This window comes from Mobula hypostoma, chromosome 2, assembly GCF_963921235.1.
Source record: "Mobula hypostoma chromosome 2, sMobHyp1.1, whole genome shotgun sequence".
In the NCBI taxonomy this organism is placed as follows: Eukaryota; Metazoa; Chordata; class Chondrichthyes; order Myliobatiformes; family Myliobatidae; genus Mobula; species Mobula hypostoma.
In genome coordinates, this window is record NC_086098.1 from 59,246,355 (window position 1) to 59,390,533 (window position 144,179).

Here is a 144,179-nt window from a genome sequence, read left to right on the forward strand (position 1 = left end):
AAACAAATTAAACATAAATAATAGACACGTTTTACAAGAACAAATAGGATTAGAACAAAAAAAAAGTTAATTTCAGTAGGAAGTCCTGAAGAAGGGTCTCGGTCCAAAACATCAACTCTTTTCCATCAATGTTGCCTGACCTGCCGAGTTCCTCCAGCATTCTGTCTGTGTTGTTTTGGATTTCCAGCATCTGCAGACTTCATCATGAAAGTAGTCTTAGTGTAGCTACACTGTGGTGATTAAGGTTGTGGCAGTTTGTTTAGGAACCAAATGGTTGAAGGGAAATAGCTGCCCTTGAAACTGGTGGTGTTGAACTTAACACTTTTGTGCCACCTGTCCAATGGTGGATGCAAACAGAAGGCATAACCTGCACGGTGGGGATGTTTAATGAAGGATGTTGCTTTCAGGCAGTTCTTCATGGGCTGTAGATACTTCCGATGATGGGGAGGAATGTATAGACAGTGTATTGGGCTGAGTCCACTACTCACTGAAGCTTATTAAATTCCTGCACACTTGAGTTGCCAGAATTGCCAATCAGGGGATGTTTAACAGCATACACAGCAACTTCAACATTTTACAATTTACATTAGGCAACCAAGATTACACCTTAATGGACTGCCATAACTGCAGCTTAATAAATTGTCATACTAGATGTTTTCTTCATTGTTTTCTATTGTAAAGCAATACAGGGTGAACATGGGGAATTTTGCCAAATGCTGATCATTAGAAATTCATAAAATTTGTTTTCCCATGGTGTCATTTTGCTGCATCACAATATTGTTTTATTAGTTCAGCACAAAATATTAGAAATAGCAGAAGTTTGCTTACAGTTGCATTTTCACAGATTGCATAACTCAGCTGTTGAAGTAGCTACTTTGATAGAACTCATTTACTCCAGTCAACAGAAGCAAAGAAGAACTTCATTCTTCCTGACTGCTACATAACATCCTTAAAAGCAAGACATTTAAAAAATGAACAGAATCAAGGGAAGTCAGCATGTTGTTATGACAGACATCAGAGATGGCATACTCAGCAGCCGTGGCAGGGCGTGCAAAATACAAATTCCTAGAAGCTGAGATTGAGTAGCATAGGTGACAGCTACCTTGGGCGAGCTTAATCTGTTTATATACACTTTGATAGGGAGAACACACCCACACAAGGCCCCACATTCCTGGATGACCCTATGATTTCGGTCTCTGAGACCAATTAACATTTTAAGGCATCCTTCAAGATGATGAATCCGTGAAAGATGTCTGCTCCAGCTGGTGCACCTGGCCAAGTACTAAAGATCTGAGAAAAACAACTGGCTGGAGTACTAATGGACATGTTCAACCTCAATGACTACCATCCAGTAGCACTTACATTGACTGTAATGAAGTGCTTTGAGATCTAGGCCCACCATAATTTGCCTATCCCCACAATGGCAGATGCAATCTTATTGGCTGTTCACCTGGCCTTTGATCACCTGGACAATACAAACATCTATGTCAGGATGCTGTTCATTGACTATAGGTCAGCATTTAACACCATAATTCCCACTGTACTGGTCGATAAGTTACAGAACCTCGGTCTCTGTATCTCCCTCTGCAATTGGATGCTCCACTTCCAAACCCGAAGACAACAATCTGTTGGAATTGGTGATAATATCTCCTCCTCGCTGATGATCAACACTGGCGCATCTCAGGGGTGTGTGCTTAGCCTACTGATCTACTTTCTCTATACCCAAGACTGTGTGGCTAAGTATAGAACAAAGCCATTTATAAATTTGCTGATGATACAACCATTGTTGATAGAATCTCAGATGGAGATGAGAGAGTATAACGGAGCAAGATAAACCAACTAGTTGAGTGATGTCACTGCAACAACCTTGCACTCAATGTTAGTAAGACAAAAGAGCTGATTGTGGACTTCAGGAAGGATAAGACAAGGGAACACAAACCAATCCTCAGAGGGTTCACAAGTGGAGAGAGTGAGCAATATCAAGCTTCTAGGTGTCCAGATCTCTGAGGGTCTAACCTCGTCCGAACATATTGATGCAGCTATAAAGAAGGTAAGACAGCAGCTATATTTCATTAGGAGTTTGAAGCGAATTGGTCTGTCAACTAAAACACTCAAAAACTTTTATAGATGGACCATGGAGAGCAGTCTGACAGGCTGCACCACTGTCGATATGGTGGGGATGGGGGGGGATGAGTATGTGCTACTGCACAGATTGAAATAAGCTGTAGAAAGTTGTAAAGTTAGTCTGCTCCATCTTGGGTAGTAGCCTCCATAATATCCAAGACATCTTCAAAGTGAGGTGCCTCAGAAAGGCAGCATCCATTATTAAGGACCCCAGATCACCCAGGAATACTCTCTTGTCATTATTACTGTTAGGAAGGAAGTACAGAAGCCTAAAGGCACACACTCAGCAATTCAGGAACAGCTTCTTCCCCCCTGCTATCTGATTCCAAAATGGACACTGAATCCACGAACACTACCTCACGTTTTTACATATTATTTCTGTTTTGCATTATTTTTAACCTAACTATTTAATATGTGTATATATACTTACTGTAATTGATTTACTTATTTATTTTTTTTCTTTCTATATTACCATGTATTGCATATTACCATGTATTGCCTTTGCTAAGTAAGCAAATTTCACAACACATGCCGGTGATAATAAGCATGATTCTGGTTATGATGCAAACCAGCTTCTGCCACAGAGATGACCCGATCTCCAATTTGCTGACTGTCACAGCAGATCAACAGCAGATGCAATTTGTCTGTTTTTTTTTAGCCTGCTCTGGCCCATCTAGACCACAGGAACTCAGAAGTCAGGCTACTGTTTATCGACCACAGCTCAGAGTTCAACACAATCATCCCCTCCAAACACATCATCAAGCATCGTGCCCTGGTCCTCACACCCCCCTCTGCAACTGGATACTCACTGGCAGACCTCAGTCAGCGCGGATTGGTGAGGACATCTCCTCCTCATTAACCAGAAACACAGGTGCACCTCAAGGCTGTGTGCTTAGCCGTCGCTCTACTCTCTTCGTGCACATCACCATGTGGTTAAGCACAGCTCCAAACCTAACATCAAATTTGCTGACCGCACTACTGTTGCTGGGTGAATCACAATTGGCAATGAGTCAGCTTACCCATGCACCATCGGGCCAAGTAGTGCCACAATAACCTGTCCTGGGCCCAGCACAGAGATGCAGTCGGACGTGCCGCAGATGTTCTGTTGGAAGTATCCTGATTGGTTACATTATGGTCTGGTACAACAATTCAAATACAAGGGAACGTAAGAAGCTGCAGGTAGTCGTGGACTCAGCAGAATACATGCCAAACAAATCCCTGCTGACGATCAATGATATATACATGAGGTGCTGCCGCAAGAGAGCAACATCCATCAAAAGTAACCACCATCCAGGCCATGTTATCTTCTCGCAGCTTCCACTGAGCAGGAGGTATAGATACCTGAAGTTCCATACCATCATGTGCAAAAACAGCGACTTCCTTTCAACCATACCGTTCCTAAAGCAATCAGCAGAACCATAATCTAAATGGAAAGAAAATACAAAAAAAAACTGAGGTGGAAAGAGACTTGAGAATCCTTGTGCAGGATTCCCTAAAGGTAAATTTGCAGGTTGAGCCTGTGGTGAGGAAAGCAAATGCAATGTTGACCTTTATTTCAAGAGGCCTAGAATATAAAAGCAAGGATGTAATGTTGAGACTTTATAAAGCCTTGTTGAGACCTCACTTGGAGTATTGTGAGTAGTTTGGGTCTCCTTATTTAAGAAAGGATGTGCTGACGTTGGAGAGGGTACAGAGAAGATTCACTAGAATGATTCTGGGAATGAGAGGTTTAACATATGAGGAACGTTTGTCCGCTCTTGGACTGTATTCCTTGGAGTTTAGAAGAATGAGGGGAGACCTCATAGAAACATTTCGAATGTTAAAAGGCATGGACAAAGTGGATGTGGCAAAGTTGTTTCCCATGATGGGGGAGTCTAGTACAAGAGGGCATGACTTCAGGATTGAAGGGCGCCCTTTCAGAACAGAAATGCGAAGAAATTTTTTTAGTCAGAGGGTGGTGAATCTATGGAATTTGTTGCCACGGGCAGCAGTGGAGGCCAAGTCATTGGGTGTATTTAAGGCAAAGATTGATAGGTATCTGAGTAGCCAGGGCATCAAAGGTTATGGTGAGAAGGCGGGGCAGTGGGACTAAATAGGATAAAATGGATCAGCTCATGATAAAATGGCAGAGCAGACTCAATGGGCCGAATGGCCTACTTCTGCTCCTTTGTCTTATGGTCTTATGGTCTTATCTTCAAAAGGATGTGCTGGAACTGGAGCGGGTTCAAATCAGGTTCATGAAAATGATTCCAGGATTGAATGGCTTGTCATATGAAGAGCATTTGGTACTAGGCCTGTATTCGCTAGAATTCAGAAAAATGAGGGGTGACCTCATTGAAAGCTATTAAATGGTGAAAGGACTTGATAGAGTGAATATGGAGACGATGTTCCCTATGGGGGGAGAGTCTAAGATCAGAGGATACAGCCTCAGAATAGAGGGGCATCCTTTTAGAATGGAGATGAGGAGAAATTTTCTTAGCCGGAGAGTGGTGAATCTGTAGAATTCTTTGCCACAGGCAGCTGTGGAAGGCAAGTTTTAAGGCAGAGGTTGATAGATTCTTGCTTGGTCAGGGCATGAAGGGCTATGGAGAGAAGGCGGGACACTGGGGCTGAAAGGAAACTTGTATCAGCCATGTTGAAATGGTGGAGCAGATGTGATAGAAACATAGAAAATAGGTGCAGGAGTAGGCCATTCGGCCCTTTGAGCCTGCACCGCCATTCAGTATGATCATGGCTGATCATCCAACTCAGAACCCTGTACCTGCCTTCTCTCCATACCCTTCTGATCCCTTTAGCCACAAGGGCCATATCTAACTCCCTCTTAAATATAGCCAATGAACTGACCTCAACTGTTTCCTGTGGCAAAGAATTCCACAGATTCACCACTCTCTGTGTGAAGAAGTTTTTCCTCATCTCGGTCCTAAAAGGCTTCCCCTTTATCCTCAAACTGTGACCCCTCATTCTGGACTTCCCCAACATCGGAAACAATCTTCCTACATCTAGCCTGTCTAATCCCTTTAGAATTTTATACGTTTCAATAAGATCCCCCCTCAATCTTCTAAATTCCAGAGAGTATAAGCCTAGCCGATCTGGTCTTTCATCATATGAAAGTCCTGACATCCCAGGAATCAATCTGGTGAACCTTCTTTGTACTCCCTCTATGGCAAGAATGTCTTTCCTCAGATTAGGGGACCAAAACTGCACACAATACTCCAGGTGTGGTCTCACCAAGGCCTTGTACAACTAGCTCCCTGCTCCTGTACTCGAATCCTCTTGCTATGAATGCCAGAATACCATTCGCCTTTTTCACCGCCTGCTGTACCTGCATGCCCACTTGCAATGACTGGTGTACAATGACACCCAGGTCTCGTTGCACCCCCCCCCTTCCCTAATCGGCCATCATTCAGATGAGCCAAATGGCTTCATTCTGCTCCTATATCTTATGGTCTTATGGTTGTAACCAACACAGTTTCACAACGCTTAGGTCACTTTACACCAAAATGGACTTTTTTGTTTTAATTGTGTTCATTTTTGTAAAGTTGTGTATAACTTCTGTTTAATTTATGTTTTTCTTGTGATGGTAAGCTGGATCTTAAAACATTGGCTGTTAAATTAAGTTTGGAATCAACTGCTGTAAATAAAGTTACTGTTAAATGTTTTAATCCGATACAAAAAATGTCATTTGGAAGACAAATTTGCACAAAATTCCTTTTGTTGGTGCCTCAGTAGAGGAGGTTGAAAGTCTGATCAGGGTGGCCAGCCCACCAAGAGTCGATTGAGGGTATCATTTCAGCACTAAACATCTGAGAGGTAATGTATCTACGCCAAATTTTTAAGAGTGTATTGACTGAGTACTTCCACATTCTGTGTGCAAAGTTCACAGTTCATTTGTACCTGGACTTTGGAGCTGAAGGTCACTGTGCCCTTGATTATTCCAGCAGCAGTATTTGAGTTTGGCCAGGGGTTGCAGGTTGCCCCCACCACTCTGTGACATCAGGGGCTCTCTCTCTGCAAGAAGGGAACTCACCTCATCTTCCTCAGGCCTGAAGAACACAATAGTTTAAGCACATGTAATAGTGTAAGCATCCAGTTAGAGGGATCACTAATCATTCAGGGAAGCGGGTGATAGATTGTCCATATCAGGGGCTTGGGCAAATCCAAGCTGTCCATCAACAGAACAGATTATCAATCCCTGTACGTGTAAAATTTTCAGCACCATTGCTGAAAGATCTCAGTGGTCAACCAGATCGTTAAAGTGATGTATTCATTTGCTGTCAATATTCCTTGCTCATCATATTTGATCTCCCGCAGCGGATGGACAAACGGTGGCTCTTCCTAGATGCACAGTCCTCTCTCCTGTGCCAGTAATAATTTGAGGACCATCTTACTAGATGCCACTGTGCCAAACAGATGACCGGCATTAGCCATCTCCACCAAGAGGAAGCCTAACCACTTCCTATTTCTTTTTTGCAAAAACACCTTGGAGGCAAAATACTCTCCTACCATGACTCAAAGCTGTTACATTGGCACCAGAATCTGAAAAGTCCTCCATCTGTTCCAAAGCATTTAAAGAATGGACAGTAGTTGTCCCAATAAATGTTGCACCAAAGACAAAAAACTTAAAATCAGTTAGCAAGATATTCAAAATCATATCTCAGCATGATTGTGGATTTTAAACTCAAAATATAAACATCTCCCCGGATGAGGATGATGGATCCACTGTACAGAGCAGCAACATGGGGGGCTGTTTTTATCAGATGAAACATTGGAATGGTTAAGGCATTAGTGGGCAGGCAACGGGGACTAGGCCATCTGTCTCTGGAATCAGGAAATGCCTCAAAGTAGCCATTTCCTCACTTCCTCCTTCCATTGCAACAACCATTAGAAAGATCTGCAATATCATCATTATGTGCTGTGTCATTTGATGTAGACGATCATGGTCTATGACCATGATTATTCGTGGCAATTTTTTCTGCAGAAGTAGTTTGCCATTGTTGCCCTCTGGCCGGTGTCTTTAAAAGAGGGCTGACCTCAGCCATTATCAATACTCTTCAGAGATTGTCTGCCGGGCGTCAGTGGTCACATAACCAGGGCTTGTGATGAGTACCAGCTGCTCATATGACCATCCCACACCTGCTCCCATGCTTCCTGAGACCATGATTGGGGATTAAAGCAGGTGCTACACCTGGACCAAGAGGGATCTGCAGGCTACCGGGGGGAAAGAGCACCTTACATCTCTTTTGGTAGGGGCGTATCTCCACCCCACCACCCATTTAGGAAGATAACGAGGTCAGGAAGGAGGAAGCAAACTAGACCATAAGAATGAGAGCAGAATTAGGCCACTTGGCCAATCGAGTCTGCTGCATTATTTTCATCATGGATGATTTATTATCCTTCTCGACCCCATTCTCCGGACTTCTTCCCCTAACTTAGGGCACCCTTAACAATGAAAAACTTATCAACTTCCATTTTAAGTGTACCCAATGAATCAGCTTTGACAGCTGTCTGTGCAAGGAATTCCACAGATTTACCACCCTCTTTAAATAAATTCCTCCTCATCTCTGTTCTAAAGAGATGTCCTTTTGTTCTGAGTGTAGAAGTGACCAGTGAGTGTGTGAGTAGAAAGACCCGCTGCACAATGGGAAAGCAGAGAATATCCCAAAAGACAAAAGACTTGTCTGAGGTCAATGTGGTCAGCCCAGTGGTGGAAATGGATAGTCCCATGGCAGGAATGTGGAAAATTATCAAAGAGGGAGCCAAGAGAATTACCTAAAAGGAGCCGGGATGAGGGAGAAATATGCTTATTAGTATATAGTGGAATTTGGGGAAAAAGATGTGCTGAATACAGATGTGCAACCCTTCTCTTATCCTCACTTGCGCATCACCTCACTCTGATTCCCTTCTTCATTTCCCTTTTTTCCATGGTCCACTAAACCCTCCTATAAGATTCTTCCTTTTTCCACCCTTTACCTTTTCCACCTATCCCTTCCCAGCTTCTTTCTTCATCCCCTGCATAAACCACCAACCTACCTTCTCCCCTCACATGGTCTCACCTATCAACTCGTAAACCTTCCCCTCCCCACATCTTCTTATTCTGGCTTCTGCCCTCTTCTCTTCCAAAGATTTCAGCAAAAACCTGGGCTGTATATTCCACTTCATATATGCTGCCTGACTTGATGAGTTCTTCTAGGGTGAGGTGTGGTTTGGTCAAGTTAGCTTCTAATGGAATGGCAGCACAGTGATCAATTCCCACCACTGTCTGTAAGGAGTTTGTATGTTCTCCCTGCGACAACATGGGTTTCCTCCAGGTATTCTGATTTTCCCCCCATATCCTAAAGACGTACGGGTTAATTGGTCATATGTGTGTCATTGTGTGGCATGGGTTCATTGAGATGGAAGGGCCTATTAACTTGTTGTATCTCTAAATAAATAAATTCCATCTTTTATCACCATCAACGCCAGAGCTCATTTATTGAGATTTCTCACTATTACCACCTCTTCAAACAAAAGGATTTCGGTGAGGGTTGTCAGGCCATGAATCAGAAAGTAAATTTAATTTTAAAAAAAAGTAAATTTTATAAATACTCAGTAAGTCAGACAGCAACTGTGGGGAGAAAATCAAAGTGGCAACCAAATGGATGTTCAGGCCACACACAAAACTCAATGAGGATGGTCTGCAAACTGCTTCCCTAGTGTAGATGGGAGTACTTTGTAGCACTGTATGCAATAAACTAAATTGTAGTTGTGCAGATGAATCTCTGATTGCCAATTCATATCAGGGTAGGGACTTGGGGTCTGTAGGCACCTGGCCACTGGGGAAAGGATAGGAAGTGATTTGAAATTTAAATCGCTGAAACAGGTACTTATGGAGTTTAAGCACCTGATTTAAAAAGTGAGTGAGGCCTGTTGTAAGTTTCTGCGGAGATTAAGATTATTTGGGTTAATAGGCACTTGGCAAGGCTAATAAATTAAGTTAGGTTTAAACGGAGCAGCCATTATTGGTGCAGGAGAGTTAGAGTGGGGAACAGAGACTTTTGCTGCAGAGGCCTCAGCAAAGAGAGGCAGAGGTGAGGATGATGTTTCTGTCTGGTTTCTCTTTCTTCAATAGGTTTCAATAGGTACATTTAATGTCAGAGAAATGTATACAATATACATCTTGAAATTCTTTTCCTTTGCAAACATCCACAAAAACAGAGGAGTGTCCCAAAGAATGAATGACAGTTAAATATTAGAACACCAAAGCCCCCCCCACTCTCCCCTCCCATGCATAGGCAGCAGCAAACCAACAACTCCCCTCCCCCACTGAGCACTCAAGCGTGCAGCAAAGCATCAATAAAGACACAGACTTGCAGAATCCCAAAGACCACTTGTTTACCCAGTATTTGACATACCATAGGCTTTCTCTCTCCCTAATAAGGGAAAAAGTGGCATCCCAGTTTCACAGCGCGAGGGGAGACATAACAAAGCAACTTGCTGATTTATGGTGTTAAAGGTCTGTTGTGTCGCTTTTTCCGAGCTCTGTGCCCAAAGAACTCGGGTCTCTGGGCACACAGCCAGCAGCCAGCTCACTGCTTTTGATCATCCGTCCCCCACAACGCACCAGGCGGCGGCACCGACCTCAAGTCTGCCTGCCTCCAGAGCTACAAAAAACTGGCACCCTGAAGACGCACTAGTCTTCTCGGCCTCATCCTTGGCATATCAAAATGCGGCCAGTCATGAGACACCAAGAGCGGGTCCCGTTCCCATAAAAACCAAAGTCAGCATTTAACTCCAGGTCAGGGTCTTCAAAAGAACCCTGAAAAGGGAAAAGAGAAATATTGAAGATAGAAATAGAGCTGTTTCTGAAGATGAAAGCAAAGGAGTTGCCATTAGGCACCATCGTCATCCTAAGCTCCGCCCTTTGTCTATTAGTACTTAAGGTAGCTGGGTGACTGTCAGAAGAGGGAAAGGGAATAGGCACATAGTACAGTGTACCCCCGTGGCTGGCCCACTCGATTACAGGTAGACTGTTTTGGACACACTCTGGGGAGGGGTTGACCTAGTGGGGAAAGCTGCAGCAAACAGGTCTCTGGTAATAAATCTGGCTGTATTGCTCAGATGGGAAGGGAAGAGCAGAGGAGAGAAGTGGTGATAGGGGTTTCAGTTGATAGAGGAACAGACAGGAGAATTTGTGGAGGTGACGGAGATACCCGGAAGGTATGTCACCTCCCAGGTGCCAGGGACAGGGCTTTCTTGGATTGGGTCCACAGCATTCTAAAGGGAGAAGGTGAACAGCTGGAAGTCATGGTACCAACAGCATACATAGGTAGGAAAAGGATGTGTTCCTGAGGAGAGAATATAGAGAGCTAGGTAGGAAACTGCAAAGCAGGACTTCAAGAGTGGTATCCTCTAGATTACTGCCTGTGCCATATGCCAGTGAGGGCAAGAATAGAATAATTTGCAGATAACGTGTGGCTGGGCAATTGGTGTAGGGAGCAGTGATTCAGATCTGTGGATCATTGGGATCTACTGTGCGGAAAGTATGACCTGTACAAAAGGAAGAGTTACACAAGACCTCAAGGGGGACAATATCTCAGCAGGCAGGTTTGTTCAAGCTGCGGGGAGGGTTCAAACTAGTTTGGCAGGGGATGGGAACTGGAGTGATAGGTCAGAGGATGGGGCAATTGTGGTGAAGGTAGTTGCAGTGTGTAGAGAGACTGAGGATGGATAGCCAATGGAAAAAATAAAGCTGCAGTCAGTGAAATGGGTTGAAATGTGCCTATTTTAATGCAAAATTTTGATTGTTTGTCATATCTGATAATGACAGGAAACCTGTGTGGGAGAGTTCTTAAAGTGGAAATTCCTTTGCACTGGGGCAGTTCTACTCACTTGACCTCAGAATTCCGGATCCAGTGGTATGAGTAGTCATCACAACTGGGTCTTCCTTGGTTGCAGTGGGTGAACATGATTTCTCCTTTGCCTCGTCATGCCCTTCGCACTCCATGGAGCATTGCGGAAACCCCCTTCCTGGCTGTTGGATCTCACTGTAGATCTCATCTGCCCAGTCCACTGGAGTTGACTTGGCATGCTAGGACAGGCATGCTACTATCTCACTGAGGTATGAGACCCACTGGCTACCTTCACCTGGTTTAGCCTGCCTGCTGAAGTGGTGCACCAGGGTGTGGCCGTTGTCACTTGCAAACAGCTACTTGTAGCTACAGGTGAGAGCTGAGTGACCCGTGGGGACTAAGGGTGAGTGTGCTGCTCCAGATTCAACACGATAAGCCCCTTCACCAGAGGTGCCATCCCTCTCTGGACACCCCATACACCACAATGCGAAAAGCATCAGGAATAATGGCGAACAACAGGAATTCTGCAGATGCTGGAAATTCAAGCAACACACATAAAAGTTGCTGGTGAACGCAGCAGGCCAGGCAGCATCTCTAGGAAGAGGTGCAGTCGACCTTTGAAGGGTCTCGGCCTGAAACAGGAATAATGGCGATGGATTTAGAGCATGGGTCAGTATATGGCGTTGTGGCCATTACGGAAACTTGGTTGTCATGAGGACCGGAATGGCTGGTGAATGCTCAAGGGTTTAGATGTTTCGAAAGGAACAGGGAGGGAGGTAATTGAGGTGACAGAGTCAGTGATAGTATCACTGCTGCAGAATGGGATGATGTTGTGGAGGGATTGTTCACTGAGTCAGTGTGGGTAGAAGTCAGAAACGGGAAAGGAACAATCACTATATTGAGAGTATTCTATAGGTACATTTATAGCAATAATTCTGCCCCCCCAAAAAAATACCATGCAGATTGGGAGGCAGATTTTAGAAAGGTGTTGTCATGGGTGAATTCAACTTCGGTAATGTGATTGGCACTTCCTTATTGCAAAAGGTTTAGATAGGACAGAATAGGACAACATTGTGGGCCGAAGGGCCTGTACTGTGCTGTACTATTCTATGAATTCTATGAACTCTATAATTTGTTAGGTGTCCAGGAAGGACTCCTGACATATTATATAGACAAATCAAGTAGAGAGGCCATAGTGTATCCAGGAGAAGGCATTGAGCATGGTCAGGTGACAGATTTCTCAGTGGGTAAGCGTTTTGGAGACAGTGACGCCACAACTCCCTGAACTTTACCATAGCCTTGGATGGGCATAGGAACAGAAGGTATGGGAACAAAACACACACACACACACACACACGCACACACACACACACAATGTTGGAGGAACTCAGCAGGCCATGCAGCATCTATGGAAAAAAGTGCAGTTGATGTTTCAGGCTGAGGCCTTTCATCAGGACACCTGATGAAGAGTATGAAATTCTCTTTTCCATTGATGCTGCCTGGCCTACAGAGTTCCTCCAGCATTTTGTTTGTGTTGCTTGGATTTCCAGCATCTGCAGATTTTCTCTTGTTTGTGAGAGGGTATGGGAAAGTATTTTAATGAAGGAAGGGTGAATTATGTACTATTAGGCAGGAAATTGAGAAGATAAATTGGGAACAGATGTACTCAGGGAAATGCACAACAGAAATGTGGAGGTTGTTTAGGGAACATTTGCATGAGGTTCTTGATTGGCTAGTCCCTTTGAGGCAGGGAAAAGATGGTACAGTGAAGGAACCAAGGTTGACAAGAGATGTGGAACATCTAGTCAAGAAGAAAGAAGCATAGTTAAGGTTTAGGAAGCAAGGATCAAACAGAGCTATAGAGAGTTACAGAATAACCAGGAAGGACCTTAAGTATAGATTTAGGAGAGATGGAAGGGGACATGTGAAGGCCTTGACAAGTAGGATTAAGAAAAACTCTGTGGCATTCTATTCATACATAGAATGTTTAGGAGGATAACTAGAATTAGGGTGGGACCAATCAGGGACAGAAGAGGAAATGTGCCTGGACTTGGAGGAGGTAGGGGAGGTCCTGAATGAATATTTTGCTTCAGTATTCTTCAGTGAGACATATCTTGATGAATATGAGGGCAGCATATACATACTGGTATCCTGGAACATGTCAATGTTAAGGAAAAAGATATGCTGGAACTTTTGAAAAACATTAGTTCCTGGGACCAGATGAAATATAACCCAGGTTACTACAGGAAGAAAGAAAAGAGATTACTGCAGCTTCGGCGATGATCTTTGCATCCTCACTAACCATAGTGTAGTATCGGAAGATTGGGGGAAGGGTGTGGTAAATGTAACTCCCTTGTTCAAGAAAGGGATAATCCTGAAAATTATAGACCAGTGAGTCTTGCATCAGTAGTAGACAAACTATTGGAGAGGACCAGTGAGCCTTATATCAGTGGTTGACAAGCTATTGGAGAGGATTCTTAGAGACAGGACTTGCGCATATTTGGAGAAGCATTGTCCGAATAGGGATAGTCAACATGGCTTTATGAAAGGCAGGTTGTGCCTCGCAAGGCTGATTGAATTCTCTGAGGAAGTGATTGATGAAGGCAGAGTAGCGAAAGTGGGGTATAAGGATTTTAGTAAGGCATTTGACAAGGTTCTTCAGAGTAAGTTTGTTCAGAAAGTCAGAGGGCATGGGATCCAGATAAACTTGGCTGCATGGATTCAGAACTGGCTGGCCCACAGATGGCAGAAGGTAGTAGTAGAGTGACCATATTCTGCCTGGAGATTTGTGACCAGTAGTGTTCCATGGGGATCTATTCTGGGACCCCTACTCTTGGTGATTTTTATAAATGACTTGTACAAGGAAGTGGAAGTTTGCAGGTGACATGGAGGTTGGTGGAGTTATGGATAGTTAGAATGTTATTTTGGTTTACATTGATAGAATGTAGAGATGGGCTGAGAAGTGGGAGATGGATTTCAATCCTGATAAGTGTGAAGAGATTCACTTGGAAGGTTAAATACAGGTTTAATGATAGGATTCTCAACAGTGTGGAGGAACAGATGGATCACGGGGTCCAAGTTTGTATATGTCTCAAAATTGCAGCACAAGTCGAGAAGGTGGTCAAGAAGGCAAATGGTATGTTGGCCTTCATTACTTTGGGGATGGTGTTCAAGAACCGTAAGGAAATGTTGCAGCTCTAGAAAACTCCGGTTAGACCACACTAGGAGTATTGTGTTCAGTTCTGGTCACCTCATTATAGGAAGGATGTGGAAGACTTAGAGAGGGTGCTGAAGATATTTACCAGGATGCCGCCTGGATTAGAGAGCATTCCGTATGAGGAAAAGTTGCTTGAGCTAGGGCTTTCCTATTTGGAGTGAAGGAGGGTGAGAGGTGACTTGATAAAATTCTACAACATGGTAAGAGGCACAGGTTGAGTGGACAGCTAGAGACTTTTTCTAGGGTGAAAACGGCGAATACAAGGGGGCATATCGTCAAAGTGTTTAGAGGAAAGTATAGGGGAGATGTCAGAGGTAGGTGCGTGGGTGGTGGCGGATGCAGATGCATTAATGACATTTAAGAGACACTAAAAAGAGCCACATGGATGTAAGAAAAATAAAGGGCTATGTGGGAGGGAAGGGTTAGATTGATCTTAGAGTAGTTTAAAGGGTCAGCACAACATCATGGACCAACGGACCTGTACTGTGCTGTACTGTTTTATCTTCTATGTTCTAAGTGACAGAAAATCTCTTCATTTTAGACACCTGCAGAACAATTGGTCTAGTGCGGACACAGTACATGAATTTTTTTTAAATCCATATTTAACTGGCTGCACCTTACAATTTCCCAAGATATTCTCATTTTCATTTTAACATCATTTTAGTTATGGTGCCCATAAAGTCAAGTGATATCTGTTAAGTGTGTAACTGTGTTGAAGGTTATCATTCGATTCTGATCTGCGATTGTATTATGGCAGATATCCCTTAGATACTGTATTTAATGCTGGCTTTTGTTTGATCACTGATTCCTTCAGAATAAAGTTTTGAATGAAAAGGCAGTTTCAAATTTCATTTTTGATATGACTTTCGTGAGTTTGGCTCAGTGGTAAAAGGAGGATTTAATTTTCTGACAATAGTCAGTTCATCACAAAAACTGCTGCTAAAGTTCAAAATAATCTGAAAAGCCAGGATGGAAAGACATCTTGTAAATTCTTAACTATCTTAACTCTATGCCGTTTGATCAGTGTTACTCAGGAATCCCACAAAATTTACAAGGTACCTGTAGGCCAATGCTGAGAGAAACCAAATATTGATTGAGCTTTCAGGGTTGTCATGCACCCAGATTAGGAACATCATCAGTACCACATTTTATAAACCTTGCAGTGCATTTAATGTGTCAGTCTGATCTGATGGCATTGGGTGAGACAGCATGGCAAACATGTTTGATTTCAAGGCAGCGAGGTCAGGCTGGAAATAATGAATCATCTGTTCCACCATTCGAAGCAGAGTCAATGTAAAACTAAATTAATTTTGCAGTGACTCATCGTGGTGCTCCCTGCCCAAACAGTTTGACACAGAGGAAATCCTCTTTCAAGGCATACCTTTAAATGAGATTAACTGGATAAGATTTCCTGTGGCACATGTGACAAGTGCAATTGTATTTTTTTGTAGCCTGAAAGCTATTTGTAGAATGGAGTGGGAGGTTTCTTAATGTGTATCAAACACATTTTGGCAGTTGATCGCAGCTAACCATTGCTGCGGATCATTTGTCAATTAGAATCTAACTGAAGGCAAGGCAGCAGGTGTTGGGGGCATCCTGTGAAAGTGTGGGTGTGGAGACTTGAGCTGTATGTAAGAATTTAAAGTTTTTAAAAATGAAAGGGTATGAATAATGTCTGCATGTACTACATATAAGCAAACACAATGCACATCAATAAATTAAGAGAAGACCAGAATTCATAGCTGATGCCATGTGTTAACATTTGTTGTACTGAAGGATCTTCACTGGTGTTTGTAATGAGCTTTTTCTCACATTTTTAAGACGATCGTGAGAAAAATGTAAAACACAATTGCAAGAATTTTATTGAATATGCTGTAGCCAATTAGCAACAATATATAACTACTGAAGCATTTTACAAAAAATGTGGAGACACAGTTAATCTGCTAAGATTAACAAATCAGAGAAATGATGTAATACAGAAGAAATTACTGAAGATACTCATCAGGGCAGGCAACATCTGCAGGGAGAGAGAAATCTAAACTTTTGTTTTTCATTCCACAGATGATGCCCAACCTAACCTAAAAGTATGCATGCAGAACCCAACACTGAACTGAATCTGCAACCTCTGGACTCACTTTCAAGGACTCAAAATTATTTATTTATTTGTTTGTTTTTAGTTTTTCTTTTCCTTTTGTGTTTGCACAATTTGTTGTCTTTTGTACATTGGTTGTTTGTCCATCTTTGCTTCAGTGCATTTTTTTTCATTGATTCTATTGAGTTTCTTTGCATTTACTGCAAGTGCCTGCAATAAGATGAATCTCACTGTAGTTAGTAATGACATTTATGTACTTTGACAATAAATTTACATTGAACTTAGAATGTACTAATAAAGTCTTACTATTTCAAACACTGCTACACAAGATATCTGCACATCTGCTCTTTGTTGATTCTGACTCCATCTACCTTTCTCATTCTCCATAAGTAATTGTTGCTGTGGTGTAAGTCTAGTAAAAACCCTGAATTAGACTGAACCACAGCCAAAAATTACTTAAGCAGCTTGTCAATGACTTTGAGTTTGTCCCTAATAGGTTGTAGACCTGTGCAAAGAGAGGGTGAACCCAAACGCTGGACACTGGCACAGAGATAGAGTTGGAATGCAGACGAGGGCATGTGCGTGGCTGGAGCTGAACGGCAAACAGGAGGATGAACGGAAAGGCAGGTGGCAAGCAATACTCATCTTGACACAGAGCGTTGCTGGAGTTGAACGGCAAACAGGAGGATGAACGGAAAGGCAGGTGGCAGGCAATACTCATCTTGACACAGAGCGTTGCTGGAGTTGAACGGCAAACAGGAGGATGAACGGAAAGGCAGGTGGCAGGCGATGCTTCTCTTGACATGGAGAGACAGAGTTACACAGGCAAACCTCAGTGCTGAAACAAAACTTAGAATACACAATCCTAAGCAACTAGGAACATGAATTACCACACTGGCTGAAACAACAATCTGGCGATGAGTGGATGCAAAGCCGAGGTATTTATGCTGCAGGTTTAGATGAGAATCAGGTGTGTCCAATCAAGGAGCCTGGGAGAAGACAGGAATTAGGAGAATGTGAGGAATCAACGGTCAGGACCGTGACAAAACCATTACTATCCACATGTAAATTTCCAGTTGGACAGATCATTTAATTTGTTTGTGATTCACATTCTGATAATAAAGTTTTTTGAAACCTCTTCAAAAATGTGAAGGCATTTTTCCACAGTTGTCATGACAATGGTAAGGTCATCCTTGTTAAAGGCAGTAGTCTGTCTTGTGGGTTGTCAACCACTGAGACCGGAAAACTTCAAATGATCATTTTAGTCCTTCCAACAATTTATATCAGAGCACAGACCTTTTAGTGTGTGTACTGATATAACCTTTTCCTTCTATATTTAAACAAGTACACATGTTGCAATTTCTGCATATAGATTTGGTAAAGGGTATTGTATGTCTTTGATCATTAGGTGTGTAGTCAATTTATAGTCACCACATCATCTAATCACTTTGTCACTCTTGACTATGATAATGAATGAGGTTGCTTTCTTCTCCCTACTAAGATATTGGTCCCCTCGCCTTCAAGTGCAACCAGCACCTCCTGTTAAGGTTAACCCTAACACAGGAGAGATCCCTATAATACAAGAATCTGAATCCCTGCTCCCTCCACCAGCTCTTCAGCCATCCATTCCTCTGGACTCACTAGCATGTTGCATCAAGAGTAATCCAGAGATCACGACCCTCAATGTTCTGCATCTGAATGTCTTACCCAGCTCCCTATATTCATTCTGCAGGACTTCAGCCCTATGTTGTTCACACCAGCATGCTAAATAACCACATCAAGAATTTTCTGCAGACCCTCAGAAATATCCTTCACTCTGGCACCTAAGAGGCAAAACACCAGCCTGCATTTCTTCTGAATCTCCTGTCTGTCTCCCTCACTGTCAAGTCTATCACTATTGCCCTGTCTGACTGCATCCTTTCCCTATGAGCCTCTGACATGATTTCCACTGCTAGCCCCTGAAAGAACATCCCCCTCAACAATATGCAAAGAGGTATACCTGTTTTTGGGAGAATGGCCAAATGGAAACCCTGCATTGATTGCCACTTCCCTTACCTCTCCTGGTGGTCACTCATATACCTAAAGCCTGTACCTTGTGAGTGACAACCTCACTAAAATACTTGTCTATGAAGACTTTCAGATGATCCTGAGTACATCCAACTCCAGTTCCATTTCCTTCATATGGTCTTTCAGGAGTTGCATTTGGGGGCACTTCCCACAGAGTTAGTCATCGAGAAGGCAGTTCCTGATGTCTTGCATGAGAAGCAATCCACTGCCCTAACTACCATCCAGCCTACTCTGATGCAAGGACTAAGGATCAACAACAAAACAATAAAACCATTTTTTGAGGACTTGCTGTTGCTTCCTCCATACCTGAGCCACTTACTCAATCTTTACATGTCAAAGACTCATCTTCCCCATTCTTCTTCTTCTTGTAAAGTTTAACGCAGTTGGCAGACAACGGCAGGTGCATTATTGCCACCTACTGATTTGGATTGTGGAGCAAAGAGACAGGAAGTATACCCACTAAATCCCCCCACAAAAAACTCAAGAAAAGTCAAGTCGTCTAATGCTTTTCAGAAAGTCAAATACACACTTATATACATTACAGTGATGGCAGTGATACCTTAATAAACCTTCCATATTAAACCATGTCTGTACAAAAGATCTCAATTTAGCAATTAAATATTTCCTTTGCACCTCATAGGAACTGCATTTGAACAATATATGCTGCACCATTTCTTGAGACATGCACTCTCTACAAATGTCTGTATCGTGCATATTTATTCTGAACAAGGAATTATTCAACCTCATATGCCCTATACATAAATGTGTAAGTATACCTTCTTCCCTCCTTTTATATCTACCTCCAAGTTGAGTTCCCACAATACCCTGGATTTTACATAAATGCCTTTCTTCCCTTTCATTATCCCAACTTTGTTGTCACGGCGATCAAATAGAATTTGTAATTATGGCTTTTATCTTCCCTTTATGTGAGGGCATCACTACATTTATATCCTTAATTTTAAGTGATTGCTTGGCTAGAATGTCTGGCACCTCACTTCCTTCAAGCCCAATATGTATAGAGACCTATAAGCAATGTATACGCATGCCCAGACCCTACAGCCTCAACAGATGCTGTCCAATCTCAAAAAGAACATTTAGTCTACAATCTGAAATACCTGTTTTAATAAATGTCAAAGGAGATATCCAAGAACAAATCAGAGCACAGAAGCACATAATCAGGACATACTTCTTTGACCTATTCCAAGGCTAAAATGATAGCAAACATCTCAGATGTGAACACTGATACTTTGATAATCTTTTCTTAATAGTCACCTGAAATTTTGGAACATAAACAGAAACACCTGATTGACCTGACACAGGACCATTTGAACCATCTGTGTAGAAGCCATAATATCTGTCTTGCATATATTGCCAAATTTCCTGTGCTACTGATATACAAGTAATCTTCATCTTCACTCTTACACTGGCCCACTCTCGAAAAAAAATCACCCGCCACATGACCTTAACCTTTTTTATTGGCTGCTATCAATTAAGTAATTAATTAATTATGTAAGTAAGTAAGTAATTAGCTATTAATTAACAATTTGCAAAAAGGTCTCTTTTTGGCCATTCTTGTGAAATTCCACAGAACATCCTGAGATCAACCTCTTTTAAACCACCTCCAAATCCTGTTCCTTCTAAAACAATAGTGAGTTCTACTGGGACATGAACATGGAGTTTTTAATGTGTTGATCTGCCACAAAAAATAACTTTGATGAAATATGTCAGAGATATTAAACCTGATTCTGATAAATCAGTTCTGTATTTTGAGGCCTAATGTTGCACTTGTCTCATTGAATATTTTTTCTTGGAGATGATGAAAGAAATAGAATGATGATAGTTAGGTTCTTACAGTTTCATAGAATATTCAATGTGTAAATGCAATGGCTAGCTGAAATAGAAAATAATAATAATAGAATAACAGAATGGTTATCACTAGAAAAATAAAGGTATGTTAATGACCCGCTGTTACTGATTTTTAAAAAAGCCATCACAGGTTATTACAATGCCATCATGTCCATCTGTAATTGCTCTTTAACTGGGTAATTTGCTGGACCATTTCAGAGGTCTAGATTTAACATTTGAAGGGAAACTTCCTCTGTGAAGGACATTTAGTGTGCTTTTTGGATTTCTGATAACAGATTTATTCTAAATTTATATACAAATAAGAGGATATTATCAGAGAGATGATTAGGGAGATGCAAGTCTCTACTGGTTCCTGCCCTACTATTTGCCTTCATATGAAACTCATATAGTATTTCCCTCCCTTTAATTTTAAGTTGTTGGCTTTGAACATTAATGCCAGAATGCTTACAGTGGAAGTTATGTTTGGTAATTAAGAGTGTAGGAACTTTGTAACCTCACAAGCCCAGAAAAAGAATAATGTAACCACTGATTCTAGCAAGCAGTAAATTATTGACCAAAAGAAGAATTAAGGGCAGAAGGCCATGCAGCCCATCAAGCTTGTTTGAACATTCAACAATATCATGGTTAATGTTACATTGACTCTAGATTCCCACCTTATACATTCACCCCTTGATTCTCTTGATAAATAAAAATATATCTATCTCATTCTTAAATTAGTTAATTGGTTGGGAATATATTGCTCTCTGAGGATAGATAATGCTAAAAGTTACACCTCTCTGATTGAAGTCACTTTTCCTTATCTGAGTTCCCAGGAAAACAGCTTCTCAGCAACATGCACTTACGCCCCTCTAACATTCTAGCAGATTTCAGTATTACCAATCAAAGATTTAATCTACTTATTTTCTCCTCACTGAACAGCTTTTCTTTCCCACTCCACAAAGTAATCCTGTGTTGGTAGCTATAATTAGGGATAATAACTTCAACAGTTAAAGTATAGTCTCACCAAAACCAGGACTATTTTGCTATTTCATTTCAACCACCTTGTAAAAGTAAATTTCTGTCTCCAAGTCCATTTTTTTGAGAATTGTGCTTAAGAATGCACAAAATGTTCAAATATCACTTAGCTTTTTTAAAACGTGTTTTCAGATTCATTTCAGCAAAATAAATACATTTAGTATCCCTCCTCACCTCACCCTGTTATGCACATCTTCTTACCCAGTCCTCAACCAACCTGACCAAACTCTTTATGTTCCTTCATCTATATCATCAATAAAGACTGTATACAGCAGAAAGCAAAGCAATAATGCATCTGGCATTCTTGTGTTTACTACCTGCCAACTTAAAAATGACCAATTTACTCTTAGTTTGTTTTTTGTCCATTATGCAATCTTGACACCTACCACCACTATCCCGATAGTTCCTCTACTACTGATCTTGGGAAAGTCTTATATATCCAAAGTATCTGAAAATCTAAATACCCACTGTCCACTATTCTTCTTTGTCCACTCTTTCAGTAAAATCCTCAAACTCTCATGAATCTTTCATTCTTGGTTTTCATTTCCAAAACTCAATTGAGTTTGCCCAGGCATTTTCTGAGTTTCCAAGCATCATTTTACCCTTGATTGATTGATAGATAGATAGTTAGATAGATAAATAGGCACTTCATTGATCCCAATGGAAATTACAATGTCACAGTTGCATTACAAGTGCAAAGATATACAAATATTAGAAGAGAAGTAAGAAAGAATTTAAAAAAAAGTTACCTCAAACAATCTAGCAGGAAGGAGTTATCATTTTCCTGGCCACAGGTTGACTCATTATAGAGCCTAATGGTAAGAATGACCTCGTATAGTGCTCTTTGGAGCAGGACAGTTGTCTTAGTCTATTACTAAAAGTGCTCCTCAGTTCAGCCAAGGTGGCATGCAGAGGGTGGGAATCATTGTCCAGAATTGCCAGGATTTTCCATCGAGTCCTTCGTTCTACCACGGCCTCCAGTGTGTCCAGTTTGACTCCTATAACAGAGCCAGCCTTTCTAACCAGTTCATTGAGTCTGTTGGCATCACCCGTGTTGATGCCATTGCCCCAGCACACCACCACATAGAAGGTTATTCCAGTGGCAACCAACTGGTAGAATACATGAAGGAGAGGCCTGCATACTCCAAAGGACCTCAGACTCCTCAGGAAGCAGAGGTGACTCTAGCCCTTCTAGTACACAGTCTTTGTGTTGGTGCTCCACTCAAGTCTGACATCCAACTGCACCCCCAGGTACTTGTAGGTCTTCGCCATCAATAGTAACAGGGAGCAGTGTAGGCTAAGACTTCCTAAAGTCCATCACTACCTGAAATTGATTAAGTTTCAATAATTGATTGACAACAGGTCTGTCCTACTAGCCTAGGTTTTTTTCTTTACACTTCCTGTCTTGAACAGTGAGCTTCTTTTGTTACTTTCTAGTGAACAGAAAATATTCTGGACTGCACCCATGAAAAGGCTAAAGCATTTAAAACCAAGTTCAAGTAGAAGTGCCAAGAGGGTGTTTCGTCCTGGCTTCCTCCTGAGATCTCAAAAGAAGCTACTTTTCAGGCAATTGGATTTACTCCATGTGATGTAAAGAAATAGTGGGAAGCAATAGTTACAGAAAAGACTATGGGACCAGATAATATCCCAGCTGCACTATGGAAGATCTTTGCCTTTAGCTAAGCTGTTCCAGAACAGCTGTAATCTCTGCATCTATTCAACCTAATAGAAAGTTGCCCAGTTATGTTCCATTCACAAAAGTAGGACAATTCCAAATTGGCAACAACACATTCTTACCTCTCAATTAGTCTATGTGACTCAAAAATTGACATGGCTATTAATCAAGACTTGGTCACTGATAATCTTCTTGCTGATGCCCAGAATGGACCTCAATTGGGACACCTGGCTCCAGACTTCATCTGAGCTTTAGTCCAAATATGAACCAACGAGCTAAACTCTAGAGGTGAGGTGAGAGTAGGTGCCTGTGAAGTTGAGACAGCATTTGACCTAGTGTGGAATCAAGTAGTTCTGATAAAACTGGTGACAATGGGCATCAAATGACAAGATTCTAATCGTTGTAGTCATACCTTTCATAAAGGACAGCAATTATGATAATGAAAGGTTGACCATTCCAGCCCAACACATCTTTGCAGCAGTTCTTCAGGGCAGTACCCTAAGTCTAACCACCTACAACTGCTTCATCAGTGATCTTTCTTCATAAGTGGACGTGTCCTTCATAAGAGTTTCCTCATTACTGAGCATGCAGAGGTGAAGGTGATTCAATGGATGGCCTGTATGGGAGCATTGCAAAGCTGGAAAGCGAAGTGTTCAAGATGCGGTCACAGACAAGGAGTTCATATCGCTGTCACTGTTGGAGTGAATGGTCTGGAGAGGAGTCAAAGCAGAAGAGTTTCGATGCCCATCCACCTAAACCAAGTGTGAGCTTGGATCGCTCCAGGCACCAGGCCAATCTGGTGGGATCATGAACAGCTTTGGGTGTTGTGGTCCGGGTGTGTTGCTGCACCAGAACCCAGACCCTAGAGTGAAGCACTAATGGGTGCTTGGACAATTTAAACAGCGGCCTGAGTGCAGAAGTGAGGGCTAGGCTGATTCCACTTGCTCTCCTGCAAGTTCATTCCTCTCTCCAGCGGCTGCCATCTCTGTTAGTTTGTGACATTTTTGCCCCACTAATGAGATTAACTTGAGCTGAGGTTTGGGCTTAATGCTCCGATTGCTTCGGGGAGCGAATCTAAGGACTCAATCTGGTCCGGAATGCTGTCATTTGCATCTATTGTTTGCATGGTGTGTGTATGTTTTCTTTCCTTTCTCTGTGCAGTGGTTATGCTCTTTTTTTTATTGGGTCCTTTGGGTTTCTTGCCTTGTAGTGTCTGTAAGCAAGCAGATCTCAAGGTGTCTAATTTATGCAGTAACAGATAATAAATATACTTTGATTGTTGATTGATGATGCTACTGTGTTCAATTCCACTTGATACAACTCAAAACATTTATCAGTCCATGTTTGTATATAACAAGGCACAGATGACATGCGTGCATTGGTAATTGCAAGTTACATTCACATCATTACAGAGCCTGGACATGACATTTTCAAAAGAAGCAGTCTACTCAATAACCCTTTTTTTTTCAGAGATATTACCTTCAGTGAGTATCCTAGTATCAATATCATAGATGTTCACCAGTGACCACAAATTTAAATGGACCAGATACATAGGACCATAAAATATAGGAGCAGAATTAAGCCATTTGCTCTATCACATCTGCTCCACCATTTCAACATGGCTGATTCAATTTTCCTTACAGCCCCAGTTTCCTGCCGTCTCCCCATATCCCTTCATGACCTGACCAATCAAGAATCTATCAACCTGTGCCTTAAATATACATAAAGTCTTGGCCTCCACAGCTGCTTGTGACAAAGAATTCCATAGATTCACCACTCTCTGGATAAAGAATTTCCTCCTCATCTTTATTCTAAAAGGATGTCCCTCTATTCTGAGTCTATGTTGTCTCGATTTGGACTCTCCCACCATAGGAAACATCCTCTCAACATTGACTCTATCAAGGCCTTTCACCATTCGAAAGATTTCAATGAGGTCACCCCTCATTCTTCTGAATTTGAGTGAATACAGACCTAGAGCCATCAAAAGTTCTTCATATGACAAGCAATCCAATGCTGAAATAATTTTTGTGAACCTCCTTTGAACCCTCTCCAGTTTCAGCACATCCTTTCTAAGACCTGCTCACAATACTCCAAGTGAGGCCTCACCAGTGCTTTAAAAAGTCTCACATTACATCCTTGCTTTTATATTCTAGTCCTCTTAAAATGAATGCTAACATTGCATTTGCCTTCCTCACTACAGACTCAACATGCAAATTAACCTTTAGGGAATCCTGCACAAGGACTTCGAAATCCATTTTGCACCTCGGTTTATAGTAATTTCTCTCCATTTTGAAAATGATCACTCCTTTAATTTCTCCACCAAAGTGCATGACCATACATTTCCCAATACTGTATTGCATCCCCCACTTATCTGCTCATTCTTCTAATCTCTCTTTCAGTAGCCTCTCTACTTCCACAAAACTACCTGCCCTCAATTTATCTTCATCTCATCTGTAAGCTTTGCAACAAAGCCATCAATTCCATCATCCAAATCATTGACATATAATGTAAAAAAAAAATCAGTTCCAGCACAGATCCCTGTGGAAGATGGCTAGTCACCGTCAACCAGCCAGAAAAGGCTCCCTTTATTCCCAGTCTTTGCCTTCTACCAATCAGCCACTGCTTTATCCATCCATGGAATATTTCCTGTAATACCACAGGCTCATAGCTTGTTAAACAGCCTCGTGTGACATCTAGTCAAAAGCCTTCTGAAAATCCAAGTACACAAGATCAAACAATTTTCCCTTTGTCTACCCTGCTTGTTATTTCCTCGAAGATTTCCAACAGATTTGTCAGGCAAGCTTTTCACTGGAGGAAAACATGCGGCCCATGGTCTATTGTATCATCTGCCTCTAAGTACCCTAAGACTTCATCCTTAATAATTGACTCCAACACCTTCCCAAACACTGAGGTCAGACTAACTGGCCTATACAGTAGTTTTCTTTCTTCTGCGTCTCTTCCTTCTCGAAGAGTGGAGTGACATTTGCAATTTTCCAGTCTTCCAGAACCATTCCGGAATCTAGTGATCCTTGAAAGATCATTACTAATGCCGCCACAATCTCTTCAGCCACTTCTTTAAAAACTCTGGGGTGTATACCATCTGGTCCAGGTGATTTATCTACCTTCAGACCTTTCAGTTTCCCAAGAACCTTCTCTCTAGTTATGGTAACTTTACACACTTCATGACCCCTAACACCTGGAACTTCCATTGTACTGCTAGTGTCTTCCACAATGAAGACTGATGCAAAATACTTATTAATCTCATCTGTTATTTCATTATCCCCCCAATACTACCACTCCAGCATCATTTTCCTGTGGTCTACTTTCGCCTCTCTTTTACACTATTTGTATCTGAAAAAACTTTTGGAATCCTTTTTAATATTATTAGCTGACTTACTAATGTATTCTATTTTTACCTTATTTACTTTTTTAGTTGCCTTCTGTTGGTTTTTAAAAGCTTCCCTATCCTCTAATTTCCCACTAGGTTTTGCTCTATTATATGCCCCCTCCTTGGCTTTGACTTCTCTTGTTAGCCTCAGTTTCATCATCTTTCCTTTCAAATACTTCTTTCTCTTTGGGATAAATATATCCTGTGCCTTCCAAATTGCTTACAGAAATTCTAGCCATTGCTGATCTGCCGTCATCCCGACCAGTGTTTTTTTCCAATCAATTCTGGCCAACTCCTCTCTCATGCCTCTGTAATTCTCTTTACTCCACTGCAGTACTGATATATCTGACTTTAGCTTCTCCTTCTCAAATTTCAGGATGAATTCAACATATTATTTTCACTTACCCTGAAGGATTCTTTCACCTCAAGTTCTCTAATCAATTAGAAACATAGAAACATAGAAAACCTACAACATAATTCAAGCCCTTCGGCCCACAATGCTGTGCCGAACATGTCGTCATGGCTATCCCTCGAGGTCAAGGATGATGGTCTTTGTTCTGTTGATCTACTTATGGGCTCTCAAGTGGCTTATGAGTCCAATCTTGGCTATGACAGTTCTTCCACATTCAGGACGGGTAGTTCCAAATGGCAGATCGGGCTTTGGTTGTTGCTTCCTCTCTTTCCATTTTCTTCTCTTTTCTTCTAATTCTGCACATCTGTTGGCTTCGAAAGTTGCTGTTCCTTCTCGGATGATGGCTTGCCAGAGTTTCCTGTCCTTGGCATTTGTTTTCCAGTTGTTGATGTCGATGTTACATTTCTTCATGTTGGTTCTTAAGACGTCTTTGAATCTCTTCTGTTGTCCGCCTCTTTTACGTTTGCCTTCTTTAAGCTGGGAGTAGAAGATTTGTTTTGGCAGACATTCGCCTTTCATCCGAACAACATGACTGCTCCATCTTAGTTGGTTCTTGATGACGTAGGCTTCAATGCTTGTTGTTTTTGCTTCATTTAGCACAGTGACATTGATTCTTCTATCTTCCCAGCTGATATTTAAGATGTTTCGAAGACGGCGTTGATGGAACTTTTCAAGTGCCTTCAGATGTCGTCTGTTGTCCAGGTTTCTGATGCATATGGGAGCATTGAGATTACTAGTGTACAAGGCCAAACATGTACTTACTGTAGAAATTCCCTAGGATTACCCATAGCCCTTTATTTTTCTAAGCTCCAAATACCTATCCAGGAGTCTCTTAAAAGACCCTATCATATCCACCTTCACCACCGTCGCCGGCAGCCCATTCCACACATTCACCACTCTCTGTGTAAAAAAACTTAGCCCTCTGTACCTACCTTCAAGCATCTTAAAATTGTGCCCTCTCATGTTAGGCATTTCAGCCCTGGGAAAAAGCCTCTGATTATCCACACGATCAATGCCTCTCATCATCTTATATACCTCTATCAGGTCACCTCTCGTCCTCCGTCGCTCCATGGAGAAAAGGCCAAGTTCACTCAACCTATTCTTATAAGGCATGCTCCCCAATCCATGTAACATCCTTGTAAGTCTCCTCTGCACCCTTTCTATGGTTTACACATCCTTCCTGTAGTGAGGTGACCAGAACTGAGCATAGTACTCCAAGTGGAGTCTGACCAGGGTCCTTTATAACTGTAACATCATCTCTCAGCTCTTAAAGTCAATCCCATGGTTGATGAAGGCCAATATACTGTATGTCTTCTTAACCACGCAGTCAATCTGCACAGCAGCTTTGAGTGTCTTATGGACTCGGATCCCAAGATCCCTCTGATCCTCCACACTGCCAGGAATCTTACCATTAATACTATATTCTGCCATCATATTTGACCTACCAAAATGAACCACCTCACACTTACCTGAGTTGAACTCCATCTGCCAATTCACGGCCCAGTTTTGTATCCTATCCATCTCCAGCTGTAACCTCTGACAACCCTCCATACTATCCACAACACCCCCAACCTTTGCGTCATCAACAAATTTACCAACCCATCCCTTCACTTCCTCATCCAGGTCATTTATAAAAATCACAAAGAGAATGGGTCCCAGAACAGATCCCTGAGGCACAGCACTGGCTACCAACCTCCATGCAGAATACGACCCATCTACAACCACTCTTTGCCCTCTGTGGACAAGCTAATTTTGGATCCAAAAAGCAACGTTCCTATGGAACCCATGCCTTCTTACTTTCTCAATAAGCCTGGCATGGGGTACCTTATCAAATGTCTTGTTGAAGTTCATTTACACTACATCTACCGTTCTACCTTCATCAATGTAGTTAGTCACATCCTCAAAAAATTCAATCAGGCTCATAATCATGACCTGCCTTTGACATAGCCATGCTAACTATTCCTAATCATATTATGCCTTTCCAAATGTTCATAAATCCTGCCTCTCATGACCTTTTCCATCAACTTACCAACCATTGAAGTAAGACTTACTGGCCTATAATTTTCTGGGCTATCTCTACTCCCTTTCTTGAATAAAGGAACAACATCTGCAACCCTCCAATCATCTGGAACCTCTCCCGTCCCCATTGATGATCATCGCCAGAAGCTTAGCAATCTCCTCCTTCATCTCCCACAGTAGCCTAGGGTACATCTCATCCAGTCCTGCAGACTTATCCAACTTGATGCTTTCCAAAACCTCCAGCACATCTTCTTTCTTAATGTCTATATGCTCAAGCTTTTCAATCCACTAAGTCATCGCCAGGATCTTTTTCCATAGTGAGTACTGAAGCGAAAACAAATTAAATATCATTACACAACACCTCATCCAGAATAACTGATCCTCTGGTGGGCTCAACCCCAACCTGCTCTAAAAAGCCATCTCGTGGGCACTCTAGAAATTCCCCCTCCGGTATCCCAATCTACCTACATATTGAAGTCTCCATGACTATTGTAACATTGCCCTTTTGGCATGCATTTTCTATCTCCCATTGTAATTTTTCAGGCTACATCTTTACTACTGTTTGGTGGTCTGTATGCAACTCCCATCAGGGTCGCATTGGGTTCTTAGATTGTAGACCAACTATTTTCTCCAGAAATGATGTTTTACTAATATTAGTGAAATTAGTATCATCACTCTCATCATGAAATATCCACAATTCTTGGAATGTTATATATGCTGTATGAGTTCTGTTCTGGAAACACACATAATTTTTGTTTCTGTTATTAATGAACTATTGCCCCATTGAATGTTTTGTAGAGTAAACCAACAATTGCCATTAAATAGCCTCAACAATATAGTGCTTGTGGCACGGTCGTTTTCAGGCCTAGATTTTCATCATATTGATTTTGGTGTCCTATAACAGGCAGGTTGAAAATAGCACTCTCTACCTCATAAAAGTACAAATTGTCCTTTTGTTGATGTCAGTGAGAGGAATGTGAATTCAGCTCTGAAATTCCACCCACTTCAGTCTTTATAAATCTTTTAGGAAAGTAGTTTTCATTGTCACTAATATTAGCCTCAGATTGTGGCCTTCATTTGTGCAAGGTTATTTTAGATATTGAATGCTTGCTCAGTAGGGTTGAGGCTCGTGTCATCGCCCATAATGTTACAAATTCCCCCACTCTTACAGTGGTGACCAAACATCCTATGAGCTTATCATTCTCAATATCTTTCTGCTGCTCCATAATCTAGAAAACATATCACCTCCATGAAAATTCACTGTCAATGACCTCCGATCTCTGTCGAACAGAAAACCCTGCAAGCCATGATATTCTTTGTGCTCCTTCATGCATGACTCTACCATGGAATTGCTAATCTCTTCCTGTGATCACAGAGTGAAAATCTTTAATAAGACTTAGGAACAGCTGATGCAGCATGAGAATGGGTAAGCTCACAGGCTGGTCGGCTCTAAACGAGGATTGAAACTAATTTGGAAGCCAATAGACAATCAGATGAATCTCAGCTCGGTTGAGGAAATAATCAATCTAAATGAAGAACAGTAAAAACTTGGGATGATGCAGACTACAAATCTGATGAATGTTAGTGCAGGTAAACTTCATATTGGCAATGAAAACTGCTCTCCCAATAGATTTGCACAGAATGGAACAGAGGAACTTAGAGCCAATTACACATTCCTCTCATCGATATCAACAAAAAGACAATTTGCACTTTTATTAGGCAGAAGATGTAAGTTTCAAACCGCCTCTTATAGGATGTCAAAATCAATAGAACGAAAATTTGTTGCATCACATTACTGCCTAGACAGTGGGATTCAAAACTACCCTGCACAAACATAATATCATGGGGCTATTTTAAAGAGATTTTTGGTTTAATTTCACCTGGCAATAGTTTTTTGGTGACCTCTCAAATCAAAATGTATTTCTCATCAATATATATTGGCAAAGTAAATGCAAAATAGCATGACCACAATATCAAAAAATATTGAAAATGGGGAAATTCAATGATGAATGCCAAATGTATTCCATATTCCTCTACATAACAGAATATATAAAGTGCATACTAGAAATTCTGGGTAATTTGGGATCTGATGGAAGTGTGGATCTAACTTGTCTGCTGATCCATGTACTCTTCAGGTCATCTGGAGACTCTAGGGGTCTGGAACATGAATAGGTTTGTGGCTGGGAACCAGGTTTGGAGAGTGGACTGTGTACACAGCTGGAGTGAGGGTCAGGTCAGGGAACAGAAGGTGATCAGGAATGTGGGTACGTTTACATTATAAATGAAACTGAAACTTTAGAGCTGAAACTTATGTGATTGGTGTTATATCCATGGTGGGGTTAATTGCTGTAACTCATTGAAGTCTTAAGAGTCATTTGCCAGCAACCTTGATGCTAACTGTGGGGTTTCTTTGTCATTAGTCAGTGCTCTTATCCTTCATTAATAGCAAAAACTTAATCAATATTTTAAGCTAAATAATTTCCAGGGCCTGTTGGCCTAATGTTTGTAATGAGATGCCTGCAAAGAAAATGAATTAGGTTTGATTTTCCACAATTCCCCCAGACTTTGGAACAGAACCCTAGATTGGGAAGTGGAAATGTAAACCCACTATTTAAGAAAAGGTTGAGAGAAAATAAAGAGAAACTGTAATCCAGCTAGCTTGACATCCGTATTTTGGAACCTATCATCATTATTATTATCACTTGCAAATTCACAGTATAACTATGCAGAGTCAATATGGTTTAATGAAAAGGAAGTTGTATCAGGCAGATAAAATGAGGCATTTTAAGGATTCAACTGCCTTAGCAGATTGATTGGATCATTGATTTGACTTATTTGGTTATTCAGGAGGAATTTGATACAGAGTTTGTTACAATGGAGGTGTGGATGAAGGAAACCCAACAAATTATGAGCCAGCTTTGAAAACCCCACTCGGTTATCAGTCCGACCACTCACTCCAAAAATAAGGTAACTGTTCCAGTTTTCTTCCAGCGTGTTCAATATTAAGCAGCACCACCCTGCCCCCCCCCAAAAAAAAAAGCTTCAGATGCTGGAACACTAATCTATAAACAGAAAATACTGAAAGTAGTCCTCAGGTTAGAGTCATGTTCCAGGTCAGAAACATGAAAGATTCCCCAAACAAGGCTGATTCAGAAAGTAAGGAGGCATAGGATCCAAGGAGACCTTGCTTTGTGGTTCCAGAATTGGCTTGTGCACAGAAGGCGAAGGGCAGATGTAGATGGTTTATATTCTGCATGAGGATCGGTGACCAGTGGTGTTCTGCAGGTATCTGTTCTGGGACCCCTCCTCTTTGTAATTTTTTTATAAATGACCTGGGTGAAGAAGTAGAAGGGTGGGTTAGTAATTTTGCTGATGACATAAAGGTTGGGGCTGTTGTGGATAGTCTGGAGGGTTGTCAGAGGTTACAGCGAGACATCGATAGGATGAAGAACTGGACTGAGAAGTGGCAGATGGAGTTCAACACAGATAAGTGTGAAGTGGTTCATTTTGGTAAGTCAAATTTGAAGACAGAATATAGTATTAATGGTAAGACTCTTGGCAGTGTGGAGGATCAGAGAGATCTTGGGGTCCATGTCCCTAGGACACTCAAATCTGCTGTACAGGTTGACAGTGTTGTTAAAAAGGTATATGATGTTTTGGCTTTCATCAACGATAGGACTGAGTTCAAGAGCCGTGAGGTAATGTTATAGCTATGTAAGACCTTTGTCAGACCCCACTTGAAGTATTGTGTTCAGATTTGGTCACCTCACTACAGGAAGGATGTGGGTACTATAGAGAGAGTGCAGAGGAGATTTACAAGGATGTTGCCTGCATTAAAGAGCATGTCTTATGAGAACAAGTTGAGTGAACTTGGCCTTTTCTCCTTGGAGCAACGGTGGATGAGAGATGACCTGATAAAGGTGTATAAAATAATGAGAGGCTGTGACCATGCGGGTAACCAGACGCTTTTTCCCAAGGCTGAAACAGTTAACACAAGGGAGCATAGCTTAAAGGTGCTTGGAAGTAGGTACAGAGGGGACATCAGTGGTAAATTTGTCACACAGAAAATGGTGGGTGCATGGAATGTACTGCCAGCAATGGTTGTGGAGGCAGTAGGGTCTTTTAAGAGACTCTTAGATAGGTACATGGAGCTTAGGAAATTAGAAGCTATGCAGTAGGGTAATTCTAGGTAGTTTCTAGAGTAGGTTACATAATCGGCACAACATTGTGGGCTGAAAGGCCTGTAGATTTCTATGTTCTATGAAAGCTTAACTCTGTTTTCTTTCTACAGCTCCGCCTGACCAGTTGAGTCTTTCCAGCGTTTTCTGTTTTCAGTCCCACTGCACATACATTGCATTAGTAAATGTTACTGAAGACCTGGTCACAACAAATGTGGTTATCGTTGCAAGGGATCTGAACCAATCATTATCACATGCCACCCAATTAAGCTGGCAATGGTTGACTGATGTACCCCTGCTATAATTGCCAGATGAGAAGCTGAAAATGGAGCCAAGATCAAATTTTTGAACTGTGCATCTCTTTAAATGTTCCCCATTGTAGTAGGCCCTCACTCAAAAACAGGCCATGGAAGCAGCTACAGCTAATTTCAATGGCCAACTACATTTGTCCATCAGTTTAGCCACCTGACTAGAATAGGCTCCCTTTATCTGCTTCTGGTAGAATTTCCTCCTGTCATTGGCAAGCAAATCTGTAAAACTTCCTCCTAAACCCAACAACATCACTAGAGTTCGTATTCAAACAGAAGTGCTAGGAGCCAATACTGTACATTGCAACAACTAGTACAATTACTTATGTTAACATGAATCAACATTGTTAGTGTTCATGAGCAACTAACCCTTCTTCTTCTCTCTGATAATATGCACTAAATTATAATCCCTGCAAACAAACTTGCATGTAAGAAGGCAAAGTTTCAAAGTGGCTTCTTTAATATATTAAAAACCAAACCCCATTCTAAGCCAAAAAGGGTAATAATTCTTACAGCTGCATTAAAAGTTAACATCTGTGCTTTGGAATATGTAGATATAAAGCCAAACAGGCAGTTTCTAGTTTGCTGCTTCCATGTTATTTTATGCATTTCTATTTATATATGTTTAGGAGGTAATTAACATCATATAAGAGCAGAGAATGTACTTGGGGTTTATAGTGTATGTACTGCAGAAAACTGGTCTCAATCATCTAAAACTCATACACAGCAAACGCTGAAAGACATTCTTTATTTTCGTGGAAATTTCCCTCTGAAGAATGCAATATCAGAAAACCACCTCAGGCCCCACACAGTACTGCGGCAACAAAACGACTATTTAAAAAAGCAGAATGTTCTCAGGGATTATCGATGGCTATCCATGGAGTATAATGAAAACCTAAATGCCCAATGTGGAGAGCAACGACACATCATCTGTATTTGCCTCAGATGTGGAAGTTTGCCAAATCTTTACAAGTATGGATTAATTGTTTTATTTAAGGGCCTGGACCTTGTATGATTTCATATCTCTCACTCCTCACTTCTCACTCTCATGGTCTGTACTCTTTCTCTAGAGCAGCTTCCTTATTTGTTTTTTTTAATTGGCTAGAAATTTATTTTCCTTGGTTGCTCATTTTTCTTTTTTTTTGGGGCTGCATCTCTTTCTCCCTGATCTTTGATCTAATTTTGCTGAATTTTAGCCAATCTTCAGGTCTTGGCTTTGTTGGAGGAACTCTATCACTTTACTTTTGACTCATCTCAGTTAAATTAAGTCCTATCCCTGACTTCACTTACTATCTTTTAAGGAATTTTTCACATTTCCTCTTTTTACCCTCATAATTGTTCGATGTAACTCCTTATATGCTAGGTAAGAGTAACAAATGTTTGTCTTTGATAGAGTGATCCTTCTCTATTTTAATCTAGTTCTCCCCATTATGTTTATCAGAATGAATCTTTCTGTATTCAGTTTGCCAGTATGACACCTTTCTCTTGACTGTCTGCCATTGCATAACCCCTTACTTCTCCCTCTTGGTATTTTAGGTCTAGAGACCTTTCACTGGAATTTTCAGATAGTCACCTAATTTGATTAAATTCTGGCATAGACAATGTGGGCCTGCTGCAAATTCCTATGAATCTTAAATTCAGTTACTCTGACTAATTTCTGTTGATTGATGCTAAATGCTGAGGAAGCTACTAGAATAAATCAATTACTTCTCAGTAATGACTAGGCCTCTCTTACATTCATCTGAGCGATCAGACAGAGCCTCATTTTAACCTGTCATCCAAATGGGAGCAGAAAGTATTGCTCTGAATTTTCTACTGAAGTGTCACCTCAGATCAAACATTTGTCTAAGTCCTGAAACAGGTAATTAAGCAACCGCAGAACAAACATTCATTGCCTTCAGTCTCAGATCAAGATAAAAGATTGCATGCAAAGTGGAAACTGCTGGAGGAACTCAGTAGGTCAGGCGATATCTGTGGAGGCAAAGGGATGCTCAACATCTCAGGTCAAGATCTGCATCAGCACAGAGAGATCACCAGAGATGAGAGGGAAGGTAGGAAGGGAGCTGATGCATGATAGCTGGAACTAAGTGAGGTGGGAAATCATGTGTAAATGGAGCAACATGGGGAAGGGGTGGTTTAGAAACAGACTCGTGACTGATGGGTGGAAACAGAAAGGATTGCATGGTAATTTTCAAAGGCACATAGACTAGTCCTGAGAGTTCTGGTTGATAATTATTCCTTAGTATCACTAAAACAAATTATCTGGCTATCAATACCTTGCGCATTGCAGAACCTTGTTGCATACAAATTGTTTTTTGCATGTTCTATACTCCAATATTGATTAAACATTAAGTACTTTTTCAACTATAAAGACATCAATAAAAGCATTACATAAATGCTAGTCATTTTTATTCTTTATTTGTCACTCTACAGACAATGCAGAGGTAATTTATAGAACCTTACAAAAGTTAGTGAATTTCATGACAAAATTTGAAGTTTGTTATAAATGAGTGCATCTTTTAGTATCCTCCCACATCTTTTTCTGAGAGAAGAATTTTTATTTATAAATTGTTTATTCTACAGAGCGGAACACTTTCTGCAGGACGTCTGGGTATAATGCACGTCCCAAGGTCAAATATTGTATGAGTCACCAATAAAAACAGAGCCAGCTTTACCACATCAAAGCTGCACTATGTAAGTGCTTGGTATGGTTGCATTTTGGCAAGCTTAGGACACTTCAGTATTGTTATCCTAGCCATCATATTCATGCTAAGATTTATTTCTCTTGCAATTTTATTGGGCATCTAAGATAATTCATCACTATTTGATTTCCTGCTACTGAATCTGAACTTAGTTTCAGAGTGGTTAAAACAGTGATATTCATTATTAACATAGATTACAAATTCTCTCAACATGGTTTGTTAATTGGTGGAGCGGAGGTGAATTAATAGCAGCTTTCACAAAAAATGCCATTAAACAAACTAGGTTAAAGGTCATTTCACTCTTCATTTGATTCTGGAACTAATCAGTGATCTAAAGCATAGCCCTAATCCAAGCAGCCAGTTCTTGGCATTGTCTAATTATGCAAGAGATTCTGCCTCTTTGAAAATATCAAAAGATGGTTGAAAAACTTGTGCTCTACACATTTCTGGAAAAAAGATACTTAGTGGTAGAATATTTGTTCAGCTGCTTCATATTATAGGGATTCATAGTATATCTCTGAATCAACTCACCCCTGCAGAACATGTGTCCTGATATAAGCTATGGGAGGACGGAAAACTGCTATGGAGAATCATCAGGCATGAAACAAGAGGGTGCAGGTTAAAGGTTGGCTCTAGTGTTTCTGAAGATGATGGTTAGTTTATCATTTTAAAGCTATAGCCTGACACAGTGGCTGCTAGAACCACCAGTTCTCTGCACCCAGCTGTGAGGGAAACAAGATAGGAAGTAGCCCCTCCAGTTCCCAGTTAGTTTGGTGAAATATTATTGCAGGTGCATTCTGCCCCTCTCCCCCACCCCATCAATGAATATACCAAATCTCTGAACTTCAAAATTCCAGCAGGGTGCATGGCAAATTTTAGGTAAGTTACATCCCGGCATAACTGACATAACTGGACCCATATGATTCCGAGGCCCAGCGTATTCTATTGTATTTTCAATGTAAAATTTGTTAGATATGGGAATACAAAGTCAAAATGATAAAAACTTTACAGAGTAAAAGATGGCCCTTCAAACCACCATGTCCATGCCAACATTATATTTGTATATACTAGTCCCATTTATTCAAATATGGTCTGTAGCCTTCAGTGCTTTGGCAATTCAAACATTTGTATAGGACCTTTTTTAATTGTTGTGGGAGTACCTGCCTTCCTCATCTCCTTTGGACAACAGTTTTGATATTCCAACCATTCCAACCCACTCTCTCAGAACCCCTCAAAACATTTTACTTCATACATGACATCTGTGCCCACTTTCTTCAGCCTCCTTAACATACAAAAAAAAGTTTATTTTTCTATCTAACTTATCTCCACCCGCACCCCCCCATACTTTTGTATACCTCTGTAGAGACACCTCGATTCCTGGAATTCCATTTTGGGAGTGCTGGAAATATTAAGCTATGACATATTAGAAGAAATGAAATAGTGGCAGGAATCGGTTACTTGAACCTTCATGCATGTTTGATAATAAAACTGTTGCATGGTTTCCTTGCATTCAACATTGTCCTATTCTAAATAGAGCCTTCAGTCCTTAGATAACTCATTGAATAGGTTACCAATGATCCTCCCCGAAGAATGACAGTGCAATCAGCCCACTTTTTTCATCTAAGACACTTGCTAACTGCCACATTCATATTCACAGTGGAAAGCCTCCTTCTGAACCGTGGGTGAGCTACAAGTGAAAACAAAATCTTGACTAAACACTTAGATCATCATGAGCACAATAACTCAGCAATCAGGCCTTGATCTGACTCCCACATCTACTTGAACGAAAAGGGGTGAAAGCTTCCTTGAGGAGGCTTCTTCATCCAAGTACAGCACCATGCTCTACTGATCTATGTGAACCCACTGCTGCTGTACTAGATCTCAATGGAAATTCATAAAGTTATGACTGATGTTTGGAGAGGTGTGAAATGCTCACAACTACTCTCTCATGATGTTGAAAAATATAATGCCTCCTGAAATGCTTTGCCATCAACTAAGTATTTTGGAAGAGCTGTCAATGCTGTAACGTAAGAAATGTGGCAGCTATTTTGAATGTAGCAAATTCACCTAGACAACAGTATGATAAGAACCAAGTAAACTGCATTAGTAATGCTAGGGTATGAATAAATATTAGGCAAGCTACCAAGATTAACTCACTACTCCTTAAAGTTGTATAAGACAGTGGTGAGGCCTAATTTGGAGTATCGTGCACGATTTTGGTCACCTACATACAGGAAAGATGTAACCAATGTTGAAAGGGTACAGAGAAAATTTACAAGGATGTTTCTGGGTCTGGAGGACCTGAGTTATATGGAAAGATTGAATAAGTTAGGAGTATATTCCTTAGAATGTAGAAATTGAAAAGAGACTTGATAGAGGTATACAAAATCAGAATCAAGTTTATTATCACCAGACACATCCTTGTAAACCTTCTCGGCACTCTTTCAACTTTATTAATATCCTTCCTGTAATTTGGTGACCAAAACTGCCCACAATACTCCAAATTCGGCCTCACCAATGCCTTATACAACCTCACCATAACATTCCAACTCTTATACTCAATACAATGAAGGCCAATGTACCAAAAGCTCTCTTGGCTACCTGTGTTGCCACTTTTAGAGAATTTTGTATCTGTATTCCCAGATCCGTCTGTTCTACTGCACTCCTTCACTGTCCACTACATCTCCATTCTTTGTATCATCAGCAAATTTGCTGATCCAACTTACCACATTATCATCTAGATCACTGATATAGATGACAAATAACAATGGACCCAGCACTGATCCCTGTGGTACACCATGAGTCACAGGCCTCCACAGAGAAGCAATCCTCCACTACCACTCTCTGGCTTCTTCCAATTGAGCCAATGTGTAATCCAATTTACTACCTCTCCATGTAAACCTAGCGACTGAATCTTCCTAACTAACCTCCCATGCGGGACCTTGTCAAAGGCCTTACTGAAGTCCATGTAGACAACATCCACTGCCTTCCCTTCATCCACTTTCCTGGTAACCTCCCGAAAAACTCTAATAGATTTGTTAAACATGACCTACCACGCACAATCCATGTTGACTCTCCCTAATAAGTCCAAATATTTGTAGATCCTATCTCTTAGTACTCCTTCCAATCATTTACCTACTACTGACATCAAACTTACCGGCCTATAATTTCCCAAATTACTTTTAGAGCCTTTTTAAAACAACGGAACAACATGAGCTATCCTCCAATCCTCCGGTACCTTACCCGTAGATACTGACATTTTAAATGTATCTGCCAGATCCCCTGCAATTTCAACACTCATCTCCTTTAAGGTCCGAGGGAATAGCCTGTCAGGTCCTGGGGATTTGCCTCAAGATAGCAAGCACCTCGTCTTCCTCAATCTGTATAAGTTCCATGACCTCACTACTTGTTTGCCTTATTTCCATTGACTCCATGCCAGTTTCCTTAGTAAATACAGATGCAAAAACACCATTTAAGTTCTCCCCCATTTCTTTTGGTTCCATACATAGCCAACCACTCTGATCTTCAAGAGGACCAATTTTATCCCTTACTATCCTTTTGCTGTTAATATACCTGTAGAAGCTCTTTGGATTATCCTTCATCTTGACTGCCAAAGCAACCTCATGTCTTCTTTTAGCCCTCCTGATTTATTTTGTAAGTATTTTTTTTGCACTTTTTATACTCCTCAAGTACCTTATTTGCTCCCTGTTTCCTATACATGTCATACATCTCTCTCTCTTCTTCTTTATCAGAGTTCCAATATCCCTTGAGAACCAAGGTTCCTTATTCTTATTCACTTTGCCTTTAATCCTGACAGGAACATACAAACTTTGCACTCTCAAAAATTTCTCCTTTGAAGGCCTCCCACTTACCAATCACATCCTTGCCAGAGAACAACCTGTCCCAATCCACGCTTTTTAGATCCTTTCTCATTTCTTCAAATTTGGCCTTTTTCCAGTTTAGAACCTCAACCCGAGGACCAGATCTATCTTTCTCCATGAGCAAGTTAAAACTAATAGTGATGTGAAATTTGTTAACTTTGCAGCAGCAGTAAAATGCAATGCATAATCTAGCAGAGAGGAAAAAAATGAAATAAACCATAATAATAATAAATAAACAAGTGAATCAATTATGAATATTGAATAGATTATTTAAAAACGTGCAAAAATAGAAATAATGTATATAAAATAAGTGAGGTAGTGTCCAAAGCTTCAATGTCCATTTAGGAATCAGATGGCAGAGGGGAAGAAGCTGTTCCTGAATCGCTGAGTGTGTGCCTTCAGGCTTCTGTACCTCCTACCTGATGGTAACAGTGAGAAAAGGGCATGCCCTGGGTGCTGGAGGTCCTTAATAATGGACGCTGCTTTTCTGAGACACCGCTCCCTAAAGATGTCCTGGGTACTTTGTAGTTTAGTGCTCAAGATGGAGCTGACTAGACTTACAACCTTCTGTAGCTTCTTTCGGTTCTGTGCAGTAGCCCCTCCATACCAGACAGTGATGCAGCCTGTCAGAATGCTCTCCACGATACAACTATAGAAGTTTTTGAGTGTATTTGTTGACATGCCAAATCTCTTCAAACTCCTACTAAAGTATAGCTGTTGTCTTGCCTTCTTTATAACTACATCAGTATGGTGGGACCAGGTTAGATCCTCAGAGATCTTGACACCCAGGAACTTGAAGCTGCTCACTCTCTCCACTTCTGATCCCTCTATGAGGATTGGTATGTATTCCTTCGTCTTACCCTTCCTGAAGTCCACAATTAGCTCTTTCGTCTTACTGACATTGAGCGCCAGGTTGTTGCTGCGGCACCATTCCACTAGTTGGCATATCTCACTCATGTACACCCTCTGTGGGGTTAATGCAAGCAGATTTGTTCCACTGAGGTTGGGTGGGACTACAACCAGGGGTCATGGGTTAAGGGTGAAAAGTGAAAAGTTTGAGGGGAACATGAAGGGAAACTTCTTCACTCAGAGGGTCATGAGAGTGCAGAATGAGCTGCCAGTGCAAGTGGTGCATGCAAGCTCAATTTCAACATTTAAGAGAAGTTTGCATAGATGGATGAGGTATGAAGGGCTATGGTCCCGGTTCAGGTCGATGGGAGTAGGCAGCTTAAATGGTTTTGGCAAGGACTAGATGGGCTGAAGGGCCTGTCCCTCTGCTGTACTTCTTTATGTATTTTTTTCCCAACTGAAAGAGCTATAAGTTCTGATTTGAAAGACAATACTTCACTTCCTCAGTTACCACAATTCTGGAATGATTAGTCCAAACTATTGAGCAGGTTAATAGTAGAGGATATAACTTTTAAATCCCATTTCCAATCACAATTTCAGATTAGTGGATTAGAAGTTCAGTCATTGAAGTCTTGCATTTTCTTCATTTTGTCTGGTCCTGAAACCGGTAGAGTATGTCTAGTCTCCATGGCAGCAATATATTATATTTCAATTAAGCTCCAGGATTTGTGGAGATTTACACAAGAATATCAACAGCACTTTGGCTTGTGTTTTCACCATGACTCATATTTGCAATCTAGGGTGGGATGTGCAATCTTCAAAATGAAAATATGAACAATTACTCCACAAAGGGAATTATATTAGCCTTGCAGAATGAAAAAGAAAGAAAAATCATGTCCTACATACAAAAGTTAGAATTGTTAAGGCAGTTCTCATTCCCTGTAAGGGAGAAAGGAAGTGAACAAATTAAAAATAGTACAGCAGCATTTCTGCATTCACAATTTCAAATGCAGCCTGCAAAATTTATTAATGCAGTTACAGGATCAGCATGTGTGAAGTCAATATCCAACAAAAGCTGAGGTGCAATTAGGTAACTGGGAATTCATGGAATACGATGATTATGAAAATCCATGTTTAGCATGCTTTTTGTAGTACCTGATTCTCAGCAATCATAATATTGTACTTTTATTTAAGCAATTACCAAGTATTTTTTCATGAATGAATAAACTTCAAAATAAGCACCTGTTATCTAACTGAGCAAACATCCAGAGCCAAAGGATCAATTAATTGAAGCATCAACTTCATTTTTCTGCATTGGAAACATGATTAAACCCTGAAGAAATGAAAGCTAACTATTTTATGTATTATTACCCCAGTAAGAAAAGGTGAGAGAGGTAAATCACTGCTTGTACTCAATGAAAGCACGAATGATGATGTGTCATGTTCCCATATCCTTTCAGAAGTCTTGATATTTCTAATGACAGCCTGAACTTTGAGCAACTAATTTCATTGTGTTGCAATAGGCACATTTCTACTTACAGCCTGGTTTAAAAGGCTTTTAGTTGCTCTCTTCCCAGAGTAAACATCATTGCGTGTGGCCTGAGTCCTCACTCCCTACGTGCACTAACATTAACACCTTGTTTATCATGGTTTATTTCCACTTTATTTTGGTCAGACCATTACAGCACACTGTGAAAATTCTTCAAGTTTACGTCCATGCTCTTCTAATCATTGAGTATCAAAGGCCTCTGAGCTACTTGGGCAAGACCCAAAATCTCAGAAACAGAATCAGGTTTATTATCACTGGCATGTGTCATGAAATTTGTTAACTTAACAGCAGCAGTTCAATGCAATACGTAATATAAAAGAAAAAAATTAAAATGATGATAGTAAATAAATAATTACTGTATATGTATATTGAATAGAATAAAATTCATCGAATAAATAGAAATAATATATATTTTTGAAAAGTGAGGTGGTGTTTAAGGGTTCAATGTCCATTTAGGAATCAGATGGCAGAGGGGAAGAAGCTGTTCCCGAATCGCTGAGTGTGTGCCTTCAGGCTTCTGTACCTCCTACCTGATGGTAACAGTGAGAAAAGGGCATGCCCTGGGTGCTGGAGGTCCTTAATAATGAACTTTCTGAGACACTGCTCCTGGAAGATGTCCTGGGTACTTTGTAGGCTAGTACACAAGATGGAACCGACTAAATTTACAACTCTCTGCAGCTTCTTTTGGTGCTGTGCAGTAACTCACCCTCCACCCTCCATACCAGACAGTGATGCAGTCTGTCAGAATCCTCTCCATGGTACATCTATAGAAGTTTTTGAGTGTATTTGTTGACATACCAAATCTCTTCAAACTCCTAATGAAGTATAGTCGTTGTCTTGCCTTCTTTATAGCTGCATCGATATGTTGGGACCAGGTTAGGTCCTCAGAGATCTTGACACCCAGGAACTTGAAGCTGCTCTCTCTCTCTCCACTTCCTATGCCTCTATGAGGAGTGGTATGTGTTCCTTCGTCTTACCCTTCCTGAACTCCACACCAGCTCTTGTGATGACGTTGAGTGCCAGGTTGTTGCTGCGATACTACTCCATTAGTTGGTATATCTCACTCCTGTACGCCCTCTCATCACCACCTGAGATTCTACCAACAATGGCTGTATCATCAGCAAATTTAGAGATGCTATTTGAGCTATGCCTAGCCACATAGTTATTGGTATATAGAGAGTAGAGCAGTGGGCTAAGCACACACCCCTGAGGCGCACCAGTGTTAATCATCAGTGAGGAGGAGATATTATCACCAATCCACACAGATTGTGCTCTTCTGGTTAGGAAGTTGAGGATCCAATTGCAGAGGGAGGTACAGAGGCCCAGGTTAAATAGCAGTAAGACATTTGATCATATAGAAATTGAACTGAGCTGTTGATATAATGGATCACATTTAACTGCATGCACGTTTGTGGGAGGCAGTGCTAGTCGATAATCTGCATACCTAACTGCATAAGTCTCAGTAGTGGAGTGTTTTTGTGTTAACAGGGCAGGCCTTTGAGCTGACTATTCCTTGTTGATTACCCAGAGATGATGTTCAGAAATATAACCTACAATTTTGTAAGTCTGCACCACAGAACTTTATTTCTTGAGCTTACACACCATGTTTATTGTCAGTGTAACAAGCCTTCAGATGAGTTTTGAGGATATCTTTCTTTTGCCTGATTTGGAAAGAGGCTTTTCCTGAGATTGACAGTTTTGTAGAGTCTTTGGAATGCATAAATTCTCTGAGACCAACTCTGTGACTGTAGTCAATGAAGCATTACTTCAACATCCATAAGGCTGTACATCTCGAAAGCAACCACAAGGTCAAGCTTCTGGAACCTATTAACCTAAAGCTCTGTCTGAACTGATCACCAGTGTTGATCTTGTTCTATAGTAGCCCTGTTATTTCATTGTTATTGTCACAGAACAATTGATCTAAGCCCAGATATGCCTTGGGTGAAATAGAAAATGTGCTTATTTATTAAGACATTAATGATGAATACCTCTCCCTCGGTGCTACGCCGGGATACCAGTCTAGAGTTTTGTGCTCAAACCTATGGAGAGGCATTGAAGTCCAGAACCTTCAGTATGCTGCGAAAAGTGGCACTTACAAGTCAGGGAAAGAGCGCCCCTCACAGTGTAAAACAAGAAGATGCTTTGTTGGATAAAGACAAAACTCCAGATCAATAGTTATTGCATGTGAAGGAGGAATGGAAAAAGAGACAGGCATCCTCGAAATCAGCAAAAAGCTGTGGTAAGGCTGCTTTCAAAATTATTTTTATTTTTATTTTAGAGATACAGCAGGGTAACAGGCCCTTCTGGCCCAGTAAGCCTGCGCTGTCCAATTACACCCACGTGACCTTCTAACCCATACACCCGGAATGGTGGAGGAAATGGGAGCACCCAGGGGAAACCCATGTGGTCACGAGGAGAACATATAATCTGCTTACAGACAGCAGCAGAAATTGAACCTGAACCTTTGATGCTGTAATAACATTCCACTAACTGTAACACTATTGTTTCACCACATTTGGGGTTAGATTATGCTGGATTCAATTGCTGCTGCAATTGTAACTGACCCTGTCCGTTCTACTGGCTGTAGGTTGCAAGGCTGTTACATATAGAGTTCTATGTCTTACTAGTGGGTTCAGAAAGCTGACCTTGGCAGATCACTCCAGCACGAGATATCACATGGAGACTATTGGTGGAGCCCCCTCCATTTGGGATTCCCCAGCATTACAGAGGGGAATCACCTCTCAAATTGTGTGTTGTGTTTGTCCTCTTTGGGCTTCTGCCTTTTCACCACCATCAGTTGCTGAACTGACAACCACAGTTTCAAAAACTGTACAGTAAGATTGAAATTAAAACATCCTGCGAGTGCTGTCTCAGAGAAACAGGGTGTGAAGAAGGTTTTTGGCACTCTGGCCTTCACCAATCAAGATATTAAATGCAGAAGCTGAAATGTCATTTTGCACTTGTACAAGACACATGTGAGTCCACAGTTGGGGTATCGTGTCCGTAGAACATACAACATTATAGCACAGTAGAGGTCTTTCAGCCCACAATGTACTACTAACCTTTGAACCTACTCTAAGATCAATCTAACCCTTACCTCCTACATAACTCTATTTTTCTATCATCCATGTGCCTGCCTAGAAGTTTCTTAAATGCCCCTAATGTACTGCCTCCGCCACCATCCCTGGTGGGACGGTCTATATACTCGCTACTCTCTGTGTAAAAAAAAACAAAAAAGATACCTCCTCTGACATCTTCCCTCCCTCCTTTACTTTTCTCCAGACACCTTAAAATTATGCCCCCTTGCATTAGCCATTTGCAGCCTGAGAAAAAGTCTTTGGCAATCTACTCAATCTATACATCCTGTTATCTCTGTCGAATCACCTCTCACCTCCTTCACTCCAGAGAGAAAAGCCCGAGCTCAACCTATTCTCACAAGAAATGTTCTCTAATCTAGATAATTCTCCTCTGCACCCACTCTAAATCTTCCACATCCTACCTGCAATGAGGTGATCAGAACTGAACGCAATATCCTGAGTGTGGTCTAACCAGGGTTTTATAGAGTGGCAACATACCTTGCAGCTCTTGAACTGAATCCCCTGACTAATGAAGACCAACACACTGTATACCTTAACAATTTTAACAACTTGTGTGACAACTTTGAAGGATCTATGGATATAGAAACCAAGATCCTTCTATTCCTCCACACTGCTAAGCATCCTATCATTAACCTTGTACTCTGCCTTCAAATTCAGCCTTCCAAAGTAAATCACTTCACACTTCTAGGGGTGAACTCCATCTAGCACTTCTGAGCCCAGTTCTACCATCTGTCAATGTCCCATTGTAGCCTACAGCACCCCCCACCAACCATCATGTCATCTACAAGCTTACTAACCCACCCTTTCAATTCCTCATCCAAGTCATTTATAAAAATTCCAAAAAGCAGGGGTTCCAGAACAGATCCCTGCAGAACACCACTGGTCACTGACCTCCAGGCAGAATATACTCCATCTGCAACGAACCTTTAACTTCTTGTGGGCAAGATAATTCTGTATCAACACAGCCAGGTTTCTCCGGATCCCATGCTTCCTGTTCTTAATAAGCCTATCATGGAGAACCTTGTCAAATGCCTTGCAAAAATGCATAAACACCACATCCAATACCCTACCTTCATCAATGTGCTTTGTCACATATTCAAAGAACTCAATCAGGCCATGAGGCATGACTTGCCTTTTGCAAAGTTATACCAACTACCTCTAATCAGACCACGCTTCTCCAAATGTTCCTGGAGGAACGTTGTTTCATTTTTACTGTGTACTGTACCAGCAGTTTATGGTCGAAATGACAATAGAAAGCGACTTGACTTGACTTGACTTGACTTGACAAATGCTTGTAGATCCTATCTATAAGACCCTTCTCCAATAATTTGCCCACTGGGAATTATAGGTTCACTGGTCTGTAATGCTCAGCATTATCCCTACTCTATTTCTTGAACAAAGGAATGACTTTTGCCTCCCTCCAGTCATCTGGTGCTACTCCTGTGCCCAGTGAGGGCACAAAGATCATTGTCAAAGGCTTTCCATAGTAACCTGTGGTATAACCTGTCCAGCTCCAGATATTTACCTGTCTTAATGTTTTTCAGAAGTTTCAGCATATCCTCTTTCTTAAGCACAAAATAATCTGCAGATGCTGGGGTCAAAACAACACTCACAACACGCTGGAGGAACTCAGCAGGTCGGGCAGCGTCCGTGGAAAAGATTGGTCGACGTTTCGGGCCGGAACCCTTCATCAGGACTGTAGAGGGAAGGGGCAGAGGCCCTATAAAGAAGATGGAGGGAGGGTGGGAAGGAGAAGGCTGGTCAGTTTCAGGTGAGAAACCAGTAAGGGGAAAGACAAAGGGGTGCGGGAGAGGAAGCAGGGAGGTGATAGGCAGGAAAGGTGAAGAAGGAATAGGAGAAAACACAATGGGTAGTAGAAGGAGGCAGAACCAAGAGGGAGGTGATAGGCAGCTGGGGGAGGGGACAGAGTGACATAGGGATGGGGGAAGGGGGGGGGGGGAATTACCAGAAGTTGGAGAATTCTATGTTCATACCAAGGGGCTAGAGACTACCTAGACAGTATATGAGGTTTTGCTCCTCCAACCTGAGTTTAGCCTCATCATGGCAGCAGAGGAGACCATGTATGGACATATCTGAATGGGAGTGGGAAGCAGAGTTGAAGTGGGTGGCTACTGGGAGATCCTGTCTGTTTTGGTGGACGGAGAGGAGGTGCTCGACGAAGCGGTCCCCCAATCTGCGTCGGGTTTCACTGGTGTAGAGGAGGCCACACGGGAAACCCGACGCAGATTGGGGGACCGCTTCGTTGAGCACCTCCGCTCCGTCCGCCAAAAGAGACAGGATCTCCCACTTCAACTCTGCTTCCCACTCCCATTCAGATATGTCCATACATGGCCTACTCTACTGCCATGATGAGGCTAAACTCAGGCTGGAGGAGCAACACCTCATATACCGTCTAGGTAGTCTCCAGCCCCTTGGTGTGAACATAGAATTCTCCAGCTTCTGGTAATTCCCTCCCCCTCCCTTCCCCTATCCCTATGTCACTCTGCCCCCTCCCCCAGCTGCCTATCACCTCCCTCTTGGTTCCGCCTCCTTCTACTACCCGTTGTGTTTTCCCGTATTCTTTCTTCACCCTTCCTGCCTATCACCTCCTTGCTTCCTCTCCCCCACCCCTTTATTTTTCCCCTTACTCGTTTCTCACCTGGAACTGACCAGCCTTCTCCTTCCCACCCTCCCCCCACCTTCTTTATAGGGCCTCTGCCCCTTCCCTCTACAGTCCTGACAAAGGGTTCCGGCCCAAAACGTCGACCGATCTTTTCCACGGATGCTGCCCAACCTGCTGAGTTCCTCCAGCGTGTTCTGAGTGTCCTCTTTCTTAATGTTGGCATGCTCTAACATATCAGCCTGTTTTACACTGTCTTCACAAATATCAGGGTCCCTCTCATTGCTGAATACTGAAGGAAAGTATTCATTGATGAACTCCCCTATCTCCACTGACACTAGGGGTACGTTTCCTCATCTATCCCTACCCTCAATCTAGTCATCCTCCCATTCTTCACATATGTGTGGAACGCCTTGGGTTTTCCACAATCCTACTCGCCAACAACTTCTCATACCCCTTCTAGCTCTCCTAAATCCATTCTTCAGCTACTTCCCAACTACCTTGTAACTCTCTGGAGGCCAGTCTAATTCATACTTCCTAAATCATAAGTAAGCTTCCTTTTCCTCTTGACTAGATGTTCCACACTTCTTGTCAACCATGGATCCTTCGCTGTACCACCTTTCCCTGCCTCAGTATGTCAAACTTATCCAGATCCCCTGCAACTGTTTCCTACACAATCTCCATATTTTCACTATGCATTTCCTTGAGTTCATCTGTTCCCAATTTATGCTTCCAAGTTCCTGCCTAATAGCATCATAATTCCCCCTCACCCATTTAAATACTTTCCCATACCATCAGGCCCTATCCCCTGCCAAGGCTATGTGTGGTGAAGGACAGGGAGGTATGGTAAATGGCAGGGAGTTATGGTAAACAACAGGGAGTTATGGTAATGGACTGGGAGGTATGGTAAAGGACAGGGAGGTATGGTAAACGACAGGAGGTATGGTAAGCGGCAGGGAGTTATGGTAAACGACAGGGAGTTATGGTAAAGGACTGGGAGTTATGGTAAAGGACAGGGAGTATGGTACTGTCTCTACTATGCTCACACACTGAGAGATACAGTATGAATCTTGGCCTGGTTTATTGCCTCTCACCAATCCAGTATAGCTTCTCCTCTAGTTGGCGTGTCTACATACTGGGTCAGGAATCCTTCCTCGACACACCCAAGTTTCAGTTTTGATCAACGTGTAACAGATGCCATCCAGCTAAAAGGTATGTGACGAAGGTCTACAAAGATGTTGTCAGGACTTGAGGGACTGAACTACGAGAGAGCGGTTGGTCAGGCTAGGATTTTATTCTCTGGAGTGTAGAAGACTGAGGGTGATCTGATAAAGGTGTATAAAATCGTAAAGGACATAGATGGGTGAATGCACACAGTCTTTTTCCCCAGGGTCACGAACTAGAGAGCATAGGTCTCAGATGAGAGGGGAAGATTCAGGACAACCTGAGGAGCAACTTTCATACTGCATATGGAATAAGCTGCTAGAGGAAGTGGTTGAAACAGTGCAATAACAATATGTCAAAGACATTTGAACATGTATATAGGGTGGAAAGGTTCAGAGGAGCACGGGTCAAACATGGAATAACAGGACTAGCTTAGATAAGCAACTTGTTCAACATGGACAAGTCGGGCCAAAGGGCCTGTTTCTGTGCTCTATGGCACCCTGCTATATGCCCAACAGGATCTCATGATTGGAGGATAGAAATAAGACAATAAAAATAAAAGCAGGGTAAGGTCAAAATCCTTGGATTATTTATAGAAAGGAAGAACAAATCCTTTCCAAACATTTCTATAGTCATGCTGTTTGCCTGCTTTACAAAATTTTCCTCCTAACTCACTCCCCATTTCAGCTGCAGGAAGGAATAGAGTCAGCTGTGCCTATCTTGATTTTTGGTGGAGAGTATCTTTCTTACTTTCTTACTTCAAAAGAAATAGTCTATTTGACCCATCATGTCTATGTCAGCTTCCAACACAACCCATCAACTCCCCCTTATGAATATTTCTGCAACTTACTTAGAGGAAAACATAAATGAATTGGTTCTGTTATTGATATTGAAATAAATCAGAGCACCCTAAGAAACCCACACAATAAGAATTTGCAAACTCCACACAGACAGTATCGAAGATCAGAATCAAATCCAGGTCCTTGAGCTGTTACACATCAGCACTAAATGCTGCGCCTTTGTTTCCATTCCAGGCTCTGAAAATTTCAAGTTAGAGTCCCATTTCAAAGATTTGACCTCAAAGCCCTTCACTGACACTCCAGTTTAGCAATGATGCTGTTTGTCAGAGTTTGTGGTTTTCAGTTAAACAGAGGCCACATCTACTCACTCAAGAGATCTAATAGATGGGGGCTCTGTTTAATTTTCAAAACAGTGCTGGAAGAAACATTATTGTCTTCCCTCAGGAGGACAATAATGTTCTCTCTGGCACTGTTTTTAATATGAAGATCTGGAATGGTGTTAGTGACTGGGATATTCCCAATAACCTGTTCTTACTTCTATACCTGCAGAAAATATGTGTAAGATCAAACATTATCTGCTTATTATAATTTTATTGGTTGTGAGCGCTTGCTACGTATATCATGTTTCCTACATTAAAATAAGTGATTACATTTCAAAAGTACTTACTTCAATGGCAGTTAGGCATTTTGGAGATGATCAGATGCGAAATGCGAAAGGTGCTATATAGATCTAAGTCTTGTCTTTCCCTTTGAATGATTTGGTACATTGCTTTTGTGCTCAGAAAACGAGACTCCTGGTTCCGTTAGCTATCCCTCCCACTGCCCTGACTTCATCGACCTTTTAAAGAGAACAAGAACAAAACCATTCTTCAATATGCCCACCCCTAACCACCCCTTCCCATCCTTGTCAAGTCCCAAAGGAAGCCCTTCAGGACTCAAACTAGGACTTTCTATAGAATGGGGTGATAACACACGCCTCTGTAACGCTGACTGTCTGAAATCTTACATGGGTATTTAAAGAACCTGAAGTGGATATGCACAGGATTTTCTCAGATAAGGCAGCTGAAGCAACAATTGACAAATCAAAAGCTCCATTTCAACTATTTAGATAAATGGAGTTCCTTCAGACAGGGATGTCAGTCTTTTCAACATATGGGACTGAAAAAACATGTGTGTATTAGCTGTCTCAAAGGATCAGCTGTCCCGTAAGTGGGAAAGCAGTGTTCTTCAGTTCATTCATCATTGTGGAGATGAATACAGCCGGTCCACAGCTACAGCTCTGTGCTTCTTGATACTGCTAATTAATATTTACAGATCATGCGATCTGAATGAAGGCACCTTGCGACACAGGTGAAAGAAATCTACGTGAGCAGAGCAAGATTGTATCATATGAGTTAGAAAGAAAAATAATTACATTTCAGTGCAGTTACATGAGATACCATCGACCTCTCCGAGAAATCTAGGCCTGGAATTTAGCAGTGGATTACTCCACTGACTCAGAACAGCCAAATCAGGCCTGTAAGGAGATCGCGATAGCAAGAGAACAGAGCCAACACATCTGTCTCTAGAGTTTACAGAGAATGGTGGGAAAAAAAACAAAAAAATCCAGTAAGCAGCAATTCTGTGGGCAAAAATGCTTTTTTAATGGGAGAGGTCAGTGGAGTATGACCAGACTGGTTCAAGCTGAACTCAGATAACCACACACTCAACAATAGCGTGCAGAAGAGCGTCTCTGAAAGCACAACACATTGAACTTTAAAGTGGATATGCTACAGCAGCAAAATCCATGAACATTTACTCATTGGCCATTTTATAAAGTGGCCACTGAGTGCACTTATCCAAAATATTCTGCATGTCTCACTGCGATAATGTGGTCAAAATGAGCACTTCTAATTTTATTTAGAGTTTAACAGATTGTTGTTCAGTAGCACAGTTTTTAAACTCATTAATATCCCATGCCTGTGTTTCCTACTCTCGTTTTGTCCTGTTACTTGAACCTCTTCTTTTTGCTTCTTCCCATTGAATTCTGGACACAGAAATCATGATTTTTCTTTTGCTTCATTCACTGCCCTTCCGCTCTCTCCTCTCAATTCCCTGCAGTAAGCTTGAGTGCATTCAATCTGTGACAGAGAGTGAAGTCATATGATACTCAAATCTGAAATGAGCTAAGCAATGATTCATGATTAAACTCTGATCCTTCGAAATCCTGTCTCTCTCAACATTCCTAGAAGGACGCACATATACATTCTGCCTGCATTTAACTGATGAATACTGTTACCCTAATGAAGTATTCACCAGATATGATGTGAATTGAGACGATTTATCTGACACCAACTCTTTAGGTATTTCATGAGTTCTAAAATTCAATCTCAGCTCCTAAATTACAGTTTCATCATGACTTATATCTAAATTTGATTCACTAGAATGAGTGTCAAAAAAGACTAAGAAGTTGATAGTGACTTTCCAAAAAAAAAATGACATGAACTCTCAAATGTTCGTGTTTGCATATCTATGGGCTCACTTTCAGCACTCTACAACTCGAGTTCTCAATCTTTATTACTTACTTATTTACTATTATTTTGTTTTTCTTTTGCTTTTACACAATTTGTTGTCACTTTCATAGTGGTTAGATGTCCGTCTTTGTGAGCAGTTTTTCACTGACCCCATTGAGTTGGTTTGTACTTATTGTGAATGCCCACAAGAAAATGAATCTCAGACAAATTAATGGTGGCATATATGTACTTTGCTAATAAATTTACTCTGAACTTACTTTTACAATGTACTAATAAAGTCTTACTATTTCAACCACTGCTACTCAAGACATCTGCTCTTTGTTGATTCTGTCTCCATTTCCCTTTCTCATTCTCCTTAAGCAACTGTTGCAGTGATGAAAGTCTGGTAAAAAATCCTACAGCAGACTCAACCACAGCCAAAACTTACCTCTGTAGCTTGTCAATGGCTTTGAATTTGTCCCTGTAAACCGTTACAATCCACATTTAAATTTCTAGTTGGACAGATGATCATTTACTTAGGTTGTGATTCAATTATTGATAATACAGTTTTTTGAAACCTCTTCAAAAATGTGAAGGCAGTCTTCCACAGTTGTCATAACAATGGTAAGGCCATCCTTATTACAGGCAATAGTTCGTGTCTCATGGGATGATTCCACTGAAGACTGGAAAACTTCAAATGATAATTTTACTCCATTCAGCAATTTGGTATAAGAATACAGATGTTTAAGTGTATTAATGCTGAGGTCATTTTGACCCTCTTCATCTATTTCTAAACAAATACACATGCCACCATTTCTGCAAATAGGTGTTGAGATATTAGTAAAGAGTATTGCTTATCATTGATCATTAATTATCTCGTGATCACAATGACATCATCTAATCAATTTGTCACTCTTGATTGCAATAATGATTGTATTCACTCTGGGTTGTTTTCCAGCGTTCTTCTCCAGCTCACCTAGCTCTTCTTGCACACAATCACAAACAAGAGAAAATCTGCAGATGCTGGAAATCCAAGCAACACACACAAAACACTCCAGTCCTGCCAAAAGGTCTCAGCCCGAAGCAGCGACTGTACACTTTTCCATAGACTCTGCCCGGCCTACTGAGTTCCTCCAGCATTTTGTGTATCTTCTTGCACCTGAATTTTTCTTTAGTGAACTTGTCACTGCTAGAGGTTTACAATATAAGCATCCTCAAGGATTTCTTCATATTAATGTAATAACTTCACTAAGCATAAAATAAAATGGAAATTAATTTTATTGTTATTGCTCAAGACAACAAGATTGCGATGTTACTCCAGTCCATACAAAACAGATTTTTACAATGCATGCAGTCTCTTAAATGTAAATACATCTCTCCTAAGGTCACTGAACTTATTTTTAGGTTTCTTAGTCAATCCTTGACTAGTCGTAACTTCTTTTCAGTTTCATGTTTTTTTACACTAGTTTTGAGCACTTCTTTTAAATGTAGTTTTCCTCACTGGACCTAGCAATTGAAAGTCACACTTGTTAAAGTCAGTTGTCTATGTCTTCTGGGATCTCAGTCACTGGGGACTGGAAAATTCCCTCTGTATCGTCAGCTACCATATTGTTAGCAACAACAGAGTATCTCCCGAATCATGACCTCTACCACTAAGGAGAACAAGGGAAGCAGGCATATTGTAAGAACATCTCCTGCAGGTTCCCCTTGATTCACATGCTATCCTGTTGTGGAATATATCACCACTCCTTCATCATTATTGACTTTAAATCCTAGAAATCTTGTCCAAGCAACAGTGCGAGTCCTTTCATCAAAATAACTTTAGTGGTTCAAGAAAACAGTTCACCATTATCTTTGTCGAGGCATTGGGGATGGCAACAGATGTTGACTTTGACAGTGATGCCTAGATCTTGAACGTGAATACAGTGAATTCCAGTTAATTAGGCCATCGGTTAATCAGGGCAACCACTTATTTGGGACAACACTTAAAAAACAAAAACTAATCGAGAAAATAGTCAGGATTCTCTTTAAGCAACACACATGAAAGTTACAGGTGAACCTTCAAATCTCTTACTAGCTCTTCCTTCAGTTAGTCCTGACGAAGGGTCTCGGCCCGAAACGTCGACTGTATCTCTTCCTAGAGATGCTGCCTGGCCTGCTGCAACTTTGATGTGTATTGCTTGAATTTCCAGCGTCTGCAGAATTCCTGTTTTTCAGGATTCCCTTTGTTTATATAGGACACTATGCCACTTGATTGGGACAAGAGACTGTTGCTGAACATTTTCTAACTAGTGTCAGTCACATGTACCTGCCTGGCTTTCAGACGCTGCACTGTGCTTAGAGTGAATAATTTTTAAACAGCATCAGTTGTGTTCAAAAAGCAGTGATTTTTGTCACTAATAATTAGTGATAAATAAGCAGTAAGATAATTCATAACTATTTTGCTCACTGTGGTTTCAAACATTCAGGCTTGGAGATGCCAGAAATAGCTAGGAGTGAAAATGAAACTATTTCACTACTTCAACAAGTTAGGGACTACGAAGAATTTGAAGATCTCAACAATCATCTTAAATGTTACAATGCAAATGAAGATTTAGATGATGCAGTTGTTGAAAGCATTGTATGAAGGCAGTCGGCTACCTGCACTGAGTCTCTGCACTAATTTTGTTCATTTCCAATCAGTCAAAAGAACATAACAACATATGTTCTTTTGGATGAATCACTGGATGAATTCCTTCACTGATAACTATTAGGAACTAATACACAGTTATATAGTATTGTAGTAGTATTGGTAATATTCTAATTTGTTCTCTATTTAATTCAAATGCATATGGTAATTTGTTACTCAGTTAAAAAGTAGTTTGTCTTTTTAATACTTTTTATACATTTTTAAATATTTACATGAACCTTTGCCTATTTGGGACAGCCACTAAATTGGGCCAAAATTGTGCTGGTCCCAATGTGTCCCAATTAACCAGAGTGCACTGTATTAAAATAATATACTTGTCCAGCTACATACTCCAAGATATGTCTTAGACTTAGTGAACCTCTGCCAAAAGTCTTTGAGTTGTACAGCACAGAAATGGACCTTTTCTTTAACATATACCTCCAGATCTTGTCTCCAACATGCCCATTTGGTCTGTATCCTTTATGTTTAGTCATTTAAATTTCCTATCTAATTGCTTCTTAAACACAATGATTGTATTAGATCCACCACCTCCACTGGTAACATCGTCCAAACTCTCTATGTGAAATAAAATCATCTTCAATCCCCTTCTCACCTTATTCTCTCTTTTATTAACCATGGGATAGTATTCTGGCTAACTGCCCTTTCTAAGCATCTCACAATTTATATACCTTTACCAGGTCATCCCTCAGTCTCAAATGATCCAGAAACATAAGAACAAGTTATTCAATCTCTCTCCAAAACAAAAATCCTCCCACGCAGCCACCATCCTGGTGAATCTCCTCTGCATCTTCTCCAATACAATAGCGAGGGCAAGAATAGTAGGATCAGGCAGATGAATGTGTGGCTGAGAGACTGGTGCAGGGGGCAGGGCTTCAGATTCTTGGATAATTGGGATCTCTTCTGGGGGAAGTATGACTTGTTCAAAATGGACAGTTTACACCTGAACTCGAAGGGGACCAATATCCTGGCAGGAAGGTTTAATAGAGCTGTTACGGAGGGTTTAAACTAACTTGGCAGGGGGATGGGAACTGGAATGATAGAGCAGAGGAAGGGGAAAACAGAAATAAGTCTAAGATAATGAGCAGTAAAGATGTCAGGAAGGACAGGCAGGTGATGGGGCAAATTTGTAGCCATTGGGATGAGTTGCAGTCCAATAAAGTTGCAGTGCAATCAAATCAAAAAGTACCAAATACTGGTCTTCAGGTGTTATACTTAAATGCACGCAGCATAAGGAATAAGGTGAATGATTTTGTCGTAGAGCTACAGATTGGCAGGTATGATATTGTGGCCATCACTGAGACCTGGCTAAAGGATGCATGTCTCTGGGAGCTGAATGTCCAAGCATATATGGTGTATCGGAAGGATAGGAAGATAGGCAGACGGGTGGCATGGTTTTATTGGTAAGAAATGATATCAAATCATTAGAAAGAGTTGACATAGGATCGGAAGGTGCAGAATCTTTATGGGTTGAGCTAAGAAATCGCAGGGGTAGAAGGACCCTGATGGCAGTTATTTATAGGCCTCCAAACAGCTGCAGGGATGTGGACTACAAATTACGACAGGAAATAGAAAAGGCTTGTCAGAAGGGCAGTGTTATGATAATTGTGGGGGATTTTAACATGCGAGTGGATTGGGAAAATCAGTTCGACACTAGATCTCAAGAGAGAGAATTTGTAAAATGTCTGTGAGATGGCTTTTTAGAACAGCTTGTTGTTGAGCCCACTAGGGGATCGGCTGTACTGGATTGGGTATTGTGTAATGAACCAGAGGTGATTAGCGAGATTGAGGTGAAGAAACTCTTAGGAGGCGGTGATCATAACATGATTGAGTTCACTATGAAATTTGAAAAAGAGAAGCCGAAATCCAATGTGTCGGTATTTCAGTGGAGTAAAGGAAATTGCAGTGGCATGAGAGAGGAACTGACCAAAGTTGACTGGAAAGGGTCACTGGCGGGAAGGACAGCAGAGCAGCAGTGGGTGGAGTTTATGCAAGAAGTGAGGAAGGTGGAAGACAGGTATATTCCAAAAAAGAAGAAATTTTTGAATGGAAAAAGGATGCAACCATGCTGACAAGAGAAGTCAAAGCCAAAGTTAAAGCAAAGGAGAGGGCATACAAGGAAGCAAAAATTAGTGGGAAGACAGAAGTTTTTAAAAGCTTACAAAAGGAAACTAAGAAGGTCATTAAGAAGGAAAAGATTAACTATGAAAGGAAGCTAGTAAATAATATCAAAGAGGTTACTAAAAGCTTTTTCAAGTATATAAAGAGTAAAAGACAGGTGAGAGTAGATATAGGACCGATAGAAAATGATGCTGGAGAAATTGTAATGGGAGATAAGGAGATGGCGGAGGAACTGAACAAGTATTTTGCACCAGTCTTCACTGAGGAAGACATCATCAGTATACCAGACACTCCAGGGTGGCAGGGAAGTGTGCACAATCACAATTACGACAGAGAAAGTACTCAGGAAGCCGAATAGTCTAAAGGTAGATAAGTCTCCCGGACCAGATGGAATACACCCTCGTGTTCTGAAGGAAGTAGCTGTGGAGATTGCGGAGGCATTAGCGATGATCTTTCAAAAGTCAATTGATTCTGGCATGGTTCCGGAGGACTGGAAAATTACAAATGTCACTCCGCTATTCAAGAAGGGGGCAAGGAAGCAAAAAGGAAATTATAGACCTGTTAGCTTGACACCGGTGATTGGGAAGTTGTTGGAGTCGATTGTCAAGAATGAGGTTACGGAATACCTGGAGGCATATGACAAGATAGACAGAACTCAGCATGGATTCCTTAAAGGAAAATCCTGCCTGACAAACCTATTACAATTTTTTTTAGGTAATTGCCAGTAGGCTAGACAAGGGAGATGCAGTGGATGTTGTATATTTGGATTTTCAGAAGGCCTTTGACAAGGTGCCATACATGAGGCTACCTAACAAGATAAGAGCCCATGGAATTACAGGAAAGTTACAAACGTGGATAGAGCGTTGGCTGATTGGGAGGAAGCAGAGAGTGGGAATAAAGGGATCCTATTCTGGTTGGTTGCCGGTTACCACTGATGTTCCACAAGGGTCCGTGTTGGGGCCGCTTCTTTTTACGTTGTGCATCAACGATTTGGATTAAGGAATGGATAGCTTTGTGGCTAAGTTTGCTGACGATACAAAGATAGGTGGAGGGGCTGGTAGTGCTGAGGAATCAGAGAGTCTGCAGAGAGACTTGGATAGATTGGAAGAATGAGCAAAGAAGTGGCAAATGAAATACAATGTTGGAAAGTGTATGGTTATGCACTTTGGCAGAAGAAATAAATGAGCAGATTATTATTTAAATGGGGAGAGAATTCAAAGTTCTGAGATGCAACGGGACTTGGGAGTCCTCGTGCAGGATATCCTTAAGGTTAATCTCCAGGTTGAGTCGGTGGTGAAGAAGGCGAATGCAATGTTGGCATTCATTTCTAGAGGAATAGAGTATAGGAGCAGGGATGTGACGTTGAGGCTCTATAAGGCGCTAGTGAGACCTCACTTGGAGTACTGTGGGCAGTTTTGGTCTCCTTATTTATGGAAGGATGTGCTGACGTTGGAGAGGGTACAGAGAAGATTCACTAGAATGATTCCAGGATAGAGAGGGTTAACATATGAGGAACGTTTGTCCGCTCTTGGACTGTATTGCTTGGAGTTTTGAAGAATGAGGGGGGACCTCATAGAAACATTTCAAATGTTGAAAGGCATGAACAGAGTGGATGTGGCAAAGTTGCTTCCCATGATGGGGGAGCCTAGTACGGGAGGGCATGACTTCAGGATTGAAGGGCATCTATTCAGAACAGAGAAGCGAAGAAATTTTTTTAGCCAGAGGGTGGTGAATCAGTGGAATTTGTTGCCACGGGTGGCAGTGGAGGCCAAGTCATTGGGTATATTTAAGGCAGAGATTGATAGGTATCTGAGTAGCCAGGGCATCAAAGGTTATGGTGAGAAGGCAGGGAAGTGGGACTAAATGGGACAATGGATCAGCTCATGATAAAATGGCGGAGCACACTCGATGGGTCAAATGGCCGACATCTGCTCCTTTGTCTTATGGTCTTACGGTCTTATGGAAACCTTTGGTCATGGTGACCAAAAGCCTCACTAAAGTCCAAGTAGACAATATCTACCGTTGTGCCTTCATCAATCCACTTGCATATCTCCTTAAAAAACTCAATCAAATTGTGAGACAGGGTTTCTTTAGCATGGGTCAAATAGTTGTTTAGGATTTATATCCTTCATGATATGCCTCTTCTTCTGACATATAGAACATATTGCCTCCTTAAAGGAATTGATTTGTGGCAGGCAATGTCTCAGAAACAAGAAATTGTGCCATCCAGTTCACACTTGCTGATGGATGAAATTCCTTGGGACTTTTCGTTGCTATTTCCATCAACAAAGCAATTTTGGAAGCTATGTCAAACATAAGATTTGATGTTTTAAAAGTTTGGACTGAATCATCTGTGATTTAAGCCACACAGAAATCTACCCACAGTACATAGTTTTGAATTCACTACAACTTGCAATGTCTGTATAACCTGTTAGTGCGATGATGGCGACGTTGGCTAGTTCTCTTAGATTTCTGTCTCCAAATTCATTACCCCACAGTTTCAAATGTCTGTGGATTGAAATAATCCTCCGGCTTCTACATCACTTCTGTGAATTAAACATCTTTGATATTCTGTAGCTCTTTAATGGGCCTCAGTGCCAATTTCTGTCAACTGAGTAGCCTTCATTCCCTTTCTCACATGTCAAGCCAGAGCTCTCCTGATGATTAAAAAGAAAGAGATCATAAACATGAGAAAGTTTGGCATTGCTGGAAATCCAAAGCAACACACACAAAATGCTGGATGAACTCAGCAGGTCAGGCAACATCTATGGAAATGAATAGACAGTCAACGTTTCAAGCCGAGACCATTCTTCAGTTCTGAGAAGGAATGTTGAAGATGCCAGAATAATAAGGTGGGGGAAGATGAAGAAGGATAGCTGGAAGGTGATAGGTGAAACCAGGCGGATGGGAAATGTAAAGGGCTGGAGACAAAGGACTCTGACGGGAGAGGGGAGTGGACCATTGGAGAAAGGAAAGGAGGAGGGTCCCGGGGGGAAGTAATACGCAGGTGAGAAAAAGTAAAAGGTCAGAGTGGGGAATAAAAGAAGAGAGGAGGGGGAAATTTGTTTACCAGAGGGAGAAATTGATATTCATGCCTTCAAGTTGGAGGCTACTCAGATGAAATATAAGGTGTTTCTCCTCCACCCTGAGGCTGGTCTCATCATGACACATGGGGAGGCCATGGACCGATATGTCGGAATGGGAATGGGAATTGGAATTAAAATATTTGGTCACCAGGAAGTTCCGCTTTTGGTGGATGGCTCAGAGGTGCTGAACGAAGTGGTTCCAATTTATGACAGGTCTTACCAGTGTAAAGGAGACCACATTGGGAGCACTGGACAGAATGGATGACCCCAGAACATATACAGGTGAAGTGTTACCTCACCTGGAAGGATTTTCTGGGGCCTGGAATGGAGGTGAGTGAGGAGGTGAATGGGCAGGTGTAGCACTTAGGCCACTTGCAGGGATGAGTGCTGGGAGGGAGATCAGTTGCAGAGGATACTGTGTTGGATGTGGAGGCTGATGAGGCACTAGGTAAGGACAAGAGGAACTCTATCACTGTTAAGGTGGTGGGAAGATGGGTTAGTGTGGTGTTTAGGAAATGGAGGAGATGCAGGTGAGGGAAACATCAATAGTGGAGGGAGGAAAACCTATTCTTTAAAGAAGGAGGACATTTCTGATGTCCAGGAATGAAAAGCCGCATTCTGGGAACAAGATGTGGCAGAGGCGAAGAAAATGAGGAAATGGAATAGCATTTTTACAAGCAACAGGTGGAAGTAGTATAGTCAAGATAACCATGGGAACCAGTAGGCTTATAAAAACCATCGGTTGACAGTTTGTTTCAAGCAAAAGCAATGCACAAGTGAAATGACAAGCCAGATTGTTAACAAATGTAAAATTCAGGTTGATTGCAGAAAATTTAGAAGAGAAGTAACAAGGAGAGTAAGAGAGGCACAGATAGAATATGAGAAAAGATTGGCAGCAAATGTAACATGGAATCCAAAAATATCCCACAGATTTGGAAACAGGAAAAGTGTTATAAGATGAGAGGTAGGGTTGATCAGAAACCAATAATGAAATCTACTCATGGAGGCAGAGATTACGTTTGAGGGATTGAATGATTACATCTGAGAAAGAGGTTTTTCTTCATGGTAGAAATACTGAGTTTCGTGAAATTGGTAATAGGCCCACTGCTTTTCTTAATGTACTGTATATTAATGACTAGTGTTACGTACCCCGTAACTGGGTTGCCAAACCAGCAGAAATGGACCACTTAGTTGGAGTCTGGTTAACAGAAGCTAATAAAGTTTTATTACAGAAATAAGCAGCACAGTACTCTAATCGTACGGATATAAATGCAACAGGTTAGCAATGATAAAACACACATGTACACAGAACTAGGGTAAGAGGAATCAATCAAGCTCTATCGCAGTCTACGGGTAAAATGATCAGTCTCAAGTTTCGCAGAGTTCAGTTCAGCTTAGTACAGTTCGCAGTAATCACTGTTGTGCCATTGGAGAGAGAGAGAGATGCAAATCTGATTCAGACAGACCTTTGGTGTTCTTCGCAGTTAGCTTTTGGGCGAACCCTTTTAATGTCTTCTGTGGTCACTGACTGTGACTTCTCCATTCCGGATACGACCGTTCTTCCGCGGTGAACCCGGCACCAAGGCAAGGGCGGACACACACACCAGGTTCCCACCGATCATACCCTTTTCACCCTGTGCGTCTATGGTCGGTTCCCGCAACCAGACCTCCAAACTCTCATCAACTTGTGGGGGCACACCGCTCTTCCAGGGTGATCTGGTGATCTCGTGGTGTGTGTCATGCCTTAGTAAACCTGTTCTTTTTATCCCCTGCTGGGGTATCGCCTGTCCATCAAACTTCAAACAGTTCAGGTTCAAAGCAACCGGTCTGTCAATACCGGTCTGTTTCTTTCTCGTTAATCTCTCTCTTCTCTCTTATTAGCATTTTAAATGTTTCTCCATTGTCTCTCTTATCTCTCTCATCAGCATCAATCTTCTGATAACTTGGTTTGTTGTCACACTAGGACTTCACTCCAATTTACAATGAGAACAATTTCCGAATCTGAAAATGATATAAACTTCAAGCACAGTGAACATGAGGATAGAAGTAGACTTCAAGGAGATATTGACAGGCTGGTGAAATGAGCATACTGGTGCCAGATGAATTTTAATGCTGAGAAATGTTCTATATATTTGTTAGGAAAAAATGTGAAGAGGGAATATAAACTATAGGACACAATTTTAAAAAGGACAAAAGGAGAAAGATATGGAGGTAAATATTCAAAGTCTTTTGAAAGTAGTAGAGCAAATTGAGAAAACATACTGATCTTAGCATGATAATACGAGTGCAAGCAAGTCATGATGAAACTTTATTAAACACATTCAGCTGTAGCTGGATATGATGTCCAATTCTAGTAGCCACACTTTCGGAAATATATGAAGGCTCTGGAGAAGAGGTGTAGAAGAGATTTACCAGAATGATTTCATGTATGAGGAATTTAATTATACAAATAACTTGGGGAAAATTAGGGTTGTTTCCATGCAGCAGAGGAGATTATGTGGGGATATGCTAGAGGTGTTTTAAATCATTGAAATTATAGACCAAGTAGATTATTCTCATTGGCCAGGTGGTGAAGAACTAGTGACTTCAGAACGAAGGAAATTGCTCGAAGAACCAGAAATAACACAAGAATAAGTCACTAGGGTTTGAAATGCACTGCGGGGTGTGGTGGAGGCAGGTTCACTGTTCCAAAGGAAGCTGGACGAGTACTTGAAAGGAAAGAGTTTGCAGGCTATAGAGAAAGGGAAGATAGTGGGACTACTTGGATTGCTCTTATATAAAGATGGCATGGACTCGGAGCTGAAAGACTACTTTCCATTCTGCTACCATCTCTGAATATCTTTGTTCATTTTTCAAAGTAATTCTTTACGTTGAGAATGTGTTTTGCAAAACAGAACATTCCCATTTTCTCCACAAGCGTTTCTGGACTACTTGTATATTGTATTGTGTTTCCAGTTGATATGGTCTTGTCTCCCAGCTAAACAGAGCCACTCATCTCTTTTCTCCGCTGTGCTAAATATTGCTGAAACTCTGCAAATAATAGTGTGCCTGTAAACCTTATCATTTTTGGTGAAGGGGGTTACAAGTTTGGGAGATGCTGTCGAAGGAGCTCAGACGAGTAATTGCAGTACATTTTGCAAAGGATACACATAGTATCCATTGCTTGCTGGTGATCAAAGAAATGAATAATCGGTGTGGTGAATTGGTGCCAAGATGGTTCTGCTCCAGCCTGATTGGCATTGATCCTCTTGAGTGAATGTTATCTGAGCTATACACTTCCAGGCAAGTAGAGTGTTTCATCGCACTCCCTGCCACAAGACACCTAACTTCTGACCTGCTCATGAAGCTTCAATGCTATTGAGGCTAATGAGACAGGCTTGGTTGAGTTTCTGATAAAGGATGACCCTTAGAATGTTGAAGATTTTGTTTGCCATTCATCTTCATTCTATGTCTCCTTGTTCTTGACTTGTTTGCAACGGAAAGAGTGTTTTAGAAATTAGGAATAGACTGATTTTCATGGTGGGTTAAAGTAAAGGAATTAGTGCCTAGGGTTCCAGTTGTTTATAATTGATATCAACGATCTTGATGCTGGGATCAAAGTTATTGCTGATACAAAGCTAAGTGACAACATGGGCTGTGAGAAAAATGCAAAAAGGCTTCGGAGGAAATGGACAAATTCAGTGAATGACAAATGTGTGACAAATGGAGTATAAAGTAGAAAAATGGAAGGTCATCCTTTGATAGGAAAAAAGTGGAATGAGTATTTTACAGACAGTGAGGAATTGAAAATCTGTCCGTGCTGAACTGAGTTAGTGTCTTTCTATATGAAATACTGGAAAATAACATCAGGTAAACAAGCAATCAGAAAGGCAAGACAATGCAATCATCACACATCAAAGTTGCTGGTGAACGCAGCAGGCCAGGCAGCATCTCTAGGAAGAGTTACAGTACCTCTTCCTAGAGATGCTACCTGGCCTGCTGCGTTCACCAGCAACTTTGATGTGTGTTGCTTGAATTTCCAGCATCTGCAGAATTCCTGTTGTTTACAATGCAATCATACTTTACTACTAAAAGATTTGAGTGCAAGAGTAGTGATATTTTGTTCTAATTATAAAAAGCACAATGAAGTTCCAATTAAAATATTGCAGGTAGGTCTGATCGCCATACCTAAGAAAGGATAAACTTGTCATTGAAAAAGTGTAGCGAATGTTCAACAGATTGATTCCTGAGATGGTCTGTTGGTCATATTAGGAAAGCTTAAACAGGCATGCAAGAACCAGGATTCATAAGAACATAAGAAATTGGAGCAAGAGTAGGACACCAGGTCCTTCAATCCTGCTCTGCCATTCAGTAATACCAGGAACTCAGATCTACCCACGTCCCATATCCTCCTCATCTTTAATTCCATTGTTATGCAAGACAGTGTCTAAGTGTGTCTTAAATATATTTAATGAGAAAGCCTTTACTGCTTCCCTGGATAGACAATTCTGTAAATTTACTTCTCTCTTGGGAAAAGCAGTTTCTCTTCATCTCTGTTCTAAATCTATTCCCCCAAATCTTGAGACTATATCCCCAAGTCTCACATACCAGTGGAAACAACTTTCCTGCCTCTATCTTACCTATTCCTTTCATAATTTTATATATTTCTATAAGAATCCATATCATTTTTCTGAATTTCAGCAAGTACAGTTCCAGGCAACTCAATCTCTCTGCATATTTTAACCGCCTCATCTCCAAAATTAACCTCATGAACCTCCTCTGCACCGCCTCCAAAGCCAGGAGGCCAACAGTTCTGCGTCAAAATAAGATGTCAGCCATTCAGGAAGAAGAAGAGGAGAAACTTCATCAAGAGATAGTGGACTTTGGAATTCCTACCCAGGAGGGTTATGGTGGTTCAATCATTGAGCATTTGTGGGATAGAGCAGGAAAGAGGCAGTGAGACAAAGCAGCAAGCAAAATTTCATTGAATGTTAGGACTGCCTGGCTTTTCCTTATGTCTCTTTTTCTTATGTGCTTAAAGCAGTGAAGTATTCAGAAATGATAATGCCAGCAGGGATGGGTGATACGTCTTCTTGCCTGGCATTTTTGAAGCATTTATTTCATTCTAGGACATGCCTGAATATTGTCAAGATTTTGCTGATGGAAGCATAAGCCTTAATCAAAGATTACCAAGTCCCTAGTAAACATCTCTTCGCCTGCTGAAAAAGCTGAAGATAGTTCCAAATAGGATACTTCCCTAAGGATCATTTGCAGTGATGTCACAGGGCTGAGAAAATTTACCTTCAAGCAATACCATCTTCTTTTTCTGCAAAGTACAACTCCAGTAGTTGGAGTCATAGCTTAATGCTCTCGTTTTCAAATAATAAATCAGCATTTGCATGTTTGAGAGTTAATTGATTCACAAGTACATGGTCACATTTGAACTCTTTAGTTGAAAATACATGGACAGCAAATTGGGTTCTCTGTATAGAAATCAAGTAACATACTTGCACCCCAAGACAAATGACCCCACCCTCTGGACCCAAGCCCACAGAATGACACAATGAATTGCTGAGATCATGCATTGTTGGTAAATGTTTAAGATTAGAGTACTAGTAGTAACAGGCTTGGGCCTTCTATCTGGTGATGTAAGTTCAACCCCTATTCTGGCACCTGAGAAACTTAAATTCAGGTAATTATATCCAAATTGAAATGTTGGCATCAGCGTGGGGACCATGAAACTCTTGAATTGTTGCAATTGAAAAATAAGAGGGTAGTTATGGTAATTAGGACAAGATGAGTTAAGCTGAGTGCATAACCCTTCCCCACCCAACTATTTGCAGTTTTATACCTCACTGCCTGGGCTAGAGTTACCTTACAAATAAATAGAACTTGCAAGAGTTTTGTGGACTTGTGAAACAATCAAAGCAGATGGCAAGATATCCTTTTGGAAGCTGATAGAGAAGCTGTTATGGTGCTTCTGAAAGTGATTAGTTAAATCCTTTTTCACTGTTCTATCTAAATAAGATGTTGCAGGTAAATGTTGGCACTATCAAAACAAGATTTTCTAATAGAACTGATTCCCAAAACTATTTCCAATACAGTTTTATCTGGAACGTGATGATCTTCTACATTTTTAAAGATATGATGGATGATTTCAAATATATATCTGCTTCTTTCTTGTATAAATTCATTTCACAAAAATTCTGTAATCAATAAACTGTAATAAAGTAAGTTCTTTAATATTTGAAAGTGAAGTTTAAATGTTTTTAGTGTGAATAAGAGCTAATATTAGCAATGCATCTCCCATCAGCAATGGGCAGATTCTGAAGCAGCATTAAGCCTTGTTATAATAAAAATAGAAAATTCCAGAGATACAAGGATAGCTTGTCAGCTTCAGAGAAAGGAAAAGAAACTCTAGCGTCTTGAGCGTAGACTCCCAGCAGATCCTAAATGTTTTTTTCTGTTATGTTTTTATTTATTATACATATTTCATATTAATGGATTTCTTCTCTAATAGCTGCAGAGGTTTGAAAATCAATGTTATTTAGGAAGAACAAGAGGATTTGACAATGTTTTCATTTCCAGTTAAAACATTCTTCAGAATGGATTTTCTTCTCTTCTCTGAGTACCTTGTTGGCTGCCGTAATTTCCGTGTTAAAAGTACAGGGTCAGAGAGGCAGCAGTTATTGGCGTATAGCCTCTGTTGTAATTATTATATTGCTGCTTTGGAGCAGTCAATATGATTCTGAATCATAATGTAACAAAAAGCCAGGTAATCCCTCTGGCCTGTATTTCTGCAGCTCAAACATTAATAATATTTTGTTCTGCTTCATAAAATTCATGAGTCAATTTTTTTCTAATTAAAGATTTAATTTCTTGTGGATATCTTCCAAGGAGATGCCTTATAGATAGATTTTCTAAATAATTACATCCATGTGACTAACAAGAATATTTGTTGACTTGATGTAATGTCAATGAGCTGGAGAGGACAGGGCAAATGACTCACAGCAAGCAGTCTTTTGACAGCAAGTAAAGTCAATTTGCTCAGAAAACAGAATCTAATTTAAGAGCAGGGGAAACAGAAAGTCAAGCAACTTCTAATAAAAGCAAGGCAATTTCTCTAGAAGAATGCATTGAGTGGAACATTGTAACATGCCAGTTTTGTCCAGAAGATCATTTTCAGTCATTTGTAGTTTGGCTAACCATAGCATTGTCACTAGATGCAACAATAAATAATACAGAAGGCTTCTGGTACAAATATGGAAAAATAAGTTCTATATTAGCCCTGAATTTCCTTGGACTTTATGCAGCTGTGCATGAAGTGTGGCAATACCACATTTCACACAAATTAATGGGATTCTTATGGCTTAACTCCTCTTTACTTGGCCCATGACTCAGTCTTTAGCTATCCACTTTAGTACAACTATAGATACCTACAAATATATTGGCATTAAGGTTACTGTCAGATTTTCAGTTCTTCCATTGTTGATTTTATGACTGATTTGACCAGGTATCAATCTGAGCATCAATCATTGCATTAGCAACACAGCAAAATCCCACTCTTAACAAATGGAGATTGGGAGAGTCGTCACGCAGATTATCCAGCAACAGTTTGTTATTCTCAGGAAATCTAGCCTTTCTATCATTTTTTCCTGTCTTCCCCATCACTATCCCTTGGAATATCATATTTCATTCTTAGGTCACATTTACTAGAACTGAGGGGTACTGTAAAGAAGTCTTCAACAATGCCTCTGGTCCTTGTGAAGTTTCATACACTCTATCCAGCCACCCCCTTATTAGCAAAAGTCACTCTCCCCCAACTGATGAACCATTTTACTCTCACCACTTGGAAGAAGCACTGAAAAATGCAACAATGAAGAATGTATGTGGCTCCTGACCTGGCCAGATTAGTCCAGCAAGAACAAAGCTCTGGGTCTTGATGTGCATTGAGCAAACCTGCCAGCAACCTGGTGGAAATATCATCAGCAGCAGCTCATTGCCAAAGAACCTGAACGTAGACTGGCAATCTCTAGCAGCTCTGAAAAGGGTACCCATGGTGCACGGTGCTATAGTAGCAGCAGTAGAACAGTAATATACCATAATCTGTAACCTTATATATAATCTTATCCCCCATTCTGTATTCTCATCAACCTGGGTGACCATTGGCACCTCAAACATTTCTCAAGCCATTAATTTCCTTCACTATAGACACACCATGGTGACACTTATTGTTCTCCAAGGCTAATTCAACCATCATAAACCCCCACCAAAAAGACCACAGGCCGTGGGCAAATGCAAAAGTCCCAAGTTGCATGCTTTCTTCAAATCACATACCATCCTGACTTGGAAATCTATTGTTGCTGAAGCAAATTCAAGAGGCAACCTCACTAACGGAATTGTAACAGTAATTTCATCATGAGAGCTGGAAGATTTCAAGAAAGTGCCTCACTGCCACTTTCTCAAGGGCAAAAGGACAAGCAGTAAAGAGTAGATTTGCCAACAGTACCAAATTAGAAATTGTGAAAGATACATAAAAACATTAATAAACCCAGAACGTAAATTCAAATCAAACAGAAAGGTGCCAAGAAACACTGATTTTTAAAAACTTCTGGTTGGTAACGCTAAGCAGATCAAACAGCAGCATCAGCATGTCGTGCTCTGCAACTGAAATTTCAGACGCAGAGAACTTCACGGGAAAGCAACACAACGAAGCATTTAGTGTGACTGGCCAGGGATGAATATCTAACTTTATACATATTGTCAAATGTTCAACTTTTTGAATAAAAGAAAATGCGGCAAAAATTCAAACACTGCAGCAAAGCTGCCACAATTCACTTGGTCCTGCAATTAAATAAGCTATAATTCTTCCAATGTTCAAATGGCTTAAGCATTCTACTGTACAGCATTTATTTATATCATAGAGACTCTTCCCTATATCTCTTTAAAATTGGGACAGAAACAGGACCGAATGATACCAGTTTATCGCTACCTGTACTACTTGTCATTTCCAAGGAAGTAACTGGAAACTCAAAGTTCCGTGAGGAGGCCATGCCTCCATTTAAATTTTATCAAGGTGATTTCCCTAGTAGTATGTTGCCCACAACACTGACTGCAGTAACTTGGGCCTTAACTTTGTTCTGTTCTGCAAAACAAGTGGTAGTGAATCAACAGCCCTCTCTTGATTCTCTGCTGATTAGTGTTTTCACTGAATCTGTCAAAGTACAGTTCTGGAGTGTTCTGTAGCAGTCTGCTCACAATCCATTATTTCTGTCCCTGCTGAGTATTAGGTAAAATAATCCCTCTTCCCCACACCATCCGTCTTAGTGCAGCAATTATGGCAGGACGAATGCAGGTCTCCCAAGTGAGGCCCACAGTTGTAATCATTTTAAAAACCAACTAAGAATGAAGAAAATAAATATCAGAAAATGGGCAAAGAGATGGGTTTGCAGTATGTCAGTCCTTTTCTATTTAAATCTTGGTGCAAGCTAGTCCCCAGTCCAATGCAAATGTAGTTTCTGTTCAGAGATGTGTTAATTATATTTCCTTCAAGATGCTATGAGAACAATTGGGAGCAGATTCACTATGGACCTTATATTCAGGGCGAAGCAGAGAGAGTTTAGCAAGGCAGTCTTGTAGGGGAAACCTAACAGGGTTATGGATGTATAGGTCTCCTTTATTTCTGTCTGGCAGCGAGCCAATTTAACAGACTGGCCAGCAGTGGTCCCTGAATAGAGGCAGGGGTTGATGACTCAGAGTGGAAAGGCAAGCAGAGACCTTCATCAGCAGATAGGGAATACCAGGGAGTGCATTCATGCTGCTATTGACCCCAGGGAGTCCTGTAAAATGGTGCTCACATTCCTGTGCTAGTAACTTCAGCATTCCTTTCACTATCAGGTTTCCTAAGACCTGGGGAACCTAGTAAGTAGCTGTAAAATGTAAAGCCAGCTTCCAATTACACCATGGAAACCTGATTTAAATATCTTAATGGAATTCCAATCCACATGAGTCTAGAAAATTTGCACAGCAAGCTAGTCATCACTGCAAAAACATGATTGTGAAACCTTCCATTTTTTATTTCAGAATCAAACATATATCATGAAATTTGTTGTTTTGCACCAGTACCACAGTGCAATCTATAAAATATATTACAAGCTAATATATATAAACAGTGCAAAAAGAAGGCAAAAATATGGAGGTAGTGTTCATGGCTTCATGGACCATTCAGAACTTTGATGGCGGAAAGGGAGAAACTGTTCCTAAAACATTGGTGTGCATCTTCAGGCTTCTGTACCTCCTCCCTGATGGAAACTTTGGGTGGTGGGGGCCCTTAATGATGGATGCCTCATCTTCTGAAGATGTATTCGAAGCTGGAGAAGCTAGAGCTCATGGTGAAGCTGGTTGAGTTTGCAACCCTCTGAAGCTTTTTCCAATCTGTGCAGTTGTCCCTCCATACCAGACAGTGATAAGGCCAGTTATCTGTAGAAATTTGGTCGAGTCTTTGGTAACATACAAAATTTCCTTAAACTTCTAATGAAATATAGCCGTCGGCATGCTTTCTTTATAATTGCATCAATATGTTGGGTCTAGGATAGACCTTCTGAGATGTTGACATCCAGAAAATTGAAACTGCTCACCTTTTCCACTGCTAACTATAGATTTTTAACCCAAATCCTTCCCACCCTTACTTACCTATCAAGTGCAGTCTGGTTTGATGCTCATTCCAGGGTTGAAATGTCAAGGGCTGAAGCAGCATACATACATCAACAAAAAAAAACAAGAATTGAGGTTTTGGATTAGTGACCATTCACGTGAAAGTTCTTGTTCAAACCACTTTTCTGTTTGCAGTACTTTCCTTGTATTAAAGTTCAGGGAGCTATTGATTCCTGCTTAGACCACATGTAAAGCTACTTTTGTTTAATGAATATAGCCAATGGTCAGGTGATGTCATTTCAGGAAAGCAGTTCTGAAAAGAGACTAATACCCAATTTTAGGACACAGAAATGTCTCTTTTACTGTCTTCCATGCTCTGTCAGGTAAAATTTCCAATAGAATTGTCCCAGCAGCGACACCAACAAGTGAAAAGCTTATTATAATTAGAAAAAGAGGGATCTAAATTCTGCAGTAAGGAGCAATGCAAAATGAGACTAAGTGGATGGTAGTTTCAAAAGGAGTAACTTGGGTTTCAGGTGGCAGATCTTCTAAAGTGCAGTAGAATCTTGAAGGACATTACAGCTTTAATTATTCAATTATTCAATGGTATTTTACATGCATACATTTACACAAAATGACTCTGCCTAATGCTTGTAATGGTAATGCAGCTTTTAGTGTACGGCTGCTGTCTTTCACAGAGCAGCAAGATAATAGATGTCTTTGAGTGAAATGTGAGGCCAAATCTCACCAAACATCAACAATCTCACTGAAATCATTCACTAATACACTGAAACAAACTTTAGAGCAAGTTGATATTATCCCAAGTTTTGCATTTGTAATCATAAGAGAAATATTAGTGCTTATAGGTGTTAGATCCAGTTACCAACACTGGATCACTGCCAGTTTAAATCTGCTTTCTGCCATCTTCAGCATTATCCGACAACTGTCATGTCATCGATCTTCCATTCATTGAACATCATCTCATCGTACACTTTAATTCACCCACTATAAAGTGAATTAACAACTAACAACCAAAATGGACAACAGAATTCTGACACGAGGAATTCTGCAGATGCTGGAAATTCAAGTAGCACACATTAAAGTTGCCGGTGAATGCAGCAGGCCAGATCAGCATCTCTAGGAAGAGGAACAGTCAACGTTTCCGGCCGAGACCCTTCGTCAGGACTAACCGAAGAAAGACCTAGTAAGAGATTTGAAAGTGGGAGGGGGAGGGGGAGATCCAAAATGATAGGAGAAGACAGGAGGTTACATTGACTTCTCTAACTTCCGCTAATGCCCCACCTCCCCCTCGTACCCCTTCCGTTATTTATTTATATACACACATTCTTTCTCTCTCTCTCCTTTTTCTCCCTCTGTCCCTCTCACTATACCCTTTGCCCATCCTCTGGGTTCCCCCCCACTTGTCTTTCTCCCCGGACCTCCTGTCCCATGATCCTCTCATATCCCTTTTACCAATCACCTGTCCAGCTCTTGGCTCCATCCCTCCCCCTCCTGTCTTCTCCTATCATTTTGGATCTCCCCCTCCCCCTCCCACTTTCAAATCTCTTACTAGCTCTTTTTTTGCTTAGTCCTGACGAAGGGTCTCGGCCCGAAACGTCGACCGTACCTCTTCCTAGAGATGCTGCCTGGCCTGCTGTGTTCACCAGCAACTTTGATGTGTGTAACAGAATTCTGATGAATTTTATGTGATTATAATAGAGAATGGAGGGACAAGTTTGGATATCAAGGCAAAAGCAGCATTGTTTTAGGAAGATATAAAATGACAGGTGAAAAGTAGAGCAGAGCATTTGAGTGGAACCTTCATTTAGATATTCCCTGTTTATAATAGGTCTGTTGCACTTCAAAGCAGCCATCCTGCTGGAGAATAGTCTGCTTCCAATTAGATGGCTCAGACACCTATCATTAGCTTCACTTCAGCTTCAGTTCTGTTGGCACAGAGTAGATGTGCAGCTATTCCAAGGCCTGCATGGCCAAGAACCACAATCAATGTTCCAGGGAGATTGTTGGTCTGAACAGGGATTTGGACCCTTGCAACTTCCAGTGCGGTCACCATTCCTGCTCATTGATTCTCATCTTCAATGATGGACCCAAACATGCAGCAGAAAAGTTACCGAAAGAGGCCTACTGATGCAATCCTCTGCTTCAACTATCAGCAAATATGTGCAGTTCATGAACCACCAGGTTACATAGCCAACTACAAGGCCTACTCAACCCACTGATATGTGACTAGCTGAGTTTGTACCCGTTTCAAAAAAGGATATCAACTGTGACAATTCACCAAGCAAGGCAGGAAGAAAAAGATGTTATTAATGCTGGCAGTGTAAGAACATCATTGTGAAGGTAATTCCACGATATTCAAGTACATTAACTTCAGCATTTGTGGATGATGCATGTCAGGTCAACAGATCATAAGGAGCTGCATCATACTGGATTAGATAAATCTCCTGAACATACCTGGGTCTCTGACATACCTGGTCCAAATACAGAGGGCAGAATGAGGTGGTCCTCTGTACCCATTAGATCTCCAGTGAGGTGTAGCAAGGCCTTGATGGTGACCATAAGACATAGGAGCAGAATTTTGGCATTCAGCCCATCAAGTCTGTTCTGCCATTCGATCATGGCTAATTTAATTTCCCTCTCAAACCCATTCTCTTGCCTTCTCCCTATAACCTTTAACATCCTTACAAATTAAATAGCCATCAACCACTGAATCAGAATCAGAATCTGGTTTATTATCACCGGCATGTGACGTGGAATTTGTTAGCTTAGTAGCAGCAGTCCAGTACAATACATAATATAGAAGAAAAATAATAAATAAATAAATAAATAAATCAATCAATCTTATTCAATATACTTTATACAGTATACATATATTGAATAGATTCAAAATCATGTAAAAACAGAAACACTATCTATTAAAAAAAAGTGAAGTAGTGTCCAAGGGTTCAATGTCCATTTAGGAATCGGATGGCAGAGGGGAAGAAGCTGTTCCTGAATTGCTGAGTGTGTGCCTTCAGGCTTCTGTACCTCCTATCTGATGGTAACAGTGAGAAAAGGGCATGCCCTGGGTGCTGAAGGCCTTTAATAACAGACACTGCCTCTCTGAGACACGTCTCATTGAAGATGTCCTAGGTCTTTTGTAGGCTAGTTCACAAGATGGAGCTGACTAGATTTACAACCCACTGCAGCTTCTTTTGGTCCTGTGCAGTAGCCCTCCGCGCCCCCCCCCACACCCCCATACCAGACAGTAATGCCCCCTGTCACTGCTTCAAATAGACTAGATCTCCACAGCAATCTGATTCACTACCCTCTGGCAAAAGAGATGTCTCCTCATCTCTGTTCCAAAGGGACATCCTTCTATGCTGAGGCTGCACCCTCTTGTGATAACTGTCCCACTATTGGAAACATCCTCTGCATGTCCACTCTATATAGGCTTTTCAATATTCTATACATTTCAATTAGATGCACTCCCCTCATTTTTCTAAACTCCAGTGAGTACAGGTCCAGAGTCATCAAATGCTCCTCATACATTAACCCTTTCATTCAGGAAGAAGGGTCTCGGCCCGAAACATTGATTGTTCATTCATTTCCATAGATGCTGTCTCACCTGCATAGATCCTCCCACGTTTTAAGTGTGTTGCTAAGCATTTAATTTGCTTTCTTTATTTAATGCCCAGTATTGTAGAGTTTAAAAAGTATTAAAGCAGCATTAAATAACTAGTTAAGGAAAGTTTGTAAAAGGAAAGAATAAAGTTAATCGATAACACATTAAACCACTAAGAACTAATTCAGACCATAAACTAAAGTAATTAAAATTTTTTCCTCATCTTTCATTTCTTCTTTTGATCTACAGTTGTGAAACACCCACTCCTGTACCAGGTTTAATCTAGTTTGAGATTAGAAAGGCAGATTTTCCACTGTAATGCGAGGACTCATAAAGGCTTTTGCCCTTTACTTGTACACTTGCACTGCACTTTCTCTGCGACTGTAACACAATATTCAGCACTCTGTTTTTTTTTTCCTTTTTGTAATACCTTAATGTAGCTATGTGTAGAATGATTGGTCTGTTTGGCATGCCCACAAAAGCATTTCACCGTATCTCAGCACATGTAACTATAATAAACTAATCACCAATTACTTTTTTCTATTGGACCTCACCTGGAGTGCGGAGTATTAAAGCTCCTAGAGCTGTTCAATCGTGCCAATGCTTTCAGTTCCCTTCAAAAGTGCCAGCCACTACTAGCTCCACTTGGTCCACTTATTTCTGTCACCTGCAGCTGGCAGGCTCCAATGTTTTTCTCACGTAGTCAAGGACGATGAAAGGGTGTCAAGCACAACTTCATGGGCAGTTGCCAGCAGTGTGAAGAGTGAACCCCTCCCATCCTTTCCCAGTCTCCTGTCTTACATCAAGTGAGAAAAGCAGACATAAGGGTGAGCAGGATTTTTACTTAATGGATCCAACCATCAGGAGACAACACCGAGTGCTGATGGTGAACAGCAGCGGTAAATATATAGAAAAGGTCTGAGGATGTGCACAAACAGAGAGGGGTATAAGTAATTGTAACTTAGTTACTTTCTGTGCATATTGCTGCTGAATTTTAGGTTTGTTCATGCTGTCACACTCAGAAAAAGAAGGGAGTTAGATATGGCCCTTGTGGCTAAAGGGATCAGGGGGTATGGAGGGAACGCTGGTGCAGGGTTCTGAGTTGGATGATCAGCCATGATCATACTGAATGGTGGTGCAGGCTCGAAGGGCCGAATGGCCTACTCCTGCACCTATTTTCTATGTTTCTATGTTTCTATGGTTCATCATTGTTGTTTCTGTAACAATTTTTTCGACCAATCAAGGTTGTTATCCCAGAGCTGAAACCCCAAACCTGAAGGAATGGTGGACCACTCCTAGTCTGGCCTCTACCCTTTGATCTCTTTGGCATGGGTGACCCTACCAGGAGCCCTGACTCTAGCCAACATAGCTCTTAAGATCACAAGATAGAGGAGCAGATAGATGGACATTCAGCCCATCGAGATTGCGCTGCCATTCCATAATGGCTGATCAAGGATCCCACTCAACCCCCTACACCTGTCTTCTCACCACATCCTTTGATACGCTAACCAATCAGGAAACTATCAACTTTTGCTTTAAGTATACCCATGGACTTGGCCTCTACCACAGTCTGTGGCAGAGCATTCCACAGATTTACTACTCTCTGGCTAGATGAATCCCTCCTTACCTCTGTTCTAAAGTGTCACCCATCAATTCTGAGGCAATGCCCTCTTGTCCTAGATACCCCCACCAAAGGAAACATCCTCTCCATATCCACCTTATCCAGTCCTTTCAACTTCGGTAGGTTTCAATGAGATCCACCCCACCACCCCCGCGCCCCACCCCCCGCATTCTCCTAAATTACAGTGAGTACAGGCCCAAAGCTGCCAAACACTCCTCATATGTTAACCCCTTCATTCTCAGAATCATCGTTATGAATCTCCTCTGGACTCTCTGCAATGACAACACATCCTTTCTGAGATATGGGGTCCAAAACTGTTGACAATACTCCAAGTGTGTACTGACTAGTGTCTTATAAAGCCTCAGCATTATATCCATGATTTTATATTCTATTTCCCTTGAAATAAATGCCAACAGTGCTATCGCCTTCTTTGCCACAGACTCAAGCTGTAAATTAACATTCTGAGTGTCTTGCACGAAGAGTCCCAAGTTCCTCTGCACCTCTGATAGAGCCATTCCTCTATCCATGCCAGTATCTTTCCTGTAACACCATAGGATTTTACCTTGTTAAGCAGCCTCATGTGTGGCACCTTATCAAACGTCTTCTGAAAATCCAAGTAAATGACATCCGCTGCTTCTCCTTTGTCCACCCTGTTTGTTACTTCCTCAAAGAATTCTAATAGATTTGTCAGGCAAGATTTTCCTTTACAGAAATCATGCTGACCTTGACTTATCATTAGTCTCCAAGCATCCCAAAATATCATTCTTACTAGTAGACTCCAACACTTTTCCAACCACTGAGGTTAGGTTAACTGGCCTATAATTTACTTTCTTTTGCCTTCCTCCCTTTTTAAAGAGTGGAGTGACATTTGAAATCTTATAGTCCTTTAGGACCATGTCAGAATCAAGTGATTCTTGAAAGATTATGACCAATGCATCCACTATCTCTTCAGCAACCTCTCTCAGGACTCTGGGATGTAGTCCATTTGGTCCACGTGACATATCCACCTTAAGATCTTTCAGTTTGCCTGGCACTTATTTCTTTGTAATAGCAATGGCACTCACTCCTGCTCCCTGACACTCACAAACTTCTGGCACACTGCTAGAGTCTTCCACACTGAAGACTGTTGCATGGTCTCTGTTGCCTCCCCCAGGTAGGCCCTCCCCCCCCCAACAGTACTGAAAATGGAGTACTTATTGTTGAGGGGGGCGGCCATATGGGTGCTCTCCACTATCTGACATTTTCCCTTTCAGTCACCCATTTAACTTTCTCCTGTAGCCTTGGGTGACTACCTCCCTGTAGCATTGTTGCACTTTCCCTAACAAGCCGAATGTCATGGAACTGCAGCTCCCGTTCCTTAACATGATCTCTAAGGAGCTGAACTTGATTCACCTGGTGCAGATGTGGCCATCGGAGAGGCTGGTAGTCTCCTGGAAATCCCACATTTGACACCCGGAACAGAACACTAACCCTGCAGACATACTCCCTATTCTCTCAGGAGTTAAATAAGGAAAAAGAAATAAGAAATAAAGAATGAACTGACTTACCTTGCCTCCGCCTATTCTCACCAAAGCTTGTTGAGCCAAAGTCTTGCCACTCTGACAATGACCGCTCTACAAGACAGTTTCCCCCTCTTTTATGGAGGCTGGGTTTTTAAAACTCTTCGTCGGACTTCTGCAGGAACGCTTCTACTGTGCCCCTCCCACCATTTGTCACCTTATCTCGCATAGATCCTCATCCCCACCCTTGCTTCCTACAGATCTCACAGTTACTATTGAATTCATGTAACTATGACTATTTTACTGCAGTGATTAAGGGTGGGCTTCCCAAGAGCAAACTGAAAGAAGCAGGTTTAATATCACTGGTTCATGTTGTGAAAATTGTTGTTTTGTAGCAGAAGTACAGTGCAATATATAACCATTTTTTAAAAAACTACAAGTTACAATAAGAATATATGGTTAAGGGGATTGTACGTTCTCCTCATAAATAGGGTTCCCTCCAGGTGCTCCAGTTTCCTCCCACAGTCCAAAGGCACACCGATTGTTAGGTTAATTGCTCATTGTAAATTGTCCTGTGATTAGTCTAGGGTTAAGTCAAGGGATTGGTGGAAGGCATGGCTCAAAGGGCAAGAAGAACCTAATCCTTGCTGTATCTTAATATTGTCATAGCCAGGGGTGGTAAAAGGGATAAGCTCCCACTACCTTCAAGGTGCTCCAAATGGCGTGCGTCTCTAACAGCCTCTGACAACCAAGTCCAACTCTTGGCCTTCACGTGTGGCTTAGCTACTAGGCCCGGCAGAACTGTTTCCACTGACAAGAGAAGGGGCAAAGGCTGACTGCTGGCACCTCAAAACCAGTTGCTTCAGGCAGGTGGAGCTCGTCAGCCCACTAGAAGGAAAATTCTGATTTTAAACCCCAGCTGCCTTGCGACCCCATTCCCATCCATGGGAAAGGCTTTGGGAGTAAACCTCAAGGAAGGAATCTGGAGTCGGGCTCCCTAAGGCAGTTTGATGTTGATTACAACTTCACTCTGGCAACCTCTGTGATGACACTGGTGCCAAGCTGTATCGGCGCTTGCCCTTCCCTTGGACTACATCAGGGACGTGGAGAGGGGAAACCCACTGCATGGGCAACAGCCGGTTCTTCAAATCTTCTCACCCAGGCTTGCACCCTGGAGAAGACACAGTCCACCAGAGGCACACCATGATCCCTTGGGATTGACTGCTGCCTACTACTAATCCCAATAAATAATAAGTAAATAAATAATATCATTGTAATTATATATAGTGGATTCCAGTTAATTGTGACACATCTGGACCCCATTTTTCCCATTTAGCTGAAGCTCCCTGGAACAATATTAAAACATATAAAAAGACAAACTACCATTTCACTGAGTAACACTTTATGTATTTACCGAAATGCAGAACAAAATTAGAATGCTACCAATACCACACAACTGTTTAATTGTTCCAGATAGTTATTGCCAGTGAATGCTGCTGTAAATGAACAGAGTCAGAGCAGAAACCTGGTCCAGATAATGGACTACCTTCATACATTGCTTTTGAAGGTTGTATTCTCCAAATCTTCATTTTCATTGTAACATTCAAGGTGATTATCAATGCCTTCAAATTTTCAGTAGTTCCTAACCTGTTCAAGTTCTGAAATCATTTTGTTTTCACTCTCAGCCGTATTTGGTATCTCCAAGCCTGAATGTTTGAAACCGCAGTGAACAAAACGGTTCTGATTTGTCTTACAGCTTAACTCTCACCAACTATCAGTGACAAAACATCACCACTTTTTGCACACAAACACATGCAACAGATGCCATTTCATTCCGAGCCCAGTGTTTAATGATCATAGAATTGCACTTGACTGATATTCGTGCAACTTACTTGCCCATTTACCTCCTCCATCACCACCATTCAGCGCCCCAAAAAGCAACACTTCATCTGCAAATATATCAGGGTCATTGACTGTGTCTGGTGTTGCTGGTGTGGCCTCCTCTACATCAGTGAGAACCGATGTAGATTGGGGGATTGCCTTGTTGAGCTTCTTCACTTTGTCTGCAAAGGAAAATTTCCCAGTGGCCAACCATTTTTACTCCATTCCACATTCCCATACTGACATCCTGGTTCATGGCCTCCTCTGATGCCATGATGAGGCCACTCAGGTTGGAGGAGCAACATCACACATTCCATTTGGGTGGACTCCAACCTGATGGCATGAACATCAATTTCTCCAACTCCCTAAATTTCTCCCCCCTCAACCTACTCTTATTTTCCATTCCCCATTCTAGCTCCCTCTTACTCCTTCTCTTCTCCTCACCCGCCCTCTGCTACCCCTCCTCCTTCCCTTTCTCCCATGGTCCACTCCATTCTCCTCTCCTATTAGATTTATTCTTCTTCACCCCTTTACCTTTTACACCCATCAACTCCCGATTTCTCATTTCATCTCCCTCACCCACTCACATACATACCTCTCCCTCACTTGGCTTCACCTATCACCCCTTTCCCACCTTCTTTTTCTGTCATTTAGATTATGAGGACACTCAGTCCTTGTTTATCGTCATTTAGAAATGCATGCATTAAAAAATGATACAATGTTCCTCCAGTATGATATCACAGTAACATTTCTTCCTTCCTTTCCAGTCCTGATAAATGGTCTTGGCTTGAAACATTGAATTCCTCTTCATAGATGCTGCCTGGTTTATAACTTCCTCCATCATTGTGTATATGTTATTCCTAATACAGGGTATGCAATTGGGTTGTTTTTATCAAGATCACAAGGAATAGCTGAATGACATCAGTGGCTAATATCTAGTGGGCACAGTCCAAGCATGTTGTGTCGCTGTTCATGGGAAGGTCAACAGTAGACTTACATATTTTACCATCTGTGCAGGAGTCACACATGAACTGGCCAGATCCAATGACAGTGAAGTCATCCCACTTTAGACAATCATGAGTGACATCGTGACAACTCACATGAATACACCACAGTTTTTCAGTAGAAGTAAATATGCAAAATATGGTAATAGTAAGTTAAACCCCTCATCCACTCTTCTCTCCTTAGAAACATAGAAAACCTACAGAACAATACAGGCCCTTCAGCCCACAAAGCTGTGCCAAACATGTCCTTACCTTAGAAATTACCTCGGGTTACCCATAGCCCTCTATTTTTCTAAGCTCCATGTACCTATCCAGGAGTCTCTTAAAAGACCCTATCATATCCGCCTCCACCACCGTCACCGGCAGCCATTCCACGCGCTCACCATTCTGCATAAAAAAACTTACCCCTGACATCTCCTCTGTACCTGCTTCCAAGCACCTTAAAACTATGCCCTCTTGTGCTAGCCATTTCAGCCCTGGGAAAAAGTCTCTGACTATCCACGCGATCAATGCCTCTCATCATCTTATACGCCTCTATCAGGTCACCTCTCATCTATTTTCCGTACTTGCATGCAATGTAATCAATTCTGTTATTCACATTACAAATGAGTTACAAATGTTTTAAGAAACATGCTCACCTCCCCTCTGTATTTTACTATATGCAAATAACTTTTAAGGCAGTAGGCCTGGTTCCTAGCAGATATCCCAACCTATTTCAGTTACTTTGGCTGTGATGGCGAAGGTAAAGATAAAACTTGGGAAGCTGTGATTTAATGGAGAGAAAGATCTTGTACTATCTTCCCACTTCTTACTTCATGCCTGGTGCATTTCCTGCCCTTTATGGACTCCTTTAATTTATCTAAATTCATACTTCCTCTTTTGGCACAGTAGATGCAAATGCATTCAGCTTGAGGGCATTTCTGCAATGTATTTACTACTACTGTATTCAAGGAGGGAAAAACGCCATTTGGGAGCACTGAGAAGCCCATCAGCAGCCTAACATACACTGAAAATGGTCCCTCCCCCACAGGATCAGACTGGAATTGGTATGGAGTAGCTAGAACTCTAGAGAGGAGAGAAAATCCTTTGTACTCAAAAACACTAAGTATTTCTTTCCAAATTTTGGAGTTTTTTATATTTCCTTCCACATTGCTGTCCAATTTCATGATATTAACTTGGTATCAGTTTCAACAATAACTTCAGTAAAAAAGTAACTCCATAAATCGAGCTGATTGTGAACACTGGGGAAGTAGGGGTACTTGCCTGAATTACGAAGAGTGGAAGAGAACAACCAGCCACTCTGAGTAGGAGGGAGATCTAAATGCAAGATTGAATTAGTGGCACACACAAAATGCTGGAGGAACTCAGCAGGCCAGCCAGCATCTATGGAAAGAGTAAACAGTCAGCGTTTCGGACTGAGACCCTTTATGAGGCAGAACATGCATCAGTTTATGCTGGGGAAATGATTGGAGAGCCCTCCTTTACTTCGTGCACCAATAGGGTCTTTTTAAACTCTCTATAAAGTGTAAAGAGTTTTTGTGACTCAAATGTGACAGGTTGAATGCAATTTTACATAGAGAAAATATTCACAATTTCTTTTGATGCTCTCCTGCATTTATTTGTTACCTCTAAACTCGAACCTTCCAATAAACTTGTGATCAGCCTCACTCCATCTACTTGACATAACCACTCCTGCTGGGTCCTAAGTGCCATTCACCAAGCACCCATTTCTCATTGACTTGCAATGTCTCTGGGTTAACCAACTGATGAATTTGAATGTTCTCCTTCATATTTTTAAATTCTTCTAAGGTCTTTTCACTCCCTATCTCTGTTATTATCTCTGACTATATAGTCATTTGAACACACTCTTACTCACAGCTGATTTTAATACCTCCAACTTTCAGTCCCAGAGCAGGAATTCCTACCCTCTCTGCCTGTCTGTTTCCTTAAAACTGATTTCTTTAATCAACCAAATATTTCCTCATGCGACTTGTTGTCAATTATTTTCTTTGAAAACCTTCCTGCAAAATTGCTCCGGATATTTTACATGAAGACACATTATAAATTGAAGTTGTTATTATTGTCAATAGTGTTATTTTCTCATATACAGTATTTAAAGAACTATTATTTCTTGAAATACTGAAGGAATTATTATTTATGATGATATAAGTTAACCTCCTAACCACAGTAGTTTACATTATTATTTGATTACACGTTGTAGTCCTTGAAAAGGCAAACACAATGAGGAGGAATAGGAATCAGGAGCCTTTAGCCCTAATCTTCCACTCAATTTTTACAGCTGAACTTCTGCATCGGTTCTATCTGCCTACCCATGTCCATCAATATGGATCTAACTGTCCAAATTTCTATCATTCTCCGTTATGAATGTACTCATTTTCAGAACATCCATTACCCGCTAGTAGAATGCTTAATAACTGTTGACTGTCTGAGTGAAGTTCTATACTCTTAACCCAATGCTTAAAACATGGACCTTTTTCTGGAGATTATGACACTTATGTTAGACCCTGCAGCCATGGAAACCAGCATCTCCACGTCAAAGTAAGAACTGAAGTTTAAAGTTCTTATCCAGTCTTATCCCGTCCTGATGCACCCTCCCAAATTTCACAGATCAAAACTCAAATAAATTTGTTATCAAAGTACATATATTTTACCATATACAATGCTGAGATCCATTTTCTTGCAAGCATTCAATTAAACCAGGATAAAATAATAGCCATAATAGAATTAATGAAAGATTGCACCAACTTGAGCGTTCATTCAATGTGCAAAAAACAACTGTACAAATACAAAAATAAAGAAATAATAATTATAAATAAATCAGCAGTAAATATCAAGAACATGAGAAGATAGGTCCTTGAAAGTTAATCTATAGGTAGAGGGAACATTTCAATGAGGGCACGTGAAGTTGAGTAAAGTTATCCCCTATGGTTCCAGGGCCTGATGGTTGAGGAGTAATGACTGTTAGTGAACATCGTGTGAGTCCTGAGGCTCCTGATGGCAGCAGCGAGAAGAGAGCATGACATAGATGATGAGTGTCCCTGATGCTGGATGCAGCTTTCCTGCGACAATGCTCCATGTAGATGTACTCAATAGTGGGGAGGGCTTTACCCATGATGAACTGGGCCATATCCACGATTCTTTGGTAGGATTTTCCATTCAATGACATTGGTATATTGGTGTTTCCATACCAGGCTGTGATGCAGCCAGTCAATATACTCTCTGTCGCACATATATTGAAGTTTGTTAAAGTTCTAGATGTCATGTTGAATCTTCGCAAATTCCTAAGGAAGTATAGGCACTGCCACACTTTCTTTGTAATTACACTTAAGTGCTGGGCCCAGTTCAGGCCCTTTGAAATTATAACACTGAGGAATTTAAATTTGCTGACCCTCTCTGCCTCTGCTCTTCCTGTGAGGATTGCCTCATAGACCTCTGGTTTCCTCTTCCTGAAGTCAATAATCAGTTCTTTGGTCTTGCTGACATTGAGTAAGAGAGGTTGTTGTTGTGACACCACTCAGCCAGATTTTCTATCTCCTTCCTATATTCTGATTCATCACCACCTTGGATTCTGTCTACGACAGTGGTGTCATCAGCAAACCTGAATATGGCAATGGAGCCGTGCATAGCCACACAGTCATAACTGTAAAGCAAGTAGAGCAGGGGGCTAAGCACACAGCCTAGTGGTGCACCTGTGCTGATGGAGATTGTGGAGGAGATGTCATTGCCAATCCAAACTGACCGGGGTCTGCAAGTGAGGAAATCAAGTATCCAATTGCACAAGGAGCTATTGAGGCCAAGGTCTTGCAGCTTATTAATTAGTTTTGGAGGGTTGATGGTATTGAATGCTGAGATCTTGTCAATAAAGTGCAGCCAGATGTTGCAGGGTTGAGTGAAGAGCCCATGAATTGGCATCTGCTGTGGACCTGTTGTGTAGGCAAATTGGACTGGATCCAGATTGTTTCTCAGGCAAGAGTTGATATGTTTCATTACCAACCTCTCAGAACACACCTTCACTGTTGATGTAAGTGCTACTGGACGATAGTCATTGAGGCAAGATAAGATGACAGTGTATACCCTGCAAAGATGAGCGGGCTATTCTACTTGGTCTTTCCTCCTAGAACAGCCCTTCTTTGTTGCAGTGTCCTTAAATCTTTCTTTGAATTAGGAGACCAGTACTGCATCCAGTTCTCTGTTCATTGTATCATAAAAATCCTATTCACTATTACAGGTATAGTTAAGGCTGACTTATCATTTGATGTGCTAGTTGCTTGGTGACCGTGTATGTTAATTTTTCTGTAACTCTTTGCGTGGATGTCCAAATCTATCTGAAACCCAACATTTTAAAATACCTCCTTTCTTATGTCCCATTAAATTGTATAATTTCATAATTAAATTCCATCTGCCATCTTCTTCTATAATCATTTAACAGGTTTACATAAAGCTAGTATAGTAAGTCCCACATCTAATTTTCATATCCAGCTTGCGAGTAAAACAAGTGATTGATGCTTCACACTTGGTCCACCAACTTTATAAATTCTTCTGTGCAACCTCCTTTCTCCAATGCAAGCCGCAAGACCTTTACCACAACACCTGACAAAACCATGGTCACATAGAAGAAGCAGAAAAGCAAGGGAAACCAATGCTTCATTGTTGCTGGGTCTAAATCTTGGAACTCTCTGCCACAACAACACTCTGGGAATGCTTTTACCAGAGGGACCACAATGGCTAATGAAGTCAGGACCCCAGCACTTTTTTGAGGATAATTATTGATGAATAAAAGATAATGACCTTGCTAACAATGTCTGCAATCCACAAAATAACTTAAATGTTTGTGCACTCTCACATACTTTCTATGATGCCCAGTTCAGACCACCCTATTTCAGATTTCACAGATGAACTGAATGGTGGGATGTGATTGCAAAGAAATGACTTGAATTCCAGCGTTGCCTCAGGTTGGAGGCTGAAGGATTTGGTCCGAGAATAAAAACATTTAGGACGAAGATGAAGTGATATTTCTTTGAACAGAAGAATGTGAGAATTTGAATTTGGTGGTAGATGTTCGGGAGCATTGTTAAAGCAGAGATGGGTGGACTTTTGGATATAAGGCATCAGGCAGAAAGGTAAATGAGATAGTGAATTCTACCGAATGACAGAATACGCTCAGAGGTCAAATTCAACATCACTTTTACATACTTTTATATTCCCCCTGTCTACAATAGCATAACATTTAATTTAATCGATCATCTTGAAGTTATGACTTTGCTTACAGGCCTTTATTGGGAACTGTTTTCCAAATGTCCATTGTTTTGTGTTGTTCGCACTTTTCTGGAGATTGGTTCTGCCCTTTTAAAGCTGTATATTAAAATTCTGCAGGTTGGCTGGTGGGAGTATATAAAAGTGGGATGATGGAATATGGTTTGTTGAGTTTCAACCATTTAAGTACTGTAATTGTAAAATGGGGCAAAACATTTTGAACTCCTCTGAGGGAGGAACATTATTGGACAATTGTTTTGTATGACTTACAGGAAAACAAAGTTAAACATAGGGTCAAATTAATTATTTACTCCTCCAAGAATTGAATAAAACAGAAAATCCCAGCAGATAAAATGAACTGGGATGACTGGTAGCATGTTTAAAAATCTTTATGTAGCAGGAACAGAATAGATACCTGTGATTCAGTCATTTCAATAGCCCTTCAGCAAAGAACATATATTTGTTTTATACTATATCAATGCAGAAGGAAGCCACATGCACATAATACCAATAGAGGGTAGGCTGAAAATTTTAATATTTCATCTTTGGAATCTACTTTCATCTTTGAGAATATGGAATTTGCTTCTTGATTAAAATATGTAGGAGGGATGGGTGAAGGGAACGTGCAAACAGAAAAGGCTAGTATTACCACCAAAGATCAGCACTGTCAGATATAGCATCTACCCCAATCATTACAAATAATTGAAACCCATTTATAATGGTGTAGCTGATTAATTATTAGGTTATGCTTTTCTCCTCCTGCAAACACTATATCATTCCCCCAGTTATAGCAATAAATCAGGGATGCATTTCATAACAAGGTTTACGAGCTAGTAAAGCTGCTGGCACAGTACTGCTATTTACATTTTCTACTTTGAAGATTGACTGACTGAAAACAATTCAACATTGTTTGTAGTAAATCATATGCAAAGCATTTGCCTCATATCTGTTAGTTCCACATTTGCTTTCAAAGACCAAGTAAGGATTCTTTTCTGACCACTATTTGTCAATGTTGAAACATTTCTTCAAATTTAGGACCAATGTTCTTAAATTGTTCAGAGATGTTATCCCAGGATTGCACAGATTGGTGACCTCTTCTGCTGATCACATTGACACATGTAAGGTCAATGGGTAGTTATTCTGCTTAAGGGATTCCAGTGGTTATTACACAGAGCAAGGGGCAGATCTGTGTACCCTCCTTCCAGTGAGAATACTGAATATGATGGACTTTAAGGCAAACTTTGTTTCCAATATATTCAGCACTGGTGAAGGATTCTCCGATTTGTAAATAATGCCCCTGTCACTCTGCTAATGAAGTAACAATTTTACACCAATTAACATTCAGATACAGCAACAATTAGTAACCAGTCAATACCAGTAGTATGGATTAGCAATTTTTCAGCAAAAATTATAGCAAATCCCTGAAATGTTGTCTCTGCTTTTTGACTGATAATGTATTGATTATGTCTATAAATTACGTTATAGCAACCCCTTATCCCACAGAATAATTTACATGCGAGGAAACTCTATCTAGACTTAGAAGCATAGAAAATCTACAGCACATTTCAGGCCCTTCTGCCCACAATGTTGTGCCAACCATATAACCTACCCTAGAAGCTGCCTAGAATTTCTTAGTAGCTTGTTGTCTATTGTATTGTTAAAAGGTTGTTTTTCTACCAACTTTTTCCACGTGTATCGCTTCTTGGTTGTTCATGGAGGAACGTTTTCCAGAAAGAAGTTACTGCCTTTTTCTGACATTTCCAAATACACTTTCTCAGCTAGGTATATTAACCAATTTAGTACTGACTGGGACTGGTATCTGGGACCACCCTGGTCTGCATTGTTCTAACTGGGTTCTTGTGGGAGTGCCAGTTTTCTTTTTTAAACTGCTATCAATTAATACAATTTTTCATGGATCCAGAGTACCACACTAGCAATCACTGAAATTCAGTGTTCTTCCCAAAACAGGTCACTTTGAACTAACATCAACCTACATTGGTGAAAATGGGAAGAGCACATTTAATCCACTTTTGAGAAAAGCTCCATAACTTGGTGCTCTGAAGGTGCATTTGACAGAGTGTGGTTTCACTTAATCAGTAAAGTTGAAAGGCTTAGAATCAATGTTTTGCAGTCAAAGCCCATTCCCCTACTTGCTAATCTGTCACCCAGAATACACTGCAAGTTATGTGGATTAAAATCAATATGTCATATTTTAAAGCTGCAAACTGTAGAGGATGTTTTTTTTTTACTTTGTTATTTTTTCTTGGGTAATGGATGTTGCTGCAAATGGCAGCATTTATTGTCCATCCCCCTGAACTGAGAAGGCAGCGAGGAATCAAGCGTGATGATAGATCACAGATAAGCCAAACCAGGTCAAGAAATTTTCTTTCCTGAAGGACATTGTTGAACTGAGCATTTCTTTCAAAAATGTGATAGTTTCATCATCACCATTACTAACATTACCACTTGTTTTTGAAATCCGGAGATATGTTATTACTTGAATTTAATTAACCATCACAAATTGAAACGGAAAATTTGAGAGAAGTGGTAATGGAATGACATTTGAAAGCAGAAGTGAAACAAGCCTTTGTATTTTTATTTGATTATGCTGGGCTAAAATATAAAGTCTTGGCCCAGGTAACTTCCTTACCATGGCATATGTATTGTGGGTCAGTTCAGCTGCATAGTGCAAGAATTTAATATAGTGATGAAGACTGCAAATCCCCAGAGTACCAAATAGTTTCTTAAAACAAGTCATCTAGCACCCAGCCCATTCAACAATCTGTTGCAGGAAGCATTGAAGATCTGCACTACAAAAAAGCCCAAAATCTGTCCCTTGTGATGTGCTAAATTAGCAAATCCAAACAGGCAACCACTTATTCTGATATAATTAGCTCCACAATTGCTCTGGATTCAAAAAAAGGATCCAATGTTCTAACATCCAATCAATATTCAAAGACGCGTAAGGATCAGACTGATTTGTTCTGGTCATTTTGACAATGGGCATTGCACAAGACCAACCTCCATTTGACAAGCCATTGGTGCTGGATGACTTCCACATAAGTGGACTAGTTTCCTCAGTTAATGGTCCTAATAGGAGTCACAATGTGTGCTGACCTCCACAGTGAGCTTTCCTGTTGGAAAAACAAAGATGGAATGTTACCCCATTATCTTCAACAGATTGGGAGGAAGTAAGATGAAAAATCACTGGAGATAATGTGGAAGTTTACTGCATATGTATAAGAAATTTGCTGTAAATTTGGTTAGTAAATTTGCGGATAACACAAAGGTTGGGGTATTGTGGGTAGAGTGGAGAGCTGTCAGAGGTTACAACGGGACATCAATAGGATGCAAAACTGGGCTGAGAAGTGGCAGATGGAGTTCAACCCAGATAAGAGTGAGGTGGTCATTTTGGTAGATCAAATATGATGGCAGAATATAGTATTAATGGTAAGACTCTTGGCAGTGTGGAGGATCAAAGGGATCTTGGGGTCCGAGTCCATAGGACACTCAAAGCTGCTGTGCAGGTTGACCATGTGGGTAAGAAGGCATACGGTGCATTGGCCTTCATCAACCATGAGACTGAGTTCAAGAGCCAAGAGGTAATGTTACAGCTATATAGGACCCTGGTCAGATCCCACTTGGAGTACTGTGCTCAGTTCTGATCACCTCACTACAGGAAGGATGTGGAAACTATAGAAAGGTGCAGAGGAGATTTATAAGGCTGTTGCCTGAATTGGGGAGCATGCCTTATGAGAATAGGTTGAGTGAACTTGGCCTTTTCTACTTGGAGCGATGGAGGATGAGAGGCGACCTGATAAAAGTGTATAGTATAAGATGATAAGAAGCATTGATCGTGTGGATAGTCAGAGGCGTTTTCTCAGTGCTGAAATAGCTAACACAAGAGGGCACAGTTTTAAGGTGCTTGGAAGTAAGTGCAGAGGAGAGGTCAGGAGTAAGTTTTTCACGCAGAGAGTGGTGAGTGTGTGGAATGGGCTGCTGGCGACGGTGGTGGAGGCGGATACAATAGGGTCTTTTAAGAGATTTTTGGATAGGTACATGGAGCTTAGAAAAATAGAGGGTTATGGGTAACCTAGATAATTTCTAAAGTAAGTACATGTTTGGCACAGAATTGTGGGCCGAAGGGCCTGTATTGTGCTGTAGGTTTTCTATGTTCTATGTTTCTAACAAATAATAAAATGAACGTCCTAATCATTTCATCATTACTAATCATTTCAAAAGCAGAAACTGATCTATCAAGATAACATGAAATGCATACACTTCCACTCGCTGTGTCAAGAAAAGATTTGCACAAATGTTGATCGAGGGTGATAGTGAACTGAACAGAAGGGATTTTTAAGGGTATGGACAATGCAAAAGGAAATTTACCAAATATTGTATGGGCAACACTTAACATTTCACATAATCACTGAGTAATCACGTTTAAAATTTAGTTTAGGCAAAGGAATCATTTATGGATTTTATCAATGTAGATGTTAATAAATATGTCATCTAAAAGCTTCTTCAGCTGATGTATTATCCATCTCTGTAAGTGCTTTTGATTAAGTTTGCTGATGTAACGGAACACTTTATTCGTTTCCCAGCGTGGCCTGAACTGGAAGTTTCACAATCTCTATGACTCACTAACTCAAGCCCTGTGAGCAGACTGTACTGTGACCAGAAGTAAAGAAAAGCAACATAAAAATGTGGCACCTAGCTTGAAGTGAACGATGAAGGAATGTAATATCTAAAGTTGTTGGGTTCATTTTAAATCTCCATTGCAACTCCTTTAGCTTGCAGGTGATGCTCCAGGTTACCGGGTCTCAAAAATGGCAGGATACTGCAGTCACAGCAGTGTCAAAGGTGGGTGGTAGCAAGTAGAGGCTGCGTACTTGTTTCCCTAATAACTAAGATCTGATAAGCTGCTAAACACTTACCCTCCTCCACTTTGCATTAGCATTGTCTTCAACAGCTTCTACTGCCAACTTTTTTTCTGTCCAGAGCCATAAATTTTACAACTATTTAAACAGCAAATACTTTTTAAAATTGATTCGCTTGTTAATAAACTAAAGCTTTATATTGTCTATTTTACATCACTTCCTTCAGAACTTTAATGGCATCCTGTATCACAGGCCTCAACTTGTACTATCATTTGTATTTATCCAAATATTCAGTTATACAATATAGAATTTCTTCACTGCTTTGCAACAGAGTGTTGATTTTCTTCTGGACTAAAGCACAATAGTCAACACTTTATTTTACATCCCCCTGGCATCAGCCACTTTGCACCCTGACAAGATTGCTACATCATAGAGCATGGGATGGCATCTATTTCCTCTCCATATGGAATAGTGTAGCCACTAGTACTGGGAACAAGCTCAGCTCCTCCATCACCATCCATAATGTGCTGTGGTCTGGTCTCTGAATCAGGTTCCTTCTCACCTAAACTCAGTCCTGTCTAGGTTTGAGAATCCAGATTCTTCACTCTCTATTGCCACCATCTGCCACCTCATTTCCATTGTCACCAGTCACAGCACAAAACCTGATCAGATGAACAACCTCCCGCACCTGGTCTCTGTGAAGATGGGCAACGCGTGTCGCAAGGGGAACAAAATGGGCATCAGCTGCATGCTGCTGCCTTTCTTATTACAGCAAATCACCAATTAATTCTTTCTGGAAGACAACTTCTGTAAATAAAATGCTGCCAGCTAAGCTGTTTGTTTTCCGTGCTAATGATGCCAGAAGGAATTTATTCAGGTTACCAGAGAACATCCTGTCCTTTTTTAATTGGTACCTTGGAATCATTACCATGGACCTCTGTCACCCAAGAGGTGAACTTGATTTAAAGGGTGAGAGTGTGATGAGTTACTGGAACGTTAATCAATGTTTAGGCCTCTAGCCATGTTGTAATTTGAAAATAACAACGTAAGAACCATGGTTAAATCTACCCTAACTTAAGCAGCTTAGTTTGTCAACATGAAGTCAGATATACGAAACATGTGCATTCTGTGCAGAATAGTATAAGAAAATTGCTTGGGTGTTGCAGTATGCATATACAGTGTGTGCTATCCACAAGACTGCATAAAACATAAACAAAGAAATAGGCTACTCCCAATCTGGCCTATACTGGCATTTATATCCTTTTCCCAGTCCCAGTATGTCTAGTCTTCTACTTGTGCCTCCACAAATGGACAGGTGGAGCTGAAACAAATCCTCTTCCGTTAATAATTGATGCAAAATAAATATTGTCCATTTTATCACCTGCAGACAAATTAGAATAACGGTGATCAGTGTGTGATGTTATCCACACTGGGTCAGGAACCTACTTTATGAAGGTTACTATTATTCCCAACCCTGGTGGTGTGTGAGCTAAGACCCAATGGCAGCAGCGAGAAGAGAGCATGGCCTGGATGGTGCTTTCTTGTGGCAGTGCTCCTTGAAGATGTGCTCAATGGTGAGGAGGCCTTTTCCTGTGATGGATTTCACTGTACCCATCACTTTGCATCGGATTTTCCATGTTTGGGTATAGGTGTTACCATGATGCAACCAATCAGGATACTTTCCACTGTGCATGTACAGAAGTTTGTCAAAGTTTTAGATAACATGCCGAATCTGAGTGAACTTCTAAAAGAGTAGAAGCTTTGCAGCACCTTCTTTGAAATGGCACTTAAAGTGTTGGACCCAGGACAGATCATCATATATGATAACACCAAAGAATTTAACATTACTGATTCTCTCCACCTTCATGCACCCCCAATTTCTTCCTCCTGTGTTTTATGTTTTTATATTGCATTTTTTAATAAAGACAGAGAAAGAGCAGCTTTCAGAGCAACCCCACCAATCCCAGTGAGATCATGTGCCCTTTAGCTCCTTTTGATTCTCCCACCAACTTATTACAGTAATGTAATTTACAGTGGACAATCATCCTATTAGCACCACGTTGTCGTGGTGTGGAAGGAAACTGGAGCATCCATGGAGCATTATCAGAGGAGGAAAACATGCAAGCTCATCACTAATGTGTCAGAATTCAGGATCAGAATCAGAATCTGAATCAGGCTTATTATCACTATAGAAAGAAAAATTAATCAATCAATGACAGCAAGTATATATACGTATACTGAATACATTTAAAAATTGCAAAACCAGAACAAGTATGTATTTAGAAAAAAAGTGAAGTAGTGTTCATGGGTTCAGTGTCCATTTAGCAATCAGATGGCAGAGGGGAAGAAGCTGTTCCTGAATTGCTGAGCGTGTGTCGTCAGGCTTCTGCACCTCCTACCTGATGGTAACAGTGAGAAAAGGGCATGTCCTGGGAGATGGAGGTCCTTAATAATGGACACCACCTTTCTGAGGCACCACTCCTTGAAGATGTCTTGGATACTACAGAGCCTAGTACCTAAGATGGAGCAGACTAATTTTACAATTTTCTGTGGCTTCTTTCGGTCCTGTACAGTAACCCCCTCCATACCAGACGGTGATGCAGCCTGTCGGAATGATCAAATGAGGATCACTGTAGCTGTGCGATTGGGATACTGACGGCTACAACACTTTGCCCTTGTGTTTTTCCCATGAAGTTTCTTCTTTTAAAGTATCCATAACAAAACATGACAGTGCTGGGAAAGCACAGAATGTTAAGCAGAATCTGTAGCAAGAGATATAGAGATATTGTTTCAGGTTAAAAATCTGAAATATTAATTCTGTTCCCATGTGCACTAATTCTGTCTGACCTGTTGTGTACTTCCACTATTATCTGCTTTATTTGATATAAAGCATAGGCATTTTTTCTACTTTCATAATAAATTCTGCATATTTATTTATAAGGGAATAGAAAATGTGGAAAAATATGATTGGACCAGTTCTGAAAATCTATTTAAAAACAATATTAAGAAATCCTTTTACCAACATAAATTCTTTAATTTTAAGTCACCCAAAGGTGGGAACATTATCTCTGCTTCTATGCATTGAAACTGCTTAATAATTTAAAACAGCTCTAATAATTTAAAAGTGCCTCACCTCTCAGCTTTGTTCTAGACATGTTCCCCAGCCTGTTAAAAGAAAAGTTTCGAGGCTTCTTGTGTGCTTTTTGTATTCATATTGCAATATGGAGACCTGACTCATTGACAAAACAACTTCTATCATATTGGACAGACTATATTGAAGAAATAATTAACTGGTGGCCTTGGGTCCCATAAAACCCTTCTTTGTAGACCCAAGGGTATGTTTTGACATTTGACTGACCAGTGGAGATGAAGGTCAGCTTTCAATATTTCCTCATGGAGGCCTGCCCATTGATGTTAATGTTGGAAAACAGGCAACAAAGTACAGCCTGCATATTGTTCAAGCAAAGAGCAAAGACGGAATGAGAGGGGAGGAGAATGAATAGCAGGAAAAAACGTTTGCCATGGCAGTGGCCCACCAGTAGATTGTCATCCCCAATTGCTGTACATGTGTTCAGGTTTGATCTCAACTGTGTTCAATAGTCAGCTCAATAGGTAATTTCAGTCACCAGTAGAATTTCTTTGGCATCAAAATCTATCTGAGACCTTCTCCGCACCACAATGTTGATACTTCACTTGTCGTGGGAGCACAGCACTCACTTAAATAATACTTCAATCAAAACTTTAACATGTCTTTAAACCTTAAATCTTGAATAATTTGGACTTGTCAAAATAGCAAATCAAAATGCATTCTTATTTGGTTAGGTTGCTGTACATTACCCCTTACTTTCCCATACTACACTAGGAAAGTAATAAATATTCCTCAATTAGCATACTGATGCCATTTGACATGTAGTCCAACTGGAAAATATTGAGGAAAATGTATATAGCAATTGTTCAATCAAGCAAATATCATTAACACAAAATACTCTGCAGGTGCTGGGGTCAAAGCAACACTCACAACACGCTGGAGGAACTCAGCAGGTCGGGCGGCATCCGTGGAAACGGTCAGTCAACGTTTTGGGCCGGGATCCTTCGTCAGGACTCACATCAGGTCCTGATGAAGGGTTCCGGCCTGAAACATTGTCTGATCGTTTCCTTGAAGCAAGTATCATTGGCTTGATTCTGTATGAATATATGATATCTGCTGGCATATACCATTGAGTCTGCTGATCAATATACCAAGGAGAAGGTCCCCTTTGTCTTCATTTTCCACCCAGCAGTCTCTTCATTCAACTAACTTTTCTCCAGGTCAAAAATTTTAAAAAATCAAATGCTGGAAATCTGAAACAAAAACAGTGAATGCTGGGGACAGTCACATGTCAAATAGCTCTGTGGAGAGAGAAACAGGGTTATCTTTTCAGTCTGATCACTTCTTATCAGAGCAATGAAAAATTAGAAATGTATCATGTTTTAAGTTGCAAACATTGAGCAGTGCAGTTAGGTCATAAGGACCAAGGGAGAGCATATAATGCTAAAGACTGTTCTGATAGCTGAGAGAAGATGGGGAAGATTTATTGATTGCAACTGATCTGTCCAGAGGAAATGAAAATTAAAGATGAATGAGGACAAAGAAGAGAGAAAAAAACTCTGGAAATGAATAATGAAAAAAAATGCAGATGCAGGAAATTTGAAGTAAACTTGAATGCTGGTAATACACAGCAGTCAAAGAGCACTCTTGGAGAAAGTAAACCAGGTGGGTAATCCTTCATCACAACTGGTTAATCCTGATATGATCTGGAAAGGCCGGTTATCTGAAGTTGTATGTAGAGTCAATTCATGGGATTCACCCAGTGAGAAATGAGGTGCTGTTACTTGAGAAAAAGTCAGATCGAAAAGCTAAGGTGGGATTCCCCCAAGATTACGTTTTGACCTTTAATTATGTATTATCTATACTAACGACTTCAAGGACAGGGTGGAGTTTAAAGCATCCAAGTTTGCCAATGACATGAAAATTGATGCAAGAGTATGCTGCATCAGGACTTTTGGACTGTGCATTGGTATTCAGACAGATTGAGTGAGTAGGTGAAAACTTGTAAGATTGAAATACATGTAGGAAAGTGTAAATCCACGAACTTCAGTCAGAGGGGTCGAAAGGCAGACCATGATCTAATCAAAGAGAAACTGAGAATAAGTGGACTACAGGGGGATCTAGGTGTTCTTGCACAAGAAACACAAGCATTTAGCAGGCAGGTACAACAAGTAACCATGACATATTGGCATTTATTGTGAAGGTGTTAAAGTTTAAAAATAGAAGTATCGTTATAAGTCTGCAGGGAATCAATGAGGCTGCATGTGGTATACTATATATGGTTCTGGTTCCCATATTGAATAAAGAATATACTGACATTAAAAATGACCTTGAAGAGGTTCCCAAGGCTATTTCCTGGCATATGACTGTTGTCCACTTCATAACAATCAGGATCTAAAAATGCTCAGCAGGGTTCTACTACTACTACTACTACTACGTCGACTCAGGCCTAGGGGGCCGGCATCGGGCACAATGACAAGCTCTCCGCTTCTTCCTCTCCCTCATCAGTGTGTTCAGTTCATCTACATTAGCCGCGCTTACATCGGCAGGGTAGATGTGAAGATATTTCCACTAGTAGGACACTCCCAAACAATGAATCATAGTTACAAAGTCATGGTCAAGATGTATTCACAAGATGTTAACACATTCATTGGTTTTGACACATTTTCCAGTGGCATACTGTAGATTGCATCATCAATTTGCTGATAAGAGTGAACAAACAGAATAAGTGAGATCTGTGGCATGCTTCAACATGTAAGAGTATGAGAAAAATTAATTCCTGACAGTACGCCTTTTTTTCTGAAAAGCATCTTCAGACTAAAGGGATGTTTCAGTGCAGATTATGCTGATTTCTTTTTGTACCCACAACTGGCATGTACTAACACCAGACATATAGCAATCAATGTACCTGAAGTAGCAATTTTAATTTAATTACACATCTTTTAAAAAGTTGCAAATAGTTAAAAACTGATTTTCATTGGGGGTGGAGGAGGACATAGAGTCATAGAGATAGGCCCTTTAGCTCAGCTTATCCATGCTAACCAAGGTGGTTACCTATGTCAGTTCAATTTGATTGTGTTTGGCCCATATCTCTCTAAACTTTTTATCCATGTATCTGTCTAAATGTCTTTAAAACGCTGTAATTGTACCTACCTCTAATGTTTTCTGTTGCAGCCATACCATATACACACCAAACTCTGTGTGTAAAATTTGACCCTCATGTCCCTTTAAATCACCCTCTTTTGCATTAAACCCTCTAGTTTTAGACCTCTGTACCCTGGAAAAGAAGAGAATGACCATTCACCTTATCCATACCCCTCATGATGTTATTAACTATAAAATATAAAATTCCTCTATAAAATTCCTCATCAGCCTTCTACACTCCAAGGATAACAGCCCCAGCCTATCCAGTCTTTCCCTATAGCTCAAGCTGTCCAATGCCGGCAACATCCTTGTGAAACTTTTCGCACCCTTTCCAGCTTAATGGGATCTTTCCCATAGCCAGACGACCAGAACTGCACACAACACTCAAAGTGCACTCCCACCAGCTTTTTTCACAGCTGAAAAATTACATCCCAACTCTTATACTCAGTGCTGTGACTGATGAAGGCATGCATACCAAATACCTTCTTTACCATTCTGTTGCCTTTTAACGTCACTTTCATGTAACTCTGTACTTGTGCCCCGGGGCCTCTCTGTTCTGCAACACTCTCTAGGGCCTTGCATTTTACTATGGAATTCCTTCCCTGGCTTATCTTCCCAAAGTATCACGCTTCACACTTGCCCAGGTTACATTCCATTTGCCATTCTTTGATCCATTTTCCTCGTTGATCTAGATTCTGTTGAAATCTTAGCTAATCACCCTAACTCTGCCATATTTCAATTTACTATTCGTGCCACCTATATTCACTTCCAAATCATTAATAAAGATGACAAACAATGGTGGATTCACCCTTGATCCCTACAACATCACTCATCACAGGCCTCTAGACTGAAGAACAACCCTCTGCTACCACCCTCTGATTCCTACTACCAAGCCAATTTTGCATCTTGTAGGCTATCTTACCCTGGATTCCATGTTATCTAATATTCTAGACACACCTCCCATGAGGGGTTTTGTCAAATGCTTGCTGAAGTCCATGTAGACTCTGCCCTCATTTATCTTCTTGGTCTCTTCTTCAAAAAAAACTGTATCAGCTTTGTGAGACATGATTTCCCATGCTGAAACGAAGGCTTATTATTCCTACGATACACATCAAAGTTGCTGGTGAACGCAGCAGGCCAGTCAGCATCTCTAGGAAGAGGTGCAGTCGACCTTTCAGGCTGAGAACCTTCGTCAGGACTAACTGAAGGAAGAGTGAGTAAGGGATTTGAAAGTTGGAGGGGGAGGGGGAGATCCAAAATGATAGGAGAAGACAGGAGGGGGAGGGATGGAGCGAAGAGCTGGACAGGTGATTAGCAAAAGGGATACGAGAGGATCATGGGACAGGAGGTCCGGGAAGAAAGACAAGCAGGGGGGTGGGGGAACCCAGAAGATGGGCAAGGGGTTTATTCAGAGGGACAGAGGGAGAAAAAGGAGAGTGAGAGAAAGAATGTGTGTATAAAAATAAGTAACAGATAGGGTACGAGGGGGAGGTGGGGCATTAGCAGAAGTTAGAGAAGTCGATGTTCATGCCATCAGGTTGGAGGCTACCCAGATGGAATATAAGGTGTTGTTCCTCCAACCTGAGTGTGGCTTCATCTTTACAGTAGAGGAGGCCGTGGATAGACATCTCAGAATGGGAATGGGATGTGGAATTAAAAGGTGTGGCCACTGGGAGATCCTGCTTCCTCGGGCGGACAGAGTGTAGATGTTCATCAAAGCAGTCTCCCAGTCTGAGTCGGGTCTCGCCAATATATAAAAGGCCACATCGGGAGCACCGGATGCAGTATATCACCCCAGCTGACTTACAGGTGAAGTGTTGCCTCACCTGGAAGGACTATTTGGGGCCCTGAATGGTGGTAAGGGAGGAAGTGTAAGGGCATGTGTAGCACTTGTTCTGCTTACACGGATAAGTGCCAGGAGGGAGATCAGTGGGGAGGGATGGGGAGGACGAATGGACAAGGGAGTTGCGTAGGGAGCGATCCCTGCGGAATGCGGGGGGGGGGAAGATGTGCTTAGTGGTGGGATCCCGTTGGAGGTGGCGGAAGTTACGGAGATTAATATGTTGGACCCGGAGGCTGGTGGGGTGGTAGGTGAGGACCAGGGGAACCCTATTCCTAGTGGGGTGGCGGGAGGATGGAGTGAGAGCAGATGTACGTGAAATGGGGGAGATGCGTTTAAGCGCAGAGTTGATAGTGGAGGAAGGGAAGCCCCTTTCTTTAAAAAAGGAAGGTATCTCTCTCGTCCTAGAATGAAAAGCCTCATCCTGAAAGCAGATGCGGCGGAGACGGAGGAATTGCGAGAAGGGGATGGCTTTTTTGCAAGAGACAGGGTGAGAAGAGGAATAGTCCAGATAGCTGTGAGAGCCAGTAGGTTTATAGTAGACATCAGTGGATAAGCTGTCTCCAGAGACAGAGACAGAAAGATCTAGAAAGGCGAGGGAGGTGTTGGAAATGGACCAGGTAAACTTGAGGGCAGGGTGAAAGTTGGAGGTAAAGTTAATAAAGTCAACGAGCTCTGCATGCATGCAGGAAGCAGCGCCAATGCAGTCGTCGATGTAGCGAAGGAAAATTTGGGGACAGATACCAGAATAGGCATGGAACATAGATTGTTCCACAAAGCCAACAAAAAGGCAGGCATAGCTTGGACCCATATGGGTGCCCATAGCTACACCTTTAGTTTGGAGGAAGTGGGAGGAGCCAAAGGAGAAATTATTCCTAATCAGGTCTTACCTTTTCAAATTTTGCTAGGTCCTGACTTACAGAATCCCCTTCAGTAATTTTCCCACCACCGGTGTTAGGCTTACTGACCTATACTGTAGTTCCTTGGCTTGTCCTTACAGCCCTTCTTAAATAAGGGCCCAACATTAGCCACCCTCCAGTTTTCCAGCACTTCACCTGTGACTATGAATGAAATTAAATATCTCTGCCAGAGCCCAAAGGTTTCTTTGCTAGGGGCTGACCAGGGTTTTGGGCATGATAGAGACAAGGAGGTGCACAGGAGTGAGATAGATTGGTTGATTGAGTGGTGTCACAAGAACAACCTTGCACTCAACTTCAGCAAGACCAAGTAATTGATTGATTGTGAACTTCAGGAAGGGGAGCATACACCAGCGTGAGCAGTTTCAATTTCCTGGGCACCAGTACCTTAGAGGATCGTTCCCGGGCCCAACGCACTGATGTAATGACAAAGAAGGCATGCCTGTGGCTATACTTCATTAGGAGTTTTAGGTGATTTTGACTGTCATTGAAGACTCTCGCAAATTTCTACAGATGTACCGTGGAAAGCATCATTGCCTGGCAGGAAAACTCCAGTGCACAGGATTAAATGAGGCTGCAGAGGGTTATTGACTCAGCCAGATCCATCACAGACACAATCCTCCTTTTCCGTTAAGGACATTTCCAATAGCAGTGCCTCAGAAAGGAGGGATTCATCTTTTAGGACCCTCACCATCTTCACACATGTCCTCTTCTCCTTTCTACCACTGGGGAGAACCTACAGACTCGCACTCAACGTGTTAGCAACAGCTTCTTTCCTTCTGCCATCACATTTCTGAGTGGTCCATGAACACCACCTCATCATTCCCCTTTTGCATTATTTATCTACGTTGTAAATTACAGTAACTTCTTGTGTATGGCACTGTATTGTTGCCACTAAACAACAAATTCAGTGACACATGCCGTTGATAATAAAACTGATTTTGTTTCTGATTCTGACATTGTGGAATGCTGAGCCTGGATAGATACATGTAGATGGAATTCTCACCCGGCAGCTTCGGGAATCGAGCATACCATTTGCAAAATCCCACAAGGATCGGTATATTGAGTACAGCTCCCCATCTTTCTCCACACCATATGGTCCAATCTCTTCATTGTTTCTTTAACAACGTCAGTGTTTCACAGCTCCACTCGCATCGCTCAGCATGCAATCATGACAGCACCTCCTTTTCACTGCATGGGCCATCTCACAATCTGAGGGATTGCCAGGGCACCGTATGGTCTGAATGCAGTTGCCCACTAGGTGTACAAGTGTGGACTTTGGTGAAGAAGGGGGTCTAATGAGATGGGACTCAATAAGGTGAGTAGCAGCACTACCACCTCATTGTTCACCTGCACTGCACTTTTTCTGTAGCTGTTACACTTTATTTTCATTGTCATTGCTTTTACCTTGTACTACCTCAGTGCACAATGTAATGATTTAATTTGTATGAACAGCAGGCAAGACGAACTTTCTTCTGTATCTTGGTACATGTTACAATGATAAACCAAGTACAATTACAGTTCCATCTCCTCTATTAGCTTAAATGTGTAAACCACAGTTCCAAAGTGACATGTTGCAAAGCTGGTCATAATTGGCAAATAGCTAGTGAGTGTTCGCTAACAGATTTCTACTTTATAAAGTCATCTGTGAAGGTGACGCATGGCAGAATTGCTCAGCCAAGTGCAATGTGCATCCTCTGCCAAGTTATGGATGCTTCCAGTGACCTAGGTAACTATGTGTATTGGGAGAGTCTCCAGCTGAAGCAGCTTGAAGCCTGGGTTTCACTGAAGACTTTTGTGAATGGAACCTCCAAGGACATTGCACCCCAGCTTGTACAGACAGACAGGAAAAACAAGGGGATCAGTAGTCCAGAAAACCCCTAGATCCTTCTTCCTCACAGGGAGAGTTCCTTTTTTGCTTACTGGTGAGGGTAGCGATAGCTCAGTTGTGCTGGAGGGAGAAAGAAGAGTGAGAAAGCAATAGCAATGGGGGTGTTCAGTATTGCGGGGTGGGGGGCGGGGCAAGGCACACTGGCAGCCATGGAGATGACTCAAGGATGATACAGTTTCTGGTGCCAGAATAAAGGACTGACCATAGTCCACCTTTGTAACAGAAACATATATAGAAGGGGGATTAAGATACTGCAAGCATATCTTAGGGAATTAGAACAAATGTTAAGAAGGAAACTTCAAAGATAGCAATCCCAGTGCTGTTTGCTAACAAGTACACAAATAGGACAGGGCAAATGAACATGTACCTGGGGAGAGATGTAGTAGGATAGGAGACATTAGGTTGCTCACACTTAGGGACCATTCCTAGGGCAAATAAGACTGTCTGATTTAGACTGGTTATACCTCAACAGGTTGGGAATCAATATCTCTGCAGAGAGGTTTGTTAGTACTTTTGCTAGAGTTTGAATTGGCTTGTCAAGGGGATAGGTATAGAAGAAGTGAGTCAGGAGGGAGAGAAACAAAGCTATAAGTGAAAGTTAGAATTGGATAATACAAAATAAATAGCTGAAAAAACATGTGAAACTGCCTGGTTTCCTTGGCTGTGTAGGTCTAGAGAAGACACTCTCCAGTCCCGCCAAACTTGTGAGTGAGAGGGCTCTCCCACCCCCATACCCCGGTTTGTGTGGATGCTGTCTAATTTGCTACCCTTTTACAACTCATTGCCACGAAATAACAGGTAGTACACTGAGTACGATTGAAGGGTTAGTAAAATGAAACAAAAAGAGAAGGGCCCATTTTAATTAAACAGTCAAATATGCACAAGTTGGAGCTCAGCTCGAACTTCTCAGTCACTCACGTGCTGGGCCCTCAGTCAGCGTGAAAGCACACACCACCTTCCGAATGGTGCTCGCAATCCATCACAAACAAATGGGTCTCCCACCAGATTGTATCCTATGACCGGTTCTCCCCAGCGTCTCCTCTCTTCATCTCCCACCAAACCAAACAAAAAACCCTAAAACCAACCCTAGTGTCCCTGACTAAGAAAATTTCCCCCTAATTCTACCATTCTAATTGGCACACATTCCACATCATCCCTTATCTTCAACGATAACCCAAACAGGCTGACAGCAGAACACAAACACGAGGAATTCTGCAGACGCTGGAAATTCAAGCAACACACATCAAAATTGCTGGTGAACGCAATAGGCCAGGCAGCATCTCTAGGAAGAGATACAGTCCTCTTCCTAGACTGTACCTCTTCCTAGAGATGTGCCTGGCCTGCTGCATTCACCAGTAACTTTGATGTGTGTTGACAGCAGAACAGACTGCTCTTACAGGGCTGCTAAATGAAATACATACAGCATAACAGTAAAAATATGAACCAGGGCATTACACATGGAAAATACAAAAAGATCAGTGAGTGGCATTTGCAGCTCTGGGTTGGCCCTCCTCTCCTTCCTCTGCTGCTGTTGTTCTCCTTCAGCACTGTCCATATCAGGAGAAATGCGTCATCTGAAGTTTGTGGCAGCTTGCTCCACATTCAGAATGAGCACACATTCTCCCAAAGAGGCTGCTCCATCACAGATGTAGCTTCCACAGGACATCCTTGTCATGGTTTGAGCGCCTAACAGTTCTCAAGGATCTGCAGCTTCTGAACACATACTTGGCTGGGGCCTGCCAGGTATCAGAGTGCTGCCCTCTTCACCAGTTCTTCCGCCAAACAGAGTTTTGGTCTAATGGAAACCTGCAAGGGTGGTGTTTAAAGTGTATTAAAATCAATGCAATCTTGATGGCTGATGGCAGGGTCCAGTGGCATGGCAGGCCACGATAACATAGCCATTTCCCCATTTCACCTTCACAGCCACTGGGCCCACATTCTTTTCCTTCCCACTTTACAACTAAGGATTTTGGATTATTCACTGTTGGAAACTTTCCTTTGTCCTTACTGAGTCATATATGCCCCAGAAACATAACTCTTGAGATCACTGGAAGACGAAAGCTTCTCTCCCAGGGCAAGATGCTATTTGGAACAATCAACTTAAAAACTCTCATTGACAAAGAGACCCAAGATGCTAAGTTACTACAGGAAGGTTTTACTCTCAACAGGTCTTTTGTTATTTATGATTAAATGGCACTGGGGATCTTCAAGTCATCTCCAAAAGCAGGTGCAATAAGAAGGCAACATCAATCACTGAAGACCTACACCATCAAGGAAATGCCTTCTTCTCATTGCTACCAACAAGGAGAAGGTACAGGAGCCTGAAGACCCACATAAACAGCTTCTTCCTCTCCACTATTAGATTTTTAAAATATTTATTTCTTTTGTAAATTATAGTAATGGTGTGTCTGCTCTGTACAGATGCTGCAAAACAACAGCTTTTCTTTATCTAAGACAGTGATAATAAACCTGGTTCTGATTCTAATGTGAAACGTAATATCCCAACTTCAACACATTTAGTGGGATCTTCTCTGACAGATGGCATGACCAACCATGCAAACTGCAAGGAAAAACCAGCAGTGACAGGAAGAAGGCAGCTTCCAATATTATCATCATCGTAATCATCCACCTGCCGGAGGGGTTAAACTAAGATCTGGTCTTTGATTTCTAAGATTGGCCAAAGCATTGAAATATATTTAGGGAAAAACATGAGATGTTTCAGGGAATTTTGTCCCACATGACTTGATAATATTAGCTTATTAACTTGTACCTGACAGATATAATTCATTAATGGTATTCATTGGGGTACCTGTATTAAAACAAAACATAATATTGTGTGAAAAAAAACTGGTCACTTCAAGCAAGTCTGTGGATTTGGTTGCACTGCTGCTTTCAGTTTAGCACACAACTAGCAAGGAGAAAGAAACCAGCTTTTTGATGAACAAACAATGCAAGAGCGGTCAGGCAACTTATAACATCTTCTAGTCAATGTGCAAAGTAAATGTATTACCAAAATACATACATACAGTATATGTCACCAGGTATCACTCTGGGATTCATTTATTATGGTCCTTCACAGAAGGACAAAGTTAAACAATAGAATCAATGAAAAACTACACATAAACAAAGACTGACAAACAACTAATGTGCAAATGCAAAGACAAACTAATAGCAATAATAATCATAAATAAAAAGGATCTAGTGCTTTTCTGGCATATATGACAAATTAACTCTTCTCGGGCTTCCAGCCAGGTACAGGCGTCGATTTTAACCAACCTTTCAAAGACCAGCTCGTGTCATCTTCATAACGGATGATATCTGGGCAAGTCTAGTCCCTCCTGATTGGTTAGACCTCATCGAATCAGGTTTCCACTGTCCCACCTTGTTTCCAAATGAATTCCAGTAAACAAGGGGTGAAATAGCGGAAACCTGATTGGATGACGACTAACTAATCAGGAGGGACAGACAGCAGGGGTATAAATACCACCAGACTAGACATGCCCAGGCATCATTCCTGATGCTTGTCATCGAAACATCAGTTAAAATCAATACTTGTACCCGGCTGGAAGCCCATGAAAAGATTTTTCATCATAAATATGAAATTAAATAATCCTGAGTTGTAGAGACCTTGAAAGTGAGTCCACAGGGTGTGGGATCAGTTTGTTGTTAAGGTGAGTAAAATTATCCAGGGAGTAATATCTGTTCCTGAACTTGTTGGTATGAGATCTAAGGCTCATGTACCTCCTTCCAGATGGCAGCAGTGAGAAGAGAACAAGGCACTGGTGGATGCTGCTTTCTTGTGGCAATGCTCCTCGTGGATGTGCTCAATGGTGGGGAGGCTTTTTCCTGTGATGAACAGGGCTATATCCACTACCTTTTGTAGACTTTTCCATTCTGGTGCATTTGTGTTTCCATACCAGGTCATGATGCAACCAGTCAGGATACTCTATACGATGCATCTATAAAAGTTTCTCAAAGATTTCGATGACATACCAAATCCACTCAAACTTCTAAGAAGGTAGAAGTGTTCCCTTTTATGTAATGACACTTACATGCTGCTCCCAAGAGAAATCCTCTGAAATGACTACGCCAAGAAATTTAAAGTTGCTAGCCCCGTCCACCTCAAATCCCCCAATGAGAATTGGCTCATTGACCTCTGGTTTCTTTCTCTGGTTTATTCCAATACTATTTGAAATTAAAATCAAAACAATTGCGGATAAAAATAATAGAAAATGCTGGAAATAGCATCTGTGGATATAGGAACATAGTTAATATTTCAATTTGAAGACCATCTGAATTGGGTAAAAAACAGGAGTTTTAAGCTGTAGAGAAGCTAAGGGGTGTGATGGGTGGTAGGAGAGAAAGATTTGAGATAGGGTGATGTCAGCATTGCCTTGAGGGTAAGTTACAGTAGTCCTTTGGTCACTTAATTATTGGGTGCAGCTGGAGGGTAAGAACACACTGAAACATAAAGTGTTGTTAAATGCATGTAACCCATGCTCATGGAGAGAGACAAACTGAGCCAGAATCACAGACAGATGACCTACGACAGAATTGCTTGTTCTGGTACAGACAGTGAAACTGTGTTACCTGATAAGAGTTCAGAAAGCTGTAATGTGCCTGGACAGGATTGAGGCTCTCTTCCTAAATCTTTCACTGGGCATTTTCTTGTTGCTCTTATTTCCTTATGTTTCCCTTTCAATTTTTGACTGTTTTCATCTCTTGCCTTGTCTCTGAGGATTGATGCTGTGTTGGAAAAAAAGAGAAGAAAGAAAGTTTTAACCATAACCGAGAAGCCCTTCTTGGAACAATGTGCGCAGATTTCCTCAACCTTTGCAATTCACTGAAAAGTGCCTTCAGCACTCCAAGATTAAAGCTAACGATGGCTACACTTGTCTAGTAGCTATCCAATCAGACAATCAGCACAGGGTTTAGAACTGTGACTAATTCTGAAACAAATTCAATAAAGTGGGTAATTTGCAATTTGAAAGGAAGCCCATTGAAGAACACATTTCCATAAATGGAATCCTCTATAACAACGCCATCTGAGTAAGCAGAGACCTAGTCCTGCACTACTTAAGCCAATGGCAATACTCCAGAGGCAGAATGTTCAATTCAAACATGCTGATACTCTCCTCTCACTTGCTATTGCTAACAGCAGGGGATGAATTTCAAGGCATATGTGATTAACGCTTACAAAGCTCTCAGGATAAATAAATACTGCCTCGTCAGAGTTGCCTGCTTCTCATAAACCAATAAGGAAATAATCTATTTGATATCTCAAAATAAATGCCAGAAGTACTCAGTAGATCAAGCAGCATCTATGGAAAAGGAAATTATGTGGAATAGGATTTAATTTTTCAATTAACTTCATTTAGCTCTTAAAAGAGCCTAAAATAGAAATCAGCTCAGAGCGAAGTCCAGAACAAGGCCAATAGATCTGCTCTCCTCTCTATGCCGCATGACTTGCTGAGTAGTTACAGCATTTTCTATTTGTGTTTCAGAATTGCAACATCTGCAGTTTATGTTTGATTCTCATTTGAAGTCAGCTGCTATTGTAGCATCCTGGATGGGGCTTTCATATTTTTGGGAGGAACATGTATTTTAATAATACACAGAGGCAGCTTTCCATGTGGTGTATAATAATCCAACACTGGTGGTGTATTTCCAAATTACCTTACGAAGCTCTGTTTCCTTGAAAAATGAAATCACATTTTGTTCTCCACACTCAAACCCCCACTTCTAAAAATCACTCACTCTCAACTCTTCCAACAAACTAACTCACATGCTTTGCACTAGGCAAATGTAATTCTCCAATTCATTTGCCAAGAATCCTTCTGCTGTGTCTACATTTTATACAGCTTCTACCCTCAAATCTTTTTTTTCTGTTTAAACTTTCATTCATGCAGATTAAGGTATGAATATGAAATTAGAATGGCAGCAACGGAAAAAAAGCTGTAGAATCTCTCTATAGACTGGTGGTTAGAGAAGGGGAAAGGGTGATCACACACCAAAATAGTAATGTTTGCAAAGACAGATGGCAAGGCTGAAATACTTTGTATGTCTTTATGAAGATGGTGCTCCACGATGTCTCCTCCCCATCCAGTTTCACCGTGTAATGCCACATATTGGCAGTCCGAGAGAGATTAGCATTATTAAAGAAAGATTATCTTTATTTGTCACATGTACATCAAAACATACAGTGAAATGCTTCATTTTTTTGTTAATAGCCAACACAGCCTGAAGATTATGCCAGGGCAGCCAGCAAGGGTCGCCTTGCTTCCTGGGCCAACATGTCTTTCTTTGCTCTTCCTTCTCGGTCCTCATGCAGGGTCTTGATTTGAAAGGTTAACTTACAACTCTTGCCTCCAGAGATGCTACAGTATCTGCTGAAATATTCCAGCATTCTACTTTATGTTCTGGATTCCAGCGTCTGCATTATGCTGCCATTATCTCACTGGCAGCAAAAGTCTTAGAGATAATGGATGAAGATAAAATTGATAAGAAGTACCAGAAAGGCTGAATTGTTATGCAGAGTGGGTAGAGATTTATTTACTATAGATCAATATGCACTTACAATGCTTAAAGGTCTTGAAAATTCACCATAGAATCTGACAGAGCAATTCTGCAATTAGCATCTACATGGAGTAGTTGACAGAGCAAATAAACTATTAAAAATCTGTGTGGCAACTTCCTCAAAGGCATTTATCAAAGAAGCTTTCATTTCTTGAATACCCATTTGTATTTTATGCAAACCATCTGTTCATGCATGAGAATGCTCGCTGTGCAGGAAATTGCCATGATAATCTTTCGAACCAATTTAAAAGATCAGAGACAAAGAGTTTGGAACAAGTTAATAATTTTTAATTGTGTGGCCCTTTCAGTGAGTGAACAGTAAGTTTGTCCTTAAGAATTATGTGAACCTTTTGACATATTGTCGCAGGGTATTGCTGTTGATTGACAGTTGCTGATTTTCAAAATGGGGTATTCTGTTGCTGCTATCTTTATCTCTATTCATTTGTTTATACAAACAGCCACTCAGAGGAGGAGTTTGGATGCCGTTGAAGGATTAGCAGAACAGTGATCTATTGCAAAGGAAATAGGAAACATATTTCTTTGAGGAGAGCAGTAATGATGGTGAGCAGTGATGTGGTCCATAAGTTGGCAAAGTTGAGAGCTAAGAGTGGCCCATACCCATTTAGTAAGACCTTGATAGATCTAATCTTGACTAAGCTCTACTTCATTGCCTGTTCCCCATATCAAAAGAGGAATTAGCTCTATTTGTGACATGTACATGGAAACATTGAAACATACAATAAATACATTGTTTGCATCAAATAAAATCAATGAGGATCATGTTGTGGCAGCCCACAAGTGTCGCCATGCTTCTGGCTCCAACATATCATATCCTAAGTTTCTTACATGTACATCATTGGAACGTAGAAGGAGATCAGAGCACACATAGGAAACACATGTGGTTATGAGGAGACAGCAACGGGAATCGAACCCCGATCAGTGATCACTGTTGCGAACTGCTACTGTGCCATCTCTCTAAGTCAATCTTCAATAGATCTGATATTTCAGCCTCTACAATTCTCTGGGCTAGAGAATGTCAAAGATTCACAACCATCTGAAAGAAAATATCTCTTCTTATCCATCTTATACATTTTATTTTTAAGGTAACTTTTTTTATTGTTTCTTACTTCTAATATTGTATGTCTGTAAACTTGTAATACTACTGTGAAACTGTAATTTCCTTTGGGATCAATAAAGTATCTATCTATCTATTGATCTTAAATTGGGGAACTCTATTCTCAACCTATGTCCCTGGTTCTGGGTTATCCTTCAATGTCCATCCTGTCAAACCACCTCAGGCACAAGGGATAAAAAATCTCAACCTGAAACATTGACTCTCCATTTCCTTCTACCAATGCTGCCTGACCTGATGAGTTCTTAGAGCATTTTGTTGATTCAGATTCCTAGCATCTTCACTCTCTTGTGCCTCCACCTGGGAATCATATATCGTTCAATAAAATCATAAACCATAAGCCCAAAGATAGAGGCAGGAAAGTTGTTTCCACTAGTAGGTGAGACTAGAACTATAGGACATGGCTTCAAGATTTGGGAGAGTAGGTTTAGGATGGAGATGAAGAGGAGCTGTTTTTCCCAGAGAATGGTGAATCTGTGGAATTCTCTGCCCAATGAAGTAGTGGAGGCTACCTCAGTAAATATATTTAAGACAAGGTTGGATAGATTTTTGCATAGTAGGGGAATTAAGGATTATGGGGAAAAGGCAGGTAGGTGGAGATGAGTCCATGGCCAGATCAGCCATGATCTTATTGAATGGCGGAGCAGGCTTGACCGGCCAGGTGGCGTACTCCTGCTCCTACTTCTTATGTTCTTATGTAAGATGCTTGATTGTTCCCCAGGAATTAAATAAGTGAACGTTGATTGGACTCTCTCCCTCAGTGTCACAAAAACAATGGAGCTTGTTGTAGACAGCAGGAGGAATGGAGACAGGCTGACCTCTATTGGCATCACTGGCTTTGGCGTTGAGAGGGTGAACAGCTTTAAGTTCCTCGGCATAAACATCCTCCAGGATCTCACATGGTCTGTACATACCAGCTGTGTGTGGTGAAAGAGGCACAACAGCACCTCTTTCACCTCAGACGGTTGAATTTCTAAGGCAAGGACATGGTCGGCACATCTTTGCGGGCAAAAGGACCAGTATTGTGCTCTATGTTTTCTGTGTTTCTATGTTTCTAATTGAGAGCATCCTGACTGGCTGCATCACTGCCTGGTATGGGAACAGTACTTCCCTCAATCACAGGACTTTGCTGAGAGTCCTGTAGACAGCCTAGTGCATCTGTAAATGTGAACTTCCCACTATTCAGGACGTTTACAAAGACAGGTGTGTAAAAAGGACCCAAAGGATCAGTGGGGACCCAAGGCACCCCAACCACAAACTGTTCCAGCCGCTACCATCTAGGAAATGGTACCACAGCATAAAAGCCAGGACCAACAGGCTCTGGGACAGCTTCTTCCACCAGGCCATCAGAATGATTAATTCATGCTGACACAACTGTATTTCAATGTTATCTTGACTATCTTGTTGAACATAGTATTTATTATAAATTACTATAAATGGCACTTTGCACATTTAGATGGAGATGTAACATAAAGATTTTTATCCTCGTGTATATGAAGGATGTAAGTAATAAAGGCAATTCAATTCAATTAAAACTACAAAATACAGATGGGGATCAGGGAAAATGATCAGTCTAAAGAAAAACAGGAGAAAGATATAATTTCCAGATATCCCAAGATCAGACATCAAGGCGGGATTTCTAATCTTGACGTCTAATCACTGAGAGAATGCAGGCAAGACATTTAATACAGTGAAAGACATTTAAGGGACCTTATAGAGGAATCATGTAATGAAGATGGTGCTTTAAACTGTAAGGCAGCTTTGATCAGGCCTCAATTCTGAGGTGCAAGTAAAGATAATGGTAGTTTGGCCTTCTTTATAGCCAAGTCATGTAGATGTGGGTATATCACAGGAAGCTTACATTTGATCTTATGAAAACACTCAGCTTCCAAATGCCCACACATTTCACATTAGTCACAGGGTAGGGCGTATTGCACAAAAGGACAAATCCCTGAAGAAAATAGCCATAGTAAAGAAGGTAGTTATCTGCTGTTTAGCTCAAAAACTAGATGGAAAGTTCAAGTTTTTTGTCATTCAATGCATACATGTATACTGCTAAATAAAGCAACGTTCCTCTGGACCAAGGTGCACAACACAGTACATATATCTCATATACAACACACACTAATTAAGGTAATGGGGGGTTCTACTTCCATTCTCTTTTACTTCCGGTGGGCTTTGTATATAGTGTGCCTGCCATGCTGTACGGGTTGTAAAAAGCCTCTCTATATACGTAACGGTTTTGAAGTTTGAGATAAAGTTGTTTCTTCGGCATGAAGATGTCGAGTGTGCTTTTTTCAAAGTAGAAGTTACTACACCATATATATGGGAGAACGAGATAATGAGAGGCTAGAACTGGAACACTAAATTGTTTCAATTATTCATCAAAGAAAAGTGATAAGGACAATGCATTTTAGGCCATCTTGCAGATTGAGGGACCGACTATAAATAAACACATTGATCATACTAAACTACACCTGTCAGCTAGGACATGTATCCAAGATGCCCAAGGCATTTTTTGCTGGGAGAGCAAAGTGGTGTTGTTCTGGAGAATAGGCTGGATTAAGTCGCTTAGACTGAGGCAATGTGTTTTTGAAAAGATTATGGTCTTGAAGAGCCAGAAATTCCAAAGGTCACTCACATTTTAGGCCCAAATCTCTATTCAAAAAGATCATTGATATGGAGGCATCAAGAAATCTTGAGCTGGCAACTGCTGGTGCTGCAAGCTTGCCTGCTGAAATTTAAGTTAGATATCTGGGAAACTTAGTATCAGACAAATGCTCTGCAGTTACCTCATAAGAGAAAGTGCAATCTGGGATGAAGATACAGCTCCTTCCAGAAGATAGTTGTGATGATCACAGTGCAGGTGAAGATGCACCAGCACCATTGCATATGGAAATTACCAAGGGTCCACCTGATAGGGAATATGGATCTGGGACAGGAAGGAGATTCAAGCATTTAAACAAGGGACCTTTGTGGAAAGTGTAGGGCAATAACTCGGCTGAAACTCACAGGTGTTGCATACTCAGGACAACAAAAGAAACACGAAACTCATGGAGCCAAGGACTGAGGTGAAGGAACCTGGAAGTGAGTGAAAGATGACATAGAGTCATAGAGCAATACAGCAGGGATACAGGTCCTTCAGTCAAATAGAACCATGCCGACCATCGCCTCACCCACCTATTCCCAATTTGCTGCATTTAACCCTTATCCCTCTAAGCCTGAACCACCCACGCACCCATCCAAGCGCTTCTTAATTGACACTGTTGTACCTCCCTCAACCACTTCCTTGGCAGCTCATTCCATATGCTCCTCACCCTCTAGAGAAAAAGTTGTCCCTCAAGTACCCTTTAAATCGTTGCCCTCTTACCTTAAATCTGCGTCCCCTGGTTTTAGATCCCCCTCCTCTGGGGAAAAGAGTGCTTCCATCCATCTTATCTGTCTTGCTCCTGAGTCCGGTACGGCATTACTAATAAAAAGTGTGGCCTTGTGAATTCAAAAATGATGGCAAGAAAATGTTCCAGTGACTGTTGTGGGTGTGAATTGAAGGCCGTTTGCAAGACTGTATCAAAACAGAAGTGCAAAGCCATAAGAAGTAACCAAAGTACCAGTTGCTGCAACTGTTGAATCTCAAAGTCCCACAACTCCAGGTTCAGCACAACAGCTGCTTTCCCGTACCAGTCCAGTTCTTGAACTGAACTACCTCAGCAATAAACAACTATGACCTGTGATACTGCTGCTAGTTTCTCATTCTACCTGTACTTTGCCACACTTGTGTGCATAACAATAAACTCGCCTTGACTTGATAGCATCCGGTAACAAACCAAGACTCAGTTTATAATTATAAATACCTTCGTTACTGATATGATTTAGTAGCCTCTATGTTGTTTTAAATGGACAATTTGGTTAATTTCAAGTGACACCAAGAAGACTGAGGTAAAAAACGTGTGATATAATGTACAGTATTTACAACTCTGAGGTTAATTACATTGAAGCAACAATTGTGGAACAGGATGTGAGATTAAATTTGTATCAGATCTCTCAATGACTCATATGTGTAGTTGGCACTACAGAGATTAAAGTGCATCTTGTTCTGCAGTGTTCAGTGACTCAAAGTCATCAAGAGATCAAATTAATTTATAGATGGTGGAATCTACAACTGTGTACAGTATTATTGTAAAACATAAATTAATTGTATCATTTGACATATGTAAATAGAAAATATTGTGTATGGTTTATTTTTTCTTAAAGAGGAAGTAATATAGAGTGTATTAGTGCCAATGTGCCTTCAGCAGCCTGTGTACCATGTGGTGTGACTTTGATACATTGTTATACCAGACACTGTTGTTTAGTTGAGAGTTCTTAAATCCAGCGTACAATCTTCTGCTGATAGCACCACTGAATCACAAAACAATTACAGCACATTCAGTCAGTGGTGTCCTGAAGTTCTATTGAAGAGATATTAAAGGACACCTGGATAAGTACATGGATAGAAAAGGTTTAGAGGAATATGGGCCAAACACAGTCAATGGGACTAGCTTAGGTGAACACCTTGGGTGAGTTGGGCCAAAGGGCTTGTAAGAAGACCATAAGACAGAGGAACAGCACTTGACTATTCAGTATATCAACTCTGTCCACAATTCAGTCATGGCTAATTTCTTTTTTAATCCCTTTCTCCTGCATTCTCCCCATAACCCTTAACTAATCAAGATCCTATCAATCTGTGCCTTAAATACACCCAATGACTTGGCCTCCACTCCCCTCTGTTGCGACAAATTCCACAGAGTCAGTACCTGTGTCAGAGGCTGAAGAAATTCACCCTCACTTTGGTTTTAAAAGGATGCCCCTTTCTTCTGTGGCTGTGCCTTCAGATCTCAAATTGTCCTACTAATGAAAACATCCTCTTTCTGTGCACTCTATCCAGGCCGTTCAGTACTCAGCTAGTCCCACGTGCCCTCTCTCTCCCTGTGCCCTTGCAAATTCTTTCTTTTCTGATACTGTATGAATCCACTATCCGCTTGGTTAGCCTGAAAAATCTGCTGCGCATGCAGAAACAAGTATTCACAGTAGCTTGAAGAGGGCCTACTAGGGTGGAACAAGTGTGCAACGAGCTGCCAGCAAAAGTGGTAAATCCATGTTCAATTGTAAAATTTAAGGCAAGTTTGGATAGGTACATGTTTGAATGAGGCAAAAGATCAGGGCAGCATGAAGAGAATGTGCTGAAGGGCCTGCTACTGTCTATGACTCCATGAAGAGGTCCATGGCTACAGTCTTCATTAAGTTTTCCACTTCTCCTCACTTCCATCCCCTACCACTCTAGTAGGTCACCAATGGACTCCCCACAACCAGACTTCATCCTGACCAACTCTCTCCAATTAATCCTTTTTTCAATCCTTAACCAAGCAGATTGTGAACACCACTCCCAACTATCTTAAATAGTGAAAGTTCAAAGGACATTTATTATCAAAGTATGTACACATTCTACAACTTTGAGATTTGTCTCCTTACAGGCAGCCACAAAACAAGAAGCACAAAGGAACCCATCAAAAAAGACCAACAAACACCCATTGTGCATAGAGAGAGAAAGAAACAAATCATACAATCAATAAAGGTGAGCAAATAGCATTTGGGACGAAAGTAAGTCCTCAGACGTGAAGCACAGAGCAGCCAGAGCAGGCCCCCAGCTTCAGCCTCAGTGCAGCTAAAAGCAGAGCAGCAAGCAGACATGGCCCCACCCTCACCTCTGGTCCCAACACCCTGCCTTTTAGGTTCAACTGGCCTAGAGTTTAAATCATCCAAACACTGACTCAGTCCTCACTCGACGACCCAGGCCCTGTCATATCAATATGCTCTGGGCCTGGACCCTGCTGTCATATTTCAGCTCCTACCCAACCTTTTCAATTTAGCCTGGCACTTCGATCAATTAAACCTCGCCCTTGGTTTAGGTGGATGGGCCCTGAAACTGCCTCTCCTATGCTCTAACTTTTCTCCATTCTGGCTCCAGCCCCAGCTCCATCTCGAACATGCCTCACCCTCGCTCCGACTTCTCACACACCCATGCTCAACCTACTGTACAATGTCCCATCCTTTATTCCCTTTTCCAACTGCATACCCTTCCTACTATCCTACTTTTAACAGGCCTTTTCTTGGTATGCTTCTTCCCATGACCCATTATCTTCTATTCCTTGACGTTTGCTCTCAGCAATGTCAGAGCCAGAGGGATGTAAAAGGTTAAGTTTCTTACACAGAACACAGGTGGATGTGTAGAACACCCTGCCAGAGGTGGTGATAAAGCCAGATGCATTAGGCAAATTTAAGAAACCTTAGGTCAGCAAACGGATGGTAGAAAAATGGAGGGCAAAGTGAGGGAAGATTTAGGTTGATCTTAAGGTAGGTTAAAAGGTCGGCACAGCGTCATGGGTTAAAGGGCCTGTACTTTGCTGTAATGTTCTATGTTCCATTTGCTTTCTTTTGAACGCCCATGAATTTTTCCTTCTAGCCCCCGGCCCAGTATTCAGCCGTTCTGCAAAATATTTTGCCTATTGTTGATGAGATGGACTTTTTTTTGACTTCCATTTTTGCACTCCTTATTTAATATAACTATTCTATATAAATATATATATATATATACACACACTTCATATGGTTCCTAAATATGCATAGAACCCATGAACACTGATTCACAATTTTTGATATTTATATTATTTCTGTTTGCGCTATTTTTAATCTAACTATATAAATGTTTACTGTAATTGATTTACATGTTTTTTTCTTCCTATATTATCATGTATTGCATTGCATTGTACTGCTGCTGCAAAGACATCAAGTGTCACGACATATGCCGGTGATTCCGATTCTGAGATGGTTCTTCTCCATAAACATTGTTTTGCTCAGTCCTCCAATCCTGTTTGAGGTAAAACTGCATCGTCATTGTTTCATCTTTGATAAGGTGCTTCATCGCCTACTAAATGTAAGCAAGTACCTGGAAATTAATCTGAAATACAAGAGATTCTGCAGATGCTGGAAATCCAGAGGAGCACACACAAAATGATGGAGGAACTCAGCAGGTCAGGTGGCATCTATGGAAATGAATAAACAGTCAACATTTCAGAGTGAAACCCTTCATCAGTACTGAAAAGAAAGGAAAAGGGGGAGGGGAAAATATTACCAGAAGTCGGAGAAATCGATGTTCATTTCATCAGGCCCAACCAATTTCGCCCCACCACCACCATCTTCCTTCTGGTGGAACTGGTCCTCACACTCAACATTTTCTCTTTCAGCTCTTCCCACTTTCTCTAAGCTCAAGGTATTGCTATGGGGGCCAGCACTGGCCCAAGCTACACCTGTATTTTCATTGGCTAAGTAGAACAGTCCATGTTCCAAGCCTTCCCTTGTAATGCTTCAACTCTTTCTGCACTAAATTTGCAGTTGCATTGGTGCTGCTTCATGCACCCTTGCTCAGCTCGTCAATTTCATCAACCTTGCCTCCAACTTCCACCCTGCCCTTCAATTTACTTGCTCCATTTCTGACACCAACCCTCCCCTTTCACAATCTTTCTATCTCCATCTCATGAGACAAACTGCCTACTGATATCTTTTATAAACCTGCCAATTCCTATGGCAATCTTGACTATACCTCTTCCCACCCTGTCTCCTATAAAAGTGCTATTCCCTTTTCTCATTTCCTTCGTCTCCACCACATCTGTTTCGAGACTGAGGCTTTAACAGGGATAGAGCTCCTCTTGACCCTACCTACCACCCCATGAGCCTTTGCTTCCAACACATCACTCTCCACAACTTCTTCCACTTTCAATGGGATCCTACCACCAAATACATCTTTCCCTCCAACCCAGTCTCCACTTTCCGCAGGGATCACTCCCTCCGTGATTTCCTTGTCCATTCATTCCTCCCCACTAATCTCCCTCCTGGCATTTTTCCCTGCAAGTGGAATAAGTGCTACATCTGCACGTTCACCTCCTCCCTAACCACCATTCAGTTTTTCCAAGTGAGGCAACACCTCACCTGAAAATCTTTTGGGGTAGTCTACTGAATCTGGTGCTCCTGATGCTGCCTCCTCTACATTGGTGAGACTGGGGTAGATTGGGGTACTTTGGTAAGACTCGATAGATCAGGGGTTGTTTTGTCAAGCACCTCCATTCCATCTACAAAAAGTATCATTTTCTGGTGGCCAACCATTATAAGTTGGATGGCAATGTATCTAATGAATTATACGACAGACTCTGTTTTAATCTGTTCAGCACTCACCTCAGTTAATCATTTTTTGAGACCCAAGTGTTGGTGTACAGGATTACCATAGATTTATGAAACCTTTGCTGGTTATATAATCAATGCAACTAGAGTGCTGTACATTTTACCATTGGATGATAGAAAGTAAACTGATATTATTTGGTAATTGTTCACGTTATAGAAAAAAATATTAAACTTACTATCTCACTCCTTGTTCTGATATGTTGGTCCATAACCTCCACTTCTGCCATGATGAGGCCAGTCTCAGGTTGGAGGAGCAACACCTCATACTCCATCTAGGTAGTCTCTAATCTGATGGCATGAACATCAATGTTCCCCCATCCCCTTCCCTCTTCTTCAGTTCCCCACTATGGCCTCCTACCTCTTCTCTTCACCTCCTCCTGGTGTCTCTTCTCCCATGATCCTCTCTCCTCTACTATCAGATTCCTTCTTCTCCAGCCCTTTACCTTTACCTATCACCTCCCAGCTTCTTACTTCACCCCCTTTCCCACCCACCTGGCTTCATCTATCCCCATCTAGCTGGTAATCCCTCCCCCACCCACATCTCCCCCTTTTATTTTCATACTGATGAAGGATCTTGGCACAAAATATCAACTGTTTATTCATTTCCATAGATGGTGTCTGGCCTGTAGAGTTCCTCCAGCATTTTGCTTGTGTTGCTCCAGAAAACAATTGAGTTGGATGGCAATGTATCTAATGAATTATACAACAGATTTTGTTTTAAATTTTTGATCTCTGTTCAGCACTCACCTCAGTTAATCAGTTTTGAGATCCAAGTGTTGGTGTACAGGATTACCATAGATTTGTGGAGCTTTTGCTGCTTATATAATCAACACAGCAAGAGTGCTGTACATTTTACCATTGGCTGATAGAAAGTAAACTGATATTATTTGCTAATTGTTCATGTTATAGAAAATGTATTAAACTCACTGACTGTTAAAATTATTGTGTTTAGTTCTTTTTGCAAACCAATATTTTCACCATCAATATTCTTTTTTTGTGTCATTTCATTTTGAAGAGCTTTGAGGGAGAGGTGACTAGGTTCTATGCTTTTTGAAAGCTGGTATCGTTGTCTGTCATGGTCCAGATTGCCTCCAGTCTCACAGAGAGCATTTCATTTGAAATGTTTTACCTTTGTATTGTTGCTGGAAAGACAATATGAACATCAGTGGCAGAGAACGGCCACAGGATGCCCTCAACTTGATCTCTGGTGATCAGCAAGCCTGACTGATATGCCTTGACATTTATCCATACTTTGATTATATGACTCACCCAACCATCCTGTTTGTTGATGTGACTGAACTAGATGGTGACGTGAAAATAGATGTCAGTATCACTAAGCTACGCTGTATCAGTTTACATACCCATTCTCAATAGACTTTACTTTTGTAAAATGGTGGGAAATTTTGATAAGTAGGGATCATAAAATTAGTTCACCGAAGTTATTATAGGAGATTTTGACTCATGCTGTTCTCATTCGTTGCTTCTGTCTCCTTTTGAACACTCAAAAATAGAGTTGAGTGGAGTCTGATATTTAGAAACAAGGCAATCCATTTTCAGTTTTCCCCAGTGTAGATTGCGCTGGAGATAATTTCTCGGTGATGCCAATTGAAAACTTGAACTGAAATTTCTGAGCATCATTCTCAGTCATACACTTGATCTTTTCCCTCAACAGGCATGTATCAAACTTGCCACCAGTCATGCAAAGTCCATTTTAACCCATGTCAGCATAACTTGGAGCAGAATCTCAAAATAACTGGGAGCATGTCATGTCTATTTGATTTCATGGTATTTAAAGGAGCATTTTAAATCATCAGGAAACCTGACTGAAAACCATTCAGAATTGACTAGGACTGCTCATATACTTTCCAAAGTCCATTGGCTGTGCCACAACTAAGAATGAGTGCTTTCTTTAAAGATAATCATTCCAAACATGGCTCAATGCTGATATCACTGGCAGCACTAGTGATGGTATATGTTATCTGATCAGCCTTGGATCATTACCTAGGTACTGTTGTTGTGTGGGGGAGGTCCCTTGATGTGAATTGGGATGCTTTATAATGAATTTCTTTATGAAGGATACTCTTATTTACAGCACAGAATCAGGTTGTTTGGCCCCTGAGGTTGGAACTGACCATGTACCAATTTAAAATAATCCCATCTGCTTGTATATGGTCAATATCCCTCTATTACATTTCCATTATTTGTGTCTTCCTCCTCTGCTAATCTGAGAGATAAGACTGTGAATGACGTGCAGGGAAATACCATTGTGTGCCAATTTTCTCCCCCTGCTCCTGCTGATCTTTAGGCTGTAATGTTTGGTCATCAGGCACCCAGTACACCTGTACCATTTCCCCTGACTGGTCTGCTATATACTGTACAGTTGGCTAGAATATTCAGCACAAAGCACAAGACAACAATATCCCTGAACCTGTTTCAGAGGAACAGCAGGATGTTCCAGTAATTAACTATTGCCAACTGTACCACTGCTGAGACACCCAGTGCATGATTACCTCAGCAGCTAACCACTGTAAAAATCACATCTGGCAGATGTTGGATAAAATTTATACATTCATAGGACTAGGTATCATTGTCAATCTAGCAGCTATTGTCCATCCACAACAACTGAGAAGGCAATTAATTGTGAATCACATTAGTGGGTATAGAGTCATAGTGGATATAAGTCGGGCAGTTAACAAACCAGATGTTTTTACAATAATCCAGTAGTTTCATGGCTGTTAGTACTGACCAGCTTTATTTTTTATTTAATTTCATGAATTTGATTTCCTCTGCTGCCATTTTGAAGTTGGAACTCACGTGTCACTGGATTTGACTGTCCAGTACTTCGTGGCTAATCCCTAACCACCATAACTCTTGTGCCTCCGCAGTGTTTGATCTACATACAGTCAATTCTGAATCTGCCCAGTCAGGTGTCAGTCCATCTTTCCTCTCCACATACCCCCTCCCTTCCCACATGATGTTGGCTACCCTTCATTAAACTTATTCAAAAAAGAAGTTTCCAATTGTATTTGTACATTGACTTAAAAATTCCTTCAACAGGGCCTTCTGAAACATTCATGAGAGTGATTTCAAAGCCATTAATACCTACTGCTCCCAAGAAAACCTTCAGCGCACACTGCAACGTAATGTATTTGGCCTTAGTCTAATCATTGTGCCATATTGCCTTGATTTTTATTTTAAAAGTGTGGATTTTATCACCCACTATTATTTACTGCTATGTCGGCAATTCGCCTAAACCATCTTTAACTCCATCCTCCACCTGTAGCATTAAAATTAATCTATTTCTCAATTTACACTTCCCAAGAAGGCTTTTTGTCTCTGGCTATACATTTTATCCATTTTTATGGTTGCCCCTGAGCAGTTTTGCTTCCTGTTAGAAAAAATGCTACATTTTTACTTAATATGGATTATATGGACAAAGGTAGTGAAAGCTCAACTTGCAATCAATAAGTGAGCAATCAGAGTCATGATTTTCCCCAGAGGGAGTGGAATGGATTTTATCTCAGGGGTAAAAGCATAAAATATGCTATTGTACAGATTTAAATGTTCCCCTTGGAGACATAATTGTCAGCATTAAATTAAATATTTCTGTTGATTGCTAATTGTAATGAATAAATTTGCACTGAATGGGCAGGCCGATCATAATGTAAGGGTTGCTTTCATGGTGTTTGATGTGCAGCTATGGGTCGCCTTCCATGAGAATAGGATTCCCACCGCACTGTCTAAGTGTGGGAAAGGAATTGCCACTCTAATATTAAATCAGCTAGCATGGGCTTTTATTTGCAGTGGGATTACCAAGGAAAGAAACTATAACATAGAAAGCTATTTTAGTGTACTACTGTGCCATTGTACTTAATGCTGCTGTTAAATCAGACCAACTAAAAATCATTGATATAAAATATGTTTAAAATTTATAATTGGGTGGTTTACACATAAAAAGAAGAGCCCAAAGGGGCTCTTTGCAGTTCCCGGTGTTGGCAGCTCTGCATTGAATAACTTCTCAGTCAATTCATTCAACACAGGCTACCAACACTTTGCTGTGTAGCAATCATAGACCAAAAATAATCACACAGCTGATGGTATCCAAAAGGTAGAGATGCGCATTAAGGTTACCATGAAAGATAGAGTGGCTGCAGGGGAGCCAGATACGACTCATAAATTGGTGCAGAGGTACTTGGGCATTGACAGCACCAACTGTACTGTTGCATCACTATCAACGTACTTCACAAATCTCTGATGTTTTGTCTGAACTTTCCCCCTCCCCAGAACATGAGATACAGAAGAGGAGGATCTGAAAGCCACTTGCTCGTGGCAGAGACCAGACCTCCAACTGTATTGGATGAGTCCGCATAAAGGTAGTCTGTGCCCGTGTAATCATGACTATCTTCATCACTGTGCACTAAGTCCCTTCACCACTAGGTCGGAGATTGGCACTGCAGGGGGCAGGCAGATAGATAAGAAGAATAAATATCACAGGGAGATACACCAGATTCTAGTCATTCAAGATTCAAGATTCAAAAAACTTTATTGTCATTCTAACCATACATCAGCTCTGCAGGGCAGAATGAGACAGCGTTTCTCAGGAGCAGTGCAATCATAACATAACAAACGCGACACTAAATAATAAACTTAACAATAAATAGTAAAACACAACAGCCACATGTCAGTTAAAATCAAGTTATAAGTGTCCAGTGCAAGTTACAAGTGTCCAAAGCAGAGTCAAGTAGAGCGGCTATTTAGCAGTCTGACTGCCTGTGGGAGGAAGCTGTTTAGTAGCCTTGTGGTTTTAGTTTTGATGCTCCTGCAACGTTTGCCTGATGGCAGAAGAACAAAGAGTTCATGGAGAGGGTGTGAAGGGTCTTTAGTGATGTACTGTGTCTTCTGGAGGCATCGACTCTGAAAGAGGTCTTGGACAGAAGGTAGGGAGACCCCAAGAACCTTCTCTGCTCCCCTAACCACCCTCTGCAAGGCTGTTTTGTCGACAGCACTGCAGCTGGAGTACCAGGTTGTGATGCAAAAGGTCAGCACACTCTCAACCACGCCTCTGTAGAATGTAGTTAAGATGTTAGTGGGGACTGATGCTTGTTTAAGCTTCCTCAGAAAGTGCAATCTCTGCTGGGCCCATTTCACAATCCCAGTGGTGTTCCTGGACCAGGTGAGATTGTCTGAGATCTGCACCCTAAGGAACTTGATGTTTTCCACTCTTTCCACTGTGGAGCCGCTGATGCTGAGGGCTGTGTGCTCAGGCTGAGACCGTCTGAAATCGACGATCATCTCCTTGGTTTTGGTGACATTAAGCATCAAGTTGTTATCCCTGCATCAGCTCTCTAGGTGTTTGACCTCCTCCCTGTACATAGTTTCATCATTTTTGCTGATGAGCCCCACTACTGTGGTATCATCTGCAAATTTAATGATCAGGTTCCCCTTGAATCTGGCTGCACAGTCATGTGTTAGCAGTGTAAACAGCAATGGGCTAAGCACACAGCCTTGTGGAGATCCAGTGCTCAGTGTGATGGAGTCAGAGATGTTCCTGCCAACACGGACTGACTGTGGTCTCTCTGTCAAGAATCCAGAATCCAGCGACACATGGCAGTGCTAAGGCCAAGCAGCGACAGTTTCTCCCCTAGTCTCTGCGGGATGATGGTATTGAACGCTGAACTGAAATCAATGTACAGGATTCTGGCATAAGTGTCTTTGTTGTCCAAGTGAGAGAGAACTGTGTGCAGTGTGGTGGATATTGCGTCGTCCGTAGAGCGATTTGGAGGATAAGCAAACTGTAGAGGATCCAGTGATGAGGGGAGGCTGGCTGTGATATGAGGCTTGACAAGCCGTTCAAAACATTTCATCACTATGAGGGTCAGGGCAACGGGACAGTAATCATTCAAATAGGCTACAACTGATTTCTTTGCTACAGGGATGATTGTGGAGGGAATGCAGTCTGGCAGAGGGAATGTGTTGTGCAGGTTCTTTGCAGGGCGGGTCCATTCAACTGTAATCCCCAGGGTTTTGATGTGAGGACTGTAATTGGGTTCCTTTCAAAATCTGATTCACACATACAGTGATTAATATCTGGAACATGTTGCCAGAGTAGTTGGTGAAATCAACAATTTCTATGTTTAAGACAGACACCACAATAGGCACGGCAAAGAATAATGTAGTCCTAACGCAGGATAATGGGAAAATGGAATGAGCAAAAAGATTATGGATGTGGTTGGCTAAAGACCATAAAATATAGGAGCAGATGTAGGCCATTCAGCCCATCAAGTCTGCTCTCCCATTCAATCATAGGTTGTTCCAATTCTTCCAGTCATCCCCACTCCCCTGCCTTCTCCCTACACCCTCTGATACCCTGGCTAATCAAGAGCCTCTGCCTTAAATGCACCCAATGACTTGGGCTCCACAGCCACTCATGGCAACAAATTCCACAGATTTACCACGCTCTGACTAAAGTAATTTCTCTGCATCTTGGTTCTAAATGGACGTCCTTCAATCTTGAAGTCATGCTCTCTTGTCTAGACTCCCTTGCCATGGGAAATAACTTTGCCATAACTAATCTATTCAGGCCTTTTAACATTCAGAATGTTTCTATGAGATCCCCCCTCATTCTCCTGAACTCCAGAGAATACAGCCCAAGAGCTGCCAGACATTCCTCATATGGTAACCCTCTCATTCATGGAATCATTCTCGTGAATCTTCTCTGAACCTTCTTATATCCTTTCTAAAATAAGGACCCCAAAACTGCACACAATATTCCAAGTGTGCTCTCACGAGTGCCTTTTAGAAGCCTCAACATCACATCCCTGCTCTTATATTCTGTACCTCTAGAAGTGAATGCCAACATTGCATTCGCCTTCTTCACCACCAACTCAACCTGGAGGTTAACCTTTAGGGTATCCTGCACAAGGACTCCCAAGTCCCTTTGCATCTCTGCATTTTGAATTCTCTCCCCATCTAAATAATAGTCTGCCTGTTTATTTCTTCCACCAAAGTGCATGACCATACACTTTCCAACATTGTATTTCATTTGCCACTTTGCTCATTCTCCTAAATTATCTAGGTCTCTCTGTAGGGTCTCTGTTTCCTCAACACTAACTGTTCCTCTACCTATCTGTCTGTCTGTATCTTGTTTTATGGCGGTTGGCATCCAGCTTAATGGTGCATTACCGCCACCCTCTACTCCAGAATGTGCACTAGACATACATTCTAAATCCCTTCACCCAATCACACACACACACACACACACACACACACACACACACACACACAGACAGACACACACTTCACCCTCCCATCTTTGACCATCCTAGTATCCTATTCCTGTTTATTCATCATATTCTATAAAAAACCCCTGTACCCCTTAAAAACGCTAAAAATACCCGGACTTGTGCTCTCTCACCCATGCCCAGCAACCCTTTTAGTGTGAATTCCTGCATCCCCAACTCCCTTAATTTATTTCTCATCATCTCTCTCTGTATCCCATACTTCCTGCAACTCAGAACTACATGTTCTACCGACTCCTCTTCCTGACATTCCTCACACAATCCTGTCTGGTGTTTCCCTATCATTTTCAATGTTTTGTTTAATGCACAATGCCCCAGCCTTAACCTAGTCCACACAATTTCCTCTCTTCTGTTTCCATTACCTACCCTAGTACCTGCAACACTCTTTTGTATTTGATATAAATGCCTCCCTTTCCCCTCCCTGTCCCATCTTTCTTGCCACATTCGGTTGACTTTTTCCCAGATTACACACTTAACCTCTGCTTTACTGATACTAATGTGCATTTCCACATTTTCTTACTTTAATGCCCTCTTTGCCAACTCATCCACCCTCTCATTCCCCTTCACCCCTACATGTGCTGGAACCCATAGAAATTTTACCTGACCTCCCTGATTTGCAATTCTTGTAACTAACTGAAGGACTTCATAAAGTACATCTTGCCGACTGTTTGTGTGAAAAGACCTTAAACTTGCTAGAACTGAGGATGAATCTGAACATATCAATGCTTTGGCTTGTCTGGCTTTCTGCACCCATTGCAACGCAACCAACACTGCCAGCATCTCCACTGTAAACACCCCTAACTTATTAGATGTTCTTCTGCTGATTCCAATTTCTTTTGCTGGTATTACCACCCCAAACCCTGTCACTCCTGTTTCAGGGTCCTTCGCACCATCCGTATAAATGTGAGTATAATCACTATACTTTTCCATCACATGACAGTTAAATGCATTTACCAAATCTATTTTATATCTTTCTTTCCTTTTTACCTCTAACAAATGCCAGTCTATGTCAGGCCATACAAGCTTCCATGGAGCTACAACCGGATAAACTACTGAAGGACTTATCCTCAGATCGAATACTCCGCATTCTTTCGCGATATCATTCCCTGCCCGACTAAAGGTATCCCTCTGAAACCTCCCATTTTCCCAGCACTCCTGCAACACTCCTTTAGTAGGGTGAGAATCATTGTGCCCCTGCAAGTTAGCCCAGTAGTTTGCCATCAGTTGCATCCTTCTTAGTTCCAAAGGCATAATTCCCATTTCTACCTGTAGTGCTGACACTGGTGACGTTTTAAAAGCCCCACTGCACACTCTCAAGGCCTGAGCCTGAATCACATCCAGTTTCCTTATAAGAGACCTAGCTGCTGATCCATATAATATATTTCCATAATCCAATACAGATCTTACTAAAGCCACATACATTCTCTTCAAAGCTGAACAACTTGCTCCCCGTTCCCTACCAGTCAAACATCTCATCACATTTATTACTTTTTTACATTTCTCCTCAACTTTCCTGATATGATCTGCCCATGTTAATCGTGAATCAAATATAACTCCCAGAAATTTAAATGATGCAACCCTTTCTAATTCAACCCCATACATCCTTAACTTCTTCCCTACCTCAACCCTTTTCCTGGTAAAAAAAAATACAGTTTGAGTTTTATCTACTGAAAATCTACATCCCCAATCATAACCCCACTCCACCACTTCATCAATTGTTTCTTGTAGTTTCCTGATTATATGGTCCATGTTCCTGCCTCTTTTCCACAAGGCCCCATCATCCGCAAACAGTGACCTACCTATATCCACTGGTACCTTTGTGAAGACATCATTGATCCCTCCACCTATCTTTGTATCATTGGCAATTTTAGCCACAAACTCATTAATCCAATTGTCCAAATCATTGACATAAAGGGCTTGTTTCTATGCTGAACGACTCTATCACTCTATAAGGCTAATGGTGAGCAGATTAGCAGGCTTTCTAATCAAATATACAAACTGACAATAAATAGAAAGGTGGGGCATTCTGTCTCCCGGCTCTCACTGGGTTGATTGATCAGACGGTAAGAGCACATAGGAAGCAAGGAGCTTTTCTTTCAAGTTTAACTTGAAAGTTATTCTCATAAGGAAGTACAAGTGCCATGAAAATTGGTTTTTGCAGCAGAAACACAGTATATCATAAAATGGTAAACATAACATAGTCTTAAATTCGCATGAGTTATACATACCTTATGCAATAAAATAAACTAAAATAAATATAGTCAGGGTTTCAGGGTTTTTTCTGGTCAGCTCAACAAACTTAGTGGCATTGCAGAACAAGCTGTTATTGAATCTTGAGGTGTGGGTCTTCAGGCTTTTGTACCTCTTGCCTGGTGGCAGCATCAAAAAGAGGACTAGGCCCTGATGGTGGGGGCCCCAAATGATAGATGTCAGCTTTCCAAGGCAATGCCTCCTGTAGGTGTCTCCAGTGGTAGGGAGAATTGGCTGAGATGAATCTGGCTGAGTCAACTGCTACTTGTAGTCTCTTACGTTTCTATGCATTGGAGTTTCTACACCAGGCTGCGAAACAACAAGTTTGCAAGGAGTGAGCAACAGGCATCATCTGCAGCGGAGACACAAGCAGATGCTGCAATATGCATAGACCACCTCAATGCAGTCTTGTTTTGACCCAGCTAGATTTCTGGCCTTTGCAACGAGACAGCAACTTGATATCCTCATTGACTGAGAGATTTAAACTGTGACCCCAATAGCTTCTCTTACTAGGCACTGAGATGTAACCCATGAGTGGCTCATGGCTCAATAAGAGCAAAACAATAGCATCATATCAACAGCCAGCTGTTCTTCACACCAGTGGAAGAACATCAGCCAACAGACCTGATGGAACTGACCTGCCTTCTGCAAAGACAGAGGAGTGAAAACACCAACCACCCTATTCAACTTCAGTAGCCATTCATCATGAGCAGAACCCTACTCAGATTACGTAGGCAGCAGTCTACCAGGAGAAAGGGAAAGACAACACTTTTGTCTTTTGGCCAGGTAAGCTCTAGTCCTCAAAAGCTGGAGCAGTAAACGAACGGGTTAGGTGCCAGTAGACCTTTGCATAATCATCTCTGAGAGGTTGCCTACACTGCACGTGATGCTCCCCCTTCACAGAGACACCATTCACCTTCCATGATGACTTCCTGAGCAGCATGTGGACCTGGCTCTCACCTAGACATTCCAGACTGTGGCTTCGGGAATGCTGGAAAATTGCAAATGTCACTCCACTCTTCAAGAAGAGAGGGAGTCTGAAGATGGGAAACTATAGACCAGTTATTCAGACCTCAGTGGCTGGGAAAATATTGGAGTCGATTATTAAGGATGAGGACTCAGGGTACTTGGAGGCACATGGTTTCCTCAATGGAAAATCTTGCCTGACAAACCTATTGGATTTATTTGAAAAAGAAACAAGCGGGAAAGACAAAGGAGAATCAGTTAATGTTTTGTTCTTGGATCTTCAGAAGGCTTTTGACAAGGTGCCACGCATGAGGCTGCTTGATAATCTACAAGCCTACAAGTATTACTATATATTACTACAAGTAATAATCTACAAGTATTATTAGCACGGATAAAGCAGTGGCTGATCGGCAGGAGTGGAAATAAAAGAAGCCCCTTCTGGTTGGCTGCCAATGACTAGTGGTGTTTCACAGGGGTCTGTTTTGGGAACGATTCCCTTTATGCTATATGTCAATGATTTGGATGATGGAATTGATTGCTTTGTTGCAAATGTTGCTGATGGGTTGACTTCATTGAAACCTATCGAATGGTGAAAGGCCTTGATAAAGTGGATATGAAGAGGGTGTTTCCGATAATGGGAGAGTCTAAAAACCAGAGGACATAGATAGATCCTCAGAGTAGGGGGGTGTCCTTTTAGAATGAAGATTAAGAGGAATTTCTTCAGCCAAAAGGTGGTGAATCTGTCGAATTCTTTGCCACAGGCAGCTGCAGAGGCCAAGTCTTAATGTATATTTAAGGTAGAGGATTGGAAGTTTCTTGACTGGTCAGGGCACGAAGGGATACGGGGAAAAGGCACGAGATTAGGGCAGAGTGGAAAATTGGATCAGCCATGATGAAATGGCAGAGCAGACTCGATGGGCCAAATAGCCTAATTCTGCTCCTGTATCTTATGGTCTTATGTTGCATAAACCAGTATGTGCCATTTGACTTCTGTTATGAGCCTTCCTTTTCTATTATCTGCTATCTTACCAGCTAAACTAACACTTTTCCTCTGACCTGACACCTATTGATAGATTGCTTTCTATGCCTGCCAACCCAGGGCAGTGAGGCTGAGGTATCTCAGGAGCCATAACAGCAGATCACCCTCAACCCCTGATGATCCTTAAAAGTCAAATCACTGATAATTATTGTATTAATCCAGCTGTTAGTTACTACAACTTGTGTTAAACTAGGGCTTTTACAAACATGTAAAATTGATGTTCTTACAAACATGAGAAATTCTGCAGATGCTGGAAATCCAATGTAACACACACAGAACGATGGAGGAACTCAGTAAGTCAGGCAGCATATACGGAAAAAAAACTAAACAGTCAACGTTTCAGGCCAAGATCCTTCTTCAGGAACTTTTTTTTAAGCACATCCTTCAAATTTCCTATTTTTTGAAGCAGCCCTGAAAAGAAGTTTTAAACATCCCACTTTAGGCCAAATCCATGCCTACTGGACTGATTTCAGGCCAATTTTTGACCTTTTTCTCCATTGCCAATGACCCCTGTCTAGTCACAATTTGGGGAGAGAATGGACCAATTGTAAAGAAGAACAGCTGCTACAAGAAGGAAAAAGTTCAGCACTTCAAGGCTATTCTTTGCCCCTTTATAAACATTTACTTGCTCAAAGTTCTGCTCAAGATCTTTGATTCAGCACTCATGTTGAGTAAACCTGAGATGAGATATTCAACATGGATGCTCAGAATATTCCAGTGGCTGTCACAATGCCAGCTCCTCTGAAGCCCCTGCCACTATGGTAGAAGCAGATGATGGGGGAAACAGCTATCAGGGTGGCAGATGACAATGTTAGCTAGACTGCTCTCTAAGAGAACATGATTTCATATTGCAATCGATAAGTGAATAGCAGCTACTCCACCATTGTGACTGTTGGAGGCAGAATGATAGAAATGATATATTTCCTGCTGTGATCAAGTGCTTGGCAACACTGCACCCAGGCATTTCATAATAGGATGTGTTGCTCAGGTTGCCCATATTCTGGAGTCTATCCATAACTACCATCGTTTATATTTATTAAGCACCAAATAACAGGAACATATTTTTCTCTAATCATTAGAGCAGACCACAGGGATACCATTCTGTCACATAAAATGTACAGAATGGTCTTAACTGCAGATTAATATGGCAAAGGCATAGGCCCTTACTGTTTCAGTAGATAATTTCTTAGAACTATTGTTGTTGAAAATATTTGATCAGCATGGTATTCATCTGAGCAGGAGTATCATGCAGTAGCAAATGCAGACTCTGTAACAGAAATATGTATGGTTATTGACATTAATTTTGAGGTTATGAAAAGTTTTTTTTTATTTCTGTTTCGTTTTACAATAATATAACAGATTTCTTTCCCTCATTTGCCTATAACCCAATTTATATACACATTTTTCACATCCTGTTTAGGGAGAGATTATTTTTCTTTTAAGTCATTACCTTAGATGCAGTTGAATCATGCAACTGATTCCGTTGAAAAGGGTTTTCTTTTCTGATAAAGAAAGTTGATTGAAAAGAAATGAAACAGCCTGGAGATACCAAGCAACACTCACAACATGCTGGAGGAACTCAGCAGGTCGGGCAGCATCCGTGGAAATGATCAGTCAACGTTTCAGGCCGGAACCCTTCATCAGGACTGAAGAGGGAAGGGCAGAGGCCCTATAAAGAAGGTGGGGAGAGGGTGGGAAGGAGAAAGCTGGTAGGTTCCAGGTGAAAAACCAGTAAGGGGAAAGATAAAAGGGTGGGGAGGGGAAGCAGGGAGGTGATAGGCAGGAAAGGTGAAGAAGGAATAGGGGAAAACACAATGGGTAGTAGAAGGAGGCAGAACCAAGAGGGAGGAGGTAGGCAGCAGAGGGAGGGGGCAGAGTGACATAGGGATAGAGGAAGGGAGGGGGAGGGAATTACCGGAAGTTGGAGAATTCTATGTTCATACCAAGGGGCTGGAGACTACCTAGACGGTAAATGAGGTGTTGCTCCTCCAACCTGAGTTTAGCCTCATCATGGCAGTAGAGGAGGCCATATATGGACATATCTGAATGGGAGTGGGAAGCAGAGTTGAAGTAGGTGACTACTGGGAGATCCTGTCTGTTTTGGCAGATGGAGCGGTGGTGCTCGACGAAGTGGTCTCCCAATCTGCGTCGGGTTTAACCGATGTAGAGGAGGCCGCACCGGATGCAATAGATGACCCCAACAGACTCACGTGAAGTGTTGCCTCACCTGGAAGGACTGTGTGGGGCCCTGAATGGTGGAAAGAGAGGAGGTGTAGGGACAGGTGTAGCACTTACGCTTACAGGGATTAGTGCCGGGTGGGAGATCCGTGGGGAGGGACATGTGGATCAGGGAGTCGCGGAAGGACCGATCCCTGCAGAAAGTGGAGAGGGGTGGAGAGGGAAAGATGTGCTTAGTGGTGGGGTCCTGTTGAAGGTGGCGGAAGTTGTGGAGGATAATGTGATGGAGATACCAACATTTTGCACTTGACATTAAGCTACACTCTAATTGTCTTTTAAGATGGATGCAAAAAGTCCAGTGTTACTGTAAATACTGAAAGGCCTGGATAGAGTGGATGTGGAGAGGATGTTTCCATTAGTAGAACAGTCTGTGCTTCAGGGGCACAACCTCAGAATAAGAGTCATCCCTTTCAACCATCAGAAAACGATGAATCTGCAGAATTCATAACTACAGAATCCAGTGAAGGTTAAATCATTCAGTATATTTAAGGCAGAAATTGATAGTTTCTTGATTTGCGAATAGATGAAGTGTTTTGCGGAAAAGTTAGGAAAACAGAATTGAAAAAATCTGTCATGATTGAATGACAGAGAGATTCGATAGGCCAAATAGCCTAATTCGCTCCTATCCTTTAGGGTTTCTGTCATTGTCAATGAACTAACTGTGCCTAGCTAGACTAACTAATCATTTATTTAAATATTTATGTGTGAGATCTTGCTGTGTGCAAGCCTGAAAACTAAACAGTGATTTCTTTGTAAACTACATGTGAAGTGCTTGGGAATGGCCAAATGATAAGAAATGAAATGTGTTAACAGATGCTCTTTCTTTCCTTTTTTGATTTCTTCAAGTCTGCCTCTATCTACGTAACATAGATAAACAAAGGAAGGACCCATCCCATCAAAGACATGCCTTTTTCTTGTTACTACCATCAGGGAGGAGGTACAAGATCCTGAAGACCATCACCCAATGACTCAAAAGCAGTCTCATCCCTTGAATGGTCCACGAACCCATGAACACTATCTCGTTATTCCTTTCTTTTCTGCTCTTTTTATTTATTTTGTAATTTGTAGTAAATTTATGTGTAGCCTGGGGAAAAATACACACACAGGTCAACAAATATTTTTCTGGTCTTTAATTCTTTTATCAGCTTTGGATGTTTTAATGCAGAAAGAGGGTATCAAAATAAAAAAACGGCAAAATGAATGTTAAAAGCCACAGCTCTTGATGATACAATCTCAGCTTAATTTCAGTCCACACCCTTGTTACATATGCAGTATGAAAACACATAAGACAAAATAAACAAAACCAATATGGTAGTGGCAATTTTAAAAATACAATACAAACAACATTAGGTTCCCACCAACCCTGTACATTACACACAACATCAAAAATATGAACAAATACATCTCATCTTAAGTAAGAGATACACTCGCTTTGGCATACACATGCTTAACTTCCAAGCACATATAGGCTAGACCCTGAGGCGAGTTCTCCTCACTCACGCTACATAAACAGAGGTTAACACATTCACCTTACTCCATTACATTCACATTCCATCATGAAACAATAAAGAAAGACAATATTAACTTTTACAATATATTGCCTTGGAGTTTGAATTACTGAAAAGTCTAACCTATTAGGCCAATAAGGAACTTCGCACAACCACACTATCCAGTGCCAACACCTTACTCGTGAAAATTTAAAGCATCCACATGTAAAGCATATCAAATTACCGATATTCTAGATTTACGAACAAGTGTAAACGAATCTACAAAGACATTATCAAGTATTATTCACCTTTCCTCACCATACGACCAGCATTCGACGTCCTTTCTAGAACCTTGTAACTCTTCTTTCTACTCCACATGTGCAAAGTGGCATCACCATTTTCTCTTAAAGGCACAGGCAGCCATTTTAGCATTACCAGGGTGAATACATAAGTGCACTTTAACAATAAAAATATGATATGTCACCTGGTTACATATGTCTTTGCTCTGTATGGCCACTGCAGAACAACAAATTTCACATCATATAAGATAGTGATAATAAAGCTGATTCTGCTGGTTGCCCTCTTGCAGGACCTTGCTGATCATTGCTTGCATTATGAGATACTGTGATCTAATGGGCACTTCATTAGTTGAGCCTCTTTATATGCTGCAAAGCAGCAGGTTCTATGAGGTTCTGGTTGATGGAGGCAGCTCACATCTTTAGCTTCTGTGAGCTGTTGCCATAAATACATTGAAAATCAAGCAGCAAATTGTAGAAATCTGAAATAATAACAGAGACACTGGAAGCATTCGCGAGATACAATGAAGGGTGTTCAATCCGAAGTGTAACTCTATTTCACTTTGATGAAATGCAGCCCATTCTGTTGAGCGCTTTGAGCGTTTTCTGTTTTTATGCCATAAGGAAATTTTAGTTATGCTTAAGCCTGGCCTTGGCCTCTAAGTGCTTAATATTTAAGATTTATTTTCTGCCACTCGGGGAAGGAGCTCGGGGATCATTCCCAACACCTCATTTAGGAGGGACCACTTCGTTTATGTGGTGGTGGTCACTGCTCTGCAGCAGTTTAACAGGAAATTAGGAGAGTAGATGGGTCTTATCAGTGATCCCTATTCTTTGAGAAAGCCAAGATTGCAGTGAAATTGAATAACCTTACACAGCTTGTTTCTGATGCTGATCCTTCTGAGTTATCTGTGAAAGAAATTCAAGTAATCCCTCACACCACCTGAATAGAGCCAAATGTGAGTGTGTTCTGCATAATGACAGCCACTGGCAGATTTGGTCCCATGGTGACAGATGGTTGGCAGCCTCCCTGTAACTCTGTTTGCAATGAGCTCATCCTGCAAATGAATTTTTCATAGGCCTCCATGGTTGATGACATTATGATCTCAATCAGTGAACTTACATTCATGACAACCATTAGTTTGCTCTTATTCATTGTCTCCAAGAAGTGTATCCACAGGTGAGCGATACCGGCCTCAATAATCATAGTCCTTTAACACTTATATCCATGGTGATGAAGTGCTTTGAAATTTTGGTAATGGAGTGACTTGGATCCACTCCGATTTGCTTACCAGCAGAACAGGTCAAGAGCAGATGCCATTTCATTGGCTCTTCACTCGACCCTGGAACACCTGGACAGTGAAGATGCACACATCAGGATGCTCTTCACTGAATACAGCTGGGCATTCAACACTATCATCCCCACAAAACAAATCAATAAGCTTCAAGACATTGGCCTCAATACCTTCTTCTGCAATTGGATACTCTATTTCCTCACTTGCAGACTCCAGACATTTCAGATTGGCAACAACATCTCCTCCACAATCACCCTCAGCACAGATGCACCACAAGGCTGTGTGCTTAATTCCTTGTTCCACTCACTTTACACTTCTGACTGTGTGGCTAAGCACAGCTCCAATGACATATTCAAGTTTGCTGATGATACTACTGCCATAGGCTGAAACAAAGGTGGTGACGAATCAGTATATAGAATGACGCCACAGTGGTGTCACAGCAACAACCTCTTACTCAATGTCAGTGAGGCTAAGGAACTGATTATTGGCTTTAGGAGGAGGAAACCAGAGGGCCATGAAGCAGTCCTCATCAGAGGATCGGAGTTGGATTAGGTCAATGACTTTAAATTCCTCCGTATTATCATTTCAGAGGACCTGTCTTGGGCCCAGTTGGTACGGTCTTTCATTGATTCATTTATTAAGTATGCCCGCAAGGAAATGAATCTCAGGGTTGTATATGGTGACATATATGTACTTTGATAATAAATTAACTTTGAACTTGGAACTCATCATAGCCTGCAAAGAGAAGAAACCAAAGGGAAGTGAAGCATTGTGCTTAAAGGGCTCCTCTCAAAACTTACCAGATCATATTTTGTCTTGAGGACTTTGTTTTCTAAAATTCACCCCATCACTGGCTACAAAAAAAAATTATATTGTTAGCAAAAGCTTCTCATATCCTCTGTTAAAGTTAAAGTGAACAGTAATGAAAACTGTAAGTGCTGGGCACCCTCTCTTGATCAGACATAATCAGTTTGTTCATATTTCAGATTTCCTGCATCTACACTTCTTGTTTTCAATTCTCATTTGAAGTGAACAGCAATGTGACCAGATTAAAGGTAGAAATGGTTTTTAATATGGCCTAGACTCTCGACTGTACTGTCATCAACATTTTAGGACAAAGTCACAAAAAACCCTGTTCCACAAGGTTTGTAAATGTATTCGGGTGTCATTCACATGGATTGAGGCCCCCCCAGCGACTAGGTGAAGAAACCATCACACAAAGAAATTGGAAGCAGTCAGTAGTCAGACAGCATCTACAGAAGGAAATTGATACTCACTGTTTCAAGGTGAATGCCTTCACCTGGACTGGATAAGAAAAGGTATAATAGTCAGTATAACAGGGTGGGGGAGGTAAGGAGTGGAGCAACAGCTGGCGGGTAATGTGGATTGAGGTGAGGAGAGTTGTGGGCAGATGAAAGAGGGAAGACAGTGGGAATGATGCAAGAAGTTGGGAGATGATAGGTGGAAATGAAAAAGGGTGAAACTGTTCAAAGAAATGGCAAATGGTAATGATAATTTGATCTGTATGTCTGTCCTTCCTATCACTTATATAAGAATCACTAACATCAGAAAATCTACTTTCACACGGAAAAGGTGTGCCAGATTACCATGAGAACGTGTTTAGGTAGTGGAATTAAGATATTTACTCAACCCATGGAACTTAATTTCTCATTAAAAACCACTGAAGTACACTGAGTCATTGACCTGTATAGAACCAAAACAGGTCCACTGGCCCAACGTATCCATGATGATTTTAGTGCCCATCTACACTAATCTCATTTTCCTACATCAAGCCCTTATGCTGCCTTTGCTATCCAAGTATCTGTCTGAATGCTCTATAAATGTTATAATTGTGTCTGCCTCTTTCCCCTCTTCTGCTAACTCATTCCATTTCACCACCACTCATTGCCTGAAAAGCTTACCCTTCAATTCTCCAAATGCACCTGGTGAGTTAACAGAGAACCTAGAAACACTCAGTAAGTCAGGTGGCATTTGTAGAATGAGAAACAGACTTTGCATTTTAGGTCTGAGACTTCTCATCCAAAATGTTAATTCTTTTTCTTTCCACAGGTGCTGCCTGACATGCTGAGTGTTTCTAACATTTCCTATATTTATCTTAGAGTCCCAGAATCTGTAGTTTTTTTTATGATTTTCGTAGTCTAGTTACTTCTGTCAAATGTGAATCCTAATCTCTGCTGTTGTCTGTATGGTATTTGCATGTTCTTCCTGTAACCATGTGAGCACCCCCCAGGTTTCCTCCCACGTCTCAAAGACCTGCCCGTTTGTAAGTTAATCGGCAACTGTAAATTGTCCCTGCTGGTTCGGTGAGTGGTCGAAGCTGAGGGGAGTTGATAGGAATGTGGTTAGTGCAGGATAAATGTAACTAGACACTTGATAGGCAATGCAGACTCTGTTGCTGTATGCTTTTACTGTCACATTCTTAGATGTGTACTCTGGTCTGCAGCCACCCAGATGGAGAAACTAAAGCAACCCAGTGGGAGATCTGAACTCAAGTTATAAATAGGGGAGGGTGAATGTGTGTAATGTGCAAGCAGGAGATAGAGGAATGGGTAAACTGTCAGGGCAAAAGCCTGAGCTGGAAGCTGTCTGTCTTTCAACACTGAGAGAGTGGCTATAATTAACCAAACCATTGACACAAGGATTTAATCACCAACTCCTAATATAGGATATCTTAGACCGAGAAAGAAGAATAAGTAAGTCCCCCAGAACTGGGTAGGTGAATCAGTCAAAGAGTTATTTGCATCCTTTGATAATTGAGCCTACTGTTCAACATAGGAAGGTAGTGTGTTTTCACCCTTCTGTGCTGTTATCATGGTCAGCTTTATGCAAATTGTTATTTCAATCATGCTTCAATAAAGTAGCCCAAATCAAATTGGTTGTCGCATCGAATTACTGCTTTGCTTCACAATGAGCAAAATTAAACAGGCATTCTAGACTTTACACACAATCAGAAAAAATTTCTAGACTAATTTTCTCACTGCAGAGAAATACACCCAAGACAACTGTTGTACTCATTTCATTCTTTGAATAAAGGGCTTTATACTTAATGAATTTATTTTAATGTTCACTGAAACTATGATTGGTTTCTGCACAGCACCACACCTGTTGGGTGGATTAAATGAAAGACCACACAATTTCAGTAATTACATTAATACTTACATCCACAGACAAAGCTGCAATTACCAGAAATTATATTTATTGGTTTTCAGCTTCTGAAGATGATTTTAAAGAAAAGTTTATTTTGTCCATCAATTTAACTTGTTTTCTTGGTATTTAATAACTGTTAATTTACATAGAACCATAGAACCATAGAACACTACAGCACAGAAAACAGGCCATTTGGCCCTTCCAGTCTGTGCCGAAATATTATTCCGCTAGTCCCATTGATCTGCATCCAGTCCATAACCCTCCAGACCTCTCCCATCCATGTACCTATCCAATTTATTCTTAAAACTTAAGAGTGAGCCCGCATTTACCACGTCAGATGGCAGCTCGGTCCACACTCCCACCACCCTCTGAGTGAAGAAGTTCCCCCTAATGTTCCTCCTAAACCTTTCCCCTTTCACTCTAAAGCCATGTCCTCTCGTATTTATCTCTCCTAATCTAAGTGGAAAGAGCCTACTTGCAGTTATTCTGTCTATACCCCTCATAATTTTGTAAACCTCTATCAAATCTCCCCTCATTCTTCTATGCTCCAAGAAATAAAGTCCTAACCTGTTCAACCTTTCCCTCCAGCTCAATTCCTGAAGACCCGGTAACATCCTAGTGAATCTTCTCTGCACTCTTTCAATCTTACTGATATCCTTCCTATAGTTAGGTGACCAGAACTGTACACACTACTCCAAATTTGGCCTCACCAATGTCTTATAGAATCTCCCCATAACATCCCAACTCCTATACTCAATACTTTGACTTATGAATGCCAGGGTGCCAAAAACCTTCTTTACAACCCTGTCTACATGTGATGCCACTTTCAGGGAATTATGTATCTGAACTCCCAGATCTCTTTGTTCCTCTGCACTCCTCAGTGCCCTACCATTTACTGTGTATGTCCTACCTTGATTTGTCCTTCCAAACTGCAACACCTCACACTTGTCTGCATTAAATCCCATCTGCCATTTTCTGGCCCATTTTTCCAGTTGGTCCAAATCCCTCTGCAAGCTTTGAAAGCCTTCCTCACTGTCCACAACACCTCCAATCTTAGTGTCATCAGCAAACTTGCTGATCCAATTTACCACATTATTATCTAGATCATTGACCACTACCACTCTTTGTCTTCTCCCATACAGTCAATTTCGAATCCAGTTTACAACCTGTCCATGGATACCTCGTATCTGAACCTTCTGAACTAACCTCCCATGTGGGACCTTGCCAAAGGCCTTACTAAAGTCTATGTAGACAACATCCACAGACTTTCCTTCGTCTACTTTCTTGGTAGTCCCCTCGAAAAACTCTACAAGATTCGTTAAGCACGATCTACCACGCACAAAGCCATGCTGACTATCCTTAATCAGCCCTTGGCTGTCCAAATACTTGTATATCCGATCTCTCAGAACACCTTCCAATAATTTACCTACTACTAATGTCAGGCTCACTGGCCTGTAATTACCTGGTTTACTTTTGGAGCCTTTTTTAAACAACAGAACAACATGAGTTGCCCTCCAATCCTCCGGCACCATACCCGTGGCTAAGGACATTTTAAATATTTCTGCCAGGGCCCCACATGTAACCAATCACTCAAAGATACAGTTTTAATGATATTTTGTGTTTTATTTTTGTACTTTATGACCTACAGTATAATGAGGGACTACTTTATATCGTAGGGACACATCATTGCATGCGCTATTAGGCGCGTATTGATCTGTACGTGTGTGCCGAGTTCGGTTTCTGCCAGTAAAGAACCATGAACCTTAACTCCCGTCTGCAGCGTTTTTATTAATAGTTGTTGTGTAACCAGGCCACACACACAACTTTCCATTTCTATAGTTTGAGGAGTTGGTGCAAAGGGACATCCTGGAACAACTGGAGCAAATCAGCTAATCAGGTTATGGAGTTTTTAATGTTAATGCAACTTGGTTAAAATGCACTTACAGTAAAACTGTTATTGAGACTGTGGTGATTTCAGGCCATCGATGCTATTCTATTAATGTTCCAGCATACTGTTAGCTCACTTTTTCTTTAACTATTATTGAATAGAATAATATTTATTTCTAGTGAACCTAGTAAATGTGAATAAAAAAATGGAAAACAAAGCCAGATAAATTTGAAGGAAGCATGGAGACCAGAATCAGGTAAGTTTTACAGGAGGACAGGCAACAGCACCTGGTGAATTTAAAGTGAGAATGGAACCTAGGGTCCAATAAATAGAAGAAAATGCTGGAGCCGTAGCCCTGGCAAGTGGAAGAAGGAGAGCAGGAACTAAGACCGCCAATGAGCGGATGGCAAACATGGTCTGGTGAGCCTGATATCAATCTATCTGTTCAGGTTGAATAGCTCTTCTCTGAAATGCTTGGGGCAGGAAGTGTTTTGGATTTCGGATTTTTTTTCGGCTTTTAGAATATAGAACGAAATAACTTGGGATTGCCACCATTTCTGACTCTGAATATACGTGCTATCGGTAAGCAGTCTTTGTCCTACACTTGTTCATCACACATAACAGTAAAATTATTACATACCATTAATATAATGAAAACATAATGTGTGCAGGGTAACAAAAGCAGCACGGCAGCATCGGGAGACTACCCGAATCAGCCGTCGAACAACAACAAACAACAGTGATTTTCAGTCTCCGTCTATGATGTCCTGTTTTGATTAAAAGGTTACAGTACACTGTAGTCGTATTTTACATTTTTTTCGGTTTTATATGAGGTATAAGAACAATCAGCATTATGGACTTATCCTAGTGCTAGATTTTCGTGATCAGCTCACCCTTTAAAAACTTTATGCTGAGGCTTATCTTAAATTTCTGCAACCAGCCTGCTGAATATTCACAGTTACCTTCAATTTTCAATTTGTCGTGATAGATGTTTGCTTGTTTCATGATCAGCATACCATTAAGCAGCTTATTTATTTATTTATCTATCGAGGCAGAGTGCAGAGTAAGCCCTTCCCGCCCCTTGAGCTGCACCGCCCAGCAATTCCCAACTTAACCCAGCCTAATCACAGGACAATTTACAATGGCCAGTTAACCTCCCTCAAGGCACATCTTTGGACTGTAGACCACACGGTCACGGGGAGAACGTACAAACTCCTTACAGGCAGTGGTGGGAAATTAACCTGGGTCGCTGGTTGTGCTAACCAGTAATGTGCCGCCCCGACGTTGACAATACACGATCAAGATCTTCTTTTTTCTCTTTATGCAGTGTTTTTCAATTTTTCGTTAGCTTCTGTTCATTACATATGTGAGGTCACTTCTCAGAACCTTCCCAGCATCTTGTGACATTAGGTCAGTGCTCAAAAAAAGTGGTTTTCAGAGCTTTTCTGATTTTGGAATTTCAGATCATTGGTACTCAACTAGTATTTCCAATTAGTCAGGTAGGAGACTCTTTGGCTTATCCTATGTCGCCCAAGTGAGACTCCAGTTGTGTCAATGGGCCAGATAGTGCAGGGTGCAGCCTGCAAGTGACTGCAATAGATCTGCAGATGCATTAGTCTGTTGTTGTTATGTGGCTCTCACTACCTTGGAGTATAACTATTCCATAGGGTAGAAAAGTCCACAATCAATAACTAGTCCTCCCACAAACTACGATGGTAGACACTAACAACAGATTATGCTCAAAAGGGCATTTTCACTGCTTCTAATGATTAGAAACATGTAGAAACAGTTGAAATGAACTTCAGTAGAGAAGAGAAAATAATAAATCCACAAGGACAAAATAAATAGATATACATTTAATTAAACCATTAACACATAAATTAAATTCTGATCAAAGTCACACAGCAGCCTGATTCGTTGTGGCATGAAGTTGATGGGTCGGGTACAAAGTGTGTTTTACCCGTTGTCTCGGGTGCTTGATTCAATGGTGTCCCAGCATGACCCTTTATTGACTGCTGATATTTTGTAGTTTGTGAGTTGAGTCAATGCGCTCCACCGGGTTTGGGTTTTGCTCAGTTATGTCGTACCTCACCATTGCTTCCTTTATTTTATGAGAAGAAGTCAGTATTTTTGTTAGCTTAGAGTTCAAAAGAGTTCAAATTAGCTTAGAGCAATTTGCAAGTATTATTGGTACGTTATACAAATGTGAGAGGGAATAGGTTACAGGGAAATAACTGGGGTAGTGTGCATGAGGCTATTCTGAAAGCTGGCTTAATAGGCCAAATGGCTTCCTTTAATGTTTGAAGAAAATATGAATCATGCTGACTCTAGTGCCTGTGTAGAAGGCAACTTGCCCATGGTGTAGTGACCTGCTTTGAGTCCTGACTGAAGAAAGTTATTCATCTGCTATCTAAATAAGTTGGTCATTCTCAGTCAGTGATTCTCTGTTTCTGGAGCAATATAGCAAAATACTCTATAATTTGGCTTACCCTGTCCTTCCTTCCCTTTGAGTGATTCATTGTGTGGACGTCATTGATCAAAAGGTAAAAGCAAGAAACTCTTGCGATAATCATACAGGATTGAATTCTCACAGAAGCTTTCAATAACTGAATTTGCAAATAGTAAATGCAGCACGTGGCCAAGTGGTTAAGGCATTTGACTAGCGATCTGAAGGTCGTGAGTTCGAGCCCCAGCCGAGGCAGTGTGTTGTGTCCTTGAGCAAGGCACTTAATCACACAGTGCTCTGCGACGACACTGGTGCCAAGCTGTATGGGTCCTAATGCCCTTTCCTTGGACAACATCGGTGACACAGACTTACAGCATAGGTAACTGCCAGTCTTCCATACAACTTTGCCCAGGCCTGCGCCCTGGAGAGTGAAGACTTTCCAGGCGCAGATCCATGGTCTCGCAAGACTAACGGATGTCTTTACTTTAAATGCAGAAACAAGAACCCAAAAGTAAAAGCTTTGGTCGTGTACTAAGCAGAATATCAGTGTAATGTGCTAGTTAACCATTTTACTTTTTTGAAATGGATGCCATGAGTTAATGCTCTCATTGGGGTTTTCTGCACCTTTCCAATACCACACATGCTCCCAACCTCTTTCCACAGATGTTTGTAAGTGACATACTGGCATAATCAGTTGTTTACTCCAAATTGCCAAGATTTCTATTGAATGGTTAAACTTAAGTTAAATGGTGAGAAGAACCTAATAGCACCTTTCCCATAAGTTAACTTAAGAAAACTCCAAGTGTGTATTAGGTAGACAGGCAGACTGATCATATGGGCTTTGGTGTATGATCCAAAATATCAGTCAATGTTTGTTGTGAAATTGAGAGGAGGAAAACAGCGGAAATGCACTCCAGGGGAGGGGTAGCATCTAGAAATCAGTGAGTGATTGAAGCTTGTCATTTTAAGGTGTATTGGAGTGAGGGAATCAAGGATATTATTTTATTTACTTTCAGGTATCTCATGTTGCCACTACAGGGGTAAAATCTTGAAGGACCCATTAGCAAGAAACCCCAAGACATCAAGGTCTAAGTTCCCCTGAAGATCTCCAGAGTGACCGTTGCACTGAGAATGACATCATCCCAAATGTCCCTCATGCTGGATTCACCACAGGAAGCTCTTGGTTACATGTTTGGAGTGACATGAAAAGACCCAGAAACACGTGGGTCAATACAGGATTTCACTTACAAAAGCAAATCACAGTATTTTCATTTGTATGACACAGAAAGAAAGCACTGTGGAATTGGATTTCTAGGTATAGATACATAATATAAAATTCATGAAGTCATGTTAAAAGCATTTGACAGGCTACCCCATGGGTCAGAGTAGCAGTGGCTCAATATGTGAGCTTGAATCTGTTACAGCAATACAACTCCTATACAATTTGACCCACTGAACCTCTTCCAACAGTGCCTGTGTCTATTGCATGTTCTGGAAACACATGTCAGCAAAGGCTTCAGTGCTTCTTCTCTACTGATATTGGAAGGAGGAAATCCATCAGCTTCAACACACACAAAATGCCAGAGGAGCTCAGCAGGCCAGGCAGCATCATTGGAAAAAAGTACAGTCAATGTTTCAGGCCGAGACCCTTCGGCAGGACTGGAGAAAAAAAGATGAGGAGTAGACTTAAAAGGTGGGGGAGGGGAGAGAGAAACACCAGGTGATAGCTGAAACTGGGAGGGGGAGGGGTGAAGTAAAGAGTTGGGAAGTTGATTTGGTGAAAGAGATACAGGGCTGGAGAAGGGGGAGTCTGATAGGAGAAAACAGAAGGCCATGGAAGAAAGAAAAGGGGGGAGGAGAACCAGAGGGAGGCAATGGGCAGGCAAGGAGATAAGGTAAGAAAGGGAAGGAGGATGGGGAATGGTGAGGGGGGAGGCATTACCTGAAGTTTGAGAAATCGATGTTAATGCCATCAGGTTGGAGGCTACCTGGACGGAATATAAGGTGTTGTTCCTCCAACCTGAGTGTGGCTTCATCATGACAGTAGAGGATGCCATGGATTGACATATTGGAATGGGAATGGGAAGTGGAATTAAAATGGGTGGCCACTGGGAGATCTTAATTCTTCTGGCAGATGGAGTGTAGGAGCTCGGCAAAGCGGTCTCCCAATCTACGTCGGGTCTCACCAATATACAGGAGGCCACACCGGAGCACTGAACACAGTATATGAACACAACAGACTCACAGGTGAAGTGTCGCCTCACCTGAAAGGAATGGTAATGAGGGAGGAGGTGTAG

General features: G+C 41.2%; 1 long non-coding RNA gene across 1 annotated transcript; it reads right to left on the reverse strand.

The window, feature by feature from the left end:
• Positions 1-9,435: 9,435 nt before the first annotated feature.
• LOC134340326 (uncharacterized) lies at positions 9,436-112,919 on the reverse strand. The gene is made up of 3 exons (XR_010016525.1): positions 112,611-112,919; positions 106,123-106,278; positions 9,436-17,250 (listed from the first exon to the last, which is right to left on the reverse strand). It is a non-coding gene; the product is annotated as an uncharacterized LOC134340326 (long non-coding RNA).
• Positions 112,920-144,179: the final 31,260 nt, after the last annotated feature.